The 129,977-nt window shown below is 39.3% G+C and overlaps 3 protein-coding genes and 2 long non-coding RNA genes across 8 annotated transcripts; 4 read left to right on the top strand and 1 right to left on the bottom strand.

The window, feature by feature from the left end:
* Positions 1–14,125: 14,125 nt before the first annotated feature.
* LOC132869790 (uncharacterized) lies at positions 14,126–35,193 on the top strand. Its single transcript, XR_009651009.1, has 3 exons — positions 14,126–14,926; positions 15,957–16,019; positions 34,118–35,193. It is a non-coding gene; the product is annotated as an uncharacterized LOC132869790 (long non-coding RNA).
* A 145-nt stretch (positions 35,194–35,338) lies between these two features.
* LOC132869789 (uncharacterized) lies at positions 35,339–42,233 on the top strand. The gene is made up of 2 exons (XR_009651008.1): positions 35,339–39,118; positions 40,683–42,233. It is a non-coding gene; the product is annotated as an uncharacterized LOC132869789 (long non-coding RNA).
* A 6,423-nt stretch (positions 42,234–48,656) lies between these two features.
* Positions 48,657–93,855, top strand: pparaa (peroxisome proliferator-activated receptor alpha a). Of its 4 annotated transcripts, none has more exons than XM_060903219.1 (7): positions 51,958–52,137; positions 62,616–62,860; positions 73,334–73,431; positions 79,557–79,695; positions 82,304–82,503; positions 88,139–88,607; positions 92,241–93,855. In XM_060903219.1, exons 2-7 carry the CDS (start codon positions 62,620–62,622, stop codon positions 92,483–92,485), a joined length of 1,392 nt encoding a protein of 463 aa, XP_060759202.1. In that variant the 5' UTR covers positions 51,958–52,137; positions 62,616–62,619; the 3' UTR covers positions 92,486–93,855. The 4 variants fall into 4 exon arrangements, with proteins under 4 accessions (XP_060759203.1, XP_060759202.1, XP_060759200.1 ...); XM_060903217.1 differs by having other exon boundaries at positions 73,334–73,491; XM_060903218.1 differs by lacking the exon at positions 51,958–52,137 and adding an exon at positions 60,791–60,969 and having other exon boundaries at positions 73,334–73,491.
* Positions 93,856–94,488: 633 nt separating this feature from the next.
* On the top strand, positions 94,489–116,588 carry mcm10 (minichromosome maintenance 10 replication initiation factor). The gene is made up of 18 exons (XM_060903216.1): positions 94,489–94,836; positions 98,026–98,256; positions 100,922–101,701; positions 101,838–102,048; positions 105,413–105,578; positions 105,705–105,872; positions 107,518–107,634; positions 107,709–107,902; positions 107,990–108,060; positions 110,413–110,526; positions 111,234–111,351; positions 111,431–111,659; positions 112,299–112,431; positions 112,523–112,656; positions 114,066–114,179; positions 115,056–115,201; positions 115,322–115,364; positions 116,188–116,588. Exons 1-18 carry the CDS (start codon positions 94,830–94,832, stop codon positions 116,269–116,271), a joined length of 3,060 nt encoding a protein of 1,019 aa, XP_060759199.1. The 5' UTR covers positions 94,489–94,829; the 3' UTR covers positions 116,272–116,588.
* Positions 116,589–117,813: 1,225 nt separating this feature from the next.
* Positions 117,814–125,170, bottom strand: ucmaa (upper zone of growth plate and cartilage matrix associated a). Its single transcript, XM_060903657.1, has 5 exons — positions 125,083–125,170; positions 124,125–124,187; positions 123,311–123,403; positions 120,031–120,129; positions 117,814–118,235 (listed from the first exon to the last, which is right to left on the bottom strand). Exons 1-5 carry the CDS (start codon positions 125,138–125,140, stop codon positions 118,054–118,056), a joined length of 495 nt encoding a protein of 164 aa, XP_060759640.1. The 5' UTR covers positions 125,141–125,170; the 3' UTR covers positions 117,814–118,053.
* Between the last annotated feature and the right edge of the window lie 4,807 nt (positions 125,171–129,977).

Genomic DNA, 129,977 nt, shown 5'->3' with positions numbered 1-129,977 from the left:
CTGTGCCAAGGGGTTTGTGAGTAATGTCTCTGAATGCAGGTCAGTCCATGGCACTATAAAACATAGTAGTCAGGAGAAATCTCTGGAAGCTTTTCTCAGACAGAGAAAGAAATCCCATGAACTGCCATTGCTGGTGTATTAGACCACAGGTCTGAAAGCCAAAACTGCACTTTAGCTGTGCTGTCACGATTTGGAAGCTTATATAAATGGTATCTGTTTCTCTTCAGGATTGTGGTGAAAAAGAAAAAAAATAGTGCCTTTTTTATTCAGCGTGGAGGAACATCACAGTGTCTTGTTGAATTTTAGCAATGGCCCATCACCTCAAGAGCCAGTCAAAAAGGCCTGTTATGATTATTATTTCCCACCAAATCTCACAACATGATATTAACTAAATTCTAGCTGACAAAAGAACATTGCAACCATATATGCCCAACTACTGTTTCAAACTATACTAATCACAACAGGGTCATGCAACTTTGTAATAAACAGATTTGATCAAAAGGAAAGCAACATATTTTTTTATTAATGTGTTGCATATAAACGTCTGTGCAAATCAGGTCTTTATAATTCATGCCAGAGTTTTTTCTTTGCTCTCAAGTTCTCATGAAACAGATGCCAGGGCACAAACAAAGGAACAGAAACATCTGGTGACATATGAGCAGTTATGGTGTGGTTAAAAGTCTAAATAAACGATTCACATGGTGGAAATCTGCTCCTTCTTTCGTGCCAGTGTATTTGGTAAATATTTCGAACACTCTCACATGCATGGATACCCATGTTATGTCCAGAGCATACTGCTCTTAAGTACATCTGGTTATTTAATTCCCTAAATAATTTACTCTAATTCAATTAGGAAAGGCTGTATATGAAATTCAAGAACCTTGTTCATTCAGTGGACCTTTAGGGCCTTCAAGGTGTATGTTACTGTTTTTCCACCAATATATACTCTGTTAAAGCTAATAAATGGAGCATTTTACTTGGTATACATGCATTGTTACAAATAAAGAAAGAAGAACAAAACAATCGCAGCTAAACATCATCCTCTTTGAGAGGCCAGTTTCTGTACTGGACCTCTGTTTAAATAAGAGCACATTCGTATGTTATGTGTCCTTCACAGAGGAGTTTATTCAGCCTTCTCTTTTATTATCAAAACCATGAACATATCTGTGTGCTCAGGATCATCATTTTGTCCTTCAGCATAATATACACCTTCAAATGCATTTATACAAAGAAGAGAATCTTTGTTGTCATTTCAGTGGAAGACATTTTATGACTAACATTCACGGTTTATTATTTTTGCCGTAATAAATTAATTTGTAGATATTTGGCTGAGTGTGGACAGAACAGCACCACAAACATGAGGCACAAACACAGAGGACCAGTCTCTGTCACCTACTACTTACTACAATTTATCTCCTTTTGCATTTGCTCGATGTTTTTCATTAACTAATATAAAATAACTATACACTTGCACGTATATAATAACATCATACATTAACTTGGATAAATGAAAGCCATAGATATCGTCACAAACAGGTGTATTTACTAAGTGCAATGTCATATTTTTACCAGTAGAGGGCATTTTAAAATCACATCACACATCACATTATCTCTAGCCGCTTTATCCTGTTCTACAGGGTCGCAGGCAAGCTGGAGCCTATCCCAGCTGACTACGGGTGAAAGGCGGGGTACACCCTGGACAAGTCGCCAGGTCATCACAGGGCTGACACATAGACACAGACAACCATTCACACTCACATTCACACCTACGCTCAATTTAGAGTCACCAGTTAACCTAACCTGCATGTCTTTGGACTGTGGGGGAAACCGGAGCACCCGGAGGAAACCCACGCGGACACGGGGAGAACATGCAAACTCCACACAGAAAGGCCCTCGCCGGCCCCGGGGCTCGAACCCAGGACCTTCTTGCTGTGAGGCGACAGCTAACCACTACACCACCGTGCCGCCCGCATTTGAAAATATCTCCTGTTAAGTATACAATGTTGAATATATCTGTCAGAATAAAAGTCCTTGCCAAACTTTCTCGACTCAAAAATAAATGAAAAAAAGAAATGCATTTATTGAAGGAAAAATAACTGAACTATTTATAGCTTTATAATAGCATACAATGCATTAAAGCCTATGGTTATTAACCTCATATAGATAGATTTAATTAATTAAGTAATTAATTAATTAATTAATTAATTAATTCCGAGACCATATGGCATCTTGTACATAGAAGTAATATATTTTTGAAATTTTGTCTCTAAATCTATACTCAAATGTTTGTAACTACTAATTAATGACTTGAAAATGCCAGGTAAACCATTAAACTGCCAATAACTCCTTTAATTAAAAAAAATCTAATATCTTCACTGCAAATGTTTTAATGAAGTGTCTAACAGTATTTTTTAAATTTACAGACACTTAAAGCAAGAATGTTAAAGCACTGAAGAAAAACAGTTTTTTAGAATAATAATATGTAGTAATAATAATAATAATAAAACATGTTTAATTAGGGCGGCATGGTGGTGTAGTGGTTAGCGCTGTCGCCTCACAGCAAGAAGGTCCTGGGTTCGAGCCCCGGGGCCGGCGAGGGCCTTTCTGTGCGGAGTTTGCATGTTGTCCGCGTGGGTTTCCTCCGGGTGCTCCGGTGTCCCCCACAGTCCAAAGACATGCAGGTTAGGTTAACTGGTGACTCTAAATTGACCGTGAGTGTGAATGGTTGTCTGTATCTATGTGTCAGCCCTGTGATGACCTGGCGACTTGTCCAGGGTGTACCCCGCCTTTCGCCCGTAGTCAGCTGGGATAGGCTCCAGCTTGCCTGCGACCCTGTAGCTAAAGCGGCTAGAGATAATGAATGAATGTTTAATTAGTGAATTGAACTTTATATACAGGAATGTCCTGTGATTTATGCATTAGCTCAATCTGCATTCAAAATCTATCCCTTATGTTGTTATATATATATATATATATATATATAATACATTTGACCACATTTAATGTATTGATTTGTATTAAATATTTAATTTTTTTACTGCAGTTTAAAAATAGAAGTTATAATAGCTAATGCGATGAGATGGACTCTCATATGATTAATTAAATGTAAACTAAATGTAAACAGTAATATACTACATTTAAGGATTGCACATTGATCATAATGTGCATGCAGCATTTTCTATCTTGAACACACCTAGCTCAACTAATAAAGAGGCTCCAGTCTCAGGATAATTAATACCTGAGGTCTTCTCTGACCTACTAACACTGTGACCGCAGAGCTATTCACTCGTACATGATGTAGACTTTTACTTAATCCCATTAAATAATCAGGAAAAAAAACTGTACAGAGGTGTCCTCGAACTTTCAGTAGCCTCAGCTTTGTGTAAAGTTCCTATGTTAAAAAAGAAAGAAAGAAAGTAGAAAGTACAGTCTACAAAAACATTAATGGACAGCAGATGAAACCATAGTAAGTTTTTGTACCATAGTTTGCAGTTACAAATATAGATAAAGCATATTATCCAGAGTAAAGCAGTGATTTAGGAATGGTTGATCAGCAAATAGATAGATAGATAGATAGATAGATAGATAGATAGATAGATAGATAGATAGATAGATAGATAGATAGATTCCACAATTTCAAAGCCCTTGTTGAGATTTATTCAATGACAAGTGTCTGGCAAAATCAGTTTTCAAGATTTGAATATTAATTACTCTGGCAGACAAAGTTAGAAGCCAAGTAGCACAAAGCAAGCACAAAGCAAGAGTACCATATTATATACCACAAACAAACAAAGGCAAACAAGTTGAGATATTATTATTATTATTATTATTATTACAACAACCATTCATTTTGGACTGGAGCAAATCCTGGCTGACTTTGGGCAAAATAATTCACCCTGTGCAGGTTGCCAATCTATCACAGGACGAACACAGAGAGACACACAGCCTTTCACCCTCACGTTCACACCTTTGGGCAATTTAGAGTAACCATTGTACCTAATCTGCAAGTCTTTGGACTGTGAGGGGAAACCGGAGCACCCAAAGGACACCAACACAGGCATGAGGAGAACATGCAAACTCCATACAGAAAGGTCCAGTGTACCTGCTTCCTGTGCGACGACAGTGATAACCACTGCACCATCATGCCACCCTATTATTATTATTATTATTATTATTATTATTATAGCGGCGGCACGGTGGTGTAGTGGTTAGCGCTGTCACCTCACAGCAAGAAGGTCCGGGTTCAAGCCCCGTGGCTGGCGAGGGCCTTTCTGTGCGGAGTTTTCCCCCACAGTCCAAAGACATGCAGGTTAGGTTAACTGGTGACTCTAAATTGACCGTAGGTGTGAGTGTGAATGGTTGTCTGTGTCTATGTGTCAGCCCTGTGATGACCTGGCGACTTGTCCAGGGTGTACCCCGCCTTTTGCCCGTAGTCAGCTGGGATAGGCTCCAGCTTGCCTGCGACCCTGTAGAACAGGATAAAGTGGCTAGAGATAATGAGATGAGATGAGATGAGATTATTATTATAGCAGAGGAGGAAAACAGACAGAGAGCAGTACCACATACACAAATTAAAGGAAAAACTTGGGGCTCAGTTTTACAAAAAAAAAAGTGAAGAAAATAGGAAAGACTTTCGTCATTTTACAAAGCCAGAACGACACTGATGGGATAACGTGAATAAATCTGACCAATGAATTTATTAAAAATGATCATGCTAAAGAAAATAAACCTGCTGCACAATGCAGAGTTTTTATTTTGTTTTTGTTTTAATTCATGCTTCATGACACAATATGTGTTGTATTTCTATAGTCCTAAAGTACTTAGAGGACTTACTGCTGTACAACCAGAATGTCAGAGGACCTTTGTTTTTAAGTTAGATGATGTAGTGGGCAGCATGGTGGTGTAGTGGTTACCACTGTCACCTCACAGCAAGAAGGTCTGGGGTTCAAGCCCAGCAGCCGACGAGGGCCTTTCTGTGTGGAGTTTGCATGTTCTCTCCGTGTCCGCGTGGGTTTCCTCCGGGTGCTCCAGTTTCCCCCACAGTCCAAAGACATGCAGGTTAGGTTAACTGGTGACTCTAAATTGACCGTAGGTGTGAATGTGAGTGTGAATGGTTATTTGTCTCTATGTCTCTATTTGTCAACCCTGCGATGACCTGGCGACTTGTCCAGGGTGTACCCTGCCTTTCGCCCATAGTCAGCTGGGATAGGCTCCAGCTTGCCTGCGACCCTGTAGGACAGGATAAGCAGCTACAGATAATGGATGGCTGGATGATGTGGTCTAATGCTCCAAAATAAATAAATAAATAAATAAATATCTTTTGAAAATATGAATGAATGAATGAATGAATGAATGAATGAATTTATTTATTTTGAACATGTATAAAAATGTATGTAACTATTTGTACATACAAAAGAAAGAAAATGAAAAAAAAAGTGACAAAAAAAGAATAAATAAAATAACATAAAGAGCTAAGACATTACAATACACCGCACATTGTTTGAAAAAGGAGTGGGAAGAAGTACAATACTTTTTTTAAATTTCCCACCCCTTTTTAACTACCCCGAAATCCAGACTACATTAATACACCTATAAAAATATATACCATATATACATTTCATGATTATCCATATAAATATATAATTACAAAAATAAATATATACTACATACCATATCCATATATATACATACACACACACATATATATATATACACACACATATATACATATGCATATATATACATACACACACACACACACACACACACACACACACACATATATATATATATATATATATATATATATATACATACACATACACTTCATAAATATCCATATAAATATTTAGTTACAAAATTAAATATATACTTCATTCCATATATACACTTCATAAATATCTATATAAATATATAATTACAAAAAATATATATATATACTTTATACCATATATACACTTCATAAATATCTATATAAATATATAATTACAAAAATAAATATCTACTACATACCTATCCCTGCAAATATGAAGATATCTATCCCCATAAATAAATATATACCATATACTAAGTTAGTTCTAATATAACAATCAACCCTATTCTATTTATCCCTCATCATCCTCCATTAACATGCTTCCTCTTCTATATACTTGTTTAAAAATATTTTTTGTACCTTTTTTTAAACAGATTTATATTTGCACTTTGTTTTATTTCTGTCTCCAGTCTGTTCCATAAAGTCACCCCACCGCTCGATACGCACATGCTTTTCATATTTGTTCTAACCTTTGTTTTTTTTAAATTTAGGTCTCCCCTTAGGTCTCCCCTTGTACATTATTTGTGCTGTTCTGAATTTGACCAGATCCATAAATTTCAACATGTGTGATTTTATGAATAGTGAGTTTGTGTGTTCTCTGTATCCTGTTTTGTTTATTGTCCTTATTGCTCTTTTCTGTATTGTACATATCGGCTGCAGAGTGGTTTTGTAGGTGTTTCCCCAGACTTCGACACAATAAGTCAGATATGGCAAAAATAATGAGTAATATAGAGTATGCAAAGATTTACAATCAAGAATATATTTTGTTTTCCACAGAATTGCCGAGCACTTTGCCAGTTTTGCTCGTACGTATCCTACATGAGGTTTCCAGCAGACTTTAGGATCCAAAATCACACCAAGAAATTTAATTTCCTCTACCATTTCTATCTTAGTATTGTCTATTATCAATTCTACATTACAATCTATTTTGTGTCTCCCAAACAACATAATCTTTGTTTTGCTTAGATTTAATGATAATTTATTTTTGTCAAACCATAGTTTTAGTTTATTTATTTCAGTTGTGATTATCTCTAAAGTCTGCTGCAAATTCTCACCGGAACAAAAAATATTGGTGTCATCTGCAAACAAAACAAATTTCAGTACTTGCGAAATTGTACATATGTCATTGATATATATTATGAATAATTTTGGACCTAATATTGACCCCTGTGGTACCCCGCATGTAATGTTCATGAAATCAGATTTATGGTCACCTATCTGCACAAACTGTTGCCTGTTTCTTAGATAGCTCGACAGCCAACTCCACCCAACTCCCCTAACACCACACTTTTCTAGTTAACTTAATAATATACTATGATCAATAGTATCAAATGCTTTTTTTAGGTCCACAAATACTCCTTATATATGTCCACTATCGTTCAAAAGTTTGGGGTCACTTTGAAATGTCCTTATTTTTGAAAGAAAAGCACTGTTCTTTTCAATGAAGATCACTTTAAACTAATCAGAAATGCACTCTATACATTGCTAATGTGGTAAATGACTATTCTAGCTGCAAATGTCTGGTTTTTGGTGCAATATCTCCATAGGTGTATAGAGGCCCATCTCCAGCAACTATCACTCCAGTGTTCTAATGGTACAATGTGTTTGCTCATTGCCTCAGAAGGCTAATGGATGATTAGAAAACCCTTGTACAATCATGTTAGCACAGCTGAAAACAGTTGAGCTCTTTAAAGAAGCTATAAAACTGACCTTCCTTTGAGCAGATTGAGTTTCTGGAGCATCACATTTGTGGGGTCGATTAAATGCTCAAAATGGCCAGAAAAATGTCTTGACTATATTTTCTATTCATTTTACAACTTATGGTGGTAAATAAAAGTGTGACTCTTCATGGAAAACACAAAATTGTCTGGGTGACCCCAAACTTTTGAACGGTAGTGTAATTTATGTAAATACATTAAAATATCATGTAATCAATATCAAGTAATCATGAAAAAAAAACATTCTGTCCCTTAAACCATTCCTTCTCGTGTTTTAACAACTTTATGCGCAATTTCCATTTTCTTATCTTTCTAACAGAGCCATGATTTTACAAGGACTTTTATTTTGACAGTAATCGCTAGACGTGGCTAAGTGTAGCTAGAAAAGCTCCCACAGTGAACCCGGTAACCCCTGAATTTGAATATTCATAAACTACTCCTCAAATCGTGTCATAGCTGTTTAATGCTGAATAGTAATGTCGAGACTATTTAATATGGTTGTGTGCAGTAGTTTATCCTTCTGTTTTACAGTAGTCTTTAATTGCAGTAGTGTGTTCACTGCTGGTGTACGTGTTTATTTTGCAGTAGACCGACTGGACTGTACAGTGTGAACTTTGGAGATGGAGTAATGGCGGCCTGTGAGCACTGAATTGGGCATTAAATCTGTAACACTGATACACTCTGACTGTACTGCGTGTGTTACAGTAGCATGTGGAGGTTTGGACGGAGCCGGAGTCTTTACTGATGCCTACTGTTGTGGTTCCTCCTGCATGCAGTTACAGATATGAGCCACAAGACGTCGCTGTAGGACAGTCTTCAGTAACATGACTCCACGTGCCGCCGCCCAAACCGAGAGCCGCGAGCGAGCGAGCGCCGTGTTGCCTCGCGCAGTTCCCGCCATCTTGTTTCCCGCTTTCGATCAGTGCCAGAGCCCGCCATAATTTAAACCGGGATCCGTAAAAACATATATATTTTTTATATTTATATGAAAATTAAATATCAAGACCAGACTAGAAGGGCAAGAAAATGAAAATAAATTAATAATAATAATTATTATATATTTTTGTTATGTTAATTATTATAGTATTATATATAATTATTAATACATTATTATTATTATTATTATTATTATTATTTTTAACAGAATTTTATTTGACATTCAAGTAGTTAATAGTAAAACAATAGGTCTGATAATTAAATAAATAAATCATGTTTATTGTTCTTCCAAAGACCTCTTCAAAATTATTATTATTGCACATTATTTTATTTTTACATTTTACATATATGTAAAATTTTTACATATTTTTACACATTTACATAATAGTAAAAAATAACCCACTAATAACAAAATTTCAATTAGTGTTTATTGCTCTCTAAGCAGCTTTTATAAAATTATTTTTAAAACATATTTTTCTGTATTTAGGTTCTGCTTGTACACACACACGAACGTCGAGTGACAAAGAACATGAGAATAAGAACTGGCGTGCTCTAATGAGACCAATAAGACTTGCTGTAATAGAGCTGAGCCAGTTGATGGAGTTTACATATAATCACATGGGTGAACTGTGAGGTCAACTATATGGCTAATTCGCTTTTAATGAATGCTGTTTCGCATCGTCATTACATACATGCCTATGCATGCAGGCCAAGCCAGAAATAAGAGAAGCTGCTTCTCTCCAAGCTTGTCTCTCCCAATCAGGCTTTCAGAAAGGCTTGCTGCACAGAGAAAAACACAATGTGGGGTGTGGAGGGAGAACAGGAGAAGAGGTGAAAAAGAGAAGTTTGTCATTAGGTTGTCCATGCGACGGACACCCTGTTGGGACAACAGATGTGCATGATGTCATGCCAGAGGAGGGGTGGAGAGATGCAGGGAGGAGCAAGAGACATGAGGGTGGACCGTATCCTTGTGCAACATTCCTCTTGGCACAGGACAGAGACGGAGAATGGTTGGTGAGGGGCAAGGAGTGGATGGAGTTCCTAAACCCTGCATCCCATGGAGTGCATACTAAATCCCTAACATTGTGCATTTGACAGTTTTGTGTAATACTGGTAATATAAAATTATTATATGGTTTAACAATGTGCAGGCGCTGAAAAGTCACTGCAGCGACTTTATAACTGTGTTCCATATGACCAGAAATTAACTATAAAATCGGTACGAGCGTGCAGTAATGAAGCATATGGTGAGTAGGCTTTTAGTTCCGTGCTGATCTCATGGATGGAGTTCACATTTTGCTGAGTTGCAATGGTTTCCAGCCAGAAGTCTTTTTTTTTTTCTTACTGCACAGGACTCAGGCTGAACAAAGCCCAGGCTCTCGTGAGGACATGCTCCTAAAGCTCAGAGTTTGTGATTTGATTGTGTGACTTCAATGCTAAACTTTCTGCCTCTGTCCCCTGACTCTCTCTGTCTCTCAGTGGCATAAGAAGTCAATTGTTCTTGTGGTATGCAGTGACAATGTCTGTTTGTGATTGCATGGAGCAAGAGAGGGGGTGCATCATATACAGAAATTGTGGTTCTCTATACTAGGCCTAGGAGCACTTACTAAGGTCATGCAGAGGTCAGAACACTTTCGGTTGCATACAAAAACTGTGTGTGTGTGTACAATATCAATTGTGCCAGTCGTTATTGATAAAAGATCAAACTTCTCTTAAGCTCCACAAGCACACATCAAACCCTCCATGTCCTTTTTCTCATTATTCTAAACACGCAGGGTGCAGTAACTGAACAAACCAGATCGAAAATGTTTCAGTGGGAACACTGTGCTGCGTTAAGTACTTGCTTACTTTAAGGACTTCTAAAGGGTTCACACTTATCAGGTGAACAGGCAGCATGTCAAAACACAAAGGATTGGTTCATTTTGAACATAAAGTGGCTGTACTGAATTCTCCAAATTTCGTTGAAGACAAACAGAGCCTGTTTGGCCAATAGTACCATCTGCTGCCACATGTACTTGATCCCACTGTCAGCCTGTCAGCCAGGCCATGCACTGTGTTATTCTCACACACTGCAGCTACGATGACCTCTGTATGAGGACACTAACTGGCTGGGTAATCATTTACCAGTGGCCTTGAGTAACACTGGTGTGACAACCATTGTCTCGAAAACTGAAAAGAACGGAATTTGCTATCTGAATAAAAGGCTTGAACAGCCCTCAAGTGTGTACAAAGATACGCAGCTTGCACAAAACCCGTGTAACAGGGCAGGATATTTTATTCACAGTAGCCTTGTTATTGTCTGTGATATTGTCAGTGTCATTTGATATCCAATTAAATTGAGGCCTTAGAGGGATGTAAATACATTTCAAAATCTGACAATAATCAACATTTTTCTGTTCTGGTAAAAAAATAATAATAATAGCTGGATGTTATACAGTAATTATTTTCACAGTCCTCTTTCAACAGAAGATACTGTGGGGGGAAAGTATCTTGTTTATAAAGGTTATGATATAACATGCAATGATTATGCTGAGTATTTTAAGAAATTCTCATGTATGCCTGCAAGCTGCATTTAATAATAACTTTTATGAAAAAAAATCTCTTGTGGGTGTTTCCTAATCCTGACTAACTTGCATGTGTGGGATTTTGACGTAGTGTTCTTTTCCCATGTTTTTCCATCAAAGGGAATTCCTACATACATTTTACAACATGGTTGCATCCTGGAAGGAAAACAAAGCTTTTTCTGATAAGTCTTCACATTGTTTCTTAAAATACTAGTATATTAAGGCCTTTTAAAGCTTATCAAACACTGCTATACTTACTGTACTGTAAGTCACAAAGTTTCAAATTTTGTACTGTAGGCTTGAGTCTCAGATGATTATTGCAGCAGTTTACCACAGGACTGCCATATAGATGACAATAACAAACATGACCTTGAATTTGAAATACTGCAATTAAATTACCAGCTAATGCTTAGTTCTAATGCCGATCATTAGAAGATCACTAAGTGTTTAGGGTGTGGCATTGCAGCATGCCCCTTGGCTGTTAGGGTTGGGTGCTGCCACAAGATCTTGCTCTCTTTCTCTCTTTCTCTGGGTCCCACCCCCTTTGCCACTGCCATCTCCTGGTTTTCCCAGAATGCCCTGTCTGAGAGCACTGGCCTGAAATAAAACTAAGAGGGCCCTCATGGAGAGAATGGGAGCTTTGTCTCAGCTGCCATTTACACTGTCTGGGGGCATAGAAGGAGAAGAAGGAGAACTCAAAGCGAGTGTCTGATTGCAAATTAGCACAGCCCAGGCCCCGCTGCTCCCCACCCTCCTGTGCTTTCACTCTGTGGGGGTGAGAAGTGGATAAAGTTCTGGTACTAAAGTTGGCTTTCAGTGTATTTCCATCTTTCATCTTCACTGATGACCAGTGCCTCGTTTTAGTCAGGTGGAAATATAAGTTGATGGCAGCATGTTTTTGACTTTGCTTTTGTTGAGGTCTGTTGAGGCTGTGCCACTGGGGGTTGCTTATTATGCAAGCAATGTTGTGTCTGAATCTGTAATTAGTTAAAGACAAAAGACAGCCTCTGAGCACTGCAGACAAGGCCGCTTGACACTAGAACCCTTCCCAAGACAGGTTCTTATAGTGATTGACATATGTCATAAGAGTGGGTGCAATTTGTCGGTGCTAACTTGTCTAGGCTGAGATGTACCACCTGGGTACAGAAATGTGATCATTTTATTGAAATTGCTGGAGGAAGTTTGATCCTTTAAAGGCAATAAATAATCTGAGGTTACTACTATTTGATAACTAAAATGTGGTGCGTGTAATTTTGTTTCGTATGAATTTGGAAGTGGGTAATTTGTTTGTTTTGTACACAGATACACCATGGAGAATTTGTTCACTTTGTTTGCCTATCTATCTATCTATCTATCTATCTATCTATCTATCTATCTATCTATCTATCTATCTGTCTGTCTGTCTGTCTGTCTGTCTGTCTGTCTGGGAATTAACCACAGTATATTTTCAGGCAGAGATGAGTAATATGTTATGAACCTCATAACTTACCTCCTGTAATCCCTGCTTTTAAAACACACACACACACACACACACACACAGAGAGGAAGAACCTAAGTCAGATGTTTAATCTCATTTCTTTTCTGTGTATGAGTAGATACAGGAGTTTACTGACTGTGTACTGTACTTCTCTTAAACAAGCTATTACCTTACAGAACAGAAGTAAGTTGTTGACAAGCTAAATGACTAATCTTTGCTTTCACATCTTCATCTGTGTCTTGATGTAAAAAAAAAAAGTCTGGTTTTAGTAAATAACATGAAATTTAGAATAGAAAAGTATTGAGTTAAATTTTTTTGACAATTAGCACTAAAAACAAAAATGTTTAAAAAATCATGTTTTATATTAATTTGAATAATCTTACACTGTACAGATTGACATGCTGTTGTTAGTATCAGTGTTTTTACAAGATTAGTCCAAAAAAAAAAAGATCATTTATTATCATCCTCTTTTCTTTACAAAATTGTTTTGTACCAGATATCGGCACATTATTTTACCTTGATCAATAATTAATTCAGTTTCACCCATGTAATATAACAAATCAATTAAAAACAATAATTTATTTCAGGAACAGAGTTTGGGGGGTACACTTTCATTGTCGCTGGGGTGGTACTCTTGTCTTTTGTTGCTTTTATATGTATTTTTCACCTGGAAACTAGGAGATAATAAAGATTTAAGGTACATAATTGGACCTTAATTAACCTTTCATAGTCATGCTTCAAGGTGCATTTTGAACCTTTAGAGGTAAAAGATATAATAAAACTACAAAGGGGGTACTATTGGTGGCTTGAGGATTGATTGATTGATTGATTGATTGATTGATTGATTGATTGATTGATTTGAATACCTGTAAGAAGCAATGCAAATAGCCTATTACTTCACATATTTTAGAGAGGAATCCAAAAAAGAAGGCTACTAAACGCTAATAACATTTAAGGCCATGAGTTCAGCTTTATTTTATAGAACACTCACTTAGCTTATGAAAACCTTGATATGGTATTAATTTAATAGATGGTAAAGGTAAATATTTATTTTATGAAAACACTGGTGATGCAATACCTGAAAATAAACAGATCCCTCATGATAAACCTGTTTATAAGACGGATACAGCATTGTTGTTGGTTTTTTTTTTTAGCAGTAAGTAAAATCCCTGAGGTGACTCTGTGCAAAGAGAGATGAAGAAGCGCTCTTTGCCAAACCACCTAAGGAGCTGTACATTCATTTAGATGACGCACTTAATTGGTGGAGAGAGAGAGAGAGAGGAACTCTACCTCAGCCGAGATTAAATATCATTTTACCGAAAGTAAATCTCATCTTACCGAGCTCTGCTGTATGCTCCTGCTTTTATTATTCTTTTAATCCTTTTTTTTCTGTCTTTGTATGAGTCACAAATTTTTAACTGGAGCTTATTTCTCAAAGGAGGCAGTAAAGATGCAACTTGTTTTGGGCGTAGCAAAAAAAAAAAAAAAAAAGGCCTGTTTCCTGTCCATTCACTAGATCCCTTTCGGTCTATATTAGACCTTGATTTAGTCTAGTAAGTAATAGACTAAATAAAATCCGCCTCAGTTTGTGTTTAGCAAAGCCTTTTTTTTTTTTTTAAACACACACACACACGCACACAAACTTTCTGAGACTTCATTTAGCACAGACTTCCTGGACTAAATGACTCAGACTGAAAGTCAGCGTTTTATTATAGGGGAATTTGTGTGTTTGGTGTTTACTTGAAACCTTTTTTTTTCTTTTAAGAGACATATGAAATGGAGACGAGCTCAGGCACTGTTACACGTCTCTTCTTCGTGGGTTTTTGGGTGTGAAGCAGACTCGTAGTGCGCGAGCACCATTACACATCTCACGAGCCGAGCTGCAGCACTGTGGAGCCAGATACCGCGCGTGCATTATTGTTATTATTCTTCCGGGGAAGTAGCTTGTCTATCTATATACGGGATCTTGTCTAACGGGTCGCTGTGAATCTCACGTCACCTCAGTTGAACTTGGGTGAGCTGGTTCACCAGAGAACGCTGTCAGACCGGTTTGGGCTGCCGGATGCCGCGACCTATAGGAGGGGAAAGAAAGCAAGAAAGAAAACGCTATCGTTATTACGCTAGAGTGCTTGAAAGAGACCATCTCTCGACGTCAGTCGTAGGCGTTTTTTTTTGTTTTTTTTTGCGACCCGGGTCGCTGTGCTTTTTGCTCGCGCTCGTCTCTGTCGTCGTTGCTGAGGAGCTCGCGCTCAACAAAAGTAACCGGGACGACAGGAATTCGCCATGGAGAAGAATGACAGCTTCACCGCCTGGAGACCGCGAGCTACCGTCTCTCCTCTCCTCTCCTCTCCTCTTTTCTTCTCTTCGCTCTTGAACTTGAACTCCAAAACCGCCTCGTAAAACCCCCACATCATCTCCGTGTAAGTTTTTTTTTTAAAACTAATTATAATTTTTTTTATTTACATAATAACAGACCAATTTACCTAATCAAGCTTAGAGAGGGAGGGGGCTGGCTGGCTGTATTAGACTAATATAGCGAGTTTCTTTCTCTCTCTCTCTCTCTCTCTCTCTCTCACACACACACACACAACAGTGCTTGGTGATGTTTATTTCCTGTAATTGTATTTTATTTTGCATATATTATCTCATTATAGCTGATTTCCAAACAGATGCAGCTCAGCTTCCAGTTTGCAGGTTATTTATCCAAAGAAAGTCTTATCTCCTGTCCCAGGTCATTTTATCAGAAACCTAAGCTTTATATAAATTTGTAATCTATAACCAAAAAAATAATGTGTCAAGGAAAGGGTTATATTTTCAGGGCCTAGTCATAATGACTCAGAGCTTGGTAATTCCTGACACAAATCAAACTGTAATAAAGAGGTTAAAGGCCATATAACTGCTTAACCAAATGATGACAATGTCTTGTATACATGAATGCGCTATTGATTAGTGCACTTATAAGCGATAAAGGAGCTGTTTTCTTTTAAAATAAGCTATTTCATGTGAGAAATTCAATAGGCGGCTACAAGCTGCCACAATATCTTATTACTAGCCCAACAAGAGGATGTATTTTACTCAGAGTATATCCACGGTGGCTTGGTTAGTATTTGTCAGTGACTAATTGTCCCGCAGTCTTGTGAGAGAAGAGGTTGCTTGAGGAATTATTTAGTTGTAAAGGGAAACTACTTTATACAGTAGATTGTGTTTAGTAGTCATTAACTTAGAAAGAAAGTTGCTTGTGCTTCAGCACTCCTCAGGGTTTGCTTTTGACTTGCAGGGTGAAATTTGTAGACAATAATTATAATCTTGGGAGCAAGCTTGCATCATTACGCTCATTGGGTTCTAGGGAAGTGTAGATTAGTTTACATGTAGTTAGTGAGAACCAGTTTTGTTTTGTTTTTTAAATCTGGTGTGTGTGTGTGTGTGTGTGCGTGCGTGCGTGTCTGACAGTGTTGCTTAAAATGGCGTAACCCTACATGCAGCCCTTTCGTTGTTTGCCAGCTTCTTGATCAGGTAAGATTTTCCTCATCGTTTCTTAAATTTAACCCTTATTTGTAGTCCACATCAACAGTACATATAATATCATGTAGATTGTGTATAATTTATGAAGATGAGGATTATCATAATCACTTTTCAGTGATAATGTTAGGAAGGTGTATTTAGCCACACAGAGATTCATACCCAGTTTAGGAATTTATTAAGGTATTAGTCCATTTTCATTTTAAAGGTAATCATTTTATGGAGTTTACACTGGTAAAGTTATTTCCTGTGTTCCTTGTGATTGGTGAACAAAACAGCTCATTTGGTTTTATGATCAAGAATCAATATTTTCTTTTATGGTCAACATTTGGTATTTTTTTGGATGTCTTGTGTGATGCATGGGTGTTTTATAAGGTTATTTCATGAGTTGGGACTAATTGTGTTCAGAGAGGACCTTTGATAATCCATACATGCAAACACACGCGCATACACATGCACACACATATACGTGCACGTATGCATGCACTACACTGTTAATTATCATTCTCTAGGACATTGTTGAGTGTTGCTTGCAGACTACCTGCAGTATTCTGAGGATGTTACACATTTACTCTGTTTCTTCGTCTTTTGTTCTGGCTGACTAAGTAAGCTAACTTACTTTTAAGTTCCTTACAAATGTCTTACACCCTGCCTGAACAATCTTCATCAGAGCTTTATTGAGTCTCATGTAAAGTGCATTTGTCTGACTGCTTGGCTGGTGTTCTGGGTTATTTGGTTATGGGTGGATTGTTATTGGTGGAGTGGTGCACTAGTGAGAATAGTGAAGACTAGTTTGTGTGTGTGTGTGTGCGTGCACACGCGCGCGCGTGTGCGTGTTATAAGAAACAGACATCCTATCTCAATTGTTAATTTTATCTGTTTGTTTGTTTGCTTGTTTTTTGTTTGTTTGTTTTTATGGATTTAGTATTATAAGGTTCTCTCCTGGGGATGACCTGCTTTTAATATATACGCTATTGAGGTTTTTGACATTCTAGCCAGCAAAACTCTAAGGTACTGAACTCTAAATTTACAGCTCATCAAGGGCTACATTTTAATTTATATTTATCAAAATTCTGAGATATTTAGAAAGTGGATTTTTGAACATTGGCCAATCACCGATAAATCCATATAAATTTTTGTAAGCTCAAGTACTATATATATATATATATATATATATATATATATATATATATATATATATATATATATATTTTTTTTTTTTTTTAAAATAATGTTCTGTCTGGCTAAGTCTCATTAAACAAATTGTGAACCTCAATAAATGACTAGTAAAGGGAATGACTCAGCAAATAAATAAATTTTTAAGACTGAATTATTAAGACCATATTATAATCATACACACTTTTGACTAATTTTTTCAATGTATTACCGAGGAGCTGAACTGCAAGCTATTTAAGGGAAAATTTTCAAAAGTTGTACCTAAACAATATATTTGACCTTAAAATTTAGTTTTAAAAATATAAAAATACAGTAGAACATACACTGCATGTTTTTGTGCAGCAACACACACTGTAAAAACGCTTGTAAAGTCTGCTAGCTGACCTTCGGTCTGTTACACTGGAAGGTTCAACGAACTAAGCATTCTGCATATAGCTAACTAATGTTAGAAGTATTTCATGATTATTTTATTCTTTAGCTACAACTAAAGCCTTTTATAATGGTTTTTTAATTTTTTAATTTTTTAATTTTTAAATTTTTTAAAATTAAACCCAGCAAGCAAAGATAGAACATCTGCAGCTAAAACTTTTTTTTGTCCTCACGCTTGCAATTCTAGGACCCTGAGTGTGCTCTCTTCTGTCTGAGCATGAAAAGAACACAAACATTGATTGGCCACAGCTGCTAATGTTGCATGTTGATCCTGAGTGATGATTGGTCAGCAGATAGAATCTTATAAAAATGAAGTTTATCTGTGAGTTCAAAGATCACACTTTTATTTTTTTTTCAAACAATACAGAAAAATAGTATCCCTACATAATTAAGTATATGTGGTTAACCTAATTTTCACCAAAGTGCCAGATAAAAGAGAAACTTTTAGTACTGATTCATGATTTGGCAGATCATGTAATATCTTGTAGCTGTACACATAAATTGTTCAAGCAGGAAGTGTAGCTTCCAAAAAGACACAAAGAAAAAATGCTTTGAATACGTAGACATATATTACAACCTGAACCATTCTAGTGCACCATGTGGAGTCTTACCCTGCCGCTCTGAGGTTACTAATGTAATAATCATGCTTTTAACTCTGCGGTTACCAATGTAATAATAATGCTTTTAATTCTGTGGTTACCAATATAATAATCATGCTTTTAACTCTCTGGTTTATCACTGGAATTCTAGAGGTACATTATATAGGCTTTTCCATTAATGAAATATTAAGCAATATGCTTAGTGCTTAATGGAAGTAATATGGAATGCTACATGGGGAATAGATGTACAAAATTCATAACAGTCTACAAGCAGATAAAAAGGCCTTCCTTTTCTGTTGAAATTACACTCAGTACTACTTCCTACTCCTGGCAACATGGATATCTTACTGTAAGAACGTAAAAGACTTTTACTAAAAGACTATTACTTAATGTAAAGTATATTTCACATGAAGAACTGAAGGACTTAGCTATTCTGCCCATTTACCTTTCAAGCTAGTGATTTGACGACTAAAGTGCTGATGATTTCAACAGTGCAATTTCAGCACAGCAAGATGACATGGCTTTTGACATCTCTGCAATCAGTTTTTACTCACTTTAATGTTGCCAGTCAGTGCTCAGCTCTATTTGCCAAATAATGTCTTTCAGCTTACATCTTTTGTAAATCTCTTTGAAGTATAATCTAGGCTAAAAGTTGGCATAATATTTTATTACAATTTAAACAGCCTACAGATTTTTTTATTTTATTTTATTTTTTATTTTTTTGCTCAGATTGCATTCATGGGTTAATTGATAAAGGGTCCATTTATATTGTTATTAAGAAGCTTAGCATACAGATTGAATTTATTAGTTTTTAACTTGGATATTGTTTAGCATGTTCCGTAAGTTAATGTATGCTGGCAGTTCAGAGCTGAGGAACCTGTGTGAGGACTCTGGAGAGGCTGATACACAGTGACCGAGGCCAACGAGCATGCAGTACAGCTGGCTGAATTTGTGCTGTGTGTGCACTGGAAGTGTCTTTCCACGACTAGCTGCTGGAGCTCTGGCCATACCAAGCTGTCAATCCCACAGGAATGTCTCCCCAAACTCTCCGCTGTAACAACGGATGACAGAAAATTGGCATGCTATTGCTGAACTCTTTCTCAGTTTCTGTCTGACCTTCTCTCTACTGCACCCCTGCTTTTTCTCTTGGTCACACTGCTTCCTGTTCCCTTAAAGAAAAAAATATTTTTTTCACCAAAGAATAGAGGCCAAGTATGTAATGTGTCAACATGACCTGGCCGCAGTGCTGTAATCTGGTGATTTCTTTGATATGGCTCAAGGTTGCTGCTTACGGTGTTATCAGGAACATGTGAAATGTGAAATAGAGCCCTCCAGGATATTAGTGTGACACAGAATTTGAAATCTAAAAAAGCATGCAAAACCTCAGTCGGCCTCTTTATAATCTGGTTTATGTTGGCTAACCATGTCTAAAATCCAGCTGTGAGTGAAAATAAAATGATGATGACAGTTCACCTGTCACATGCATGCACTCAGGCCCAGTTATGTGTGTGAGTAGTAGTGTGATATGTGCATGGGGCTATAATAGGCTGAGACTGACACTGAGGGAGTTGTAGAGATATGAGTGTGAACAGGCCCGCGACTGCAGAAGGAATGTGTCTGCATCGAGCTGGATGGCAGTCGTGATCATTACAAAGCATTACAGGGCAGGGAACAGTAAATTAGCCACTCAGATTCAGAGTGTTACACATATTCCCCTTGTCACAGAGATGTGGTTTACACATGAGATGTAAAGACATTGCATCACATACTGTGTTTGTGCACAGGGGATTTGTGTGTGTGTGTGTGTGTGTGTGTGTGTGTGTGTGTGTGTGTGTGTGTGTGTGTGTGCATATGCATCTGTTAGAGGGAAAGTGAGAGTGAGGTCGAACTTTTTTTCTGATCAAGGAGTTCTTAAGTGCTTGACCTAATTTTGTAGGCAGTAAAGAATTCAGCAGTGAAGGCCTTCCTCTGTGAGTGTGAGTTTGCTGCGCTGGGTGTTTCCTCCCAGGGTTTAACAGGAAGCTCATGTTCAAGTTCATCTGAGGACAGGGAGAAGGCTTTTCTTTCCACTGTGGATCTTTTTAAGGGGGGGGGGGGGGGGGGGGTGTTAGAGGGGTGGCTGGGCCTCTTCTCTGAATCGGCCCTCTGCAATCTGGCATGTGTTTTAGCTCCCTATACTGCTTTATTGTCTATTTTGGCTGAACTTGCAGTTTTTTCATACTGCCATGAAAACATCTATTTTTTAGGCTACAGTGAGTAGCCGAAGTCCAGAGTTAAAAGAAAGTTCATGAATCCTTTAAGAAGGTTCTTTCCTTCTCGTTCCATTCTACATTCCTGTTTTACAAGTCGGAGAGATAAATAAAGAAAATCACTTAAGACACAGTATCTAATTTCATTATGTATGTAAGGGTAATGAAAATTAAGGGTAATGAAAATTATGAAAATTAGGCTGAGGTCAAACTTTAGGTCATGATGTCCCATGTGTTTGATGATTACCAGATTTTTACTGACTGATTAAGAGGCAATTTATTGCAAACAGTTAGTTTTTTATCAGAAACATTTCATCTGATATACCATGGTTATTTTTAAGTAGTCTTACTCTGCTCAATATATCACTCTGTTCAAATGTTTGTATTTTCTATATGCCATTAATTGGCATGATTAGACATTGCAATCTGTCATCATTGCAGAGCAATTACCAATTACTGATGTTCTCTCTCCATAAAAGTTTTAGCGTTATCATGCATTTATTACCTTTGTTTTTACATTATTATTATTATTGTTGTTGTTGTTATTGTTGTTGAGTTTCCTCTTGCTTAATGTAACTAATACAAATACCTCATAATATTTCTTTTAAAATCTGCAGCCTATAAATAACTTCCTCAAAACACTCCTCTTTTTTTGGCAGATAAGCTTATTGCTTTATCAGACGCAGTGCTGTAATGTACTTGCAGCTGAACCCCAAAATGAATTTCAAACTGGAGCACAGCACTTTTCATCTACATTTCTCATGAGTGCAAGAGAGTTGAAAGAGGAGGAGGGCAAGTATGCCAGACAGGGTGAGAATGCCAGACAGGTGGAGCTTCCGATGTATTTCAATGTACCCTTCCAGACCACTCTATTATCTCACCATCTCTCTCACATCTTCTGACCATCTTTCCTCATTTCGCTATCTCAGCTTGTATGCTGCAGATGACTTTCAGGTCCAGTGCCATTTGCAGGTGTCTCCCAGATGTTGTTATACTCCATGTAATTCCTCTCTTGGGGTTCAATCTCATGTTAGGAGAGAGAGAGAGTTAGGTAGAGCTCTGATGATGGCAAAACCAAGCATAATGTAAGGGGAAGGGATGTGCTTTTACAGCCCCATATCAGAAAAAGTTGGGACGGTATGGAAAATGCAAATAAATAAAAAAGCAGTGATTTCTATATTTACTTTGACTTGTATTTTATTGCAGACAGAATGATCCCAAGATATTTCATGTTTTGTCTGGTTAACTTAATTTCCTTTGTTAATATACATCCAATCCTGCATTTCAGGCCTGCAACACATTCGAAAAAAAGTTGTGACTGGAGCAATTTAGGGCTAGTAATGAGGTAAAACATTTCAATAATGATGTGATTTGAAACAGTTGATGTCAACAGGTGATTGTAATTTTGATTTAATACAAAATCAGTATTCAGGAAAGGCCTAAACTTTGAGGAACAAAGATGGGCGGAGGATCACTATTTTGTCAACAAACGCATGAGAAAAATATTGAAATCTTTAATAGCAATGTTCCTTAAAGAAAGATAGGAAGGGGTTTGGATATTTCACCCTCTACATTGCTTCATATCATTAAACGATTCAGGGAATGTGTGTAAAGGGCAAGGGCACAAGCCTAAGCTGAACACCCGTGATCGCCAATCCCTCAGACGGCACTGCATAAAGAACTGCCATTCATCTATAGCTGATATAACCACATGGGCTTGGGATTACTTTGGCAAACCTTTGTCAAGCACTACAATACAGAGTTACATCAACAAATGCCAGTTAAAACTTTACTGTGCAAAAAAGGAAGCATTATATGTCCAGAAACACTGTCGACTTCTCTGGGCTCAGAGACACCTGCTATAGACCATCACACAGTGGAAATGTGTATTGTCAGATGAATCAGTATTCCATGACTTTTTTTTTGGAAGAAATGGATGCCATATTCTCTGAACCAAAAACAAGTCCAAAAACCAGGGTCTATCATGGTATGGGGTTGTGTCAGTGCCCTTGGCAAAGGTAACTTGCACTGCTGTAATGGCAGCATTAATGCAGAAAAGTACATTGAGATTTTGGAGCAACGTTTGGTGCCTTCAAACTGACATCTTTTCCAGGGATATTTCAACAAGACAATGCAAAACCACATTCTGCACACATTATAAAGGCATGGCTGTGGAAGAAAAGGGTGTCTGTCCCCAATAGAGAATGTGTGGAGAATTTTGAAATGAAAAATATGACAACGATGACCCCGTACTCTTGCATATCCTAAGACCTGTGTGCAGGAAGAACGGAACAAAATAACACCTGAAACGTTTCATCACTTGGTGTCTTTAGTCCCTAAACATCTTTTAAGTGTTGTGAGAAGGAATAGCAATATTATAAAGTGGTAAATGCTTTAATAAAATGTGTTGCAGGAATCAAAATTTAAATGTGTTTATTTTGAAAAAAAACCCCAAAAAAATTCACAAGGTAAAAGATCAAATAATGTACTGCTGTGTTGTTTTGAATGCAGTACAGTTCAAAGATTATTTACAAATCATTGTTTTCAGTTTTAATTTCAATATCAACATACCGTCCCTTATTTGGTGTTGGGATGTCTCTAGCACAACTGGTGCTCTTCTCACTTTGTGTGTGTGTGTGTGTGTGTGTGTGTGTGTGTGTGTGTGTGTGTGTGAGAGAGAGAGAGAGAGAGAGAGAGAGAGAGAGAGAGAGTGTGTGTTTGGTTTGTATAATAATAATAATAATAATAATAATAATAATAATAATTATTATTATTATTATTATTATTATTATTATTATTATTATTATTAAGGACAATGCTGCATTTAGATATCTGCAGGGGGGTTTATGTAGAAATATTTCCAACTTTTCTTCAGCACTATGTGGCAGGGGATCTCAGTATTTATTGCTTCAGAATATCATAAAATGTACTTGCTTTGTGCAATCAGGTATACCTTCTAATTAACTGTTTTTGATTGATCGGCAGATGGCCAATCTGTTTTATATATAGGCGATATAATATGGTATACACAGGAAGAAACAGCTTTAAAAAAGTGTTGTAGGTTAAAATTTATCACAGGTTGGTCTAATTGTGACTTATATTACTTCTGTGGTGCGCACTCCATCAGTTTAACATCAGCTTGTGGCTGATAAGTCATTCTGTTTGAATGATATAATTTGACCCTTATCATCCCGTATTAGACTCCTGGCCATAAATTCCACTGACCCGAAGCACTGACTCAGTACCTTCATGAGCTCTTGAAATTTTCAAGGCCCAATATAAAGAGAGCAGTTTTTCAACACACTAGTCAGATATAATGCATGTAGTTATTCCTATTGTTAATCACAGTGGAATGTCTGCCCCACATGTCATATAAAGAGAACCAAATTTACCATTTTACTTTTTACAGAGAAATTTAAATTGAAAATGTAGCATCTTCATTTTAGGCTATCAGGTGTGAAGCTAAATTGTTGAGATTTTTCAGTTTTTATATCATTTGTTTAAACCAAAATGTATATAAAATGTATTAAAATACATACCATATCGATCAGCAGATGGCCAATCTGTTTTATATATAGGCGATATAATATACACAGGAAGAAACTGCTTTAAAAAAGTGTTGTAGGTTAAAATTTATCACAGGTTGGTCTAATTGTGACTTATATTACTTCTGTGGTGTGCGCTCCATCAGTTTAACATTAGCTTGTGGCTGATAAGTCATTCTGTTTGAATGATATAATTTGACCCTTATTGTCCCGTATTAGCCTCCTGGCCATAAATTCCACTGACCTGAAGCACTGACTCAGTACCTTCATAAGCTCTTGAAATGTTCAAGGCCCAATATAAAGTGAGCAGTTTTTCAACACACTAGTCAGATATAATGCATGCACAGTTAGGTCCATAAATATTTGGACAGAGGCAACATTTTTCTAATTTTGGTTCTGTACATTACCACAATGAATTGTGAACAAAACAATTCAGATGCAGTTGAAGTTCAAACTTTCAGCTTTAATTCAGTGGGTTGAACAAAATGATTGCATAAAAATGTGAGGAGCTAAAGCATTTTTTTTAAACACAATCCCTTCATTTCAGGGGCTCAAAAGTAATTGGACAAATTAAATAATTGTAAATAAAATGTTCATTTCTAATACTTGGTTGAAAACCCTTTGTTGGCAATGACTGCCTGAAGTCTTGAACTCATGGACATCACCAGACGCTATGTTTCCTCCTTTTTAACGCTCTGCCAGGCCTTTACTGCAGCGGTTTTCAGTTGCTGTTTGTTTGTGGGCCTTTCTGTCTGAAGTTTAGTCTTTAACAAGTGAAATGCATGCTCAATTGGGTTGAGATCAGGTGACTGACTTGGCCATTCAAGAATATTCCACTTCTTTGCTTTAATAAACTCCTGGGTTGCTTTGGCTTTATGTTTTGGGTCATTGTCCATCTGTATTATGAAACGCCGACCAATCAGTTTGGCTGGATTTGAGCACACAGTATGTCTCTGAATACCTCAGAATTCATCCGGCTGCTTCTGTCCTGTGTCACATCATCAATAAACACTAGTGACCCAGTGCCACTGGCAGCCATGCATGCCCAAGCCATCACGCTGCCTCCGCCGTGTTTTACAGATGATGTGGTATGCTTTGGATCATGAGCTGTACCACGCCTTCGCCACACTTTTTTCTTTCCATCATTCTGGTAGAGGTTGATCTTGGTTTCATCTGTCCAAAGAATGTTCTTCCAGAACTGTGCTGGCTTTTTTAGATGTTTTTTAGCAAAGTCCAATCTAGCCTTTTTATTCTTGAGGCTTATGAGTGGCTTGCACCATGCAGTGAACCCTCTGTATTTACTTTCATGCAGTCTTCTCTTTATGGTAGCTTTGGATATTGATACGCCTACCTCCTGGAGAGTGTTGTTCACTTGGTTGGCTGTTGTGAAGGGGTTTCTCTTCACCTTGGAAATTATTCTGCGATCATCCACTACTGTTGTCTTCTTTGAGTGTCCAGGTCTTTTTGCATTGATGAGTTCACCAGTGCTTTCTTTCTTTCTCAGGATGTACCAAACTGTAGATTTTGCCACTCCTAATATTGTAGCAATTTCTCGGATGGGTTTTTTCTGTTTTCGCAGCTTAAAGTGCCATTTCACCATTGGATGTATTCTTTGGCATAAAATACAATATATTTTATGACAACATGACTAGACAGAGAAATCTTTTAGCTTCAAAATGATATATCAAACATAATTTTTTGACAACGACAAGTATATTAAATTTGCGACCAAAGTCACCTACCCTTTTAATTTCCACGCGGTAGTGAAACGTGATGTCATCGGCAGGTTCCCCTTCTTGTGTACCACGTCACGTGTGACGTGGCACAGATTATCAGCAATGGCGGATAGAACGCGATTTCCACTTGTCGATTGCTGTGCCGATATTCACCATCGACCGTCTCCTTTGGGCATCACTTGCTATTTTCCTTCGCTTCTTTTCCGAAGCTGACAATCGCGTTCTATCCGCCATTGCTGATAATCTGTGCCACGTCACATGTGACGTGGTACACAAGAAGGGGAACCTGCTGATGACATCACGTTTCACTACCGCGCGGAAATTAAAAGGGTAGGTGACTTTGGTCGCAAAATTAATATACTTGTCGTTGTCAAAAAATTATATTTGATATATCATTTTGAAGCTAAAAGATTTCTCTGTCTAGTCATGTTGTCATAAAATATATTGTATTTTATTCCAAAAAAATACATCCAATGGTGGAATGGCACTTTAAGGATGGCTTGTTTCACCTGCATGGAGAGCTCCTTTGACCGCATGTTTTCTTCACAGCAAAATCCTCCAAATGCAAGCACCACACCTCAAATCAACTCCAGGCCTTTTATCTGCTTAATTGAGAATGACATAATGAAGGAATTTCCCACACCTGCCCATGAAATAGCCTTTGAGTCAATTGTCCAATTACTTTTGGTCCCTTTAAAAACAGGGCGGCACATGTTAAGGAGCTGAAACTCCTAAACTCTTCATCCAATTTTAATGTGGATACCCTCAAATGAAAGCTGAAAGTCTGGACTTTATATCCATGTCCATTATAGAACTATAACTTGAATATGTTTCATTAAACAGGTAAAAAAACAAAATTTGTGTCAGTGTCCAAATATATATGGACCTAACTATAGTTATTCCTATTGTTAATTGCAGTGGAATGTCTGCCCCACATGTCATATAAAGAAAACCAAATTTACCATTTTACTTTTTACAGAGAAATTTAAATTGAAAATGTAGCATCTTCATTTTAGGCTATCAGGTGTGAAGCTCAATTGTTGAGATTTTTCAGTTTTGATATCATTTGTTTAAACCAAAATTTATATTAAATGTATTAAAATGCATACCATATATATATAAAATTTGTTAAGATCTGTATAGGATATAAGATTTGTTAACTTAAAAAGAAAAAGCATTAAATTGTTGAATTAGGTACACTTCATATGCTGTATGTATTTCTAGAGAATGCACACCAATGCCAGATATATGAGCTGTTAGAACTGATTCCATGTTCCAGAGTTTCTGAACATGGGTGCAATTTCAGAAAAGCATCCTTTCACAAAAAACTTTGATTCTCTATGACAAACACACAGTGACGTGAAAAATATAATTATATAGATCTCTCAAAGTTAATATGGTCATTATATTACATAGATTTGTGCAAGATTCTGTGGTTGTGTTTGCGTTTAAGGAAATACACACCTTTTTTATTTATTGTAATTCATCAGTGAAAGAAGTTATCCTTAGCTATTTGTCACTTACTGGAGGCTTTTACATCAAGCATAAAGGAAGCACTGGTTCATATAGAGAGTGTTTGTTTGAGGCTTTAGGTATAGGATTAACAGTAATGTGAGTGTACTGCTCTGGGCCTGGCTGTGTGATGGATCAGGCTGTTCCAGACTGGGCCTCCAAGCCTGCAGACTGCCACTGCTCCCTGGGTCGGCCACTGCCGCATTGTTGGCAAGGGCTCATTTGAATAGATCTTTAGTAGTTTGTGTGAGCAAGTCAGCGCCATTTGCATTTGTTCCAGTCACAAAGGTTTACAGGTCAATAGAGATGGGCTCGAGAAGGAGTAACGTGCAAAAGGAACCCACTCCTCTTTCTTTTGAGCACTTCGTCTCCCACCTCATGAAAAACAGCTCCACATTGGTGCATATGTGTGAGCATGTGCGAGTGTTTATGTGTGTTTGTGCTGAAACACCTCAGATGTCTAGAGAATGATTTACTCCCCATCGGGGATAAGTTGCTGGAAAGGGGCCCCTGGTAACCCCCAACGAATGCTGAGAATAATTTGATTATCACACCTCAGCATGCCTATTAGGGGCTGTTCATGTGTGTGCATGTATGCGTGCTTGTATGTCTGCACTGAGAGAAACGTGAAAGCGAGAGGGAGGGAGGGAGAGAAAGGAGGGAGCATACCTGATTAAGTGGACCCTATTCAGAAGTGTTTGTGAGCAGTTTGAATGGCTGCAGTGCTGACACACAGCTTTTCAGACATGTAGACGCAGACACAACCTGAAGATTCAGGTCCCCATAATTAATCCCACTGTGAACACTGTGTCCCTTTCCCTAGAGCATTCACTCTGTGCCCTCCATATGTCCTTTATCACAGCTTTGCCTCCTTTAACCTGCCCATACTTGTGAGTAATCATTTACCTAAAGCAGTACTGTCTATTTAATAATTATTCAATATGCAATCAGATGACCACTGCATTATCAAGTAATATGGTTTCTCACCTCAGCATGTATCACAATCAATTTTATACACAAATAAAAATCACAATTTGTTTATAATTGACTGATTTTTATAACAAATTTGTCCTGCCTTACTAAATAGAAAATTAAGGATATTTTCCCTTACAGTATGTGTGGCATGTAAGCCTGACCATGCTTGTTTACAGACTAGTGTGATTTTACATGTGTATTTGTGTGTGTGTGTGTGTGTGTGTGTGTGTGTGTGTGTGTATAGATGGCCACATGAAGGCAGTGTGTGTCCCTGTGTTGCTGCAGTACCCCGTGGCTGTCACTGTTCTGCTCTCTCATGGCCAGACGTGTGAAAGCCAGGACAAAAGGGGGGGCTCTTTTATCTGCATGCATGCTAAAGGCCGCTTTTGTTATGGCCTGTATACTCATGACTATTGGCATCTATAGCACCCCTCATCATGGCCACCCCTCTCTGAGGCACACTACAGCATATAGTGTTTTACAGTGCCAGGGACACCAGAACCTGAAGTTCATACTGTGCTTGTTGTCATATATTAGCTTGATTTATCAGCAAAAATAAAATTCTGAATTTTAAGGAACAGTAGATGTGGTCTGATATGTGGTTCATAATATAGTGATTAAGTTCTTTAATCATTAGGTTTTATAATCCTGTTAATATTAAAGTTAAAAAAATAATTTAAATTGATTATATAATACTGTGTCATGGTACTTAACTACATTTCAGTCTCTGCGACAGAATATTTATTATATCCATCATACATCGGCTATATTTATTACACAATTTCCGTTGACTAGAAGTTAAAACGAACTGGTCACATCCTGTTGTAATCCACTAGTTTTGACTTTGGTAAATGCACTTTAAAGACAGACACAGGAAACAGATTAGTATTACACTATCCTTACCTCATCCTAATAAAGGTTAGAATACCCACTGGGAGAGTGCCTCGACAAAGACAATTAAAAAAAAATAATAAAAAAGACGACACAAGGATAATGTGTTTGCAATTACAAGTCTCCTCAGCTGACCTATATTGTCCCTTTAAAATTATATTTAATGGGGTTAATGCCCTTGAGAAAGAATGACAAGTGCAGCATACTTGCCAAAGTGATAGTCAGATTTACAACTTGCCTAGCAAGAGGAAGAGAGCAGACATTTATTAATTGTTCTAGCTTCTGATAGATGAACGAACCTGTGTATTAAGAGGATTGTGTGGGTGCTCCTCTGCCTGAAATTTGCATTGATATTTGGCCAGACATGATATTTGTATGTCTCTGCAGCGCATTTGCTACATGTGTGCCCATTTAATTTCTGGTACCCAAAAACTGGCGAATTGAACTTTTTGAATTATCAGATGTGTGGCATGCACTGAATAGATGAGTGGGCGTGAGTCTTTGATCTTCCTGTAAAAGTGGCAGACTCCATTTCCTGTGTGCTACTCCACAGGGGCAGTTATTATATTGTGGGCAGTTGGGGATTGGGTGTGGAGGGCTTGACTGGGGCAAATCCTGGACGCTCTGTGCATATTGGTGGATTGTGACGTGGCATATGTGAGGACAAGCTACAAAGGCCTGGAGTCTTTTAAGGGCCAGTTCTGTTACTGTTCTCCCACACACACACCTCTCCAGCCCTGACCTGTATGCACAGAGATGAAAAAGGCTCCGTGTAAAATAGCCGTTGTCACCAGCAGACTAGGATGGACAGGCGCCTTGGCAGACGAGGTAGATATGATAGTAAACAGTTTTCAACATCGTCCTGCTTTTGGGACTCATTAATAATTATTGTGCATGTGTTTGTAGGGGAATTATGTCTTTGGGTTGATTATATATTGGAAAAAAGTTCCTGATCTGTGTTTAAAATTATTTAGAGTGTTTTTTTTTATTTTAGAAATTCATCATAATTTATAGGTGACTGGAAATGTTTGTCAGGTGATAAAACGAATCTAATAAGATCTTTATTTAACAGCCAGTGTAAAAAAGGAGAATCACACATTTCTATTTCTTGTGAGCTGCTTTATATATGGGCACATTAATATTTAGTAAAGGTTAAAAGTTATTAAGCTTCCATGGTCCAGTTATATATATATATAACAGTTTTATATATAACAGTGGGGTGGAGTTTTAAGTTCTAACCCAAATATTTGCACAGCCTTTTCTTAGAGTAATGGCTTGTGTGTTTCAAGCTTTAGAGGTTAGTTAGCACTTTCTCTCTTTTTGTTGCTTCTATAGTGTTCTTTGAACTTTTTTTTTTACCTATATGAAGAAGACAACGGTGAGTTGTTGGTATTTTCCATAATTTAAATGACCTTTCCTCTATTTCTTGTTCAACTGCTCCTGTGCCTGAGCTTTTGGAAGAGCCAGAGTTAATGACTGTGTGGGATAATGGCCCAGAATCAGCTCTACTCCTGAAGCATAGTGCGCCACAGACGATTCTAGACACTGAGCCATGTTGCAGTGAGCCACAACGTGAATTAGCTGTAGCATGCACTTACTTTTACCGTTAGTCTGGAATTTTTTTACCTTTACCCCATTGTCACCATTTTAAGGTGAGACATGTTCTGATGATTTATTTATTTATTTATTTATTTATTTTAAAAATGTGATTAAATACATAATAATAATAATAATAATAATAACAACAATAATAATAATAATAACAGTCACACAACAACTGTTGTTATTATTATTATTATTATTATTATTATTATTATTATTATATAAATTTCTGTGTTTTGGAACCACATGTATGTGCAGTTGCCTTTTGTTTAGATTCATATTATATCATGTCTAAAAATGTAGATGTGTATATTAATTATTTACATAAAATAACTAACAAGAAATTTTATACATCAAAAGTTAATATGTGTCCCCTTCCCTGTGATGGGAATTCAAATAGTTGGCACAAGTATAAATAACTTATCACTATGATACAAATATCTAAATGTGTTAAATGAAATAAAGTTAATTTTATATATATATATATATATATATATATATATATATATATATATATATATATATAAAATGAATAATGACACATAAAGTAATAAAGGCCAATGCTTTCGAGTAAAAATTGGCATCTTATAAATTCCTAATTCATTCTTCAATGATAATTTGTTCTCTTCTTTTTAGATTTTATACTGTTTTATATATGAAACTCAAATGCAAATCAAAAGTGCATTTTAATAAAGTTGGAATTATAATACCGGAATTCACAGAACTGCAGTTACTGGGTACAAATATGCACAAAGTGGATTTTCTGAAGGTGCTGTTTATCATCTGAGCATGTTTTGAAAGGAATACAATGTAATACAGTGATTTCATCGAAGATTGCATCCATTTTAAAGAAATGTACTTGTTTCCTTGCCGCACAACCTGTTGTTAAAGGGAAAGTGAGTTAAATGAATTAATGTGATACTAAATCAGAACATCTTGTATATCATATATGTATGATGAGAACATTTTTCTAAAAAATCTTATTTAATCGGTTTTGCATGAAAACTCATATTGCTAATCCTGCTGGAGATATTGGAGAGGAGGGGGCACAACACAGTCTTTCCCGAAATATATCACAAGAATAAACGGCATTTCGTGAAGCATAAAATGTTTTTTTTTTCTGCACTGTGGGAAAAAGTGGGAGATAAATTTGAAGGATTCATGTGGCTTTAATAAAGAGCATATTCAGTCTCTTTTAACCAGAGTTTATCATCAAGAGACTTTATGGCTTTTAAGAGAGATCCTGTACAGGGGCAGTCATATCTAAAAACATTTCAGTTTGTATGTACATTTAAACCAATTAATGTTTAGTAAATAAACAAATTTAAATTTATGTCTAATATCCTCAGTTAGCCTTCTTTTTCAGCTGAAATGAGACATTAACCCAGAATAGAAATCAAAAACATGTGACATATGTCCAAATCCATGAAATGATAACTTGTCTTTCCACTTGCTGTATTAAGGAGAAAGTTTTTAGTTATTTATATCTGATTCATTGAATGTATTAAAGTTGTGTGTTTATTGTGTAATTTTACTTTTTTTGTGATCACACCTTAAAAGTGGGTTATTCCTCTGAATAATGAAACAGCATCTACAAACAAAATGTTTTGTGCAAACACAAATGTAACAAGTTTGTATTTTTACCTGAAAAAATAAAATTGTTAAAGCCCTTAAAAAATTAATACAGACACAACTTGTATTTTCGAGAGGGAAAAGAAATCCCAGTCCTGAGTATTCAGCAGATTTTTATGGCACATTTACAACTTTTATTTTACATATTCCTTATCAGTTAATTGAGTATTTTTTTATATACTGAAAAAAGAAATGACAGTGCTGAGGATTCTGTCACAAACAGTCAGTTTTGTACATGTACAATCAGACCTATTAATAGTTAACAGAAACATTTTCTGTGCCTCTGGAAGCACCAGAGTCAGCTCGTGCATACTCTGGCGATGAATGCTGAAAATCATTTTGCTTCTTCTTGCACAGGAGTTTTTTTTTTAACCTTCGTCATAGTTGTTTCATTTTATACTGTGATAATGCAGAATATTGTTTGCAATTTCCTATCTTTCCTGCTCATATATCGAGAGGCACGTTTATTTTTTTTAAAGCATCCGCCATGTTGTCTCACTCTGCTCCATTTTGTTTCAGAGTTTTACTGCAGCCCTGCCCCACCCTCTCAAAATGATGTGTCTGAATGCCAATTGATCCTTAACGAACAAAGTACAACTAATCGATTTCCTCAATGAACACTTTTTTTGTAATAAACACATTAAAATACCTTTGTATAAAAAGATATCCCAAGGTTGTGTTAGTCCATTCATTTTTATGTTGGTTCACTGGACAGTTGTTTCACTTTACTCGACTCACAGTTTCATGCTATCTCATGCTATTTCATTTGAGTATTCTATTATTATTATTATTATTATTATTATTATTATTATTATTACTGCTACTACTACTACTATTACTAACTATCTAAAACTGTGATGCAACTGTATTTTGTAAAAAAAAAAAGTGTCCTTAGCTTTTTTCTTTGTCTGAATGAAAGTGACTAGGTGGAAAGTGCTATGTAAATATTCATATTACATATTTCAGTTCATTTTAGAAATGGTTGATGAAATCAGCAGAACATTTGAAATAGAAGCTGTACAGCAGTGCAAAATTAAAAGTGTTTTTTTCAAAAAGTACATTTGAAGTGTGTCTGAGGGTTTTTTTTAGTTATTGGTACAGCAAAAGTGATTGTGTAAGTGATCTGAGTTTTATTGTTTATATGTAGGATCTTACATAGAATATATACAGTATAATGTAATTGCAGATATTAGATATAAATGTGTATTAATTAAATTAAATTAAATTAGCAGAGGTTTTTTTTTAATTCGGCTGTAATGAGTGTGGCTCTTTTAGAGCACAAGATTAACCTTTGTGCATTATATGCTGATAATACATGGTAATGTCATTTTCCTTCATGTAATTATTTAAAACATATTTTTCTAGTATTTCTTTTTTCAAGATAGTTTTTGTAAAAAAAAAACTGGTGTTTGATTATCAATCAATCAATCAATCAATCAATCAATTAATTAATTAATTAATTAATTATGTAAGTGACGTGTAAAATACATAGACTGCTCTAGTCAGCTTTGTGAGACAGAAGGGTGAGAGCACTTGTCTTTTCGGGTCCTAATGGAAGTCGTCAGGTCATGCGTAGGCTCTGAGTGACAGCCCTAAGGGGATCACTTGCTAATCCCCATTACTCAGTGTTTTAGTGGTCCTTACCTACACAAAGCAAACAGTGCATACCGTTTGAATGGGGGCCGACCTGCTCCTAGTGTAACACTTCTGACCCCAGGGTCATGCCCTTTGTTTCTCTCTCTACAGAGGCTGACCCCAGAGTTCACAGCTGTAATTGAGAAGTCTTGCAGACACGTGCGCATGGGGCCCCAGGAGAGACCACCACTGCAGCAGAGCTGGGGAGCGAAAGGTGAGTGATAAAAGGTGTATTTTTCCCCTTTTTATTTTAATTTAATTAGACAAAATATTCTATACTACAACGTATTGATAAAACTTGCACCTTGATACCGAACAGTGAGTGTTAAATAAAAAGTGAGTTCAAGTTTTATGGATGCTATTTTGAATTTTTATTGCCATTAATGGTCCTCAGTGTATATGTGTCGATCCATATTTATTTCCATTGCTTTTATTTTCTACTATGTGCAATATTTAATCACAGCCGAATTTGAACCCAGCAGAGTAGGCACTGTTAAGGGCTTAATAATACCATGCTTGAACTGACCACTGATAGCAGGTCCATGCTTTGCTCTTTCCTCCTTTATACCAGACCTCTGCTCTAGTACGAGAACTTTAGATGTTTAAGATCACTTTGAGCCAACAATAAACATTCAAGTTCTTTTATCTGTGTGCCAGATTTGTGTAATCCTGTGTTCAGATGTCTGGCGGATCTGGAAGTAAAGTTGCCTAGTAATGAATTTACTGCATTTTTGGTTTTTGCTAATCCTCTTAGTTGAAACAGATGATACACTGCACAGCTTGACTCGGACACTTAACAAACTTACTCACTTAGCACTTGGTTGTGGATGATTTTTTTTAATGAGATAAATGTTCATAAATACACCCACCCCAAAAACACTGCCTGAAGAATCTTAAGCATAAAGACATATTGGATAAGTAAGGTATACATTTTGTCCCTTTCCACCATGATTACATAATTTCCCAAGGTGTACTGTGCATGTATATACTATTTAAATAGACCTTTTTGCACTAATGTATTGAGGAGAAGCAGCCATTTTGATTTATGAATGAAAAGACATTTTGCCTGGCTACAGTGACATTAGTAGAAACATAAGCCTGTTGCTGATGTACATCTTTGCTTTGATCAACTATATACACTTGGACTGAATGAATAACTGTAATTTTGTAAGAGACCAATATAACAAAGCACCAGTCATTTATATATATATATATATATATATATATATATATATATATATATATATATATATATATAGTAATTAACCAAGTACTTGCAGACTTGTACATCATCAGCTTATTTTTGTATATTGCTGCCTGATTTAAAAGAAAAAAGTTTAGGCACAATAAATCTGTTCTGAAAACAACCAATTGGTAAACTAGCCATGATCATTAAAGGTTGAGAAGATTAGATAGAACCTTCAGGGGGAAAAAAGCTTTTCGATCGCAAGAAAGTTTCACAAATGATCTTTGTGGTGGTGCATGAAACAGCCCTGAGGTTGTGCTGTGAAAAGTATCATAAAGAGTTTGTTATGATTGGCATTTGATCAGTAGTGCTCTGAGTCCATCGGTCTTATGAACGATAGGCCTTATAGAGCAGCAAACTGTTTGGGAGTTGGCAGCCAACCCAAAACCAAAATTGTGTCCTCAAGTGAACTCTGCAGTGTACAACAGTACACACATGCCAAGCCCGAGCTCCTTAGACACAGGTTAAATAATAAACAAGCAGCAGATTAGAACAGCGTCACACACAATCACCACTGCTACCACAAAACATTTTGAACGTGTCTCCATTTTCCTTTAGCCACTGTAGTGCTGTTGCATGTGTGAACCATGTCTGGCCCTTTTTGCTATTTCATGATTGGTCAAGAGACATGGCGCGAGGTGACGTCAGAGTATTCTAGGCCTTGCCAAAGTAAGTGCGCTATCTGCTTTTGTCGCATGAAAACTAGAAGTGCTTACTTTCCATTTTACCCGTTACGATCTCATGTGGTTCCCTGCAGCCCAGATTTACTATTGGACCAAAGGTGTGGTGTGCATCAGGCACCGACTGATTGTGGGTTTGTCTGTCTCGAATGAACAGTTAGCACCAGCACAGACATGAGGGTAGAAAGCTCCAAGAGGTGGCCCAGGAGGAAGCAGAGAGAGAGAGAGAGAGAGCCTGGGTGGACCAGCCACTTTCTGTCCCTCCTCCTTGTCAGAGAGTGTGTTTGTCTGCGATTCTGTGTGAGAGAGATTGGGAAAGCTCAAGGAGCAGCAGCAGCAGCAGCACACTTCGTGTATCTGTACTATGTGGACATAGCACAGGTTTTTGTCACAATGATAACTGCTCTACGAATAGAGCCACATCAGCTAAACACAGCGAAGCATTAAAAGCAGCAGAATCCCGAGTGTGTACTGTAACACAGACAGCTCCATTTATCCTGTGGCCGCTCTGTTCAGCGCTGCACACGTGCAATGCTCCTGTTTCTCCAGGGATATGAGCACAGTAAGAAGTAAGAGGTTCTTCATCTTAAAGTGTAGTAACAGGCTACAAATGTTCAATGGCATTTATTTATTTATTTATTTATTTATTTATTTGTGTGTGTGTGTGTGTGTGTGTTTTTTTGTGCTTATATGTTAAGCGATTCGCAAAATGACCAAGGGTTATTAGCACATGGCACTCAGTACAGCCAGAAGTGATTCAGAGATCTGAATATAGGATTTGCATTTGGTTAAATCTCAATTTTTGCGATCAAAATAAAAATAAGAGGAACAATGTCACAGTGGCGAGGGTGATTTGGCTAATACAGCAGCCACAGAAACCCCTCCTGTATTCTTCTGTGAAACACTTCTCAGCCTTGGGCAGAGAGTCAGGTAGGCTGTGCTCTCACTGTGGTGTGGCTTCAGTGTGTGTGTGTGTGTGTGTGTGTGTGTGGCGTCACTGCATAAAAAGTTTTCCCTGCAAATGACAGCAGCTGTTTCACCTCTAGCAAAGCAGCCTTTCTTTTAGCTTCTGATTGGTGGAAGTACAGTGTGAGGGGGACTCTGAGGTACAACAGTCCCACACATTGATGAGTAACTTACCCACAAACACAAACTCAAACACAGGAAGCTGTCAGAAGCCGTCCTGGATCCATCTCTTATGCTTTGGAATTGTTACATCCAACGTCTTGATGTTTATAGCTTTGCATGGTGAAATGCTCCCCCTTTTGGAATGATAATGGACTCGACCGTCCCTTGATGAAAAACGACTCAACATCTCTTTTATATATGTGATGAGGCCTATTCGAGTACATGTATGACTGCATATAGACAAGAAAAAACATATTTAAAAAAATTAAAAGTTTAATTTCACATGTAGAAGAGATGCTAGTTAAAACTGCGTTTGAATAGTCATCTTCACGTGGGAGTGTGTGACGAGTCCATATGAGAACTACAGGCTGTGTCACCCTTTTCTCCACTCTTTCTCGACCCTCCCTCTCAGTGCTGTCGCTCTCTCTCTCTCTCTCGCTCTCTCTGTAGCTTTTCTCGCTGGCTGTGGTGAAGAATAAAAAGCTGCTTTGCCCATGTTCTTTGTAACTCCCTCATTTCATCATCCCCTTCTCCTTCACTTCTCTCTCTCTCTCGCTTCCTCTCTTCCCTCTACCACAGTTGCCCCCCCTTCCTTTTCCAGACTTGACCGCATGTGAGTAGTAGAACGGAGAGAGAGAGAGAGAGAGCATGCAGCTAAAAAAGAGAAAAAAGTGTCTGCTGCTATTTCTACAGTAAGATCCTCCCCTTCAGGCAGCTTGTGCCAAGAGAAGGAGGGTTTTTTTACTACTCTCTGGATTTTTAACCCTATGTCTCCAACCAGTTGTGAAGACTATTTTTTTTTAAATGTAAATTATTGCATGTAATCTTTAATCATTTTGTTGTATATCGACAGCTTTTCGTGGCTTTTATAAACTGTAATGTGATCTTTCTCTTTTTACTGTAACAAGTACAGAGTGACTTTTTCTTCTACTGCTTTGCAAAAGATTCATTTTCTCCTCCTGGATGGTTTTGTTTGAATCTGGCGTGCAGGTGTTTGTGGTTGTTGCTCCAGTTCCTCAAATGGTCGTTTGTAATGCTGAGGTTTGAAAATGGCTGTGGTCTTCCAGCTTGTTGCATGTCTCAGAGAAGGGAAGTGCCAATAGCTCTATTGCTGAAGCACCGCCCTCTCTCTCTCTCTCTCTCTCTCTCTCTCTCTCTCTCTTGCATTCTCTCTCACCCTCCCTCTGCTCACCCTCTCATGCGCACACATACAGTGCTTCTTTCACACTCCTCTCGCTCTCTCTCTGAAAGGAGAGCAGGAGGGTGGTGCAGTGGTGGAGCTTTTTCTGGGACAGGTGCCAATTCCAAACAAAAGACATAAAAAGGCAATGAGTGAGAGATGCCTCCATCGAAAGCAATAAGTTGCATGTTGAAACGAAAGAGCAGATTTAGAGCGGGGTGTGTACATACATGTACATGTGACATTGCGTGTTTATTCAGCTGGATGTAAAAGTGGACCTTCAGCATGCAACGGCAGAGGAAGTGAGCTAGCGAGCGAGCTGAGATTTGGAATACTTTTCCTCCATCTCGCCTGCTCTCTTCGTCTCTCTCTCTCTCTCTCTCGCTCTCTCTCTCCTCATGCACTCTCTCCGTCCACTGAAGGCATTTCAGAGGCATGGGGTGTGGAGGGGAGGGGGTTAAAGGGGGAGGGAGCTCGGTTTTCAGCCTGCTGAATTATTCATAGGCCCGGGCCAATGCTGCAAGCGGACTGGCTGGATCATTAGCATGCAGCGGACATTCTATTTGCCTGTTTGCTAACATTCCTCATTCAAAGACTTGTTAACTGGCAGACGGGCCGACCCACGCGTCTCACCGATGAGCATCATGGCCTCCTATTGTGGCTAGGGCCTGCTTGTCCCAGGCCAGCGGTGGTGGACAGGCATGTGGTCCAACACTGGGGGCTGCAGTTGGGGTAGACAGACTGGCTTGGCCCCCTCAGGCCTGTCTCCTCCACGAGAGCTCACTCCTCGCTCTCTCTCTGTCGCTCTCTTCCTAAACATAGGCCTTCAGGACCAGACTGTATTGCCTCAGTCTGCTCACATTTTCCTCATTTGCGAGGTAAGTTTTTTTTAATAGTTTTGTGTGAGGTTTTATCTATAATTTAATTCTTAACTCGCACAGTTCAGGTCTGTTATTGTTATCGAATGTAGCCATGTATATTTAATTCAAATGTGCTTTTATGTTTGCGTGTCTTGGGATGCACTTTGAATTACGTAAAAACATTGTATTTCTTAGCTTTGGTTTTACTAAAGGGGTTTTTAAAATTTCCATGAACAAGATGTAAAATCCGCACAGTAACGGGTCGAATAAAATACTAACTTTTTGCTGCAAAATATGGCGCAAATCGCCAGGCGGTTTTAATAATAATAGTATGTCAACCTCATCAATATTTGGGTGCTTAGAATAAGAAAACTTGCCTGCTTTACCATCGAACTTTGGATTCACTGTCTTTACTGGGCTTATTTGGTTTCCGATCACGAAAAAAAAAAGGCTGAGAAGGGAGTCCTTCTCAAGCAAATCCTTATAAAGGCTCATTACAACATTAAGGCCAGGCCAAACCCTGCTACCATCCCAACATTTTCTACAGGCATCAAATTCATTTTATAAAGAAGCCATGAGTACAGGACTTGCTTTCTAGATCACTTCATATGCTGTATTGTGTTGCGCTTCATACATTTTTTTTTAAATAAATGTCATATTTACAAGAAATAAATCAAAATAATACTGTGTTCATAAGTATGCATAATAATGTTATAATGTCAGTTTTATTTCTTAATTTTCACAATATCATGGTAGTATTAACTTTTTGCGATATATGTCGTGGTTGTATTGTTACATAATAACATATAAGTTTTAAGATATTCAATCTTTCAGAATTGAGAATGCTGCAAAAATTAGAACTATAACAGCTTTACTATCGCAATCAATATTTTGTAATGTTTAAAGAAATGTTTTTTGTAATTTCACATTATAATCGATATTCATCACGAAACTGCACTGAGAAATTCAAACACGTCGCTTTATATTTAAAACAAGTATTTGAATTTTTTTCTGGAATTTTCCATAATTTATTTCATGCATATCTACTGATGTCTGTATTTATTTTATTTTGTTTATAATTTTCTGTAATGTTGCTGGTATATTATTTTTGTTGGTTAATATTGGTAGCAGTAATAAGACAAAAATAATCTCAGTAGCATGACAAAAAGAAATCTCTGAGCACACACACACACACACACACACACACACACACACACACACACACACACACACACACACAGACAAGCATCTTTTGAAGATCTAATAATTCATTGTTTTGCATGTTTACTCAGCAAAACAATGATAAATTGTGATTTAAAATATATAGCTGGTGGTGCAGTTGTGATGACAACATTTCTCCCTGTAAATGCAATTAAATTAAAATTTATAGGCAAGTAGTTCAGCAGGTCTGCTTCACCTGAGTTGGTTTATGATAGGTAGTTTACTGCTGGACAAATGACAGATTAAACTCTGAGTGGGGGTATTGAAGTGTTTTGGCACGTAAGTGGCATATTGAGTTGGCAATGAACAAAACCCCACCCACCCTTTCCCAATCTACCCATCAACTCTGTTTTTTCTGTAGTGAATGGAGTGTTCCAGAAATGGTGTATGGTCTATGCACATTGCAGGTGGCATCATGTAAAAGAGAGGGTGGTTGAGACATGATTGAAGCTTGAGGTTAAACCCTTAATCCTTGGTCATTTGAAATGATGAAATATAATGCGTGTCTTTTGATTTATGAATTGAATTTATTTATATTGTTTCAAATTACATTTTTAAATTTGTCCAGCATATTTCTCCAGAATCTTCTGGCGTTTGCACGTATGTGTGTGTGTGTGTGTGTGTGTGTGTGTGTGTGTGTGTGTGTGTGTGTGTGTGTTTTCTGGTGAAAAGGTGTGTATATTTCCAAAATTGCAAAACACACTCCATCACTGTCACATAAAGACATACACACAACACACACCTAGACACACTTGCCATGTGCCCCACAAGAGGACTCTAGTTCAGCCCTGAATGAAATTCCCACGCCTTTAATGTGTGCATATGAGACTAAAGGGTTTACACCCCCCTCTCCCCCCACCCTGAAAAGACACTCATCCATACCCAGTCTAGACAGAAGACGTGTCTTGTGTTCAGTGCAGAATTAAGAAAAAAAAGAAAAAAAAACAGAATAATGGGGCATGAAATGTAATAATTTGACAGCACCTCAAAACGGAAGTGTACAAATGATATTTTTCTAGTTATTTCTGGATGTTAAGGATAGTTAGTAACATAAACATTTAAAGCATAATTACAGCTGTATCTGTAGACACACTGAAAAAATTAATTTGCTGTTTCAAATTAGCAAAATATTTCAAGCATGAAAATATTTACAGAACTGGAGGTTCAGGAAAATTAGGACAATTGAAATGGTGTTTGAAAATTTGATCAATTAATGAATTAATAAAAAATGTATTAAAAATGTTTGTGTGTACTATAGGCATTTAAGGCATGGAAATTTTTCTTGTGTGTGTGTGTGTGTGTGTGTGTGTGTGTGTGTGTGTGTGTGTGTGTTTAAATGTTTAACTATGTTCAGATGATGGTAAAACATAGTGGAACTGAATGTTAGTCTAGAACACAGTTTTTTCAAACCTTTGAATGCAGAAATCTAGTGGCAGTTTTTCTTCGAAAGAAAAAATATTTTGTGTATAAGTGTCACTAACAATTAAGCAAGTTGTGTGTTAATGTTGTGTTAATGGTTATTTTGCCTAGCAAAAAGTGATGTATATAAAGAATTCATTTGCTTTCTCACACACACACACACACACACACACACACACACACACACACACACACACATATATATATATATATATATATATGCACTTCCCTCACCACATTTTCCATTTCTAGAAGTAAAATGCATAATTAATGCTTAATTACAAAATGAAAGAAAAAATGTTGTTAATTATGTAGCTGACAATAATTTGGATTTCTGAATCTCCTGCTATTTTAATCAACATTTAATGTGTGATCAACACTGAAATGTATTTATAATGCAGTGCAGACGTGTGTGTGTGTGTGTGTGTGTGTGTGTGTGTGTGTGTGTGTGTGTGTGTGTGTGTGCACGCAATAAAATGCTGACTTTATGATATTACTGGCATTACCTGTGTCTTGTTTCAGTTTAATTCTTGAACAAATTAAATAGGACAGGAAATCTTAAATCTTTTTAGTTAAGACTGAGTTTAAGCACATCCATTTCTGTGACTGCACTGCAGAAAATACTGAAAGTGTGTTTTTAGAATTATTTAATGCCATTTAGAAGTATTTCATGAACAACTAAGATCATTATGGCCATTTATTTTCCAGACTGACATCTGTAGAATTGTTTTATATTAATATTTAGATAATTGATTTAATCTAGAAAAATAATTAAGGACATAAAATAAAAACTTATAAGACAGTGCAAGTACTACAGCATCAGACGGATTTTACAGATTATTAGTAAAGCATAAAAAAGGCACTGCTCTTGAATGAAAAATTTTGCTGAAATTACTGCAGATTTCTTTCAATTATCAGTTTTTTTCCCTGTGATTTGAAAATACATTAAATTCATTTAATTGCTTTAGTAACTATATATTGTTTGGTTTCAAATCATAATCAAACTGACATTAGTGTATTATCTTAGTGAGTCCCATGACGTCAGTGGAGTAACAGTACAGTCGTAGCATTGTCACCCAGATGAGACTGAACCGAAGCTGTTTGCTTAAAGTTTGCCATTTCAGTTTGGTATCGCATCAGTTGGTCATCAAAATCATGTAACTACATTGACGACGAATTGTAGATGAATGACATTTTGTGGAACGAAATTTTAACTTGTTATGATTTTGGCCATGGCTATACATTTAGTAAAGTAGAGGACGAAGATAGAGCCCAACTTATCTGGAATTAACAAATCAAACTTTTTTTTCCACCAAAGTGCTGTGAGAATGGTGAAAACAAAAACACGTTGCACTGATTTTTTTAAATTTTTTTTTTATAAAGCATCTTGATTAGGACTCTGAGTCTGCTGCTTGGTTCTGCTTAGTGTATTTGGATATCTATGCATTTATTACATCTATATTGTGTTCAGTTTTTTGGTCAATAGCTGGGAAGCTTGTTATTTGTTAGTTGGTGTTGCCTCATTTTTATGGTTTGCGAACTCAAAAGAGTATTCGAGTATATCGAGTATTGTCTTTGAATTGTGATAATTTCAGGGCATTATTTGCTTATCTTGGCTAGTATGTGATGGGCTATCTTAAACGTTCAACAGATCAATCGATGTTTAAAGATCTTTTGTTCTCAGGCAGCGGCTTCATTTTTAATTTTGTTGACTTATGACTTTGTGCTAAAAGACATATTCAAATCCCTGCAGCACTGATTTATCACTGGAATATTACAGCAGACAGCGTGCATTGCTGTCTGTCTGTGGAGTTCACGCACTGCAGCAAATCAAATCGTTCTCAGTAAAAAGTTGTCCCAGTGACCAGGTTCCTTGCTGCAGCTTTGGTAACAGAAATCAGGTACATGAAAATGTGAAAGTGACTCCAGCACCCAAAGTTCAAATGGGGATTAAGAGAAACAGGACTCTGGAGCAGTGCAGAGAGTGGCCTGTTCTGCATAAAAGCCCTATTGTGACAGAACACAGCTCTCTCACTCTCACAGGCAGGACTCAAGCCTTAGGAGTACAGCGCCACCTATTGGCTGCTAATTGCTCCAACCTGACTCCATCTCCACCAGGCTCCACAGGGTCATATGAGCAAAGTATTCAAACAACAGACAATGATAATCTACATCTAGCACAAATGAATGCACAATGCATGCACTGTGAATGTATAGGATGTGCATGTTTCAGACTAAGAAAGGCATTAAAGGATACTACAGCTCCCTTTTATGGACGGTCTGCATGTGTGACATGGCTTAATATTATATGCTCAGGGATCGAACCTGTCTCTACGAAATGTGCGATTCCTGCATCTAGGTCACATAATGGCAGAGTCACGCCATGTAATATTACAGTGACGTGATGGAACTGGGAGGAGAGCAGAATGTGTGGGATAAAAGAAGGCTTCACATTTATCTATTAAAAGTCCAGCACAAACAGCTCCTGTTATGCCAAACATTGTTAGACACACAGAGAGGGAGTGGAGCGCAGCTCCACATTTAACTCTACTCACTCCAACAGGTCTTTCAAGGACACCAAGGAGGCCTTATAATTACTCCCACTGCAGTTTGATGTGGATGGATGATTTGGCTTGAGGGATGTTGCTAATTCTCCTGCTTTATTGTAGAGGTGGTTGATTTTTTAAACGCCCTTCACCGAGGAGGTGTACATTTATAGGGTATGATTCAGAACAGGTTACTCCTACTCTATGCTGTCTAATAAAAATCTTCAGAAAGAGAAAGTGTTTGACAAGTAATGTAAATGACATTATAAACTGTTCATTTTTAAAAATTGGTCAAAGTCAAAAAGAAAAATAAACAGTGCACTTTTTTCTGAAAATAAAAAGGAAAGAAGGAAAACAAGGAAAACAGATGTGTTTAAATCAAAAAGAATTGTCCTTACATAACTTCTTATGGAAGCCAGAGAATAAGGCAGGAGCAAAATTAAGAGATTTCAGAGGTTTTTCTTTTCAGTGGTGTTTTAACAATATGTATTTATAACATTGTTCCTGAATAAAAATTGCGAAAGAATAATCCCCAAACCTAATATTAAGCCATGAATTAAATTTGATTTGCCCACAGATATACTATATGGCTCTTCAAAATAGACATTGGATATTTTAGTATTATTTTGTTTTGAAAATGACTTGAATCAGTGTTTTAGTTAGTGGTAATGTGTTTGTGTATTGTGTGTGATTGTGTGTGTATGCTGAGCGTGTGTGAGTCAGTGCTGCGGTAACAGTGGGGTCTGTGGTAGTATGACTAAGCTGCGTGTGTGTGCCTGAGGTGAACCACAATGTAGCCCACACTTTCACTCCCACACATGACTACATCCTTACTCTCACCGCAGATCTCCCAGTTACTCAGATATGGACACTCATGTATGCATGCCACAGTCGTACCTGCACACTCGCAGTCCACACACATGGAACCACACCAATACGCCAGAGCTCACTCAAGCCAGACAGAGGTGCGATCTGATCCTCCTCAGGCTCAGCAGGCACAACTGTAAACAAGGATTCCATTAATAATGAAGGGAGTTCAAGAAACATCACACCAGGCAGTGCAGCTAAAGACACAGTGGGAGAAAGCAAGAGTCACTGCTGTGTTGACTGTGGTACATGTAAATAAATATGTTGACAATCCAATTTCTTTTTGTCCCTTTCTCTCTCTTCCTCTCTTCCACAGATGGCCAAATTATTGGTTTTTTACATAAAACCATGTCCCATAGAACTCTTCATGAAGCAGAGCTGGGTATGAAGGTGGTATCATTACTGCATACTTCTTGTTTACATGTGTGTTCTCAATATATGGTGCCTAATAATCATCGTGTATCATTAATTATTCTGTATTGGATTGTGGGAATGAATTGTTTGTAAGTTGAGGAACAGGAATCGTCAGTCCTGTTGCAGGTCCTTTGGGGTGAGGTAGTAGGTTGTATAGTTTTAGGGTTGAACCCTTGCTGTCAGATAACTATACAACTTACTGTCTTTCCTGAAGTGGCCTCAATGTCATCAATCAAGAGCTGCACGACCAGTGAAGGACATCAACACAGATGCGTTTAAGGATTTACTAGACTCCCTGTGATAGTAACTTCAAAAGAGTGTAAAAGTTTGCACCTCCATAGATTCTGGGCAGAAACTAGGGAAAATGTAGGGAAAAAAAAGTTTAAATGCGAAATGTTGGATAGATTACAAAACAAGAAGTAATATTTTTGAAAGGACATTTTTGACCTGACCTTCTAATCTGAAGAAGGGAGATCTGAAAAATGACATCCGAGAACAAATAATTTATCAAGAAAAACATGGATATACAAGTTATTAGAAATAATTTGACATGACATTCATAAAGGGGGTGCAAACATTTTAAATTATATACTGTTTGACCATTTTAGTGCATGTGATAATGAAGTAACCTTTGTGATACCTAACACACAAAAAGTCTTGTTTCTATAAATGTAATGTCTTTATGTTGTCTTCTTTTTTCCTTCAAGCAAAGGCAAACATTTGCACTGAACTGTACTAAAAAGCATTTTGGCCTCAATGAAACAATTGAACAATGTGAAACTGAGTTTATCCAGCAGTGTCTTCATTTTAGTCTGATTTCTGTTGATATTTTGAGACAGACAAGAGCCAAGCAGCTCTTCTTTGAGTTCCACAGATGTTTGTTCATCTGTGAGCTCAAACGAGATGTCTGTGCCCTAGAGAAAGCTTTCAGTGATGTTCGTACAGGGTGAGGTAGTAGGTTGTGTGGTTTCAGGGTCGTGATTTTGCCCCATCAGGAGATAACTATACAACCTACTGCCTTCCCTGAAGGGCAGCAATACGTCACTGGATACCAACAACAAGATGGCGCCCAACCAGCGGAGGGTTGTTTTTTTTTTTCTACTAGGACTGTCAAATTTTGCAGTGTGGTCTGAAGACAAATAATAAAGATAAATATATAACTACATGTGTTTATTGAATTTTTAATACAAAATTTTATGTTCTGTATTACTGTTGTTCTTTGAGGAAATTGTTATTTTTACTATAACCTAGGGGACCAGGACATCAGCAAAATATCTTACACTGTTCTCCAGAAACACCTATTGTGTAGCCCTGGAGCAGCTGGTTCTGTAACTAAAGCCATTATCCAGTGTTAAGAGAGCAGTTACATGGCTGCAGGCTGGCCAGCCTTTGACTGGTACAGAATTTATAGATGCTGGCGGGCACCTAGGGGGGCATGCAGAGACTGGCACACACAAGAGAACAGACGGCGGGGCAGACAGGAAGTGATGGCGCTGACATGGGACCATGGTAACCTTGTTGCCATGGTATTGCATGATGGGGATGATAGGCTGATATCAGTATTCTTCCTATTTACTCCTGTGTTAAAAATGTTTTAACTAAATTGTATATTTCATGTTATTCTACTGTTGTGGGACAATCTGGGACAAAATTGCAAGAATACATGAAATTTGTTATTAATTCATTCTCATGATCTGTTTAGGAAAGTTAGCTAGCATAAGTGAAGACAATATAGATTAATAGAGTAATGTATATATATATATATATATATATATATATATATATATATATTAAATAAAGCTTTACCAGTTGAATGCTGGCATTCATTAAATTTTGTATTGGAAATTGTATTCATGCCAGTGAGTGTTAAATTAATGTAACATGCATAGATTTGCAGACTCAGTAAAACCGAAAATCGAGCCTTTTGTTATTATTAAAATTAAATATTTATTTCACAGTGAAGATGCTCTCGAAACACTTTTACAGGAAATAAACACACACACACACACACACATATATATATATAAAATGTAAATCCATCCCTAATGAACATTTTGGGAAATTCTTCTGTAATATTATTCTAATCAGAGAAAGGTATGAATATGTAAAATATCATGAACCTAGAACAGTGGTTCTCAAAGTGGGGTCTGGGGAAGCATAGCCATGGGGTCCATGACTTTTTTTTTTTTTTTTGGTAATTTTGTTACACTGGTTTAAATCACAATGTAATATTATCAAAGTTATATATCGGGGCCCAAGTACTAAAGTCAGTTCAGACCTAATGTGTTGCATCAGCGTAATTTCACAAATATGAAGTTCCATGGCTCCAAAAATATCATTAAATTTTTTTAAAATAATGTTCATGAAATAAATTTATACTGTGGGGGTCCATGGAATTTATTTGACAGTTTAAAGAGTCTCTGGCTACAAAATGTTTGAGAACCACAGATCTATAAACTAAGATTCTTTTATTCTGATTACAGAAAAAAAGAAAGCAATTTCGAGAAAATTTGAAAAGCCAAACGTGATTTAAAGTTTAATGAGATAATAATTGTTTTGAGCAAACATATTGTTTCAACCTGTAGTGTCTCGCCTTCAGTAAAATTACCCTAACTTAGTAGAAATGCTTAGTTTAACTAAGCAATCAGAAATTAGTAACTTTAGATTAAGTAATTAAAAGTATTTAACAATTTACTTCCACAAAACTGAATTTATTTATGAATCTTTCTCACTTCTAATGAATAAAGGGTTCCTGAAGGATGGAGTGTGTTTGTGTTGATCAGCAGGTGGCAGCACTGATCAGGTTTTCCCTTAACAACTTTAACAGGTGGCTGTGTTATTAATCATACTGACAAGATAGTCAAAGCATCTGTCTTTGGAGTATTTCACACTTTATCTTATTATTGTAGTAACGTAGTGTAGCTTTTTAAAAAATAGTTTTTCAGTTATTTGAATTCTTGTGCCATCCTGACCGCGGAAACACTGAACCCCAGCGAGCCTCCTCAGTAAATCCCATATTCTAAGGGAAGTTGCTGTCGCATAGCAACGACTCTGCTGTCCTTCGCTTATTGGCTGCACTGATGGGTTTGACCGGAAGTGGAGCAGCGACGAAGAGGCTGGAAGTAGGAGGTCTGAGTGGCAGTTTGGAGGAACTGGTTTATGGCGACTTCGGATTGGGTGAAATGAACTTCACTGAGGTAGTGGGGTATTTTGGTCAGCAATGAGCTTGTGTGCCACTGTAATAGGTTATATATAATCACTGTTATCAGTACAGTTTGGTTCTATATGGGAACTGCAAATCAAAAGAGAGGTAGTATCTGTAGGATTGTTTGTTTGTTTGTTTTGTCTTTTTTGGAGAAAACAGGTTGTTCTCTAGTTATATACATGTAATATAAATCTATAAATAATATAATATAAATGTATACATTTCTTTATATTTTAAGGCAAGTTTGCATATGAATGTCCATGAAGTGCCATACTGTATGAAGTGCCTCTGCCTCAACATTGTATATGGTAGCATTGTAATGCAGTATTGCTTTGCATGGTATTGGTCTGAATCTGCAATTGATGGATGGATGGATGGATGGATGGATGGATGGATGGATGGATAGTAATTAAGTAGTAAGTATGAAAGTAGTAAGTATGTAAGTACCCTACTTTATTGATCCCTGAGTAGAAATGGTTTTGTTGCAGCAGTTCAATGCACAACAAAGATACAAAGTACAGTACACCTCCTTAAAGTAGCAGCTAAGTGAAAGTGATTGTAGTAATCATTAAATGATAGTCAGTAGTATTAGGTAGGCTTTGAAAATATGGATATTATATAATTACATAGTAGGAGATCTCATCTCATTCTCATTATCTCTAGCTGCTTTATCCTGTTCTACAGGGTCGCAGGCAAGCTGGAGCCTATCCCAGCTGACTACGGGCGAAAGGCGGGGTACACCCTGGACAAGTCGCCAGGTCATCACAGGGCTGACACATAGACACAGACAACCATTCACACCTGCGGTCAATTTAGAGTCACCAGTTAACCTAACCTGCATGTCTTTGGACTGTGGGGGAAACCGGAGCACCTGCAGGAAACCCACGCGGACACGGGGAGAACATGCAAACTCCGCACAGAAAGGCCCTCGCCGGCCATGGGGCTCGAACCCGGACCTTCTTGCTGTGAGGCGACAGCGCTAACCACTACACCACCGTGCCACCCCATAGTAGGAGATATGATAGATTATATAAGTAGTAATAGTAGAAAATTACATGACTAATTTTATATATATATATATATATATATATATATATATATATATATATATATACACCCCAGATAGCCTTTAAAAATGCCTTCAACAAAAGTAGAACATATTGAAATCATTCTCATGGCTGCAGCACAATGATCATTTCAAAGAATGCATTCAAAGTGCAATTACGTACATTATAATACATAGGGCCAAATTACTCAATTCTGATTGGTCAATCAAGGAGGGCTTTTTTCCTTAACACGGGGCCATATTTCTGAAACTAGCTATGGGCTAGTTTGTTGTTTTGTTACACAGCAAATTCCTCAGTGTTGAATTAACACTTTCAGAGTTAATTTGGGTCCAATTGGACCTATATAAACACTCTGGGTGTTAATTCAACACTGGGGATTTTGCTGTGTACGGTTACAAAAATTAGCAAATTTTGTCAACAAAATGGCTTTTGTAAAGAAGTTCCAATAAAATTTTGTAAACCATTTTCAAAATCCTCGTGTCCTGTCGCCGTGTCATGATGAAAAGACACTTTAGAAACTGATTCAAACGTGCAAGATAGTCTTGCGCCCTGATTGGTTCAGAAAATGTGAATAACAAATGTTGTGAACTTGAATGGCTTCCGAAGTATGAATTTGGCCCTATATATTATAAACAAGTAATCGTATGGTTCCTCGTAAAATTAAGGATCAATTTCACTCATGATCTCAAAGTTTTGAAATTGCCTGAGTCGCGAAAATAACTTGTGAAATTAATCCTTAATTTTACTTGGCCCCATACGATTACCTATACTAACACCAGATGTGTTAACACAAGTTCATTATGAGTGGGGAAGATGACTCAGTGTGTGTTTACTAAGAAACAGTAATCATGTAGAGCATGTTTTGTCAATGAAGTTACATTTTGTTAAAAAGTGTTAATTTCCTGGGCAGTACGATGGTGTAGTGGTCAGCACTGTTGCTTCATGGCAAGAAGGTTATGGATTCAAACCTCACGGCTGACAGGGCCTTTCTGTGTGGAGTTTGCATGTCTTCCTAGTGCCTGTGTGGGTTTCCTCCAGGTGCTCCAATTTCCTCCTACAGTTAAAAGGTTTAGGATTAGGTTAACTGACTACATTAATTTGCCCATATATGTAAATGTGAGTGTAAATGGTTGTTCGTCTTTGTGTTAACTCTGCGATAGATTGGTGACCTGTTCAGGGTTTACCCTGCCTCTTGCCTGAAGTCAGCTGGAATTGGCTCCAGTTTCCTCCATAACCCTTTTGGATAAGTGGTATTGCAAATGGATGGATGGATGGACATTCAGTTCTCCTATGTATGGAGAATTTTGGGACACCGTGTATAATTATAATGACTACAACTCTTACTACTAGTAGTCACTCTATTTTATATCTTTATTGTCAGTCAATTTATGAAATATCTTTATTGCTACATTTTATTTGCAATATACGCTGCTTTTATCTCCCTGCTGTGATTAATGCCACTTTTAGCCGTCAGGTGATATTGGAGCCCAGTACATTTCTATCTTTTAACTTTATACCCACTCCCTGGTCCTAGTATTATAATTTTGAATTTCCTGACAACTTACTGCATAAGACTTTACAATTTTTGTTCCTTAGGGTCATCTTTGGTATCTGTATCTTGTCTATTGAGGGCCCTGGGAATCAGTTCCATCCAGTGTTCCATTGATCCACCTCATCTGTCCTGTTTACAATGAACTTTTTCTTTCATGTATTTTCACTTGTACTGTTTTTGAACCACTGCAGCTGATTGCATGATTTGTATTCTTTTCTCTATCATAAATTAGTGAATTCTTGCACAATGGATGATCCAGTGACCCTGAATGTATCTCCAGGTTAAAGTGAGACAAAAGTGTAGCAATGCCCATGCTGCACTTCTGTTTGTACAGATGTTTTCCAAACTGAAGCAGCATGGTCCCTTTTACACAGCCCCCAAAGAGTTGTCTGCTTTTTCTCATTTCTCAGATTGCTGAACATGACTTTTCTGAAACCTGTGTGTCAGGTTGAGTCAGAATATTATAATAGGTGTAAATGGGGATATTTAAGCACAAGCTGCTCTTGTTGTTGACAGGAACATATGTAAATGTTTATCACATCTTATATATTGAGATTAAGTCTTATCACAGTTTATCAGATGTGAGTGTTTCTCGCTTGCTCTCTTAGATTGGTGAGGCGCCAGGAAATCTGCTTCACAGCGAGAGGCAGGAGAGTAGCGTGTTGGGTTTGGACTTTGGCCCCTGCTGGGGCCAGAGCGTATTTATTGGCTGCTGCTGCTTGAACAAACTCATGTGGAGTGATCTGGTAAGCATTGATTTTCTTCTGCTCTCTCCTGGCAGTGAGGGAGACATATATGCCTTTATAATGTAGAGATCTTCAGTGAAAAGTGAGATTTCTCTTTTTCAGGCTGTACTTGCATGCGAACATTGCTTTTATTTCTGGTATTAAATATTCTTGGCTTTTTGACCTTACATACCAATTTTTGAGTAGGTTCCATCTCTGTCTCATGTTGCACCCAGCTGTGAGACATTGACTGTGAGACAGGTTTGACTGGAAAATGTCTTTTTTTTGTTCCCTGCAGAAAACAGCACTGTGTTTAGGTGTAATCATGTGTCCATTAAGGTTTGGTGTGTTTTTGAGTCTGTTTTGTATGTACACAGTCCTTTTGGTTGTAGTCACAGTGTTGTATTAATCTGGTTTATGCAAGTTTGTTTATTGCCATTTTGAGATAATGTCTAGCTGATATTCCAGCATCAAAGAGTGTCCTGTATCAATAAGAAGTGTCATCTCAAAGCAGGAGCGTGCATGTTGCTTTTGTTACTTGTTGACATTGAATGTCTTCCTGTTCCTCTGGTCCCAAATAAATTTCTCAGCTATTGTTTAGGCAGAGTAACATAGACCTGCCGTGAGAGGACAGTAAGAGGAGAAGGGCTTAATGGAGCTTGATTACTTTCCCAGTTCTCTCAACTCCAATCCTCCACAGACTGCTTCCTCTTCAGCACGTAGTCTGTGCTGGCTGCACATTGTGAACAACACGTGTGTGTGTGTGTGTGTGTGTGTGTGTGTGTGTGTGTGTGTGTTATGGGTCAGTTCTCCTTCCTCTTACTTAAGCATGAAACAGGAGCCGTAAGCAGCTGTCTTACATACACTGCTGATAGTCTGATTGCTGACAGGGATGTGATTACATTATGTGTTGCAGTTGCAGTAATGTAATTAATTGATGTGTAAAGCCAAAGATGAGGTGCTATAGAGTATGGATATGTGTTTAGATGATGTAGGGTATAGATAAGCGTTACTGGCAGTTTACAGTATGCTGTTAAATCATAGAGTTATGTTTGTGCTGGCTGCAGGGAGCATGCTTCTCCACTGTTGATGATTTCCCTGTACTGGTGTCACAAGGCAGGTGTCACATATGTTCTGCTTTGGACACGGAGTATGATCATCTGGTATGTTAGATTCCAGTTCTGTCTGTCTGTCTGTGGCACCAATGAAATGACACGAAGTGTTATAGTCTTTCTTTCTTTCTTTCTTTCTTTCTTTCTTTCTTTCTTTCTTTCTTTCTTTCTTTCTTTCTTTCTTTCTTTCTTTCTTTCTTTCTTCCATACAAAACACTAGTTACGCATGTACTCATGATTGTATGAATCCCAGATAACCATTGATGAGAATTACCTAGATATCATGTGCTCATTCTACTGAATGCTGAGATCTTCCAACAAAGTGACATATGACACATTGTTGGCTAGTAATACAACTATCATAGTTTGCCCCTGGAAAATTCTCACCGAGGCATCTTGCCCATCTATAGCCCAGGTGATGATGTCACCACCCAGAGGGCCAGTCTTGTCTTAGATAATGGAGCAGTTAGGATTGGACAGCCACAGTCCAGTTACAGTGCCTTGAAAAAGTATTCATACCCCTTGAACTTTTTCACATTTTTCCACCTTACAACCACGAACTTAAAATTTTTTTACTGAGATTTTATGTGATAGACCAACACAGAGTAGCACATAATTGTGAAGTGAAACGAAAATGATAAATGGTCTTCAAAATTTTAAACAAATAAAAATCTGAAAAATGTGGTGTGCATTAGTATTCAGCCCCCTGTACTCTGATACCTCTAAATACAATCCAGTGCAATCAATTGCCTTCAGAAGTCATCTAATTAGTTAATAGAGTCCTACTGTGTGTAATTTACTCTCAGCATAAATGCACTTGTTCTGTGAAGGCCTCAGTGGTTTGTTAGAGAACACTGAAGAACAAACAGCATCATGAAGACCAAAGAACTCACCAGACAGGTCAGGGATAAAGTTCTGGAGAAGTTTAAAGCAGGGTTAGGTTATAAAAAATATCCCAAGCTCTGAACATCTTAAGAAGCACTGTTCAATCCATCATTCAAAAATGGAAAAAGTATGGCACAACTGCAAACCTACCAAGACATGGCCATCCACCTAAACTGACAGATCGAGCAAGGAGAGCACTGGTCAGAGAAGCAGCCAAGAAGCCCATGATCACTCTGGAGGAGCTGCAGAGATCCACAGCTCAGGTGGGAGAATCTGTGCACAGGACAACTATAAGTCGTACACTCCACAAATCTGGCCTTTTTGGAAGAGTGGCAAGAAGAAAGCCATTGTTGAAAGACAGGCATAAGAAGTCCCGTTTGCAGTTTGCCAGAAGCCATGTAGGGGACACAGCAAACGTGGAAGAAGGTGCTTTGGTCAGATGAGACCAAAGTTGAACTTTTTGGCCTAAATGCAAAGCGCTATGTGTGGCGGAAAACTAACACTGCTCATCACCCTGCACACACCATCCCCACTGTGAAACATGGTGGTGGCAGCATCATCCTATGGGGATGCTTTTCTTTAGCAGGGACAGGGAAGCTGGTCAGAGTTGATGGGAAGAGGGATGGCGCTAAATACAGGGCAATCCTGGAAGAAAACCTGTTGGAGGCTGCAAAAGACTTGAGACTGGGAAGGAGATTCACCTTCCAGCAAGACAATGACCCTAAACATACAGCCAGAGCTACAATGGAATGGTTTAGATCAAAGAATATTCATGTGTTAGAATGGCCCAGTCAAAGTCCAGACCTAAATCCCATTGAGCATCTGTGGCAAGACTTGAAAATTGCTGTTCACAGACGCTCTCCATCCAATCTGGCTGAGCTTGAGCTATTTTGCAAAGAAGAATGGGCAAAAATTTCAGTGTCTAGATGTGCAAAGCTGGTAGAGACATACCACAAAAGACTTGCAGCTGTAATTGCAGCAAAAGGTGGCTCTACAAAGTATTGACGCAGGGGGGCTGAATACTAATGCACATCACATTTTTCAGACTTTTATTTGTTTAAAATTTTGAAGACCATTTATCATTTTTGTTTCACTTCACAATTATGTGCTACTCTGTGTTGGTCTATCACATAAAATCTCAATAAAAAACTTTTAAGTTCGTGGTTGTAAGGTGGAAAAATGTGAAAAAGTTCAAGGGGTATGAATACTTTTTCAAGGCACTGTAAGTAATAAATCAAATCAAATCAAATCAAGTTTATTTGTACAGCGCTTTTAACCATAAACATTGTCGCAAAGCAGCTTTACAGAATTTGAATGACTTAAAACATGAGCTAATTTTATCCCTAATCTATCCCCAATGAGCAAGCCTGTGGCGACGGTGGCAAGGAAAAACTCCCTCAGACGACATGAGGAAGAAACCTCGAGAGGAACCAGACTCAAAAGGGAACCCATCCTCATTTGGGCAACAACAGACAGCCTGACTATAATATTAACAGTTTTAACAGGTATAACCCTCAACTGTCCTCATGGGGCCGTCCTTCACAGGAGTGGGGCGATAAAACTCCGACCAGACACAGGGCACCAGGATGGACCAAGCAGGTCCGAGGGGCAGAAGAGGCCAGCATCTCAATCCCAGGATCAACATGTAACTCAGAGGGACAGATGGGGGGGGGAAGAGAGAGAGAGAAAGAAAACACGTTGTTAGGTATGCCCTAAAAATGACAAGTATTAAATCTGTGTGGTAGGCTCGCAGAGACGAGAGTCTTTACATCAGGCATAACACACAATGGCATGTTAATATGGTAAAAAATATATCATGACCTGCTCTGGCTGGATGCTTGATTGGGTGATGGGAGCACACTCCTCAGCAATGATGAGATGCAGATGGGACCCTTAGGCCTGGTCAAGACAATTCAGTTACATTTCACCGGGTCTGGGACATGCGACAGAATGTCTGACGGCCGATTCCCTGCAGGCTATGATAGCCAGTCGAGGTCCCCACCGTCTCCACCAAAAGATTTCCTGTTGACTCCATGTAACTCAGAGGGACAGATTTGGGGTGGGGGGGAGAGAAAGAAAACACAGGTGGTTAGGTATGCCCAATGTCACCTGAATAAGTAGGAACAGTATACATATTGCACCGAGTACAAGCAGGGACTCCGGCAAGTAATACCACAGGTTGCATAGAGAGCGCAACAAGAAATGTTTTGCAGGCTTGTCATGATGGAGCATTGCAAGGTCAGTCAATTAATTTACAGAACTGGGTGATATGACCTCAAGCAGAAATCCATTAGCTTAACCACAAGGCCACCTTAAAGTTATCTGTCCACCAACGCATGCAAGTGAAGATTATCTCCAGAGCATGAAGTTCTCCCACTCTTTTTTCTAAAGTGATTTTGGGCAAAAAGGTAGTTTGCTGAGACACATATTTCAGTTTGGCATTATGTATAGAGTCATAAGAAAGGGCCTTAAGAGACTCCAGCACAAGTGGGAGATACCACAGCAGGGTTTTTTGTTGTGGCAGCGGGGAAGTGATCAAGCGTCGGCTGTAGGTGGCAAGGAGTCAGGTAGAACCGTCAGGTAACACATGAGGATTTTCACCTGTGTTTGATTACTGGCACTTTATTTATGTGTGTCTCCTGTGTTCTTGCAGAGAAGCCAGTAACCAGAGAGAGCGAACTGAGCAATCCAACGTTGTGTGTATGTGTGTGAGTGCATTCATGCACAGAGCAGACTGAAGTCACTGAAAAGTGAAGTTAAAGAAAAATAAGACACGCCTTGAGTTGTCAAGCATGTCTCCAAGTTCCTCATTTCCCAAGAGCCTTAGATTGCTCCATTTGTGTATCTGTGGCATATGGAGGTGCGTCACCACTTTCATAAGTTCTTACACTCAAAAAAAATGATTCTTTGAATGAACATAAAAAAATCATGGAAAGTATTTCCACACAATTAGATCACTTTCTTTGAACATTAAGCAGTTCTGTTGGTCCAACTTAATGTACTTGGGTTGAATCAATTTAATTTATTTCAGTTGAATTAACTTATTTACTATGGTTGGGTCCGACTTGATGTACTTGGGTTCAGTCGATAAACTTTATTAGGGTCGATTCAACTTAACTATAAAGATTCAGTCAAACTTACTTTCCATGATTCAGTTATGTTACTTCAAAGACTAACTTTTGAATATAAACAACAAAATCTATACCTTGCTTAGTGTCAAGGGTGGGAACAAAACACAAACAGGAGACCTTGCAATAAAACCGTAACTGTATTTAAGTGTAACAATGTAGGTGCAATAGGCTTATCAAATCAGTCTCGTAAAAAGGGATCAGTCTCATAAATTCATTGATCATTAATTCAAGTGTCTAATAGTTTATAGCTAAACTGTTAAAATCAATGGAATAACTTAGTGGTGATGTTGCTATAGTTTAGTGAGTATTGTAGCTCTAATATAATATGTTTACTCTAGATCTGTAACATTCATATAACAACCAAATGGGCGAAGGCACTTAGAATACTTGTTTGGCAGAGGTTGGCACTCAGTGAATGTTGTAGCAATAGACAGGACACAGTTTATTCCAAAGATACCATTTATTGAAATAGCTGACACGAATTAGCAGACTAATACTGATCAGATATAGCAACAATAGCAGCCAAGGAATAATTCAATATAAATGGTGATACAGTGTATACAGGTAATAATCAGTAGTGCATATGATGATAACTAAGGCACGAGTGGTGATCAGAAGTAATAAGCTATATGCAAGTGTTCAGTGTAGGGGCAAGTGAATGTTACAATGTGAGAGGGAAATCACATGTTTATGTGTGTCTGTGTGAGAGTGTGTGTATGAGTATGTGTGTGTATAAGAGTGTGTGTGTGTGTGTGTGAGTGTAGGCATGTGCGTGCATGTGCGCAGCTGCCCACTAACGAGATGAGGAGGAGCTAGGGAGAGAGGGCGTGCGCAGGTGCACGACAAGGAGGAGGGGAGTGAGGCTGTGAATGGAATGCGCGAGCCTTTGTGCTAGGCCTCAAAGCCAAACTTCTACTCAACCTTAGCTACTCCTGAAATCCCAATGTTGAGGAGTATAGTGCGACAGAGGGAGTTAAAAACAGAGAGAAAGAGAGAACGCATGCACGATCTAACTAAATACAGATAGTAAACAAAGTAAATCAAACAACACGTGGTCTAAGACTGACTTTCATGTGAATCAAAATGCGTACATTTAAACCATAAATGAATTCAAATAAACAACACTCTTCACATTAACTAGCCACAACTAAGACCAACAACTGCCCAGATGCTAGCCTTACTTGAGATCGCTCTTGCTTGGTGACTGAAATTTTGCCGTCTGTTATCTGAAGACAGCGCGGAGTGCAGGTCCAGGGAGAAAACAGTTCTGTTCCTTTCACTTTTACAGTTCATCAGCTGAAGATCTTCAGTGTCCCGTCGGTTGTCCGATGATCTGGAAGGAATCTTGTTTGTAGTTCCTCGACGTTGTGAAAGGGAAAAGGGATCCTGTCTCCTTTTCTCTTTAAAATACTGCGTGGGCTGCAGTAACTAACCGGTTTAGTTATTGCAACTATGCGAAGATCAGATACACTGAACTTTGGCTAAAGGTCCGGTATCAATAGCTCGTTCTTTGTCCTTTGTTCTCCTGCAGTACAGATGCAACGACGTCTCTCTTTCACGCGTGGAAACCCATTGCCAGAGAGAAAGAATTTCGATTCCGCCGCGGGTTTAAAGCACAGTCGTGACGTCACTGTATTTGGTATCCAGTATCATCTCTGTATCCAATACCATTACAGAGAGTCAGAAGAATGGGCGGAGATAGAACATGGCATCGAGTACAGGGATTGGTGTGTTCAATGCTGTACAGTGAAAGGGGGAAGATGGTTACTATGGCTACGGATTGGCAGCCCCCCCTACAACAATGTGCCCATGTCTTTGTAATCACATTCCATTTGAACATTTGCACAACATTTACAGTGAACAATGACTGCAATTTAAGCGTTAAGTGTTAAGTTTACAGCTTGTTTGGCGTCAATAGTGGAAACATAACACAAGACAAACAAAAGATGTTGCCATAAAATTGTTTCCCAAAATAGGTAACGATAGTGCAAAAATAATTAACACTGGCAATTCCTTGCAAACAACACAAAAATAGAAAATAGTTTGTGCTTCCATTTTTTTTATGAAAAACTGATAAATAATAGAGCACATTGCTTCCCTTATTTTATTATCTTTCTTCTCTTGCGGTATCTTCCGTGATAATGGCCTTGATTTTCCCGGTTACGCACTAAAAGTAGATAACCTCGGTTCAGTTTAACATGAATTAATCTAATTCATGTGAGGTTGTTGAATTTCATGCAAATGCTACACGATTTAATCATGTTCATCTTGGAAACATGAATTTATTTCATAGTAAATACATGCTACACTTACGTAAATGTAACAGCAAGCCAGTTTCCTTTTTCTGAGTGTAATAAGTTTATGAGACCCCAGAAAGATGTCATTCATAATTATATGGTGCGCTGCAGTTGCCACCAGATACACCATTAGTGTAGATGCCACTCTCTATTAGCCCCTGAAGAAAAGTCTGCTTATCAGAAATCAGCCAATGCACTGGATCCAGCCAAAGAAGTGCATGCCTGTGAATGGTGAACACTTTCTACTAAAGGGCATACATGGCCCATGTACTCATTCAACCCACAGGCAAAGGTGATCTGGTTGCGGGATAGCAGATCTGCTTTGCGAGGAAGCCGTCAGGGTATTTTGACCACTAGCGATCGAAACCACAAGTAGGATTCTGTAGGCCTTTTTGATATAGCAGTGGCCTAAGTGTTCCACTTGTAGAAAATAGGAGGCAAAAGATGAACTTTTGTAGCTTATTGTGATTGTTCCAATTCTAAAAGTATAGCTAACATCTTGCCAGTGCATGCCAATGCAATATCATAAGTTCTCAGTAGAACAACGTCAGCTAGCAAGTTGTCTCGCTACGAAGGTCAGAAATACTATCAAGGGAAAAGCAATTTGAAGTGAGTGGATGCCACAGACTTGCATATTGTTTCATTAGAAAAGGCACTTGCCATGTAAAAATATTCTCACCAAGGTAGAATAGATGATGCTTCAACTATGCACACAAGCTGCTAAGCAGATAGCTTCATATGGTGTACATGTGGTCCATGTATGAGGCAGGAAGAAGAAAGGGAAAGATGGTTGTATGACAGGGATATTTATTGGAAATTCTATATAATTGTGACATTTTTGGAAGTTCTCTTCTCCTAGTAAGGGTTAAATAGAACAAGGCTAGCTCTTTCTTTCTTTCTTTCTTTCTTTCTTTCTTTCTTTCTTTCTTTCTTTCTTTCTTTCTTTCTTTCTTTCTTTCTTTCTTTCTTTCTTTCTTTCTTTCTTTCTTTCTTCACAAGTATGGTTTACTTGCAAAAATTTGGAAATTCATTTTAGAGTCCACACAAAAACCAAGTACCCATTACTTCCTAGTCATTAATCTAGATTCCCAAAACTGATGTCTGCCTGTGTGGCTCCCCAGTGAGAATGCATGTGGCAACACTTGTCTGTGCATGTTTGATACACCTAGGTTCAGGGAATATGTATTATTGTTCCTGTGGAAGCTTCAGGATCATTTGTTCAGAGAACAGCCACTTTAGCTCTCCTTTTAGATTGCCCTAAAAGCTGCAGCAAGGAAGATGCTAGCAGTTGGGTAAGATTTCTAGCTTTATATGATGTGAGTTGTTCAGAGTAAAGAGCAGACCTGAGTTGGGAACCCCTTGCAGTTGGTTTTTCCAGGCTGGACAGAGCTCTGGAGACACAGGCTTTCGATGCAGCAGAAGAACACGGTTTGTTTGATGTTGGATATTTATTGTCAGTGTTATCAGGATACCTTTTCCATCAAGTTGTGATCGAGTTACACAGAGCAATAGTTATGTGATATTTGATATTTCTTTATTGGCTGCAAGATAGGCATGTCATAATATCTAACTCTGTGTCCGAAATCGCTCCCTACCCACTATATAGGGCACTACATAGGGCACTATATAGTGGGGACGCCATTTTGTAGTGCTGTCCGAAACCTTAGTGAGGATTATTTACACCCTATATACAGTAGTGCAGGGGCGGCACGGCAGTGTAGTGGTTAGCGCTGTCGCCTCACAGCAAGAAGGTCCTGGGTTCGAGCCCCAGGGCCGGCGAGGGCCTTTCTGTGTGGAGTTTGCATGTTCTCCCCGTGTCCGCGTGGGTTTTCTCCGGGTGCTCCCCCACAGTCCAAAGACATGCAGCTTAGGTTAACTGGTGACTCTAAATTGACCGTAGGTGTGAATGTGAGTGTGAATGGTTGTCTGTGTCTATGTGTCAGCCCTGTGATGACCTGGCGACTTGTCCAGGGTGTACCCCGCCTTTCGCCCGTAGTCAGCTGGGATAGGCTCCAGCTTGCCTGCGACCCTGTAGAAGGATAAAGCGGCTAGAGATAATGAGATGAGATGAAATGAGATACAGTAGTGCACTCAAAGTATCCCACAATGCATCACAAAAAGTAGCTTACAACCGATGGTCACTAACCAAAGCAATATATCCCATCATGCATTGTCGCGCTGAAAGAAATCAAATTAAAAGTCTCAAATTTGATTTAATAAAAGGCAGTGTCAAAGAAGAAAGTATTCAGCCTTGATTAAAAAAAACTGAAAGATGCAGGTATTTTGTATTGATTAATGTGGGAAATACGCTCAGTATAATATGTATCACAAAAATACATGCATGTATTTATTATTTTGAAAACCCACCAGTCGACTGATCTGGCATGTTTTAATTGTGTGACAGTAATGACATAAATACCAGCATGACGTACTAGTGTCCAAAAGCGTTTTTTCATTTTACCAATGAGCTCACTATATAGTCCTCTATATACTAATTCCCTATATAGGGAGTAGTGAACAAGTGAGCGATTTTGGACACAGGGTATGAAAGCAAAACAAACTTCAGCATAATATAAAATTTTGGTGATATTTTGCATGGAAAAAGTAATAGTAATGCCTTTAAGGAGATTTGATATATTGTTCAGTGTGTTATTTTATTAGCAAGGCCTTGTGCGCTTGTGCATGTGTGTAAGAAAAGAGGCATAGTGATAATCAATGGTACAATCAATAAGGGGATCTATTCACATACACCTGATGTCACAGTTGCTCTAAAATCTAAATTTTCTGTCTTACCTTGTAAATTATTACTTACCTGTTTGGCATGTCTCCTTTAGGTCCTGAGACATGGAACACTTCATCTTTGGTCAATGTGTGAGATAAGATGTCACACTACCAGCTATATGGATAAGACCATATCTCATTGTGATTGCCATGTCATAGTTGGTTGAATGTGCGGTTGTTGAACCTTTGTGGCATCTGTGCCATTTGGCCTGACAAATCAAAATGTGATGTTTGGTGGACTCTTTGTTTATTAACCTTGTAATCTAGACTTGTGATTCTTTTTCTCTCTCCAGTCTGATGAGTGATCCAGTGCTTGTAGTACCGTGTCCCAGCATCATGGTAGACATGCCCAATCCATTCAGCCCATTGCTCTCAGCAGGGGAAATAGTGTTGGACAGCCCTCTGTGTGGGGAAATAATCAAGGAAATGGAGGTGCTTGAGGACAACTCTCGATCCTTCAGCGATGACACCTTCAACTTGCTTTACCTGCCTGACTTCCAGGAATCCAGCGTTAATTTCAACAGCTCTGCTACTCTCGGTGCGTATGTCTATAAAACACATATGAACACAGCACATACAAACATACACACTGAAACTGCATTTTAAAGCTTATAGGCAACGGTTTTATTTTATGCACATTTGAAACTTTATATGTTAAAAAACCCTTTGTAATTTTCTTCTGATCCCAAGAAGTATTGTTAATAAGTAATAATTAAAATAAGTTAGTGCGGATCGCGGCGAATTTCTGTTCGGCGATTTTCGTGACCACTTGGCGCGTGACGTCATTCAAGACAAACAAACCACTTGAGTTGAGTCCACTTTCGTTTACTTGCATTGCCGTTCGGCTTGAGTGCAGACGTGCATTCAGGAATTTCCAAACAAAAACCATGCCTTATTGTTGTGCAGTGAACTGTAACAATGGGACTGGTTCAGGAAAAAGTTTTTGCCTTTTTCCGAGAGAGGAGAAGAGGCGGAGAGAGTGGATTGGCTTTTGCCAGAAGAGGAGAAGAGGCGGAGCGAGAGGATTGGCTTTTTCTGAAAAAGAAGAAGAGGCGGAGCGAGTGGGTTGGCTTTTTCTGGAAAAGGAGAAGAGGCGGAGTGAGAGGGTTGGCTTTTTCCGGAGAAGGAGAAAAGGCAGAGCAAGAGGGTTGGCTTTTTCCGAAAAAGGAGAAGAGGTGGAGAGAGTGGGTTGGATTTTTCCGAAAGAAGAGATGAGGCGGAGAGAGTGGATTGTGCATGTGAAGCCAAAGGGTTGGCTTTTTTTGGAAGAGGAGACGAGGCGGAGAGAGTGGATTGCGCGCGTGAAACAAAATCAAGCAGTCAAAGAAGAAACGGACCAGCAACGCTCAAGCAAAAAGGAAAAGATTGGAGGTAAACATTTTTACTTTTGCTTACAATTGACAAGTCAAGAATCCTGAGGGATCCTGTACAATCATTGTGGAAATGAGACAAAGGGATATTTCCTCACTTAGAGTAAGGCAAGGCAAGTTTATTTATATAGCACATTTCATACACAATGGCAGTTCAATGTGCTTTACAGAAGTAAAAACAAAAACAGTAAACAATAGAGAAATAAAATTACATAAAATAATTTTATTTTTATTCTAAAACAATTAATTAAAAGAATTAAAAGAATTAAAAGAAAATAATAAGAATTAAACAATAGTAGAAATAAAATAATAAAATGAAGTAGTAGTTCAAATAGGAGGAGAAAAAAGAAACCAGCAGAGTAGAATAAAGAATAAAATAGAATAAAGTTAAAGTAAATTTAAAACATGCAGAGAAAGTAAAGATTATAAAAAATGTAAAGAAGACAATATTAATTATTTAACAGAAAGCATCTGAAAACAGCTTGGTCTTTAACCTAGATTTGAAGCTGCCAACAGCAGGAGCATTTTTAATGTCCTCTGGCAGTTGGTTCCATAGCTGTACTGCATAGTAGCTAAAAGCTGCTTCACCATACTTTGTTTTAACAACTGGTTTTAATAGTAAATTTTTCTGTTTCGATCTGGTAGATCTGATTGGGTTAGGCCGCTGCAACATATCAGAGAGGTAATTGGGCCCTGTACCATTTAGAGATTTGTATACCAGCAGCAATGCTTTAAAGTCAATTCTGTAGCTTACAGGAAGCCAGTGAAGGGACCTTAGAATTGGAGTAATGTGCTCTGTTCTTTTTGTTCGTGTGAGAACCCTAGCCGCTGCATTTTGAACCAGCTGAAGTCGTTTGATGGTCTTTTTTGGCAGGCCTGTGAAAAGGCCATTGCAGTAATCAACCCTACTAGAGATGAAGGCATGTATTAGTTTTCCCAGATCATTTTTTGACATAAGTCCTCTTAGTTTGGAAATGTTTTTTAGGTGATAAAATGCCGTTTTAGGCGGCACGGTGGTGTAGTGGTTAGCGCTGTCGCCTCACAGCAAGAAGGTCCTGGGTTCGAGCCCCGGGGCCGGCGAGGGCCTTTCTGTGCGGAGTTTGCATGTTCTCCCCGTGTCCGTGTGGGTTTCCTCCGGGTGCTCCGGTTTCCCCCACAGTCCAAAGACATGCAGGTTAGGTTAACTGGTGACTCTAAATTGACCGTAGGTGTGAATGTGAGTGTGAATGGTTGTCTGTGTCTATGTGTCAGCCCTGTGATGACCTGGCGACTTGTCCAGGGTGTACCCCGCCTTTCGCCCATAGTCAGCTGGGATAGGCTCCAGCTTGCCTGCGACCCTGTAGAAGGATAAAGCGGCTAGAGATAATGAGATGAGATGAGATGAGAAAATGCCGTTTTAGTGATTGCTTTCATGTGACTGTCAAAGTTTAGTTCGCTGTCAATGAAAACACCAAGATTTTTAACCATTTCTTTAGTTTTAATCCCTTTTGTGTCAAGAATAGTGGTAATCCTGAGTCTTTCATCTTTTTTTCCAAATAGAATTACTTCTGTTTTATCTGTGTTCAGCTGAAGAAAATTTTGTGACATCCAGCTATTGATTTGATCGATACACTGGTAGAGACATTCAAGGGGGGCATAATCATTAGGTGATAGAGCAAAATAAATTTGGGTGTCATCTGCATAGCAGTGATACAAAATTGAATTTTTATCGATAATTTGCCCAAGTGGGAGCATATAAAGTTTGAAAAGTAATGGTCCAAGAATCGACCCCTGGGGGATACCACAGGTCAAGGACATTGACGTTGAGGAACAATTTCCCAGGGTAACAAAGAAGCTTCTATCTTTTAAGTGTGAATTTAACCAATTGATAACTTTACCAGTCAATCCAACCCAGTGTTCAAGTCGATATAGCAGTATGCTGTGATCAACAGTATCAAAAGCTGCACTGAGGTCCAGTAACACCAGGACCGATGTTTTGCCTGCATCAGTATTAAGACGTATGTCATTTATAACTTTAATCGGCGCTGTTTCAGTGCTATGATTGGCACGAAATCCTGACTGAAAATTATCAAAACGGCTGTTTGATATCAAGAAGGCAGTTAATTGATTGAAGACAATTTTTCAAGGATTTTCCCAATGAATGGTAAATTTGATATTGGCCTGTAGTTATTTAATACTGAAGGATCCAGATTATTTTTTTTTAAGTAGGGGCTTTACAACGGCTTTTTTTAGGGACACAGGAACAACGCCAGTCTCCAGGGATGTATTTATAATTTGAAGCACATCTGTAATTATAAGATGAAGAACAGACTTAAAAAAGTTGGTGGGCAGAATGTCCAATTCAGATGTTGAGGAACTGAGATTTTGTACAGTTTTTTCAAGAGTCTCATAATCAATTAAACAAAATTCTGACATTGTGTTGAAGTTATCTATCTGTGTCATTGGTGATTGCAGTTTTTCAATTTTTTGCAACTGAGATATATTATGAGGAATATTCTGCCGTATTTTATCAATTTTACCTTTGAAAAAGGATGCAAACTTATTGCATTTATTAACTGAGAGAAGTTCAGGTGCTAATTGTGGTGGGGGATTAGTTAGCTTCTCTACTGTTGAAAATAGCACACGGGCATTGTTCATATTCCTGCTGATGATGTTGGAGAAGAAAGACTGTCTTGCTTTACGAATTTCATAATTATAATTTACAAAGCATCTCTTTATGGATTTGATAATGGATGTGAAGTTTAGATTTGCGCCATTTTCTTTCAGTCTTTCTACATTCTCTCTTTAGCAGTTTAACAGCCGGGTACTGCTTCCATGGTGCTTTCTGCTTATCATTGACTCTTTTGATTTTGAATGGAGCAATATCATCCATAATTTGGGTCATATTTAAATTAAAAATTTCCAGTAAATCATCTACAGAGTCTGACATTTTGGTTGAGTTCTGAGAGAGAGCTTGCTCAAAGAGAGCACATGTGTTGTCTTTTATGACTCTCCTACCTATAGTCGTTGAGCTGTTCTGAATGTGAGGAGACATAGAAACATCAAAGAAAACACAGAAATGATCGGATAAGGCCAGGTCAACAACAGTATTAGAAACAGTAAGACCCTTTGTGATAACGAGGTCAAGAGTATGACCACGAGAGTGGGTCGGCCCCTGTACATGTTGTACTAGGTTGAAGTTGTCAATAATTGCAAGTAGTTCTTTGGCATAAATGTTATCAGTATTATCTACATGCAAGTTAAAATCCCCAGATATAATAAGACAATCAGACTCTAAGCAAATGACTGATAACAGTTCACCAAACTCTTCAAGAAAGACTTTGGCTGAATGTCTCGGAGGCCTATAAATAGTTAATAATAATATGTTAGGAGAGCATGTAACAAGTGCACATAAGTGTTCAAAGGACGTAAAATCACCAAGTGAGGATTGTTTACATTGAAAAGAGACTTTGAATATATTTGCGATCCCTCCACCTTTCCCTTGTCGGGTAACATTCAAAAAATTTAAATTTGGGGGAGCTGCTTCAATAAGGGTGGTAGCACTATTTGCTTGATCCAGCCAGGTTTCAGTTAGAAGCAAAAAATCAAGATTGTGTTTGCAAATAAGATCATTAATTAAAAATGACTTGTTTAAAAGTGATCTAACGTTCAGAAGAGCTAGCTTTACAGAAAGTCTAGAAGTAATATCTGCTTGTGCACTCTGATGCTGTTTTAAAACAGGAAGGAGATTAGATTGGTTCACCCCCAGGGTTAAATGTGCTCTATGTTTTCTGTTTCTTATCAACACAGGAATAGAGAGTGGCATAGGCACATTGGGTCCCAGCTGGTTTTCAACACTACACCCATTTGCAGGGACCCAGAGTACATCAAACAAGACTTTCTAAATGTTCCATTTGGTTTGAGGGTGAAAGGATTGGAGATGACATGTATCTTTTGGATGGTGAAAAAGATTTGTAGCCAGCTGAAAGTCCTGGGCGAACACAATTTTGATGAACTGGGTAAACTGCTTGTCGCGACAGATTTGGGCTGGAAAAAGAGAGTGTAGCCATTGGGAGCAATTTTTTCATGCTATTTGGGAAATCCATCCGAGGGGAAGTGGAGTCCTCTGTCTTTGAATGTTGGGAGTCTTGCAGGTCAGATGTCTGTGTGTCCTTGATGACGACTTGCAAAGATGATTGTTTAGGCTTTGTAACTATGTCAGTCTGCGACATCTTATCAACTGTTTTCCTCAATGCTGGCTGAGAAAAGATTGCAAGTCTGTAATGGTCTACTAAGACTTTGGCTCCAATCCAGCTGAGTTCAGTGCTATTTGGCTTGTAAAATTCCCTACGATTCCAGAAAAGGTTAAAATTGTCTATGAAGTTCATACCAAATGAAAAACAAGTTTTTCCAAGCCAGGTGTTAAGACTGAAGAGTCGAGAAAAAGCAAAACTTCTTCTCGCTGGGAGTGGGCCACTGATAAAAGATTGAATTCCAGTCTTATAGAGCTCAGAAAAAAGTTTTCTGAAATCATCTTGGACAAACAGCTGTTCTCTGAAAACATCATTTGCTCCCACATGCACAACAATACGTTTAATAGTTTTATGCTCGGACATGAGTTTCAAAATGCTGTCTTTGGTGTCAGAGATGGATGCATTTGGAAGGCAACAAATAATCATCCCATAACCTTTTAATTGTCTTACAGTGGAATCACCAAGAACAAGGGTCGTGGGATCAGGTGGTGTTACGAGCTGCTTTTTGCCTCTTCCCACAGCTCTTCGATCTTGGTGCGATCTCTTTTTACTATGTGTTTGTCCGCTTGAAAAATCCTCTTCCACATCCCTGAGGCATTCAAATTTGTTCTGAAGCCTTATGGGCTGTGGATTTTCCATAGGATTGTAGATCCTATTGTAATTTGTAGAACGAGCTGGTGTTGAAGTAATTACTCTTCTGTTTTTATTTTTGGGCTTACCACCCATCATTTGCCAGTTTTCTGTACTCACATTTTGCCCAGCTTGATTGATGAATTCTTCCACTTGATCTGCAATGTCCTTGGTCTGTCGGAGTGCAATCTCTGCATTCTCAGCCACTGTTTCTGTACTCCTTTCCTGAGATATCGCTTTTAATTCGTCCGTCTTTAGCAGAGCATCAATCTTTGATTCCAGAATAGAAATCCTCTGTTCTAGTTCCATGCATTTTCTGCAGGATTTTTTGCTCCCTGGCATTTTGTTTTAAAAACTAACTTATCTTATAAAGATGAAAAAAAAAACAAAAAAAATAGTGGAAATTAAATTAAAATTAAATTAAAAGCTTATAAAGATGAAAAATAAAATGAGAAAAAAAAATAGTGGAAATTAAATGAGAAAGTAAAGTATAGAAATAAAGATCAAGAAAGCAGGAGCAAAGCAAAGAAGCGTCCTACTCCTATAGTAGGCTATAAATAGTATAATGCCGTGAATGGCAGGCTAATGTGGCCTACCGGCATACTGTCAAGTAATCATTACCTATATCCACTAGGGAGGGCGGTTTAATTATTCTTCAAAAGGGCTCTTATTTAGTATTACAAGGAAAGTAAGAATTTATCATAACTACCAGGATAAACCGTTTGGGCGCGAGTCTTGTTGAGGTCCGGGGTCACTGCGATCAGAGTCGGCCGAGTTGCTGTCCGATTCCGTGGCTGCACGGTCAAACCAGTGAGCCACATTCACCGATTGCTTCGCAACGGCCATAGGTTCATACATATATGGTTTCACCTCTCGATATTCAATTTGGAGAGTTCCTACTTCAAAATCGCTATCGCTTTCAGACATTTTACACAACCTCTCATGACCAAAGTCCGTACACGTGTGCTTAGTTCGCAAGTAAACACAGAACTGCTCCCAGTCTGTTTGGCTTGAATGACGTCAAGACGACGGTCCCCTGGCAGTGAAAGTGCGCATAAGTGAGATGTACAACCCCGATTCCAAAAAAGTTGGGACAAAGTACAAATTGTAAATAAAAACGGAATGCAATGATGTGGAAGTTTCAAAATTCCATATTTAATTCAGAATAGAACATAGATGACATATCAAATGTTTAAACTGAGAAAATGTATCATTTAAAGAGAAAAATTAGGTGATTTTAAATTTCATGACAACAGCACATCTCAAAAAGTTGGGACAAGGCCATGTTTACTAGCCTGGGCCCACCCATCCTAAGCGTGACGCAACACGAGGGCCTGTTGCGAGCTTAGTCTGGCCAGGCAAGCTATCTACAACTCTTCCAAGCTCCCGAAAAATCGGGAACCAATCAACTTTGAGCATCTCCAACGGCCCTGGGTAGAGGCGTGTTCAAGGCACTGACATAGTAGAACTGCGACCGGAAGCCATAGATTGTTTACAGAATCTATGCCGGAAGCGCTTCATTCACGCTTCCGCATCTATTACGCATAGATGCTGTATTGAAAGCATTCAGCGGGAAGTTCTCATTGAAAACGGAGCAAAGAGCAGCCCTGGAGGTATTTATTGAAAGGAAGGACGTTTTCGCCTTGCTCCCGACCGGCTTCGGTAAGAGTTTAATCTACCAGTTAGCCCCATCGCGTCACATATGTCAGAGGAAAGAGTGATGTGATTGGTTTAAGCTTCGTCACAGCCTTTTCTGGCTTCGACCAGTAGCAAACTGAGGCATTTCAGGGAGGCGGGTCAACCACGGGCTCTGGGAAACGGTTGGGCTTAATATCTTGGCCAGACCAATAGCTCGGAGAGCTTTGAAGTCGCGTTAGCCAGGCTACATGTTTACCACTGTGAGACATCCCCTTTTCTCTTTACAACAGTCTGTAAACGTCTGGGGACTGAGGAGACAAGTTGCTCAAGTTTAGGGATAGGAATGTTAACCCATTCTTGTCTAATGTAGGATTCTAGTTGCTCAACTGTCTTAGGTCTTTTTTGTCGTATCTTCCGTTTTATGATGCGCCAAATGTTTTCTATGGGTGAAAGATCTGGACTGCAGGCTGGCCAGTTCAGTACCCGGACCCTTCTTCTACGCAGCCATGATGCTGCAATTGATGCAGTATGTGGTTTGGCATTGTCATGTTGGAAAATGCAAGGTCTTCCCTGAAAGACACGTCATCTGGATGGGAGCATATGTTGCTCTAGAACCTGGATATACCTTTCAGCATTGATGGTGTCTTTCCAGATGTGTAAGCTGCCCATGCCACACGCACTAATGCAACCCCATACCATCAGAGATGCAGGCTTCTGAACTGAGCGCTGATAACAACTTGGGTCATCCTTCTCCTCTTTAGTCCGAATGACACGGCGTTCCTGATTTCCATAAAGAACTTCAAATTTTGATTCGTCTGACCACAGAACAGTTTTCCACTTTGCCACAGTCCATTTTAAATGAGCCTTGGCCCAGAGAAGAAGTCTGCGCTTCTGGATCATGTTTAGATACGACGGCGTCTTTGAACTCTAGAGTTTTAGCTGGCAACGGCGGATGGCACGGTGAATTGTGTTCACAGATAATGTTCTCTGGAAATATTCCTGAGCCTATTTTGTGATTTCCAATACAAAAGCATGCCTGTATGTGATGCAGTGCCGTCTAAGGGCCCGAAGATCACGGGCACCCAGTATGGTTTTCCAGCCTTGACCCTTACGCACAGAGATTCTTCCAGATTCTTTGAATCTTTTGATGATATTATGCACTGTAGATGATGATATGTTCAAACTCTTTGCAATTTTACACTGTCAAACTCCTTTCTGATATTGCTCCACTATTTGACGGTGCAGAATTAGGGGGATTGGTGATCCTCTTCCCATCTTTACTCCTGAGAGCCGCTGCCACTCCAAGATGCTCTTTTTATACCCAGTCATGTTAATGACCTATTGCCAATTGACCTAATGAGTTGCAGTTTGGTCTTCCAGCTGTTCCTTTTTTGTACCTTTAACTTTTCCAGCCTCATAGGCTACGTTTACATTAGACCATATCTGTCTCGTTTTCTTCGCGGATGCACTGTCCGTTTACATTAAACCCCCTGGAAAAGCCAGGAAACGGAAATCCGCCAGCGTCCACGTATTCAATCTAGATCGTATCTGGTCCGGTGCTGTGTAAACATTCAGAATACGCGAATACGCTGTGCTGAGCTCTAGCTGGCGTCTCATTGGACAACATCACTGTGACATCCACCTTCCTGATTCGCTGGCGTTGGTCATGTGACGCGACTGCTGAAAAACGGCGCGGACTTCCGCCTTGTATCACCTTTCATTAAAGAGTATAAAAGTATGAAAATACTGCAAATACTGATGCAAATACTGCCCATTGTGTAGTTATGATTGTCTTTAGGCTTGCCATCCTTCCACTTGCAAGTAATAAGTGATCTGCGCTGGGATCACACACACAGCGGCTCAGTCCCGAATCGTGGCTTGTTCACTTCACTCGCGCGCTGTGTGAGCTGCGCAGGGCCGGAGTGCGCACCCTCCAGAGGGCACTCGCTGTTCAGGGCGGAGTGATTTGGAGCGCAGGATGCCTGCGGAGCCGAGCGTATCCGCGTATTGGCGTTGCTATGTGCACGGCTAACGGTTTTAGTGTAAACGCGAATCGTTTTAAGAACATTAATCTGATGATCCGCTGATTCGACGTAATGTAAACGTAGCCTTATTGCCCCTGTCCCAACTTTTTTGAGCTGTGTTGCTGTCATGAAATTTCAAATGAGCCAATATTTGGCATGAAATTTCAAAATATCTCACTTTCGACATTTGATATGCTGTCTATGTTCTATTGTGAATACAATATCAGTTTTTGAGATTTGTAAATTATTGCATTCTGTTTTTATTTACAATTTGTCCTTTATCCCAACTTTTTTGGAATAGGGGTTGTAAACAAACCTTCGGAAGTTGGGTAAAACAGCATATTTTAACCGTTTTATTCAATTTTAGGGTGCAAATTAGACACTAGGAAGATTGAATTCGCTTTTTGGGTCGTTCTTCTCGACAATAAAGTTGATATTCTACGTTTCATCTCCGACCATTGCCTATGACCTTTAAGTGTTAGTATGTATATTGTATTTTCAAATGTTGTTTGTTTGTTGATTTTCCTTTAATAGTCCAGTGATGTTAATCAATATTTTGAACCATTTTTTTATCTGGATGTCTTAAAAATAGACTTACATTGATATATTACATATATTGTAGGTTTAAAGTGATTTTAAGAGTCAGTTCAGGCCTACTTTTTTTTAACCTCTTAAATTCTTGGAACCCACTGACAGGTCTTACTGCCTTCACTGTCATAAATAAAATTCCCTTCTACTGTTGATTTAACTATAGTTAAAGAAAGATTCATAGTGATTACTGAATAATGTGCCTTAAAATGAAAGATTCCATGATATTCTGAGACTAGGGACTCTGAAAAGACTGCTGCCTTCATATACATTTATGAAGCACACATTCCAAATACCAGTGTTCTTATGTACTATGATTTTCTTTTTCAATGAAAACCACAGACCAGGCCCTGAATTTTTCATGGAATATGTGAACGTGGATTGAACATCGAGGAATACACTTAAAATAAGCATTTTAATCATTTAAACTCAGCGTTCACCTAGTGCACACAGAAATGTATAATGTTTAAGACTGTTCTTTTATTTTAACAGTGATGAAACAACTGTGTGTGTGTGTGTGTTTCCTTAGATGTTTTGAGCCCAGCCTCTAGTCCATCTTCAGCAGCCAGTGGAACAGTGACAGGGCAGGATGAGATCAACCCCAGTCCCTTAAACCTCGAGTGCCGTGTATGTTCCGATCGTGCCTCAGGTTTCCATTATGGAGTGCATGCTTGTGAGGGATGTAAGGTTAGCAGATACACACTCGCACACACACACACACACACACACACACAAAACTGTTTCATGTTTCAAGCAGTTTTCCTTATGGGGACTAGCCAGATGTTCCCACAAGGTCTAAACTGTCAGATGTTCCTATCCTGGTGGGGACAGTTCTTCTTTCGTGTTCTGCAGGTCTTAGTTTCTAGGGAAGAATTACAGTAGTGGTTTCCTGTTGCCTTCTACTAGATTATTTATAGAGGTTTTTTCCTCTCAAACATTCACACAAATGGGCAATTTAGAGTAGCCAGTTAACTTAACCATATGCGTTTGGACTGTGGGGGAAACCAGAGCACCCAGAGGAAACCCACACAGACACAGGAAGAACATGCAAACTCCACACAGAAAGGCCCCTGTCGGCCATTGGGCTTGAACCCAGAACCTTCTTGCTGTGAGGCAACAGTGCCGCCAAGGACATCTAGTGCACAACAAAATAAAAAAAAATTACCTCCCCCAACCTCACACATAGTAATGATGATTAGTGGTGCATTAATACGTCACTTACAGTCTCCTCCATCACTAATTTGGTAACGTAAATGCAGTATAAGGTAAAATGTTTCTAAACAGCATAACTGTAATATGTTAATATGATCAAAGTTTATGTTAAGATTGTATTACTGGAAACCGTGCCTTAAATCAATTTTCAATTGGGCAATCGAGCCTAGTTTTATAAGGTGATGAAAAACACTTCTGCACTATTAACCATGCTTAACTCATGATCACGATTTTTGTCTTGCTCAGATAATTAAGCAATACTGCATGAGCAAATGTGCGGTTATACTGAATATTGGTACAGCTGTGATTCGGTGTAGGCATTTGATTTTATTCAACAATTCTATTAACCATAAATTATTATAGAGTAACTGACATTTTGGACACAATATGGCCAAAAGATTTGTTTACTGTTACTCCGCTAGTGGAAATAGATCCCAAAGAAGCCACACTCATTTTATAGCCCAAGAGCTGACTAACTAGCTCACATTGATTTGTACATTTCTGTGCTTCTGGTGAAATTGGCGTCCCTTCTTCCTTTTCGTCTTTGTCTGACGAGCTTTAATATTTTAAGTCAAAAGTTACATTCCTGTGTATGGCATGCCATGTTTGTTGATGATATCACTAACACTCTACTGTAATAACCATTTTGAACTACGAAGTGGAATTTTATGTGGTTAACATGCATGAGTGGAGTGATACACACAGTGAAATGTCCTGGTGCGATTATACTAAGCACTAAGATGTTCCATGCTTGCTGATGATATCACTAACATCCATCCATCCATCCATCCATCCATCCATCCATCCATCCATCCATCCATCCATCCAATATCTGTAGCCGCTTATCCTGTTCGACAGGGTTGCAGGCAAGCTGGAGCCTATTCCAGCTGACTATGGGCAAGAGGCGGGGTACACCCTGGACAAGTCACCAGGTCATCACAGGGCTGACACATAGACACAGACAACCATTCACACTCACATTCACACCTACAGTGGTGCTTGAAAGTTTGTGAACCCTTTAGAATTTTCTATATTTCTGCATAAATGACCTAAAACATCATCAGATTTTCACACAAGTCCTAAAAATAGATAAGGAGAACCCAGTCAAACAAATGAGACAAAAATATTATACTTGGTCATTTATTTATTGAGGAAAATGAGCCAATATTACATATCTGTGAGTGGCAAAAGTATGTGAACCTCTAGGATTAGCAGTTAATTTGAAGGTGATATTAGAGTCAGGTGTTTTCAGTCAATGGGATGACAATCAGGTGTGAGTGGGCACCCTGTTTTATTTAAAGAACAGTGATCTATCAAAGTCTGACCTTCACAACACATGTTTGTGGAAGTGTATCATGGCACGAACAAAGGAGATTTCTGAGGACCTCAGAAAAAGTGTTGTTGATGCTCATCAGGCTGGAAAAGGTTACACAACCATCTCTAAAGAGTTTGGACTCCACCAATCCACAGTCAGACATATTGTGTACAAATGGAGGAAATTCAAGACCATTGTTCCCCTCCCCAGGAGTGGTCGACCAACAAAGATCACTCCAAGAGCAAGGCGTGTAATAGTCGGCGAGGTTACAAAGGACCCCAGGGTAACTTCTAAGCAACTGAAGGTCTCTCTCACATTGGCTAATATTAATGTTCATGAGTCCACCATCAGGAGAACACTAAACAACAATGGTGTGCATGGCAGGGTTGCAAGGAGAAAGCCACTGCTCTCCAAAAAGAACATTGCTGCTCATCTGCAGTTTGCTAAAAATCACGTGGACAAGCCAGAAGGCTATTGGAATGTTTTGTGGATGGATGAGACCAAAATAGAACTTTTGGTTTAAATGAGAAGCATTATGTTTGGAGAAAGGAAAACATTGCATTCCAGCATAAGAACCTCATCCCATCTGTGAAACATGGTGGTGGTAGTATCATGGTTTGGGCCTGTTTTGCTGCATCTGGGCCAGGACGGCTTGCCCTCATTGATGGAACGATGAATTCTGAATTATACCAGCGAATTCTAAAGGAAAATGTCTAGACATCTGTCCATGAACTGAATCTGAAGAGAAGGTGGGTCAGGCAGCAAGACAACGACCCTAAGCACGCAAGTCATTCTTCCAAAGAATGGTTAAAGAAGAATAAAGTTAATGTTTTGGAATGGCCAAGTCAAAATCCTGACCTTAATCCAATTGAAATGTTGTGGAAGGACCTGAAGTGAGCAGTTCATGTGAGGAAACCCACCAACATCCCAGAGTTGAAGCTGTTCTGTACGGAGGAATGGGCTAAAATTCCTCCAAGCCGGTGTGCAGGACTGATCAACAGTTACCAGAAACATTTAGTTGCAGTTATTGCTGCACAAGGGGGTCACACCAGATACTGAAAGCAAAGGTTCACATACTTTTGCCACTCACAGGTATGTAATATCGGATCATTTTCCTAAATAAATAAATGACCAAGTATAATATTTTTGTCTCATTTGTTTAACTGGGTTCTCTTTATCTACTTTTAGGACTTGTGTGAAAATCTGATGATGTTTTAGGTCATATTTATGCAGAAATATAGAAAATTCTAAAGGGTTCACAAACTTTCAAGCACCACTGTAAGGTCAATTTGGAGCCACCAATTAGCCTAACCTGCATGCCTTTGGACTGTGGGGGAAACCAGAGCACCCGAAGGAAACCCACGCGGACATGGGGAGAACATGCAAACTCCACACAGAAAGGCCCTTGTCGGCTGCTGGACTCGAACCCAGGACCTTCTTGCTGTGAGGCGACAGTGCTAACCACTACACCACCGTGCCCCCAATATCACTAACACTCTACTGTAATAGCCATTTTGAACTACAAGGTGGAATTTTATGTGGTTAACATGCATGAGTGGAGTGATACACACAGTGAAATGTCCTGGTGCGATTATACAAAATCAAAATCGATTTCCCGATTCTATAAGCACTCTTGGAACACTGCTTGACCCATCACATTAGTGGACCAGATCTAACTGCTGTATAATTAAACATAAATGACTGTGATATTGGTGAGCTTAGCAACATTGATTCACAAGTCATCACATTAATTCAAACTCGTACTGTACATCACTGTCTGTTTGGATGCATAGTGCGATGATGTGTTTAAGTGTGTTTGAAAGATGAACACTCAATTACTGTAACTTAAGAAAGGGCTTTACGTGTTACAAAATACTGACTTGTACAAAAGGAAATTCTATTTTCTGTTGAGTTCATGATAAAACTATTATTTCGTGATAAGTGTATGAGTTGCAATAAAACTACTTTGTAATTAAATCATCACAGTTGTTAGCCTTTTTCGTGTAACTCTAGCGTCACCTGACTGACCAAAGCAAAAGCATACTATGTACATTTTAGGTCACAGAGACTTGGTCATGGTATAACTTTGTTCTGTAAACACTTGATTAAACTCAGTGAGTCAGCAAAACCCAGGCTATTGAGGTTTAATAGACATATCAGTCAAATTATTGTGCAGTGTTCAAACTTTGTTCACATGGAAGTGTAATGCAAAGCAGTTCTCAAACTCCCATCTGTCTCTAGACTGTAGCCAGCATGTCTTTATAATTTGACTTGGAACGTTATTTTTTCAAAATTGTGCATCTCGTGTTCATGTTACTTGGAAAAGACTTTTCAGCAGTACAGCCTTAATCTCAGAGGAACAGATCTGGCACAAGGGTTTACAAATCTCATATCAAATCTCAGCACATTGCCTGTGAAGTTCTATAGGCATACAGATGGTGAACTTTACATTGACCTGAGCATGGTCCAATTTACTCTCTTCCCTCAAGCTCTAAAGTCTGATGGGTTATTATTATTTTTTTTAAATTTGACTAGCCATGCCACTTGCAAGAGGGCTTCACTTAATATTTGTTTTTCTAAAATTTACACTGTAACTTTTTAAGGGGAGCAAACTTGTTTATTTATTTAATAGAGACATATTTAGGTGGCTACATTTTTATATTTTGCATTTTTAGTTAAGCATGAAAAACACATGATAAATAGGTACAACTGACAAGCACAAAAGACAGGTCTTTAAGGACTGGCATGTGTGATATGTTCATTTTTAACACCCTGGCATACGGCTATGATTGCTGTGTATCAGATGAGTTGTTTATAGCCCAGTCTCCACTCGACAGTAGCGTGAATGTTTGTTCCCATGGACATGCACGTGTTTTTGACTCATGCCTATGACCTAAAACATCAGGGGTTTTTTTTAACCATGGCATGGTACCTAGGCAGCTGACATGAATTATTTAAAAATCTAGATCTCATGACTAGATGCAAATATCTGTCTGGTACAAGTCTCACTGGACCTTACACTCACGTACATACACATACCCCAAAATTTAGCTTTTATGCCCAAATAGGGTAAAGGCTTAAGTGTATCTGATTAAACATGAATATTTCTAATTCCTATATGTTCTATTCCTCTACATTTCTCTTTCTGACCTTGCCTCAAACTTTCCCAACTGTCTGACCTTAGACACAGTTGGCAAGAACATTATAATAGCGGCCATTACCCAACATTATTCCAGTGCAAATATATGATCATTAGCATCCAGTACCAGTCAAAAGTTTGAACACACCTTCTAATTCAACCTTTTTTTTTTAATGAAAAGACACTTCATGTCTTAAAGTAATGATGGACTGTCGTTTCTCTTTACTTGGTTGAGCGGTTCTTGACATAATATGGATTACTACAATTACCACATAATTACAGTTATATTCCATATGTTATTTCATAGTTTTGATGTCATCAGTATTGTTCTACAATGTAGAAAATAGTCAAAATACAGATAAACCTATGAATGAGTAAGTGTGTCCAAACTTTTTACTGGAACTGTACAGACATGTAAGAAGGCAATCAGTCAATAATGTTTTTGGTTGATTTCAATTTATTGTCACAGTTTTTGTGACATCCAGTTCTTGTCATGTTCAGTTTGCATGGGATAAAAAGTAAAAGGCAAGCGAAATTACAAAGGTGAGTGAAACAGCAAAGCGATTATTTAAATCACAGTAAGGGAAAAATAAAATACAGGTAAAATACAAAATAAAATACAGCAGTACAAAATATGCTGTGAGCACAATAACTAACTAACCAACTAAATAAATAATAGAACTTTATATTAGACTGTACAGTATGGTATAAGAATTCTGGTAATAACAGTGCATAGTTATACTGACAGCATGATTAGTTGCAATGCCTTCAGCTTTGACACTGTTTCAACTATCAAGACTGGACTTTGAAATTAAACACAGGGCAGTTTGTGGGTGGATACTTTTGTTTTTCTTGGAATTTTATTTACTGCGAAGGAAGATTGTTTATAAAGACAATTGTTTGGCAATCAGTGAATCACAGATCACAGAATGTGCCTTATCACAAGGGCAATCTACCCTGTAATAACATCCAATTTGCGATTGTTATAATTTACTACTAGGATGTTGAACTTGACTCTATAAATCAAAACAAGTAAATCCATCTTTAACAATCTTTAAATGCCCACCCTGTATGAATTCTCTGCAGGGCTTCTTCAGGAGAACCGTACGCCTGAAGCTAGAGTACGACAAGTGTGAGCGCAACTGTAAGATCCAGAAAAAGAACCGGAACAAATGCCAGTACTGCCGTTTCCACAAGTGCCTCGCTGTGGGCATGTCCCACAATGGTGAGTGCTCCGTGTACATCTTGGCTCTGGCTTTCAATACAGAGCAGCATCATATTTTTATAGGTTTATGCTATAATTACACAGCCAGGTATGCCCTTTCATTACTTTATTGGTCATTATGTGGTAGAGCTTCCATGAAATCACTTTGTAGGTAATCACAGTGTAATCACTCACACTGAATCACATTCCATTAAAACATTAACATAATACTCTTTATATAATTGGTTTTGTTTGGTAAAATAAAATAAAATCAGTATAATAAATATTGAAAATAATGAGCCAGTACATTTTAAATAAGGATAAAATTGCACTTAAAATAGTCTGTGGTCTCAATTTTTGTTTTGTCTTTGTTTATTTAAAATTTTTTAAATGTTTTTTATCCATTTAAAATTATCTGCGGAATAAGCATTACATTGGCATTTTTCTGAGTTGGATGCTGTATACTGAAGATGTGGTCTGATGCTGTGGCTCTCAAATTTGGCTCAGGAGACAAACATAAAAAGTATTTTTTTCTTTTTTCCCCAAACCCCTATGACTTGGATGACGTGGAGTTACACTAGCCACTTTTAACACAGGACTTTGATCTCATCAACTCGTCAAGGACAAAGCAGTCTGGTTCTGTGGGAAAATATTTCACGACAAAGCCTCCCGCTCATCCTTACCTATCTATACTCTAGACCACTTTGACCAGTACATAAGCATATAGAGTTTACATACAGACATGTGTAGTCAGTGGAGTTGTTTGTGGCCTTGCTCAGGGTTCACTTTGAGTCCAAGTTTATATCACACCTACTTAGACCATCTGCCAACTTGTACCCTTCCTAGGAATGGTGACATGGTGTATTTCTCTAGTGTCTTTTATGTATGCTTGAGTGGGTACCTATGTACAGTGGTGCTTGAAAGTTTGTGAACCCTTTAGAATTTTCTATATTTCTGCATAAATATGACCTAAAACATCATCAGATTTTCACACAAGTCCTAAAAGTAGATAAACAGAACCCAGTTAAACAAATGAGACAAAAATATTATACTTGGTCATTTATTTATTGAGGAAAATGATCCGATATTACATATCTGTGAGTGGCAAAAGTATGTGAACCTCTAGGATTAGCAGTCAATTTGAAGGTGAAATTAGAGTCAGGTGTTTTCAATCAATGGGATGACAATCAGGTGTGAGTGGGCACCCTGTTTTATTTAAAGAACAGGGATCGATCAAACTCTGATCTTCACAACACATGTTTGTGGAAGTGTATCATGGCATGAACAAAGGAGATTTCTGAGGGCCTCAGAAAAAGCATTGTTGATGCTCATCAGGCTGGAAAAGGTTACAAAACCATCTCTAAAGAGTTTGGACTCCACCAATCCACACTCAGACAGATTGTGTACAAATGGAGGAAATTCAAGTCCATTGTTACCCTCCCCAGGAGTGGTCGACCAACAAAGATCACTCCAAGAGTAAGGCGTGTAATAGTTGGCGAGGTCACAAAGGACCCCGGGGTAACTTCTAAGCAGCTGAAGGCCTCTCTCACATTGACTAATGTTCATGTTCATGAGTCCACCACCAGGAGAACACTGAACAACAATGGTGTGCATGACAGAGTTGCAAGGAGAAAGCCACTGCTCTCCAAAAAGAACATTGCTGCTCATCTGCAGTTTGCTAAAGAGCACGTGGACAAGCCAGAAGGCTATTGGAACAATGTTTTGTGGACGGAGGAGACCAAAATAGAACTTTTGGTTTAAATGAGAAGCGTTATGTTTGGAGAAAGGAAAACACTGCATTCCAGCATAAGAATCTTATCCCATCTGTGAAACATGGTGGTGGTAGTATCATAGTTTGGGCCTGTTTTGCTGCATCTGGGCCAGCACGGCTTGCCATCATTGATGGAACAATGAATTCTGAATTATACCAGCGAATTCTAAAGGAAAATGTCAGGACATCTGTCCATGAACTGAATCTCAAGAGAAGATGGGTCATGCAGCAAGACAACGACCCTAAGCACACAAGTCGTTCTACCAAAGAATGGTTAAAGAAGAATAAAGTTAATGTTTTGGAATGGCCAAGTCAAAGTCCTGACCTTAATCCAATGGAAATGTTGTGGAAGGACCTGAAGCGATCAGTTCATATGAGGAAACCCACCAACATCCCAGAGTTGAAGCTGTTCTGTACAGAGGAACGGGCTAAAATTCCTCCAAGCCGGTGTGCAGGACTGATCAACAGTTACTGGAAACGTTTAGTTGCAGTTATTGCTGCACAAGGGGGTCACACCAGATACTGAAAGCAAAGGTTCACATACTTTTGCCACTCACAGATATGTAATATCGGATCATTTTCCTAAATAAATAAATGACCAAGTATAATATTTTTGTCTCATTTGTTTAACTGGGTTCTGTTTATCTACTTTTAGGACTTGTATGAAAATCTGATGATGTTTTAGGTCATATTTATGCAGAAATATAGAAAATTCTAAAGGGTTCACAAACTTTCAAGCACCACTGTATATGCTTTCTAGATGTGTGTTAGTCTGTGTGTGCATTCACTTACCTTTGTTTATGTGAAACAGTGTCTTTCTGCATTAAATCATATTTATACTGTTTGTCTTTGTCATAGCAATTCGTTTCGGGAGGATGCCACAGTCTGAAAAGCTGAAGCTCAGAGCAGAGCTGCAGATCCCTGAGAAAGAGGAAAGAAAGACACAGCTGGATGACTGGAAAACTCTGGCTAGCCAAATCCATGAAGCCTATCTTAAACAATTCCACTTGAACAAGGCAAAAGCACGAGGCTTTCTCACTGGCAAGACCAGCACGCCGGTGAGCAATACAAGTCCATTAATTTGCACACTACTCTTCTTTTTCTTCACACGTTTACACCTGTTCATAGCTGTAAAGCTAAATATTATTAGTATTTATTCTCTTATTAGTGAGTTATTAGTGAGTTATACGCTCACTGTCCACTTTTAGCAAGTTTATAGTAACTCAGATAAGCATTCTTTACAACCGTGGTGAACAGAAAAGCATCTCAGAGAATCAAACCTTGATATGTATATGCTATAACATCAGATCACATCAGGTTTCACTCCTGTCAGCCAAGAACAGGAATCTGAGGCTATCATGAGCACAGACTCACTGAAACTGGACAGTTGAAAACTGGAAAAAGACCAGGTTATTTATTTATTTATTTATTTATTTATTTTAATCTGATAGCCTCAGATTCCTGATCTTGGGTGACAGGAGTGGAACCTGATGTGGTCTTCTGCTGTTGTAGCCCATCCACTTCAAAGTTTGATGCTTTGTGCATGCTGAAATGCTTTTCTGCTCACCATGGTTGTAAGAAGTGATTATATGAGTTACTATACCGGTATCTTTTCAGGCAGCTGAAATGAATCTGCCCATTTTCTGACCTTTCTAATTAACAAGGTGTTTCCACCCACAGAACTGTCACACTGTTTTTTTGCTTTTTGCACCGTTCTGTGCAAAATCTTGAGACTGTTGTGTGTAAAAAGCCTAGGAGATCAGTGGTTTCTGAAATACTCAAACCAGTCCATCTGGCACCAACAACCATGCTACAGTTAAAGTAAAAGAGACTGCATTTTTTCCCCATTCTGATGTTTAGCCTGTATCTGCACGACTTTATGCATCGTGCTGCTGCCACATGATTGGCTGATTGGATAACTGCATAAATGAGCAGGTGTAGAGGTATTCCTATTAATGTGGGCGGTGAGTGTATATTAATACATATTAATCAAGACACATGCTTCCATCCTCTCTTTACTGGTTATATCAGCCAATTGTTGCTTTCAGACTGAACAGCAACACAGTGGGCAGTCCATCCAGTCTAGTGTCTTTTTTTCTTCCAAACTCCTTCAGTGGGTCCTGACTCACATTCCTTGCTTGCTTAACTAGTCAAGTCAAGTCAACTTTATTGTCAAATATGCTATACATGCTCGACATACAGCACAGATGAAATTTCAGTCCTCTCTGACCCACGGTGCAAACAGGCAATGCAATAAATAAAAATAGAATAATTGAAAAAAACAAACAACAATATAAACAGTATAAACACTCTAGATAGGAACTAGACATAGACTAAACACTCAGACAAACAATATAAACAGTATAAACACTAGATAAAACAAGACATAGACTAAACACTCAGACAATATAAACAGTGTAAACACTAGATAAGAACTGCACACAGACTAAACACTCAAACAGACAATATAAACAGTATAAACACTCTAGATATGAACTAGACGTAGACTAAATACTCATATATACACACACACACACACACACACACACACACACACACATAAATTGGTTCAAATAACCAAACAGTCAAGGGCACTTGAGGTATAGCAGGTAAACATGAAACATGAAATAAGCAGTATAAACAAGCTAGCAGCTGTTAAGGTGAGGTAGTGCGGAATAGTGCAAATGAGCGAGGTAAAATGAGATGTGCGGTCCCTGAGTTCAGTGTGTTAATGAACGATGAGATGTATGTATGTATGTATGTATGTATGTATGTATGTGTGTGTGTTGGGGGGGGGGAAACTGTGAGGATGACATGTCAGATGCTGAAGGGGGGTGTGCGAGCAGAATCTGTGGCAGAGGGCAGAGGGGGGAGGAGGGGCAGAACAGGGAGGGAGTTGAGCCTCCTGACTGCCTAGTGAAAGAAACTGTTTTTGAGCCTGCTGGTTTGGCCCGGAGACTCCGCAGCCTCCTCCCCGACGGCAGCAGGCTGAAGAGGCTGTGAGATGGGTGGGTGGGGTCACCTGCAATCCTGATGGCTTTGCGGGTGAGGTGGGAGTTATAAATATCCATTAGAGAAGGGAGAGAGACACCAATGATCCTCTCAGCTGCTCTCACGATGCGCTGCAGAGACTTGCAGCAGGACACGGTGCAGGCGCCGTACCACACGGTGATGCAGCTGGTCAAAATGTTCTCGATGGTGCCTCTGTAGAAAGTGTGCATGATGGGGGCCGGGGATCTTACTCGCCTCAGTTTGCGGAGGAAGTACAGACGCTGTTGGGCTTTTTTGGCCAGTGATGCAGTGTTGTTGCTCCAGGACAGGTCTTCAGAGATGTGCACACTCAGAAACTTGGTGCTGCTCACCCTCTCCACTGCAGCACCGTCGATAGATAGTGGAGCATGCTGGGTGTGCTCTCTCCTGAAGTCCACAACAATCTCCTTTATCTTCTCCACGTTATTTATTTCCATTTCCATTTATATCACTTTCATGGTAGTAACTGAACAGTTCATAGTAGTTAGTTCATAGTAGTTACTGAACAATATACTTTAAAGGAGATACGCAGAACCTTTATTTTTAAATACATTTCTGAGGGGATAGTCTCTCCATCCTTGACTTTTGTATGCTGCATGAATGGGAATAAAAATTTTTTTTTTTTTTGAGAGTTAAAATTCACTGCAAAGTTGGCATTCGAGCTGCCCCATTGAGCCAGCCAGCCCTGAGTGTGTGACGTCACAGCAGGAACTGGTTTTAAGGCCGAGGCCTTTGACAGCTATAGACCAAATTCATAGAAATAAAAATTTATGGTGAAAGTAAGAAATACCGTTACTGACTTGCTCAACTAAGACTGATTCGACTTCATTGATTGTGGGTTGACTCTCATTAAAACAGGATAGTTGTTATAACTTATGCAACATACATGTACATGCATACATTTTCACTGATAAAACGTAAAAGGCTAATTAACTAATCAGATGAACTGAGACAATCACATTCTGAAGCAAATTAAATAATCTTATACCGGTAACTTAAACACACAATACATGTTACATATATTAAACTAAATGCAGGTAAACAACAAGTGTTGTTTTTGTTGTTTTGTATCCAAATGAGAGTCGAAGCTTACCCATCTGTGTTCTCACTTCTTGAAGGCCGGCTTTGTGGCCGATTGTTTTGAAACAATCTGACTTTCAGTTGGTCGTTCAATTCTCCGTTCGTTTGCTCCTTCCACGTAAGGGCAAGATATTGCTGCTGAGGCGAGCATATCCAGCAGAGAAATCAGACGGCTGGTCCACTCATTCTCCATTTTCTCCATACTGAGTACTCTGCCATTACTGCTCAGCTCAGGCAATTACTAAAACCCGGGACGGGACATCACCGGTTTTAGCAACAACCGTGGGGAGGTCACTGCCCGAGCGATAATATGTCATGTCACGTCCTGTCCCGTTCCGTCCCGGGTTTTAGCAACAACCCTCGGCTCACACTCCGGGAGAACTGGTGCAACTGAACTTACTTTCCTTTTCTTGTAGTTTTCTTTTCCTTTAATTGTTGGTACTGCACCCTCTTTCAGTACGGGCTTATAGCCAATGCTCCTGAACAGATCAGAGGTCTCACACGAGTCTTCAGTAAAATGTGCGGAGCAGAGGAGAGACCACTTTGTAGGTGCCCAATGTGCCCGTGAACTTCTTGCAAAACGCATCCAAATCTTTGCAGTTTGAACATTCTTGGGCCATGAATGCAACGTAAATCCACCTTCTGTCATGTTGCTGCACCCGCCAGCAACACATCTAGTATGTGGCATGGTGATAAATTAGCTCAAAATGGAGGCTTGAAGTTGCAGTCAGCTCTGTGTTTTAGTATAGCGAAAATGGCGATGAGACTGATAGCCTTCCTGCGGTGACATCACAGATGTCAAAATCACTCACTCAGACCGCTACTTAGATGAATCATTTTAATCATAAAAATTACTATATTATCTCATCTCATCTCATTATCTCTAGCCGCTTTATCCTTCTACAGGGTCGCAGGCAAGCTGGAGCCTATCCCAGCTGACTACGGGCGAAAGGCGGGGTACACCCTGGACAAGTCGCCAGGTCATCACAGGGCATTACTATATTAGATTTATTGTTAATGCTTAAAACTATTCCTATGTCATTCTTGAGGTCTCAAGGTATTTATAAACTAAAAGTGAGGCCATGGTTCTGTGTATCTCCTTTAAGTTCAAGAATAAAAAGGGTGAATGTAATCTGATAATACTGTATTGCTTGCAGGTTGATGAGTCTGTATTCTGCAATCTGTATTACAAAAATATCACATATTTAATGTATATAGCACCTGAAGCCAAAGTTTGCAGCCTTTGTCCCTGGTTCAACTTTTGAAATAGAGATAAAACAAACTACTAATCCTACATGCATGAAATGAAACTGATACAGTACCAGTCAAAAGTTTGTACACACCTTCTAATTCAATGGTTTTTTCTTTTATTTTTATTAATTAAAAGACACTTCATGTCTTAAAGTAATGATGGATGTCGTTTCTCTTTACTTAGTCGAGCGGTTCTTGACATAATATGGATTACTCCAGTTGTGGAATAGGGCTATTTACTGTATTTTTATTATTTACTATTTACTGTTTGATCTTAAAAGGATTAAGAAGGCAAGAAATTGCACTAATTAACTTTTGACGAGACACCTGTTAACTGAAAAGCATTCCAGGTGACTAACTCATGAAGCTGGTTAAGATAATGCCAGTAGTGTGCAAAACGGCATCAAGGTAAACAGTGGCTACACTGTAAAAAAAAATTATATATATATATATATATATATATATATATATATATATATATATATATATATATATATATTTGTTGTTTTGAATTAAAAAAGTGAGTAACCTGGTTGCCTTAAAATTTTGAGTTCATTAAAACTCATATAGTAAGTTAGCATAATGAGGCAATCAAGTTGCATTGTGCTGACTTACTATATGAGTTTCAGCAAACTTGAAATTTAAGGCAACGAGGTTAATCACTTTTTTAAGTCAACACAAATTATTTTTTACAGTGTACTTTAAAGAATCTAAAATATGAAACATATTTTTAACACTTTCTTTTTACCACATAATTGCATATGTTCCAGGTGTTATTTCATCGTTTTGATGACATCAGTATTGTTCTACGATGTTGACAGTAGTCAAAACCTGTGAATGAGTGTGTCCAAATTTTTGACTGATACTGTATGTGCTCATATGAAAGTAATCAATTCATTTATTTTAGCTCAGGTTTGACCCAGGGAGCCTGGAGTTGTGAGGCAGTGAGGCTATCCACTGCATCACCATTATGCCTGAAGAATGAATGATAAAAATAATAACCTATTTTTAATTTCTTAAATTTGTACTCAGATCTTTCTGTTTTGATTTATGATGGCAGGTTTTCCATAACTATGTGCCTTAAACTCTCTAAACTCCCAATTTATTATTCACTTATTCACCAAAAAACATATTACTCTGTAATTATTATAAGTTGTTCAAAGGCTAAAATAATATTAAGGAAACATATAGTTACAATGGTGAGAATGGTATGTGCATCCTGACATCGTGAGCTTGTATAGTTGCTTCTTAATACTCCCTCAATTACATTATTTCAATAGCAATTATCCTTTCATGTTTTTTTTTCCCCCACCCCTGCTATGTTTTCACCAGCCTTTTGTCATTCATGACCTGGACACACTACAGCAGGCACAGCCTGTTCTGGTCACCCAGATGCTGAGTGAGGGAAAGGAGGACTTTGCACTTATTGCTCAGGGGCAGGAGACTGAGGATCGCCTCTTCCACTGCTGTCAGTACATCTCAGTTGAAACGGTCACACAACTTACTGAGTTTGCCAAGGCTGTGCCTGGCTTCCCCAGCCTCGACCTCAATGACCAAGTGACACTATTGAAGTATGGTGTGCATGAAGCTTTCTTTGCCCTGCTGGCCTCGTGCATGAACAAGGATGGGATGCTGGTGGCACGGGGCAGCAGTTTTATTACCCGTGAATTTGTTAAGAGCCTCCGCAAGCCTTTCAGCGATATGATAGAATCCAAGTTCCAGTTTGCTATGCGATTCAATGCTCTGGAGCTGGACGACAGTGATCTGGCTCTGTTTGTGGCTGCCATTATCTGCTGTGGAGGTAAGTCTCAGTGAGTGGTGAAATGGAAATTCTCTTGACAGTTTTAGGTTATTGTCATGCTTGAGTTCAGACAAATAAATTCTTTCCAAATTGTATATTGATTACACAATTTGCTCATCATTTCTGCTGTGTATGCAAAACTGGAGACAGCTGGCCAGAGCACACCTGGCAAAATTAAAAATACATGTATTTTTGAAGCGAAGACAAGAAAACACAACCTCTGCAGCAAACCTCTGCTATATGAAATATAACTGTGGCAGCGGGCGCGTGGCCAAGCAGCAGTCTGTGAATGGAGGTCGGGGAAGGTAAGTGGCTAAGTCATTCCACCTGCTGTCAATTAGTGTGTGTGTGTGTGTGTTTGTTTGTTACAGGGACGGAGCATAAAAGGAGAGAGAGAGAGAGAGAGAGAGCAGAGAAAGGGACCTCTCTCCCCAACCACAATGCATGTGTGAGTGAGTGAGCGATGAAAGAAAGCAAGCAAGCTGAAAAGCCTGAATAAAAAGTATTTATATAAACATCAACTCTTGCTTGCCGTGCTTCTGTGCTCCACCCACATCAGGAAGTGTTACAGTGGTGCCGAAACCCAGGGGCACAGAAGCACGGCAGGTGAGAGTTGATGTTTATATAAATACTTTTTATTTGGGCTTTTCAGCTTTCTTTCTTTCTTTCTTTCTTTCTTTCTTTCTTTCTTTCTTTCTTTCTTTCTTTCTTTCTTTCTTTCTTTCTATCACCCACTCACCCACTCACTCACACATGCATTGTGGTTGGGGAGAGAGCTCCCTTTCTCTGCTCTCTCTCTCCTTTTATGCTCCATCCCTGTAACAAACAGGCACACACACACTAATTGACAGCAGGTGGAATGACTTAGCCACTTACCTTCCCGACCCCGCCCTCCATTCACAGACTGCTGCTTGGCCATGCCCCCGCTGCCACAATAACATTTGAAAAAATGAGTTGCTTTATATTTGATGGCCTCATTAGGCCTTAACTGACTCATTAAAACATGTTAGGCAGGTTAAAATGTGTCATTAGGAATAACAATTCCAGAGCATAATAAATTCTATGAGTATTCAAACCTTCTGCTAAAACTCAACAACCATGAGTTCCTCTAAACAGCTGACTGAGCTTGATGCCTACAAAGCAGAAGAAAGCTATAAAAAGATATCAAAGCACTTCCAGCTCACAATTTCCACTATTTGACGTGTCATTAAGAAATTGCAGTTAAGAGGAACTGTGGTAATCAAGATATGATCTGGAAGACAAATGTACTGTATATTTGGAGAAAAAAGGAGGAGCATTTTATGGAAAGAACACCTTGCCAACTGTTAAGCATGGGGATGGATCTATTATGCTTTAGGGTTGTGTGGCAGCCAGTGGTATGTGAAACACTGCATAGTAGATGGAAGAATTAATTCCAGTAAATATCAGCAAATTCTGAAAGCAAATGTGACACAGTTAGTCAATAAACTGAAGCTGAAGAGACTGGCTTCTAAAACAGGACAATGATACAAAGCATACCACAAAATCCACCAGGAATTACATCAAGAAACGCAAGCTGAAGCTTTTGGAATTTCCCTCACAGTCCCCTGACTTGAACATCTTTGAAAATATGTGGGTAGATATCAAACATGCTCTGCATATGAGATGGCCCAAGAATATCTCAGAACTAGAACCTTTTTGTAAGGAAGTGTTGGTGAAAATTCATTAAACAAGAATAGATAGACCCCTAGATACAAACAATGTTTATATCTGCTAAATGGGGTGTTACTATTTACTGACTTAGAGGGATGTTCAAACTTTTGCACAGGCCACAATTTTTTTTTTCCCCATTTTTTAACTTCATCAAATATAAAGTAACTAGAGTAACTCTTCATAAATATTTGCACAAAATGGTATTTCTTAAAATAGTATACTGCAGGGCGGCACGGTGGTGTAGTGGTTAGCGCTGTCGCCTCACAGCAAGAAGGTCCTGGGTTCGAGCCCCGGGGCCGGCGAGGGCCTTTCTGTGTGGAGTTTGCATGTTCTCCCCGTGTCCGCGTGGGTTTCCTCTGGGTGCTCCGGTTTCCCCCACAGTCCAAAGACATGCAGGTTAGGTTAACTGGTGACTCTAAATTGACTGTAGGTGTGAATGTGAGTGTGAATGGTTGTCTGTGTCTATGTGTCAGCCCTGTGATGATCTGGCGACTTGTCCAGGGTGTACCCCGCCTTTCGCCCGTAGTCAGCTGGGATAGGCTCCAGCTTGCCTGCGACCCTGTAGAAGGATAAAGCGGCTAGAGATAATGAGATGAGATGAGTTGAGTATACTGCAGAGGTTGTGTTTACTTCTTTTCACTTTGGAAATTAACAAAGGATGTCATTTGACCTGTGGTGCCCAAACCTTTGCATGCAATTTACACATTACTTTGTTTTTAGTAATGTTTACTACATTAATGTACAGTTATAGGTTTAACATATGTAGTTGCTTACTTATATACAAAAACAATTAATCGTTTGTGTTTGAATTCCATCTTTATTCCACAACCTCAGGGTGTGGTATGTCTCATCTACTGCCTACAACCTGTTATTCCTGTCATTGTAAAACAGGAAATATCATAACATCATAAAACCATTTTATTAAATGCTCACCCAGGAATAGATCACTCGCACACTTAGAGTGGTAGTGCCTGAGTTCGCTTAAAGTCAATCCCAGACTACTCGTTTCAAATGGGCCAGGAATGTGTTTAGTGGAACTGAGTTCAAAAATGTATTTCAAAATTGATCAAATGTACTTCTGGTAGAACAAAACTGAAAGATCCATCCATCCATTTTGGCATATCACTACAGTGATGTGGCCTCTCTGACAGCCTCAGCCATCAAAGCGCCTAGGGAACATTACAGTAGTGGTTTCCTGTTGCCTTCGACTGGATTATTATAAAGGTTTTCTCCTCTCAGCCATTCATACTCACATTCACACCTATGGATAATTTAGAGCCACCAATTAGCCTAACCTGCATGTCTTTGGACTGTAGGAGAAACCAGAGCACCTGGAGGAAACCCATGCAGACACGGGGAGAACATGCAAACTCCACACAGAAAGGCCCCCATCGGCCGCTGAAAGATACACCAGTGTTATTTTTGTAAATGTGAGGTGCTGGCAAAAATTCTGTCAAAATGTTTTATTTTGCTTAGAGAAACTACTACTACTACTGCTACTACTATTATTATTATTATTATTATTATTATTGTTGTGAACTTTATGAGACCTTAATGAGCTTCCTGTGTGTGAGGGCTTTCCTTTTCTGCTTTCTTCATCTCCATTACCGAGTGGGTGTTTGAATAAGGTTACATAATAATAGCCAAGCTCAGAGTGTCTTTGGTAGGGTTTTTTTTCTCCTTCAGCAAAAATATCCACAGATTCCAAGAGTGTTTACTCCAGCTGCAGCCCACAGGGTTCTGTATGGCCTGAGGATTTAACTATTGCCTGCTACATGCTCACTGTTTCTTTCACAGGCTCATTGTATAACATGCCATGCATGCTCTATATGTGGTCATTAATTTACCTAAAGAAATAGTGTTCAGTGTTTCTCTTAAACTATTTTTATATTTCTTTCTGTCTTTTGATACTCCGCCACAATCCCACCCCAACTCTTGCAGATCGACCAGGACTGGGAAACGTGTCACATGTTGAAGGCATTCAAGAAAGTATTATTCATGCTCTGCGGCTCCACCTGCAGACCAACCACCCTGATGACACCTTGCTCTTCCCCAAACTCCTGCAGAAACTAGCTGACCTTCGGCAGCTCGTAACAGAGCATGCGCAGTTGGTCCAGGACATTAGGGAAACACAGGACACTTCTCTGCATCCACTACTGCAGGAAATTTATAAGGATATGTACTGAACATTAAACTACAGGTTGGAGTTGTGGGTGTAGCTGGATATGAGGTAGCCTATGTCTAAATAATGCCCTCCACCTTCAGAACTGCAACAACAAGATTAACAGATTAACCTCTTAGTGGATTAAAAGATTAACCAGCGCTGATTAAACTGTATGGTTGTACACTAATATACAGCACCAGTGGCCAAACATGAACGCCTGTGGTTGTATGCAATGCCTTTTACTCCACAAGTTGTGGATCTACTACAGGGAATGATAAAGCTGAGTGCAAAAGTTTGCATACCCTTAGAAATATTACAAGTAGCCAGACCTTTAATTTCTCCAGTATCACAAATGTTTGTCTGTTAACTAAAATGTCCAAATTATGTGTGTTAATATATTAACAGTTAAAAAAAAAAAAGAAAAACTGCATCATGCTTCATTAACTTGTAGGCCCACATTTGCCTTTATAATTGCCTCCAACTTCCTTTGTAGCATGTGAACAGGTTTTGAATCCTCTGGCTTTTCATATTGGCTCCATTTGGCCCAATTGTATTGTTCTTGACATATCTGTTGTGACTCTTTTAGATGCCACACACTTCTTTCTTCAGATCACATTTGGAGATCAAGAGGGTCATGCCAAAAATATCTCTGTACAATTTGCCTCATGTTTATGATTCTTTGGATACACTATATCTCACATTTACTTTCTTCTATTTTTTGGAGATAAATTGTAAAATAGATGCACTTAACTTTCTTTCCATGGAAAAGAACACAGGGGATGCACACCTTTGTACCATTGCACTCAAATGTATGTATAGGCCTGTCAAATCCAAGCAAACTCTGAGGACTGCTTTGAGTGAACACTTACTTAATGCCTTCTGAAATCAGTGTGTACCACATAGAAAATGTATATATAAGTCTGTTCTGAATATGAAGTGCAATTTTCACACCATGCTAGAATACAGCCTGCATGTGGGACCAATACCTCATTTTAACTGGCATAGAGAGCCATGTATAGTAATTTTGTATTATAATGTATACAGTGTATATCACTCCAGCTGTTATTATCAAAGGATGTTATTTATTTCTGAAAATAAGAAACCTGTGTAATTAGAAAAGAGGATTATTTTATGATTGAATTGACGCAGAGGTAAAAGTTTAAGCTGCCAGCCTTTTGTGTGGTAATAGCACAATATGGTAAAAGCTGTATTATTTACAATTATGGTCAGTGATTATATAGGAATAAAGTATGTGAGTGTTATTATATGGAAATTTTTATACTGTATAGATGCTCAGGGACAATCAGAGTCAGATTTACACTAGAATAGATTACTCATCTTACTACAGCAGGTACACTACACTATAAGCACTTATTTTGAAGAAATTGTTCTTTATGGAAAAAGAAAAAAATAATATACATTGTGTTTGTATGTGAATGAACCTTGGTTAAAATGATTAATGTGATCTAACAGAGTAAGTAGTTCTATATTAAAACCTATTAACAGTTGGATTTAGTCTAGAATCTGCAAACCAAAAATATGTATATGCATACTATTATGAATAAAGGTAATTATTATTATTATTATTATTAAATGGTTGTAAATGGAGTGAATATGTGCACAAGTTTCCGTGTTAAATTTTCCTGAGCTTCTGTTTTTGCAATCAGTCACACAAGCCTCAAAGCCTTCACACCATTTTCCAATGAGCTGCACAACATGTAAACGAAGTACTTCCGGGTGGCAATGATGTAAAGATCAGCGTTAGCTCTGGTTATCCGCCTGAACATTGTGATGTTATAACCATCGACAGTCGATGGCTATAACTAAGTAACTAACTAACATGTAGACATACATAATACAGACTGAATAGATTAACTAATAGTAGTGTGTGTTCTGAATGACCTGGCAGATACAGCTGTTTCCACATTTTTATTTTAGATATTTTTGATCAGGCGGAATAGCTGTCCCTTTCGAAATGACGCGTTTGTAAGGGTCCTTGCGTTTTTAACGGTTTTCGCGCCAACACAGAATAGAACAACAGAATAGAATAGCAACTATTAGCTATGTGGCTTTGTCTTTAATATTTTGGAGATATTATTTTAAGGAGTGTATACACACTAGGACATTTCTGTTCGTCATAAGTTGTAGAAAGATGTTGATACCATCATCAGCTTAATTTTTATAGGTTATATAGTGTAGTTAGTCTTAGTCAAGTTGTGGTTTAACCCTTGATTAGTTACCAAACTAATAACTGCCAGCAATATCACAAGTCATCCATTTATTTACTTTTTAAATTATTCATTAATTTGTTTATTTATTTTGAAGTAAACCAGTTCTGAGAGTAACTGGTACAGAAGACTGGTGTAATGACTGGTGAGTAGGTTGTTATTTGAACCTTGTTTTCAAATCATTATCTTTCCACATTGTAGGTTTATTTGTCTGTGATCTCATTGTAAATTAATGCCTTATATCTACAGTGGTGCTTGAAAGTTTGTGAACCCTTTAGAATTTTCTCTATTTCTGCATAAATATGACCTAAAACATCATCAGATTTTCACACAGGTCCTAAAAGTAGATAAAGAGAACCCAGTTAAACAAATGAGACAAAAATATTATACTTGGTCATTTATTTCTTGAGGAAAATGATCCAATATTACATATCTGTGAGTGGCAAAAGTATGTGAACCTTTGCTTTCAGTATCTGGTGTGACCCCCTTGTGCAGCAATAACTGCAACTAAACGTTTCCGGTAACTGTTGATCAGTCCTGCACACCCGTTCCCCCGTACAGAACAGCTTCAACTCTGGGATGTTGGTGGGTTTCCTCACATGAACTGCTCGCTTCAGGTCCTTCCACAACATTTCGATTGGATTAAGGTCAGGACTTTGACTTGGCCATTCCAAAACATTCACTTTATTCTTCTTTAACCATTCTTTGGTAGAACGACTTGTGCGCTTAGGGTCGTTGTCTTGCTGCATGACCCACCTTCTCTTGAGATTCAATTCATGGACAGATGTCCTGACATTTTCTTTTAGAATTTGCTGGTATAATTCAGAATTCATTGTTCCATCAATGATGGCAAGCCGTCCTGGCCCAGATGCAGCAAAACAGGCCCAAACCATGATACTACCACCACCATGTTTCACAGGTGGGATGAGGTTCTTATGCTGGAATGCAGTGTTTTCCTTTCTCCAAACATAACGCTTCTCATTTAAACCAAAAAGCTCTATGTTGGTCTCATCTGTCCACAAAACATTTTTCCAATAGCCTTCTGGCTTGTCCACGTGATCTTTAGCAAACTGCAGACGAGCAACAATGTTCTTTTTGGAGAGCAGTGGCTTTCTCCTTGCAACCCTACCATGCACACCACTGTTGTTCATTGTTCTCCTGATGGTGGACTCATGTAGGGCTGAACGATATATCGTTATCGTATTTATATCTAGATATGAACATTCAAGATATTAATGTAGAAAAAGCAACGATATAGATTTCCCCTCCCCGCGCTCGCCCTGCATGTACATCTCTGGCAGTCACAACAAACATCATTTTTACGATTGCCCTTGAATGCACCGCTAAGGCCAGCCAACCACAAACCTTATTTCATGCTTGCTGTGGATCGACAGCTGAAGCCAACCAATGACAAACATGAGGGCGGGAGTGAGGGAGATGGACACCGATGCGCACACACGCTACAGACACAGCGGGGATATTAAAAAGAAAGAAAGAAAATGAATGCAGAAGATAATGCGGCCGGTGGCGGTGCAGAATCTGACTTGGTGCCAAAACATAAATCATCCTCCATTATTTGGAGGTATTTTGGATTCAAAAAGGACGATGTTAACCAGAGTGAGGTATTGTGCAGGTTGTGCTTAGCAAAAATTGCGACGAAGCAAGGTAGCACAACAAACATGTTTCACCACCTGAAACAACACCATCGCGTGCTGCACGAAGAGTGTATGACAATGAGAGAAACACCGGGGACTTCTCAGTCATCCTAAAATAAGCCAAAGCAAAGTTTGATTGCTGATGCGTTCAATAGTGTTACATTGTACGAGTCGACGTCCACCAGACATAAAGAAATTACAGACGCTATAACATACCACATTGCAAAAGACATGGTACCTGTGTACACAGTCTCAAAAGAGGGCTTTAAAAAAAATGGTTCGGACGCCGGACAAGTGTTATAGAATACCATCCCGAACACGTTTTAATCAAGTGGCCATTCCGAAACTCTATAATGAGTGTAAAATGAATGTTGAATCCGAGCTCCATGAAATCAATCATTTCGCCACAACCACGGACCTGTGGTTGAGCCGGACAACCGAACCTTACATCAGTTTAACGGTCCATTTTATTACAACAAACTTCGAACTCAAGACCCGCTGTCTGCAGACGTCCTTCTTCCCCGGGGAGCATACAATAAATAACAAATACGGATGCATTAATTTATTGTTAAAGCAGAGCTGCAGTAAAATGTTTGATTTGTAATTTATTTATTCGTAATTTATGTTAATGTTGATGTTCTTAAAAATAAAACTGCACTTTCCACATTTTTTTGTATTATGATGTTTTTATTTTTCTGAAAAATGCTTGGTTTTCACCGAACCCGTAGTCATATCGTATCATATTGATATTGAGATATCTGGCATGAATATCGAGATATGAAATTTTGTCCATATCGTTCAGCCCTGGACTCATGAACATTAACATTAGCCAATGTGAGAGAGGCCTTCAGTTGCTTAGAAGTTACCCTGGGGTCCTTTGTGACATCGCCGACTATTACACGCCTTGCTCTTGGAGTGATCCTTGTTGGTCGACCACTCCTGGGGAGGGTAACAATGGTCTTGAATTTCCTCCATTTGTACACAATCTGTCTGACTGTGGATTGGTGGAGTCCAAACTCTTTAGAGATGGTTTTGTAACCTTTTCCAGCCTGATGAGCATCAACAACGCTTTTTCTGAGGTCCTCAGAAATCTCCTTTGTTCGTGCCATGATACACTTCCACAAACGTGTTGTGAAGATCAGACTTTGATAGATCCCTGTTCTTTAAATAAAACAGGGTGCCCACTCACACCTGATTGTCATCCCATTGATTGAAAACACCTGACTCTAATTTCACCTTCAAATTGACTGCTAATCCTAGAGGTTCACATACTTTTGCCACTCACAGATATGTAATATCGGCTCATTTTCCTCAATAAATAAATGACCAAGTATAATTTTTTTGTCTCATTTGTTTAACTGGGTTCTCTTTATCTACTTTTAGGACTTGTGTGAAAATTTGATTATGTTTTTAGTCATATTTATGCAGAAATATAGACAATTCTAAAGGGTTCACAAACTTTCAAACACCACTGTAGTACTTCTGCTGTGTCCACTATATTTATATTTCTTCCTCTTTCCCCGCTACTGTTATCCTTTCCAGCTGTATCCATGTTGTATAGGACAAATACGAAACCTTTCATTCCAGTAAATGCTTTCTTTAAAACATACTAGCTGTTATAGCATGCATGAAACTAAGAGCAGACTAATTCCAGCTTTGTGATTTGTGATCCTTACCAGCTGAGGATGAAAACCTGGACTCACTGCTCTCCTTATTTGAAGAGAGTGAGGGTAAAGAGCCAGAGAATTTCTCTTCCAAAGAAGAAGATAACTTGGATGGTCTGTTTGATGATGATGAAGAAGGTGAAGGTTATGTTGAACCGGAGGAGGACGAGGATTTGACATTGACGTTGGAGAACTCGGGCACAGGAATGGAAAGTGAGCACAACAGATCCAAAGAGGACCTGGAAGGTGAGATTTAAATTCATAGACACGGGTTATTCTTCACTATAGATTTGTACTGCATTTGATATAGGTAAATCACTTACAAATATAAAGGCATTGGTAAAGATGCAGCATAAAATTTGTGATCCCACAATTTGCTGCTATTTTTCATTGAGATGTGAATCATACTGTAACTATATATCTTTGATGAGTTTGTTTAGCTTTTTTTGCTGAGGTAGCAAGTATACTGAACAGGGGCATGTTGATAATAGTGCATATCATTGATTAGTTTAAGGTTTCATTGGTAATACATGTAATGACAGGATCAGATTACACATTCAGCTTGATTTTGAAACAATTTTGTCACCGCCAACCAATTTCCAGCATCTGACCGGAATATGAATGATGAGCAGGCCTTGTAATGTAAATCAGAGAACAGTAATGTGGTGTCTAGGATGCCCCACAACACCCCAATGAAATGTTGAGCATGTTGGAATTTTGTATTTTCTCGCCTAGTTTGACCACTCCTACAACATGTTTCTTCGTGTTCTTTCTGTAGCCATGATTGACAATTTCTTGACCCTCCTCCTTAACAACACGCAAGCATGTGAACGATGATTGGTCATGGTCAAACTTGTAGTGTTGCCAGTCTCCTGACCAAGACACGGCAAGAATTTCACACTATGTTTGCCTAATCTTATACGGAGTCCATCGTGAAAGACAAAAATATTGTGTAGCCTGTTTTCATCATCCACATAATGTAGTAGGTAGTGGTGAGTTGGCAGTTAAGGTGTTGGACTACAAACAAAGCCATTAATTCTTAAACTGCTCAGCTGAATCTTGTTTTCATTGTAAGCTGCTTTGGTAAAAGTATCAGCCAAATGAGTAAAATGTTTAATATCTGTGGTTAAATTACTTTGCTGCTGGACAGTATGGTGCAGAAATCCAAGAAGCCTTTATTTGTCACACGTACACTCAAGCACAGACTTAAGGGCTCTGCATGCTCTTGCGACAAGGCTTTCGCAGATAGCTTTTCGCAGACAGTTGTAATTTATCGTTGAGCGGGGAGTAATAGGCGTGCGCGATGTTATTCACCGCCACAACGCAAGGGGGCGCAAAATCGCTAGGAGTAGTTGGTGGGTGTGGTTAGTGGAGTGTTTATCCTCCGATTACTGATAATGACTAGAACTGGAGTTGTATAGATGTACATACTTCCTCACTTCCTCGATCAACCGCTCTTCGTGCTGCTCCATCTTCGCTCGTGTTTTTAAAAATGCCGGTCGTGAAAACAAACCAAACTGGGAAAGTAGGGAAGCGGAAGTGCGTGTACAGCAGATGTAGAGTGGACCAATCAGAGCCCTCTTGTCTGCGACGCTGTCTGCGAGGCTGTCTGCGGTGGTCACAATTTTTGGGAGGTGCGCGCAGAGTGTCTGCGAAGGGGGGGGGCTTCGCAGACGCCATCTGCGACGCCATCTGCGAGGACTGGGTTGTCAGCATAAATTGGCCTTTAAGCACACAGTGAAATTTAACCTCTGCATTTAACCCATCTGAAGCAGTGAACACCCACATGCCGCGCCCCCCAAAGCAGCGGGCAGCTATGCTACAGCGCCTAGGGAGCAGTTGGGGGTTAGGTGCCTTGCTCAAGGGCACTTCAGCCCAACTTCAGGCCATGGCTGCCCCATGTTAACCTAACCGCATGTCTTTGAAATCCTCAGTAGTAGTGCAGTGACTCCTACTTTTGATCTTTTCATTTGACCTTTTTCTGGCTGCTATATCAGGCAATACCACAAATATTTAACATTTCGCATAATTGTAATGTTTTACATTTGATTTTATTTATTTACAGTATCTACAGTAATAATGACATGTTTTAAGACGCTGAATATTTAGCTCAATGTTATCTAAAAGCTGCCATCTTCAAGTTGGATTGAATCGCAGGTTGCTTCCTGTTCAGGATGTACACTTGCTACGGAGGGAATAAAATAATATTGGAGAACATACTGTATGTACAGTATGCTCTATGCAAGATGGAATGCCATGTTGAGATTCAGCCAGAGAAAAGACTCCTTATTTTTTTTATTTTATTACAAATCGTTCCCATCACTAGTCACCACCTCGCAGTCTCTAGAGAACAACGCTTAGTCTTGAGTGCTGTATCGTCCTGTATTCCGGATTCAGTGCATTAGTCCAGTGGATAGCACTATTTAAGTCATTTTATTTATGGAGGGTTTTTTTTGTTTGTTTTGTTATTTTTGCTAGCAGCAGAAGTATCAAATGCAAACTTCTGCTGATTTGTGCTGCTTGTATTAGCCATGGCTTGAAAGTTAGAGAAGCAGCCTTGGGCCCAAAGGGTCACCGGTTTGGTTCCCAGGACCAGCAGGAAAAATGTGAGGGGAGTTGAGTGAATGAACAGCACTTTCCCCTTCTGCTGTATCATGGCTGAAGTGCCCTTGAGCAAGGCACCTAACCACCAACTGCTCCCGGGTGCTGTAGCATAGCTGCCCACTGCTCTGGGTCTGTGTATGTGTGCTCATTGCTCACTTGTGTGTGCATGCGTGTGCTCACTACTTCAGATGGGTTAAATGCAGAGGAGGAATTTTGCTGTGCTTGTGTACATATGACAAATAAAGCCTTCTTCTTCTATTATGTGATGCATAATGCGTTGTATTGATGGTGCTGTTTTCAACACCAGCTGAGTTGAGGAGCATGCAAGAGAAGATGCAAAAGCTACAGCAGCAGCTGGAGGCATCACAAAAGTGTACAGATGTCTCCCGGCCCAAACGTACAGAAAACAATGTTTCCTCACAAAGGCAGACAAGCAGCAAGAGTTCACTGGCAACCCAGCAGAGCAGCAGGACTCTGACTTCACCTCAGCAGAGCAGCAGGGCTCTGACTTCACCTCAGCAGAGCAGCAGGGCTCTGACTTCACCTCAGCAGAGCAGCAGGGCTCTGACTTCACCTCAGCAGAGCAGCAGGGCTCTGACTTCACCTCAGCAGAGCAGCAGGGCTCTGACTTCACCTCAGCAGAGCAGCAGGGCTCTGACTTCACCTCAGCAGAGCAGCAGGGCTCTGACTTCACCTCAGCAGAGCAGCAGGGCTCTGACTTCACCTCAGCAGAGCAGCAGGACTCTGACTTCGCCTCAGCAGAGCAGCAGGACTCTGACTTCGCCTCAGCAGAGCAGCAGGACTCTGACTTCGCCTCAGCAGAGCAGCAGGACTCTGACTTCGCCTCAGCAGAGCAGCAGGACTCTGACTTCGCCTCAGCAGAGCAGCAGGACTCTGACTTCGCCTCAGCAGAGCAGCAGGACTCTGACTTCGCCTCAGCAGAGCAGCAGGACTCTGACTTCGCCTCAGCAGAGCAGCAAGACACCCCAGAGAGCAGCTGCAGTGTTTCCCTCACCCCAGTACTCGGCAGTAGAGCTGACTGGGAAAGTGCAGAGCAGACAGAGGACTGCACATCAACCCAAAGCAGGTAGGCAATTATCATGTATTTATGAAGACTTTGCTTTGTATGAGATTAATAAAAACTGAACAGCATGCATAACAGGTAAAGTGAAGCTGATGTCATAATTTTTTTGGTCTTGTTTTGTTTTAAATAATATAAACAGCCTCCCTGGAAAACCAGAGTTTTTTGGATCAGGGTGTGAGTGACAGATTGTCACAGCCAATGAGAAGTAGCAGAACAGTCAACAACACAACGAGGTCACCACCAGCAAGCAAAAGTGCTGGTGTAGCCCCTCCCATTGTAAGGCAGGCCACACCCCGACCATCTGTCACTCAGGATGTTACTGTGGAGAAATTCTCAGGTCTCAGGCTTAGGTGAGTATTTTATCATTTATAATGAAGTAATAGATTATGTGGCGGCACAGTGGTGTAGTGGTTAGCGCTGTCGCCTCACAGCAAGAAGGTCCGGGTTCGAGCCCCGTGGCCGGCGAGGGCCTTTCTGTGCAGAATTTGCATGTTCTCCCCGTGTCCGCGTGGGTTTCCTCCGGGTGCTTCGGTTTCCCCCACAGTCCAAAGACATGCAGGTTAGGTTAACTGGTGACTCTAAATTGACCGTAGGTGTGAATGTGAGTGTGAATGGTTGTCTGTGTCTATGTGTTAGCCCTGTGATGACCTGGCGACTTGTCCAGGGTGTACCCCGCCTTTCGCCCGTAGTCAGCTGGGATAGGCTCCAGCTTGCCTGCGACCCTGTAGAACAGGATAAGGCGGCTAGAGATAATGAGATGAGATAATAGGTTATGTGCTAATATGCAGTCTTATCATTTTCTCCTTCTGTTAGAAGGGAAATCATTTTACCTGAACTGACATTGACTCACAAAGTGTCATTTGGTTAAAATTTGTTGGACTGTGATTAAAACTAATAAATAATGTAATTCCATGAAGAAATAATTAAAGGGGAACTGAAGGCGAATTTTTTTTTATCATCAAAATTCTATTTCTCTCATTTTGTAAAATGTAGGAATGCATTTCTGACAGCTATTTTGTCACTGCTATAGCAAGTTATCTCATCTCGTTCATCTCATCTCATTATCTCTAGCCGCTTTATCCTGTTCTACAGGGTCGCAGGCAAGCTGGAGCCTATAGCAAGTCATGAGTGTTTGAAATACGCTATGTAATATATCAGTCCATATGCCAAAGCGATGGCCGTAAACGAGATTCGCTGAGACCTGTGCGAGACATCGTAGGACGGAAGTAAATACGAGTAGCACGCTGTGTGAGCACAATCGCTATCAGGCGCGTTAAAATGTAAATAACTTTTCTAGAATTTCACCAAAACTCATTGAATTTTCAGCATTGTAAGAGAACTCCCTAAAGTATTATTCAGCAAAACCCCAGAATGATAGCACAAATCTAGAATTTTTAACAGAATTTTAGTTCTTAAAATTTAATGTAATTATGGACGTCACGCGTAACATTTACACCTGTGAAAAATCACTTTGAATGCTGTTTTGAAAGTTTTGATCAAATATTCTCTATAATAAAAAATTGCTTAAATATTATAAACACAGTCTTTTAATGTATCAAAAAATAATTTTGATAAAGCAAGGAAATTCGGAAGAAAATTTGTTTTTTCTTTTGCTTGCTGTGCGTCATGCTACCAAAATCTAACTAACCCCTTCATGAACAATTCCAACTTTTCATGGACTTGTAGCGCGAATAAACCTTTCAAAAAAATATATAATATGTCTCACCCAGTAAATTAGAATCCTGGTGATTTATATCCTTGTAGCTTCGGTAGATCTAGAGATTTAGTCGATTTAGTAAATCCCAAACGCTGTGAAACACGCCAGCCATCTATGGTGAGAAGTGCTGCCGTAGTTGAGAAACTCTCATTTCTCCCACTTCCAACTAACTCCGTGACCCATACCAAAATAACAATGTCACGCTCATCACTTAAGGATGATTTATGCCAAGTTTCACGGAAAAATACAGCGAAATAAACTTGTTAGAAGCATTTTTTAAAATCCCAAACATTATGAAACATTTCTTGTAGGGTTTCAGGTTACAAATTTCGAGAATAGAGAAATTGCGGCGCAAAAGTTTTCCACTAAACTCGCGAAAATACTCCATCCTAGCGAGTTTCACAACCGAACTAGGCTACGTGACAGTCCGTGACCACCCAGGAATGTTCTAGAAGGTACGCTTCTAGGCACGTGCGATCGAGAAAGACGCCACGTGAAGGTAGTAAAGGTAGTATTTCCACTGTCTTATGACGTTTTTGCTTGTTTTAGCGCGATAAACAATGCATTATGGGTAATCATTAAAATGCTGATTTCAAGGTTAAAATGGGTAAAAACAAGTAATTTATATAGATATTGTAAAAATTGTGCCTAATAGTTATTTCAGTAGGCGGCACGGTGGTGTAGTGGTTAGCGCTGTCGCCTCACAGCAAGAAGGTCCTGGGTTCGAGCCCCGGGGCTGGCAAGGGCCTTTCTGTGTGGAGTTTGCATGTTCTCCCCGTGTCTGCGTGGGTTTCCTCCGGGTGCTCCGGTTTCCCCCACAGTCCAAAGACATGCAGGTTAGGTTAACTGGTGACTCTAAATTGACCGTAGGTGTGAATGTGAGTGTGAATGGTTGTCTGTGTCTATGTGTCAGCCCTGTGATGACCTGGCGACTTGTCCAGGGTGTACCCCGCCTTTCGCCCGTAGTCAGCTGGGATAGGCTCCAGCTTGCCTGCGACCCTGTAGAAGGATAAAGCGGCTAGAGATAATGAGATGAGATGAGATGAGATGAGTTATTTCAGTACATAAAATCAAAACCTGAATTTTTAATTTTTTTCCCTATGTTACACCATTGTGCATCTATAGCATGCTACTCATCAAAACGTACAGCGGAAATCAAAGTGACCAACATCTGCCAATGTTGTCAAAAGACGCGTGCCCTCTTTCAAAGGTTGACGTAATCAAGCTGGAAGTTTTCCGTGTCCGAAATCACTCCCTACTCACTATATAGGGCACTATATAGTGGGGATGCCATTTTGTAGCGCTGTCCAAAACCTTAGTGAGGATTATGTAGGGAATGCGTTCAGTATAATATGTATTTATCACAAAAATACATGCATGTATTTATTATTTTGAAAACCCACCAGCCGTCTGATCCGGCACATTTTAATTGTGCGACAGTAATGACATAAATACCAGCGCGATGGACTAGTCCTTATCCTGTCGTCTTTCCAACTCTTCTCTACTCCACGTTGGTTCGAAGTCGTATGGAATAATCTCCATCACTGATGAAGCTGGCAAATCTCGAAATTGATCTAAATTGGAATGATTTGGCGATCTGGCCGCTGTGTAAACGGTTTCCAAAATGGCGGCGCTGACACTTCACGTTTGAAGTCTCACACAAGTCTCGTGAAGATGGCGCGGATAAGCGACGCCTGCCGTGGACCATATGAACTGCGTTCAGCATGGCTAAAAACCAAAAAGGCTGATAAGTGTAATATAATATGCCAGTACAAGTCACGATATAAGGTTAATAAAACCGAAAACGTAATTGAATAACACGTTAATTAAGAAATAAAGCAAGTTTAAAAATGACTTCAGTTCCCCTTTAAATGCTAGTAATTGCTACATATCATTTTACCTGAACTGACATTGTATCATGTATTGTCATTTGATTAAAAATTGTGTCCTCTGTTACAGTCGTGTCATTGTCTTCATCTCTTGTTCTTCCTCTGTAGGAGACCTCGGCTGTCCTCAGTAGAAATCGAACACAAAATGGCTAACCGCAGGATGATCCGGCTTTCCCAGCTGCCCGATCGAATAGCTCGGGAAAATCTAGAGGACAGTGACTGGGTCACATTTGCTGTGCTGATAAATAAAATCACCCCACAAAGCAAGAATAATGTAAGCAGCAGACCATCTGACCAGCTTCAATAATTTTCACAGTGATGATTATCACAGTGTCTGAAGCAGCTAAATTGCCCGTTTCTGGATTTAATCACTAAGCAAATGTTTTAAACCTTTTTTTAGGGGAAAACCTTCAGTATCTGGAAGCTGAATGACCTTCATAACCTAGATGTGAATGTATCACTCTTCCTCTTTGGGACTGTTCACACAGACCTGTGGAAGACTGACACTGGGACAGTGATTGGTATACTCAACCCCAATCAAATGAAGAACAAAGATGGCTCCAGTGAGGTGAGACAGCGTTGTCTTTACTACTACAAATAAAGATTTTGTGAAGAAAATAACATGCAGCTGATGGTTATTTTATTAGAGCAAATGAAGGTTGTGCATTTTTGATTAACTGAAGCGGCACCGAGTGATTTATTTATTTATTTTAATTTGGTTTAGAATTTCCACTGCAGGTTCGGCACTAGATGGAGACACCAGCTGTTAAACTGCAGAGTGAAGACTATATTTATACTGTAGCTTTGCATGACATTGATACTATTCATTTTCATCAATTTAGTATTAATCATTTTATTAATTTTAATAAGGACTGTGATTGTGTGTGTGGTATTAAGTGTTAATAATGGAAGCTGTATTATTGTTTGTAATGGAGACGGCCGTTCATGATTATTGAAGACATGTTCACGAAAACGATAACTAGCAATACTGATAAATATGCTTTAAAATGTTGAACTTAATTTAAAGCTATTTTAACACAGAATAGTGCGGAGAATTAAATATTGGGTATAAAAATATACAGATCTCGATGTCCAAACAGCTATTTATTGGATACAGTGGAGTCAGTGTTAGACTGACATTGCCCAAACTATTTCAGTTCATTCATATTTACTCTTTGTTTTATTCTGGCCAGGGCTGCACTGGATATCAAGGGAAGCAAATAGTAATCCAATATACCATGCCTTGAGAGGCTCCAGTAGAAATTATGGATTCTCTGAGGTAACTGGCATCATACTATTTAGTGAGGGGCACAGCCCTAAAGAAAACAGTACTATGCCAGTCACCTCAGAATCCATAATTACCGGTGCCTCTCAGTGCATGGTATATTTGATTTATATTGCTCATCAAAAAAGGGCGGCACGGTGGTGTAGTGGTTAGCGCTGTCGCCTCACAGCAAGAAGGTCCTGGGTTCGAGCCCCGGGGCCGGCGAGGGCCTTTCTGTGCGGAGTTTGCATGTTCTCCCCGTGTCCGCGTGGGTTTCCTCCGGGTGCTCCGGTTTCCCCCACAGTCCAAAGACATGCAGGTTAGGTTAACTGGTGACTCTAAATTGACCGTAGGTGTGAATGTGAGTGTGAATGGTTGTCTGTGTCTATGTGTCAGCCCTGTGATGACCTGGCGACTTGTCCAGGGTGTACCCTGCCTTTCGCCCATAGTCAGCTGGGATAGGCTCCAGCTTGCCTGCGACCCTGTAGAAGGATAAAGCGGCTAGAGATAATGAATGAATGCTCATCAAAAAATTCCAAACTAAAAGTGTTAACTACAAAGAATTGGAAATAAATCTGGAGGAAAAAAAATCAAATCGCTAGGCATGCTCATGATATTGTAGATCTACACACACAGAAATGCTCATGGAGCCACAGCTGTGACTCAAGTCGGCTGTAGTATAGCTTGAAATTGTGATTTCAGTTCATGGTGGAGTTATTTTATGTCATGTGAGCCATCCTTGGCCAATCCTTGCACAGGAATTTTTTGATGAGGAATATAAATAATAATAAGCAATATATAGTGTAAATTTACGAAATGTGCTTCAAATAGGCTACTATAAGTAGGTTTTCTGTTACTATGAGTTTTTTTTTTTTTGTTGTTGTTTGTTGGGGGGGGGTTGGTCGTCTTTGTACTCAGATGTGTAATACAGTGTATATCCTTTCTACAGCTTTGCCTCACAGTTGATCATCCACAGAAAGTTCTGATGTTGGGAGAAGCCATGGATTTTGGTACATGCAAGGCCAAAAAGAAAAACGGGGATTCCTGCACACAGCTAGTCAACTTGGTGAGTCTACTTCTTCTAGAAACCCATCTTTTCATTTCAGTTGGATTTGTATTCATTTTTTCCACTGTTAATAGTATGAATGCCAGTACTGCCAGTACCACGTTAAAGCACAGTACAAGAAAATGAGCTCAAAGAGGGCTGAGCTTCAGTCCAGTTACACAGGCACTGCCCCTCGTAAAAGAAAAGGCCATGGAAGTTTACGGGAACGCCTGTGCCAAAGTGAGTTCCACTACGGGGGTCTGTCATCACTTGCATGTGCACCATCAGTGTAAGTTAACCCTTTCTTTGAAAGACTTTTAAAAAAAAATTTGAATGGCTTTAGTTTTCTAAAATCACTGCTATCTTTTGTCTGAAGGACTGCCCCACAGCCTAAGAAACAGCCCTCAATTCAGGCAGTTTTGGCTTCCATCCCTAACAAGAAGCTTGGTAAGAGTATAACTATTACCAATTATAACTGTCTAGTATCTGTCTGTCTGTCTGTCTGTAAAATCAGTACAACAGTGTCAGTGTTGTGCTGTGCTGTGAATGGTGCTTTGAATGGTAGCTGACAAACTGAGCATAATAACTGATGAGCTACAAAGGGTGAGGTCAGGCACTGGGTTCATTTTGCATACCAACAGACGAGCTACAGTCAGGACCTGGATACCTACAAAATGCACCTGTTTGGTAGGTTTACCTGATAAAACTGCCAGTAAATGTCAAAGTCCCTTCCCACGCCATGTGGCGCATAGGGTGGCGCCGATCTCCGTTTCCGTAGACCTCGGCCTCTCGCCTATTACATAGCTAAGGTTACAGTGGGGGTCTAGTCCTCTGGTAACTGCGAGAGTTTGACTCCCCACTCGCATCTGTATTGCAGTGTGCCTTGCCAGACAGCAGTAGGTACCATTTTTATGATGGTCTTTGGTATGACCCGACCGTGAATAGAACTCACGGTCTCACGATCGAGAGGTGGACTCACTAACCACTAGGCCAACTCGCAGTGTCAATAAATGTAGGTGTACTTAATAAAGTGACCACTTTACCATGACTGTATGTACAGTGGTGCTTGAAAGTTTGTGAACCCTTTAGAATTTTCTATGTTTCTGCATAAATATGACCTAAAACATCATCAGATTTTCACACAAGTCCTAAAAGTAGATAAAGAGAACCCAGTTAAACAAATGAGACAAAAATATTATACTTGATCATTTAATTATTGAGGAAAATGATCCAACATTACATATCTGTGAGTGGCAAAAGTATGTGAACCTTTGCTTTCAGTATCTGGTGTGACCCCCTTGTGCAGCAACAACTGCAACTAAACGTTTCCGGTAACTGTTGATCAGTCCTGCACACCGACTTGGAGGAATTTTAGCCCGTTCCTCCGTACAGAACAGCTTCAACTCTGGAATGTTGGTGGGTTTCCTCACATGAACTGCTCACTTCAGGTCCTTCCACAACATTTCGATTGGATTAAGGTCAGGACTTTGACTTGGCCATTCCAAAACATTAACTTTTATTCTTCTTTAACCATTCTTTGGTAGAACGACTTGTGTGCTTAGGGTCGTTGTCGTGCTGCATGACCCACCTTCTCTTGAGATTCAGTTCATGGACAGATGTCCTGACATTTTCCTTTCGAATTTGCTAGTATAGTTCAGAATTCATTGTTCCATCAATGATGGCAAGCCATCCTGGCCCAGATGCAGCAAAACAGGCCCAAACCATGATACCACCACCACCATATTTCACAGATGGGATAAGGTTCTTATGCTGGAATGCAGTGTTTTCCTTTCTCCAAACATAACAGTTCTCATTTAAAAAGCTGTATGTTGGTCTCATCCGTCCACAAAACATTTTTCCAATAGCCTTCTGGCTTGTCCACGTGATCTTTAGCAAACTGCAGACGAGCAGCAATGCTCTTTTTGGAGAGCTGTGGCTTTCTCCTTGCAACCCTGCCATGCACACCATTGTTGTTCAGTGTTCTCCTGATAGTGGACTCATAAACATTAGCCAATGTGAGAGAGGCCTTCAGTTGCTTAGAAGTTACCCTGGGGTCCTTTGTGACCTCGCCAACTATTACACGCCTTGCTCTTGGAGTGATCTTTGTTGGTCGACCACTCCTGGGGAGGGTAACAGTGGTCTTGAATTTCCTCCATTTGTACACAATCTGTCTGACTGTGGATTGGTGGAGTCCAAACTTTTTTTTTTTTTTTTTTTTTTGTAACCTTTTCCAGCCTGATGAGCATCAACAGTACTTTTTCTGAGGTTCTCAGAAATCTCCTTTGTTCATGCCATGATACACTTCCACAAACGTGTTGTGAAGATCAGACTTTGATAGATCCCTGTTCTTTAAATAAAACAGAGTGCCCACTCACACCTGATTTGTCTTTCCATTGATTGAAAACACCCGACTCTAATTTCACCTTCAAATTAACTGCTAATCATAGAGGTTCACATACTTGTGCCACTCACATATATGTAATATTGGATCATTTTCCTCAATAAATAAATGACCAAGTATAATATTTTTGTCTCATTTGTTTAACTGGGTTCTCTTTATCTACTTTTGGGACTTGTGTGAAAATCTAATGATGTTTTCAGTCATATTTATGCAGAAATATAGAAAATTCTAAAGGGTTCAAAAACATTCAAGCACCACCGTATGTGTATAACTTAAGGAATTAAAGGGAACGGTCATAATAAAGTCTAGTATGTATATATGGAAATGGAATGTGGGACTATGATGATTGAGTGACTACATGCTTGTGTACTGTGCTAATTTTTTTTTGTCATTTCTAGCCATCAGCTCAGGTGAGGTGACTGGTTGTTCCGATGACTTTAGAAGCCTGATGACCATGCCTACACCAGGAGCTCTAAATATAAAGAAACATCTAGGACAGTCTAAGACAAAAGGTAACTCAAAACCACTTAAATAGCCTAGATTTCTGCATTTGCTTTGTATATATTACAACTAAATAAGTCATCCAGAAAGCACACTTCACACCACACACACACACACAGGTGTGTTCTTCAACTGAGGCTTTTGTGTTGCAACATGTGTTCTGATATATCAGGGTTTCCACATATCTTGTAAAGCCTGTTTTTTTATTGACAATTTCCCCAATCATGGAAAAGACCTCGATATTGAGGAAGTAGATGATAATGACCTGGAAATATTAGCAAGAACTTGAAAAAGTGTAAAGTTGGCATAGGCATCTCAAGGTTTTGAATTAATTCAGACTTAACCATACTTTTAAACATAACCAGCCCCTGGTCAGTACATTTTTCTACTTCTACTATTTCAGTAGCATTTGTGATTATTGACCTCTTAATTATCATTTAGAGAGTGTATTGTTAAGTATGTCAGCGGATGCGTGTCATTATGCAATTTCCACACGTGTGTGTGTGTGTGTGTGTGTGTGCGTGCGTGCGTGTGAGACTCATTCCTCTCCCTACTCTGCCAGAGCAGAATTTGAGCATTCTGTATTTTGTGTACTAACCAAAACCAGTTCCCTGTGGTACAGAGCTCTTTCCAGCACAAGTGTTACTACTTAAATACTTCAGGTCTTGCAAGTAGGTTAGTGTAAGTTTTCATGGTTCCTGCTCTGTGTTTAACACAGAACTTTCTGGATCATCGATTCAGTCCATCTCTGCGGCTGAGCTCCTCAAGCAACAGAAAACACTTCACCAGCAAAGGTTTCAGGCCAGGCAGAAGAGGGCAGAGGAAATCCAGAAGAGGTGTGCGTGTGTGCGTGTATCAAAAAATGTATGATGGATAGAATTAAATTTGTTGAACTGAGCTTGTACTCTTTCTCAGGGTGCTGCAAAACACAGGCGGTGCTGTGATTCCACCTCGACCTTCCATGAATGGTGCAGTTCTGCCCTCACCAAAAGCAGCTTCAGAGGTTCCCAAAGGCTCCTCTCCACCCAAACCTGGCCTCTCCACCCCTCCTGTACCTGCCTTGGGACGAGGCTACACAGAGGGAGAGGATATTCTACTGGACATATCACCTCCTCCATGCTCAAAAAGTATTTCGGCTGCAAAAGTATGTCTGCTTTTTATCACATTGAACAAGATTATGCGAGCAGCATGAGAAGAAAACCAAAAGACACAATTATTTTTTGACTATTTTTTGCATTACAGTTTCATTTTTCATACAATAAAATAGTAACTTATAAGATTTAAAGTGTTTCTGTAATGATCATATGATTTAATATACATAGTTTAGTAATAATTAATTCTTTTGCCATACAATAGATCTGGCAATGTTGGCATTTTTCCAGCTTGAATTTTAAAACCGTTTAAATAGAGGGGTGGATTGTTGTTAGGAAGGGGGGAAGCTTGTTGGTTTTGTCCTAGCAGCAGATGACTTTAAAAATAACAAACTGCTCTTTTCAAGCAATTACATTACATGACATTACATTACAGACATTTAGCAGATGCTCTTACCCAGAGTGACGTACAACAAGTACAGGCTTGACTTATGTAACAAAGCAACGTCTGAGAGATTGTTACTGACAGTGTATAACTGTGCTTCATCAATCACAATATCTTGCTTGTTTTTTTTTTCTTCTTCTTTCGTCTATGAATTGTTGGCATTTCACTGAATGGTCTTCCATTATAACGACCCTGTATATTTGTGAGGCAGTAGCCCTGACTGTTTCCATTCTGTCTTCTCTCTCAGCTGGCTGCAGTCAAAAAGCTCCAAGCCAAGGGAGTAGCACTTATTAAAAATGACCCTAACGCTGTGAAGCGAAAGCAACCCAACAGCAGTGACATCACAGCCCGAGTGGAACGTAGCCTCGCCTCACCTGAAGGTCTGATCCTCAGCTGACAGTGTGACAACTCTGCCCTGGTTACAGCCAAACCCTAAGCTCACACTGATCTTAATGTCCTGTCTGATTTCAGGGGAGAATAGAGCAGAGTGGGAGGCAGAGGAGCCAGCTCAGAAGAGGAGGCGTGAGCAGCTGGATTATATCCAGTCTGACGAGTTTCAGCGCATTTTGAATGCCAAGTCTACAAACTCGTGGATAATGGGGGAGGTGTGTGTGTGTGTGGGGGGGGGGGGGGGGGTGTAGTTACCACCTAGTCTGTAAGTCATATGCTATTTGATTCACAAGTTAGTGGTTTGACGCAAAATAAATTAAAAACAGGTGTGTCACTTATTTTGTTGCAATCTGAATTAATTGCAAGGCTCTGAAACTGTTTATCACAAACTAATAAGCATGGGACTCGATAAGTTTGTTGGTCTACAGTAACAATATTACAGCAGTGTATTAATCTTAATATAAAAAACCCCCAATGATTTCTCAAAGTATTGTCCATGGATATTCATAATTGCTTCCTTAGCCTGTTTTAATGGTCTCTTGACTTGTGTAAGTTTAATCCAAACCTCAATAACTTAGAAAACAAGTAGGCATTTAAATAGCAATTATACAGCACTTGGTTCCAGTCCACTAATTTGATTTGACATTCCAATGGCTCTTATATTTAGCATAATAGCACTGGTGTATTTCAAACCATTTAATTTGTCTCTTCGCTACATCAAATTCTAATTCTATCAATAGTTCATTACATTGAAACCTTTACTACAATTACCGTGGGTTGTTACATGGCAAAATGCTCAACTTAAGTTAATCCATATTGTGTCAAGAACCGCTCAACTAAGTAAAGAGAAATGACAGTCCATCATTACTTTAAGTCATGAAGCGTCATTTAATTAATAAAGTACACTACCGTTCAAAAGTTTGGGGTCACCCAGACAATTTTGTGTTTTCCATGAAAAGTCACACTTTTATTTATCACCATAAGTTGTAAAATGAATAGAAAATATAGTCAAGACATTTTTCTGGCCATTTTGAGCATTTAATCGACCCCACAAATGTGATGCTCCAGAAACTCAATCTGCTCAAAGGAAGGTCAGTTTTATAGCTTCTCTAAAGAGCTAAACTGTGTTCAGCTGTGCTAACATGATTGTACAAGGGTTTTCTAGTCATCCATTAGCCTTCTGAGGCAATGAGCAAACCCATTGTACCATTAGAACACTGGAGTGAGAGTTGCTGGAAATGGGCCTCTATACACCTATGGAGATATTGCACCAAAAACCAGACATTTGCAGCTAGAATAGTCATTTACCACATTAGCAATGTATAGAGTGTATTTCTGATTAGTTTAAAGTGATCTTCATTGAAAAGAACACTGCTTTTCTTTCAAAAATAAGGAAATTTCAAAGTGACCCCAAACTTTTGAACGGTAGTGTATAAAGAAAAAACATTGAATTAGAAGGTGTGTCCAAACTTTTGACTGGTGCTGTGTAAAGTAAAGTTAACTAATTAGGTGTGAATCGACACATTTGAAGCTTTATATTTTTGGAAATAATATTGTTGCCGACTGTAGGTTTTTTTTGTTTTCGTTTTTTGTTTTAATTTTTAAAATGTAAATGTATTTTTAGGTGGAAGAGAAGGTCATGCACGATTACTTTGAGCCACTTGTACAGAAAGAAAAGTTGGAAGAGAAGATGAAGAGCATCAAGGAGATGAAGTGTCGAGCAGTCACCTGTAAAACTGTAAGTTATACCTTGTTCCTTTCTGTCCCACAGTAGGCACGGTGTTTGACCCTATTAGCAGGTAACCATTTAAGGATGCATTCTAAATGATCTGTTGACAGAAAAACTCTGTCCAGTGATTCAAAGTCTGTGGCTTTGTGCATATTTATCTACCTGTCTCTTGCCAATTCTTGTCAAATTCCTCTGAATCATTGGTCCTGCATCATTACACTGGTATGGCTGCCTGTCTTTAGAGCAATAAGCCTGTGTATACAAAACCAACATAATGATTTTGAAAGCCCACCAGAGTGGCATATGCTAACCATAATTCTTTCGTCCAATAACGTTATTGTTAAGTATGTAAGCAATCTAGACGAGGGAGCATTATCTGATTAAAGAAATACTTCAGAGTTTTTCAACCTAATCTCTACTTGCAACTGTTGCATACATCTGTAGCATATGGCAGACAAGAATTTCTACACAGTTTTCAACTTGGCATGAATATATACTGTGAATAATAAACCACAGCCATTACATATATTACATATATATATTACATATATAAAATATAATATGCCTATAAAGAATTAATAATGACACGTTCTACTCGGATACACTTTTTCCATCAACACATTAACATTTTTCAGCAACTACCCTTGGGCATCCTATATAAGTGATTTTTGAGTAATCAGTTTTCTGTTCTTGTTTCTGGACATAGAATCTAAGTTAAGTAATTGCTTTAGGTTTAAAAACCTAGCCTTAGTAACCATAATATAAAGTAAGATAATTAGCCTTGCTTTAAACTGTAAAGCTGTTTTACATCGATGATTGTTCTCAAATCACCAATATAAGATTATATGAGGTAATATAAAGTTAATGAGGCATTATGTTCTGCAGTGTAAGTACACACACTTCAAACCAGCTGAACGATGTATAGAGGAGAAACACGATTACCATTGGCATGATGCCATCAAGCGTTTCTTCAAATGCCCTTGCAGCCAAAGGAAGATCAGCCTGAGCCGCTTCCCCACTGCAGCCTGCAGGTAAGCTGTAGGAGAAGCTGCAACCTGATACTACTTCACTTATTTCTGTGGCCTTGATTTATGGGAAGGTCCTGCTAAGTGTTGTGTAATATTTATTGACATCTGCATCTTCTGTTTCAGCAACTGTGGTGTGTTCAAGTGGGAGAGAGACAGCATGTTAAAGGTAACCTGAAGTTTTAATATTTTCGGTGGAACCCAGGAATGTTCCTCGTTTGGCAGAGGATTTTTATTTTGCCTTTAATTGACCAATCCTAAACTTCAGAGTTGTTTTGTTACTGTTGCTGTATAGATCTCCTTTGGGGGAAAAATAGAGGCTGGTGTTACTGTGTTAAATGATCAGTTTTAGGGAATGAGAGAGGTTTTAGGTCGATGCGAACATAAAGCCTGATCAGGATGACTTTATTAGTGCACAGGGTATGTAGTAAGATGGTATTATAGGTTAGCTGAGAAATGCACTTAAGTTTGCACTAATACCCATTTCAAGTTAATCGAGATTTGAACATTTTAGAAAATATAAGCTGTAGCCTTTTACAGGAGTGTTTTCATACGCACATTGTATTATTTGATATAACCAACTAAAAAGAGGACAGAATATGGGTATTTTCTGAGGGTGTATTATTATTATTATTATTATTATTATTATTATTAGGTCCACCAATTCAGTCTCATCCAAAACCTAAAGCTTTTCTAACTTCCAATACAAAAGAGAATTTAAAATAATAATAATAACAACACATCCAGCCGTGGGCTGTGCACATTTTTTGCCCATTTTTCTCATCTACTTTTTTGAGCTCAAATTCACAATACGTCTTTGAAACGCCCTGGCAAGTCTAAAGTGAAAGAAAACCTGACTGATGCAATGGAGAATAGCAACAGTCACAAAGCACTGATTGGAGGGCCAACAAAAGGCAGGCCCTGAGATTGGCTAATTATGAGCCTAGTCTCTTCAAGTCATTTCTTCATTGTCTGTTTTTTTTTCCTTTTAGGAAAAGAATGGACCAAAAATTGGAGGCGAGCTGCTGCTGCCACGTGGTGAAGAACACTCCAAATTCCTCAATAGTCTAAAATAAAGCCAGCAGTCTTCCTGTTATCTGATTCCGTCCCCCAGCACTCCTCCTCTCACACGCTGCTCAGGGAGTCTTTATTACAATGCACATTGTTGAAACTGGAAGCCTCTGTTTTCCCTGAGCCAGGCTAAGACTGAAGTGCTGTTAATTTACAGATTTTCATATCAGCAACTGATGCCAGCTGTTTGTCTTGGTCTTTTTATCTGTGTGTATGTGATGTATTTTATAATGTGATATATATTTTAAAGCATTTTTATTGTTTCACTTCTCAATTGTGTGGCTGTGATGTAGTGCTTAAATTAAACTAGCTTGACTACTCGCATGAGTTTCTGTAATTGTTTTTCCAGCACCATTATAATACCATTATAATTCTTTATAGACCGTGATGGCAAAAGTACCTGCGTTTGTATCCAAGAGAGCTTTTACTGCCTGTGCTTGTCTCAGCTGTGGATCAGAAGGGATCAGAAGCAGTTTTTGTTTGTTTGTTTGTTTGTTTTCCTCCCCTGTCATCCAGGTGATTTTTTTTTTTTTTTTTTTTTTTTTTTTAAGGGATGAGGGGGAGAAAAGCTGCAGTTTAGGATTCAGTAAACCTGTCAGCAAAATGGCCCATTTCATTGTCCTGGGATTCAACTCTGGAGTGCTTAAAAGGCTTGATTTTGCTCCCAGCACAAGTCTGCTGTCTCTTACAGTGCTGTGTCAATATAACTAACTGTCTTACACGTAGCTCTGTGTGTTTTGCATGCTTTCTTTCACTGTTTTATTCGTTTAATTTTTGTAGTGTAAGTCAGTCTTTTGTGGAGTTAGACCATTATTTATTATGAACAGTCTTAAAGTGCAATTTGCTTTTTAAAGCAAGTGCACAGTGAAACTGAGATCTGGCTGCTGTTGGAGAAAACAGCAGGACAGTTCCTGTTTTGGAGTGGAAAAGAGTGGAATATGATTCTGAAACTTTTCAGGTCTGGGGAAGTATGGAAAAGTTGCATGGGATAAATGTCTTTGTTTCCAAACTTTCACTTCTATTTGTACTACTAATTCCTGACTATTAGGTACTGCTGCTTTTGCAGAAATTTAATCCCTGGGCAGTCCTCTGATGAGAATGAGAAAATTGTAAATATGTGAAATGTACTGGTTAACCCAAACCAAATACAAAAGTTGGTTTTTAAAAAATGATAGAGAATGAAAAGCAAAATTGTTTTTCAATTGGCTTCTTACTTTTATACATGCATAATTCCTTTTGTTTAAAAGTTGAATGTCCAGACACAAGACACCAGTTTTCTAGTGAAGAAGTACTTTTACGGTGGAGGAGGACAAACATGCAACTATGTGAAAGGTACTGATAGATCTGCCTCCATTCCCTTTTAATTATAGCAGACCAACCTACAGAAAAGTATGTATGGTTTCAAGTTGGAAAATGTGTAAACCTCATCCACACCACCCCTTTGAAAAAAGCTTAGATTAGCCTGGGATCAAGTAATGATTCCAAAAAATACTATTAAAATACATTTCTCATCCATCATGTGCTTTATTATAACCATATATCAAGGATACAAAATGATTATGAAATTTTTTACAAGTAAAAAAGAAGCAGTTGATGCGACTTCAGAAGGAATATAATCAGATTGCATTACAGGCAGTGTATATATTCATGTTTTGAAATGATTGCACTTACTAGATATATAAAGTGCAGATTAAATTTCAGGAAACAAAAAAAAATGCATCCAACCATTCATGAAAGTTGCTACAACTGTGCGTGACCCTCAGCCATGTAAGGTTATATTATGACACTTAGGCGTAACGACGGTAATACTGGTAATAGTGGTAGTATGGGTGATGTGGGTGTTGTGCATAATAATATGGGTGTTGTGGATGTTGTGGATAATGTGGGTAATGTGGGTAATTTGGGTAGAGGTCCTCGTAGTGATACTCCCTCCATTGCTCGTTATTCTCCCGGGTCCTTTCAACCTGTTCTGAAATGGTAAAGAAGAGTACAGCCATGACTTTAGTGACAGGTTGTTCTGTTATCGATCAGCTTTTCTCAAGCTGGCTCGTGAATTATATATTATTTAACACATTTCCGCTATAAGGCACACACTAACTCTGCATGACTCTGAGAAACTAGTGCACACTTGCGCTAGATCAGAATGCGTCCATTAGTATTCTTTCCAGAAAAATAAATTCAGAGCACATTGGCCCAGTTTTATTCAATACAGATTGGCTACCTAATGATTTCTACATTGGCTATAAAGTCCTGCTTGTGACTTTTACGGCTCTGAATGGTTTACCTCTAGTACAGTATGTCTCTGATCTTATGAACCGGTGTAGCTCATCCTGAGCACTTTACTCAGCTGAGGCAGTCAACTCTCTAGACCCGGTGAAATGTAATTGAATTGTCTTGGCCAGGCCTAAGGGTCCCATCTGCATCTCATCATTGCTGAGGAGTGTGCTCCCATCACCCAATCAAGCATCCAGCCAGAGCAGGTCATGATATATTTTTTTTACCATATTAACATGCCATTGTGTGTCATGCCTGATGTAAAGACTCTCGTCTCTGCGAGCCTACCACACAGATTTAATACTTGTCATTTTTAGGGCATACCTAACAACATGTTTTCTTTCTCCCCCCCCCCCCCCCCCCCCCCCCCCCCCATCTGTCCCTCTGAGTTACATGTTGATCCTGGGATTGAGATGCTGGCCTCTTCTGCCCCTCGGACCTGCTTGATCCATCCTGGTGCCCTGTGTCTGGTCGGAGTTTTATCGCCCCACTCCTGTGAAGGACGGCCCCATGAGGACAGTTGAGGGTTATACCTGTTAAAACTGTTAATATTATAGTCAGGCTGTCTGTTGTTGCCCAAATGAGGATGGGTTCCCTTTTGAGTCTGGTTCCTCTCGAGGTTTCTTCCTCATGTCGTCTGAGGGAGTTTTTCCTTGCCACCGTCGCCACAGGCTTGCTCATTGGGGATAGATTAGGGATAAAATTAGCTCATGTTTTAAGTCGTTCAAATTCTGTAAAGCTGCTTTGCGACAATGTTTATTGTTAAAAGCGCTGTACAAATAAACTTGATTTGATTTGAACTCTTATTGACTAGTTAGGTTAATGTAGGGCGGCCTTGGGCTGAAGTGCCCTTGAGTAAGGCATCTAACCCCTAACTGCTAGTGTGGCTGCCCACTGCTCTGGGTGTGTGTGCGTGTGTTCACTGCTTCAGATGGGTTAAATGCAGAGGATTTCCCACTGTGCTTGAAGTGTGCATGTGACAAATAAAGGTTTCTTCTTCTTTTCTTAGAATCACTCACAGCTCAGCTAGTAGAAGCAGTTCTTACAATACACAAGCTCAATACACAAACTCTGTGATTAAAGATGTACTTCTTGTACTTGCTATTTCTAGTTATTGGTCTGATTAATCTTCATTAATGTCTTTTTAATACAAAACAAGAAATTGTTATTGATTGTAGCTTCTTTGATTATTATGTTTTAATCATACATATTTTGCCTAGTCTTTTAAATTGTACCAAATATTAAATCTGCATTATAAATATAGGTTCTTTTTTAACTATAAATTAAGCTTTGGTGTTGCAGCATGCTTTAGTTTTCAGGTTCTAACAGTTTTGTGTGTCAAACATCAGGTTCTGATTGCTTGGTTTAAGTGTGCTATTTTACTCATCAGATGTTAATTATTCCTCCAGACAGCAGCAGCTTATTAATGGGCCTGTGGGATTTTTTAAAGCTTTGGAGCCAAACTAATCAGAGCAAGAGACATGTCTTACCACTTCGGGACTTCTCCAGCCGGGTCTCGTATTCATTGCTCTGTTCGTCATAGTACTCTCTGCTGCGCTCAGAAGTAGTCAAACTCATCTTATGCTCCGCTGCAGGGAAAGAAGGCATTATCTTTTGACTTTTTAGGCACACACAGAAGTTGGCTTTAATTTAATTAGATTTTTTAAAACTGGCTGTTGAGTTGAAGATATACTGAAATGGCATAGTCCAAATTGGTCTCATAAACTTTGGGAAAACTAAGTAATAACCATTCATTGCAGAATAGAACAATTTGTCTAATTACTCAAAATTGCTTATTTAAGAATTAATTGTTTTGTTAATACAATGGTCTTTTTTTAAATAAGTGAGGAAATCTTGGGCGAAGTTTCACCTATTGTTGCCAGACCAGTGCCAAGTATGACATCCAGTGCAGATATTTTCTAGTCAGTCGTCTAGACACAGCAATTATTATGACACCCTTTACACAGCTCGCATGCAAACAAATTACTGCCACTTAATTTTACACGTATCACAACTGTCAGCACCTGTCACCTCTTAGCAGCATAAGGCAATCAGATCTCAATAAAGTAAGTATATTTGCTTGTTGTGGTGACATGGTGATGAGCACACACTACTGGAATCATTAAACCTTGAAGGTGTGGTCCAGAGATGTCCAGACTTTTTTCAAAGGGGGCCGATTAGACCACAACAACATACCTGAGGGTCAGTCACCATAATATTATTTTCGAGCTCCAATTTAGTGATAAGCAGGGTGTAACCTTACAACTGTAGCTGTGACATATGGGATGATATTTATGCTTCTTTTTGGGACAAATTACGTTAACCAATTTTAAGAACTCTTTCAAGGATTCATGAAAGAAAGGTTTTCCATGCTGAGTGGCTGGAAGCATTGCCATGTATTAGCTTTAGTAACATTCTGTGCCATGTTTGCTCTCTTAAAAAGTTGCTTCAGGTTCCCTGCCCTCTCGTCTTCTGAAAATTTATTTTTCAGTTCCTGTGATTTTTGATAATGTCTCATGATACTAAATTCCAGTGGTTTGTCTCTGTGTCAGCCCTGCGATAACGTTGTCCAGGGTGTACCCTGCCTCTCGCCCATAGTCAGCTGGGATAGGCTCCAGCTTGCCTGCGACCCTGTAGAACAGGATAAGCGACTACAGATGATGGATGGATATTAAATTCCTTAATTGCCACAACTGTCTCTTGCCATACCAAGCACACACATTTGCTATGACTTTTGATGAAACGCTATTCTTATTTCCAGCTCTTTTGAAATAAATAGCATTCAGTACGGGCGGCACGGTGGTGTAGTGGTTAGCGCTGTCGCCTCACAGCAAGAAGGTCCAGGTTCGAGCCCCGTGGCCAGCGAGGGCCTTTTTGTGTGGAGTTTGCATGTTCTCCCCGTGTCCGCGTGGGTTTCCTCCGGGTGCTCCAGTTTCCCCCAGTCCAAAGACATGCAGGTTAGGTTAACTGGTGACTCTAAATTGACCGTAGGTGTGAATGTGAGTGTGAATGGTTGTCTGTGTCTATGTGTCAGCCTTGTGATGACCTGACGACTTGTCCAGGGTGTACCCTGCCTTTTGCCCGTAGTCAGCTGGGATAGGCTCCAGCTTGCCTGCGACCCTGTAGAACAGGATAAAGCGGCTAGAGATAATGATGATGAGCATTCAGTACATTAATTTGCAAGTGTAGTCAGAGGGGGAAAATGGCACTTCAATTTGCTGCCACCATCAGGTGAAATGAAAAATTGCAACAATTTGGTCTGCAGGCCATCTATCAGACATTTGAAAAGAGAAGTTACGGGCTGATTGGCTCTGGGGCCAGATTTTGGACACCTCTAGTGTAGTCAGCGGTGAAAATGATCTGAAACACAAAATTAAAATAAATAATCCCCACTGCTTTCAGTGTTACTTTCGAAAACCATGCCCCTAAACACACGGCTATGCGGAACATCTGAAGGCTTGGCTAGGAGCTTATTGAATTGATGAACAATTAGAGATTCCTCTCTCTCCTTTCTGGTTGGTTGTTGGGAGATTTAGGGTTAGAGGGCAAAATAAATAATGATATCTGAAGGGGTTCATTTAAGAACAAGTTATCATGGAGGTTAACAGTTTTATTTTTTGGCCAATGGAAAATTTTTAATCATTCTAATCATTTTTAAATAAAATTGAAAAAAAAGACTTGCTAGTTCTGATAAAAGTAAAAGAAAGCACTTGTATTTTACTTATAATTGTACTAATAGATGGGAGGGGGGTGAGCCTAAACTAGCTTCGCGACAAATCAGAGGTTTATTGTCGAAGCTTGAGGTAACTCGTAAACAATCTAATGAGTAGACAGACGCAGGATATGTTACCAACTAATATTAGCAATAAGTTAATTCACTTAAATAACAATGTGGTTAAAAAACAGTTCCTATTGCGGTTAGCACTGCTCCTTTTAAATTAAGCTTAGTCATAAAAAGGTTGTCCAAGATACTTATATTCAGTGAGTAAATGACAGAGATAAGCTTGAGGCAGTTAAGAAATGGTATAGCCTGCTGTAGGGGTATCTAAATGTCTAATTTGTGTGCATCTTTCTGAAGTGTTTTTACTTCATAAAATTTTTATACTCACACACACACAAAGACCTGTTTTCTTTGGATGAGTGGGAGGTGTGTTAGTCTTAGTTATGGAGGTGGGACCCTTCTCTCATTCCTTCATTCTGACAGCTGCCAGAATACAAAAAGAACTTCAAGTCTCTGGCCCGATCATTAAGGACGGTATTAATCCGTCTTCTATTTTCTCTCTGTTCTGCGTCTGCACATTCCACTCTCAGTTCCAGCTACTTCTTTTTCTTTTCCTCCAGTCTGCTTTCTGCAGCATCATCACACACTCACATGCTAGCTTAAAGATAAAAATCAAAACACCCTGATGTGGCTCATTGGTGTGTTTGTGCGCATGTGCTCTACCTTGCTTCTGATGGATAAGAAGCTCCACACTGGCCTGGTGATCCTCGTGGCCATCTTTCCTCTTCTTTCCCCAACACTCACAACCATTCACACACTTGCAATGCCCTATGCCCTTTTCTAACCGTCATGCTTCCAGACTGATTAATAGTCAAGTTACCTAAAATGCTTCCGTCACTTAAGATCATAGGATTTGTCTCCAGTTACTGTATCTATTTCATATAAATGTTCCAAGGAACAAGCTCTTCTGCGTGATTTAATGCTTAATAGTATATGTTAGACATCCAACACGGCTTAGATAAGAAGGTCTGCATCACGGTGAAACCCACCTAGATACTCTGTGTATGATTTCGGGGACCTGCGGCCACGACGCTTGAAAAAGTTTGATGCATCTGATGCTGGAACGAAAACCTTGGATGATCCTACAGGGTAGAGTGATTAGAGAAGAAATAAAAAAAAAACACATACAGATTTTCCTTGAGATCTCTCTCTCTCTCTCTCTCTGCATATGTTTTTATACACTATATGGCCAAAAGTACAAATATATGGCCAGTCACATATACAGTTTGTCCTTGTTGAATATCACATTCCAGATTTTGTCCCCCTTTGCTATGACAATAATGTCTCCACTCTCTTGGGAAGACTTTTGACTCAAATTTGAAACGTGACTGCTCAGTTTTGCTCACTGAACTCAAACGTGTTCAGTGGGGTTGAGGTCAGGGTTCTGTGCAGGACATTCAAGTTCATCCACGCTAAATTTGGCAAACCAAGTCTTCATAGACCTCACTGTGTGCGCAGGGGCACTGTCATACCGGAACAGGTTTCAGCCCCTTAGTTCCAGTGAAGGCAAATGTTAATCCTATAGCATACAGAGACATCATATACAACTTTGTGGTAACAGTTGGAGGAAGACTCACGTATGGGTGTGATGGGCAGGTGTCCATATACTTTTGACCATATAGTGTATCTTGGTGGAGACCAGCCAAATTTCCCCACAAGGATAAGAACACATGACGGTTTTGACCTTATGGGACATGTGGCTAGTCTCCACTATGAAAACTTTTTTCTTTTAGTTTTTTTTTAACTGAAAAAAAAAATAGTAAGACAAAAGTATGTGGGCATATCTGTGTGTGCTGAACTCACCCTGACGTTCAGTGGCTTTTTCTTTTTCATCCTTCACTGCTGCACTTTCTACCTCAGAGAGCACTAGCAGGAGGGAGGAAGGAAGGAAATAGTTTTAATGAGGCGAGGGTTGAACAAAAATATTGATCTCAGTTTTTGTTGTGGAGGAAACTGGATATCTATCACCAGCAGCGTTTCAGCCAATTCAAATAGGTTTTTTAATATGTAAAACCTTTATAGTTTTTCTTAACAATTTTCACTATAAACAAAGACTTTAAGAAAAACTTTTAAGCAAAAGCTTATAAACAAGATCGGCAAAATGTTGCAGCCATGAACTCATTTAAAATAATGTTTATATATATATATATATATATATATATATATATATATATATATATATATATATATATATATATATATATATATAAATCACTGACTACAGTTTACTGCAGATTTTTCATTTTAGACAAATTGCTTAATAGTCTACTTAGTAATCTAACACCTGTGCACATTTCAAACTGAGAGTATGCACTCAATCATCTTTTAAATGACTCAGGAATAAAACACAAAGGTGCCATGACTTTGTTTTTATTCCCCAAAATTGTAAAATTCCTGCCGTAAGAAATGCAGGAATGACTTTTCATAAAAAGGTTGAAAATTACATGTTAAATTTCCGACTTTATTTTAGTTAAAATGCTCGTATTTACTTTACATATTTTAGTCATATTTATTGTGAATATATTGATTGTTACCTGATAAAGGTTTTGTATAAATATTGATCTTTGTGCCCTTACTTCATTTTAAACCGTCATAAATATTTGTAAATAGATTAGAATATTTTCTCACTTTACTGAAATTTTCTCTTTCAACCATGTCTGAGGCATCTTGATCTACATTTTATATATGAAAGATGCTATACGAATAAAAGTTTGTCCTCACTCACACACACATCTTCACACACCTTGAATGAGACACTCACCAGTTAGGATGAGGAAGATGGGCAGCAGGGCCAGCAGAACTGTGTGCAGCCGGGCCATGGCTCAGGCAGAGTGTGTGTGTGTGTGTACGTGTGCGCTGCAGGTAGCACAACCATAGCAGTCAGTCCTGGCAGTGGGTACAAGAAAGGGAGGGAGATAGAAATGAGGAAGCGTGGGAGGGGATCAGATGCAATTCCACAGGCACAGGGGACACAGGAGGGGTGAGAGAAGGAGCAAGAGAGAGAGAGACTGAGGGAGGAAGCAGAAGAAAAGGTGAAATGATGAACCACTGATGATACTGATTAATAACCTGTTTATGTACCTGTAAGCAAAGCCACTTTATCGAGTGTTTATACTGTTTGTGTTTGTTTATTTCAATTATTCTATTTTTTTATTTATGAGTGTTTAGTCTATGTCCAGTTCTTATCTAGAGTGTTTATACTGTTTGTATTGTTTATTTCAATTATTCTATTTTTTTATTTATTGCATTGCCTGTTTGCACTGTGGGTCAGAGAGGACTGTAATTTCATCTGTGCTGTATGTCGAGCATGTATACTGTAGCATATTTGACAATAAACTTGACTTGACTTGACTTACATTCACTCACGTCAGATTAAGACTAGAGACTCCTTTAGTGATGTGCAGTGACCTGAAGTCATAATGCTGTTTACAGTGATGATAATATATTAAATACCAGTGTTGTAGTCGAGTCACTAAACCTCGAGTCCAAGTCCAGTCTCAGGTCCCCAGTGTTGAAGTCCAAGTCATTAAAGAAAATTTCAAGTCAAGTCCGAGAACAAAACTCCACCCGCACCATTTGACGGTGGCTGTTGCTGCCTTTATGTGAAAGCGTCTCTGCTACTGTGTTGGATTAATGTTACTGCTTGACTGACCCATTTTAGTTAATAGGCTACAGATAAAAAGCTTGTTCATCGCTCAGCAAGCCCCACCCACTATCAACAGGGCAAATAACATGAGAGAGGGTTAACACTAGCTAGTTCATCGCTCAGCAAGCCCTGCTATCAACAGAACAATGAACATAGCGTGTCACTTACTTCTCTGGGTGTAGTCTTGCCAAATGACGATTGAAGTTTGAGGTTGTCCCCGTCGTCTCCTTGATAGTTCTTCTACATATGGAACACATAGCAGTGCATTTTTTTCCCACTGCACGAGAAGTCTGTATAAGCAAAGTAGACAATCCTCGAGGTGTTCTCTCCAGGCATTTTAGCGCCATTAATGTTAGCTTGTTTCTGAACATGACGTATGAACAAGTGAATGTGCACTCTCTTGCACGAGATTAGTGTAAAAATTAATGTAGATATAAATATCTTATGCCAAATTATTATGGCATGTTACAAAAAAAATAAAGAAAAGCTCCAAGTCCTCGTCTCCAATTTACGAGTCCGAATGCAGTTAATGCACGAGTCCAAGTCCAAGTTATCAGTGCTCAAGTCCAAGTCAAGCCACGAGTCCTTAAAATGAGGGCACGAGTCAGACTCGAGTACTACAAGCCTGTTAAATACTATACAAAATACTAAGCTGTAATGCTCACCGTGTCCTCTGCCTTATATCTACACCCTAAGACAAAACTGCACAAAAAAAATCTCGTTTAAAAGTAGTGAAACTTGACTAAAACACTTGCGCATTCCAAGTTTAAAGATTGACCCCTTCGATGTGTGTCACATGGCAGTATTTAAGACTTTACACACACAGACTGAGGGACGGAAAGTATTTTCTTGCCCTAAAGCCATCACAGAGTACTGTGTGGTTTGTGTGTGCATGTAAATTGACACGTACTGCATAATTACATACATGCCAATTAGATCATCACAGAAATTTATATGCTTGCAACATTGTTTCCTTACTTTGCTTTCACAAAGCAAAACTTGATTCATGGAAAGTGAGAGAGCAAAATATAAAGACAAAACAGATGGGCTATTAGAGAATACAGATAGAAAAAGACGGGTGGAGAGAGAGGAGACAGAAGTGATTATTCCTGAATCTGAACACTACAAGCACTAATGTATTTTTCCCATACGTGGGTGCACGGTAGTTCTTTTTATGCAAAATAAATTTTTCAATTTGAATATGTTTTATGATCTATCAATTTAAATTAATCCTTAAAATCCTTTAATTAATTCAGCCATACCTTATACAACTACTGTGTGTGTGTGTGCATGTGTGTGTGGTGTATTTGAATGCCATCAGGTATTTATTTTGGTGTATGCTCAGCATGAAATCAGAAGCAGTATTAACTCCAAACCTCTTTTATTGCACACATGCAGGTCTTAGTACAAAAGCATAGATTGTGGAAATATTACTTCCAGAGAAAAGTAGATTTCTCTGAAATCCCCTTTCAGTTTTCTATCCATCTTTTCACTTTTTCAGTGCATTTCCTGGGAACAGTCGGACTCACCAGTAGCAACAGTGGCTCATGACCATAGATTTTGGTGGGGCAGGACAACATTAATAACAGCATAATCTTAACAAAACAAACAAAAGGATATTACCCTTGACTTACGCTATAATCTATTTTCTTCTGAAATTTTAGTGTAACCCCATAACAGGAAGTTACGTAATCCAGTATACAGCCTAGCAGTGTGTTTTCAGTGGTTTTAGACCTTACTTTTGTTCAACCCTGTTCAATCCAGCAGGTGTGATTACCAGGTTTCACCAAACTTTCCAGCCCTACTACATCTCAGAAACCACACAGAGGACTTGAAACTAGCCCAAGAAATGACAACCACTGAAAAAGGGACACATTTTATTCTTTTTTTTCTCAGCTGTTGTTTGGCAAACAAGGTCACCGCACATTCTGATATACCCTCCTGAGACCCTGCATCCTCATATGGAGACATTACATCTCGTCTCGTCTCGTCTTCTTCCGCTTTATCCGGGACCGGGTCGCGGAGGCAGCAGTCTAAGCATGGAAGCCCAAACTTCCCTCTCCCCAGACACCTCGGTCAGCTCCTCGGGAAGAACACCGAGACGTTCTCAGGCCAGCCGAGAGACATAGTCCCTCCAGCGTGTCCTGGGTCTTCCCCGGGGCCTCCTCCCGGGGGGACGTCCAGGAGGCATCCGAAAAAGATGCCCGAGCCACCTCAGCTGGTTCCTCTCGATGTGGAGGAGCAGCAGCTCTACTCCGAGCTCCTCCCGAGTGACTGTGCTTCTCACCCTATCTCTAAGGGAGCACCCAGCCACCCTGCGAAGGAAACTCATTTCGGTCGCTTGTATCCGCGATCTTGTTCTTTCGGTCATTACCCAAAGCTCATGACCATAGGTGAGAGTCGGAACATAGATCGACCGGTAAATTGAGAGCTTCGCCTTTTGGCTCAGCTCCTTCTTCACCATGACGGACCGGTAAAGCGACCGCATCACTGCGGAGGCTGCACCGATCCGCCTGTCGATCTCACGCTCCATCCTTCCCTCATTCGTGAACAAGATCCCGAGATACTTAAACTCTTCCACTTGAGGCAGGACTTCTCCACCAACCTGGAGAGGGCAAGCCACCCTTTTCCGGTCGAGAACCATGGCCTCGGACTTGGAGGTGCTGATTCTCATCCCAGCCGCTTCACACTCGACTGCAAACCGCCCCAGTGCATGCTGGAGGTCCTGGTTTGAAGAAGCCAACAGGACAACATCATCCGCAAAAAAGCAGAGATGAAATCCTGTGGTTCCCAAACAGGATTCCTTCCGGCCCCTGGCTGCACCTAGATATTCTGTCCATAAAAATTATGAACAGAACCGGTGACAAAGGGCAGCCCTGCTGGAGTCCAACATGCACTGGGAACAGGTCTGACTTACTGCCGGCAATGCGAACCAGACTCCTGCTCCGTTCATACAGGGACCGGACAGCCCTTAGCAAAGAGCCCCGAACCCCATACTCCCGAAGCACCCCCCACAGAATACCATGGGGGACACGGTCGAATGCCTTCTCCAGATCCACAAAGCACATGTGGACTGGTTGGGCAAACTCCCATGAACCCTCGAGCACCCTATGAAGGGTATAGAGCTGGTCCAGTGTTCCGCGACCAGGACGAAAACCGCATTGTTCCTCCTGGATCCGAGGTTCGACTATTGGTCGAATTCTCCTCTCCAGTACCCTGGAGTAAACTTTCCCCGGGAGGCTGAGAAGTGTGATTCCCCTATAATTGGAGCACACTCTCCGGTCCCCTTTCTTAAAAAGAGGGACCACCACCCCAGTCTGCCACTCCAGAGGCACTGTCCCCGACCGCCACACAATGTTGCAGAGGCGTGTCAACCAAGACAGCCCCACAACATCCAGAGACTTGAGATACTCAGGGCGGATCTCACCCACCCCCGGTGCCTTGCCACCGAGGAGCTTGCAAACCACCTCAGTGACTTCGGCTTGGGTAATGGACGAGTCCACCTCTGAGTCATCAGCCTCAGTCTCCTCAATGGAAGACATGACGGTGGGATTGAGGAGATCCTCAAAGTATTCCTTCCACCGCCCGACAATGTCCCCAGTCGAGGTCAACAGCTCCCCACCCGCACTGTAAACAGTGTTGGCAGAGTACTGCTTCCCCCTCCTGAGGCGCTGGACGGTTTGCCAGAATTTCTTCGAGGCCGACCGATAGTCCTTCTCTATGGCCTCCCCGAACTCCTCCCAGTTCCAAGTTTTTGACTCCGCAACTGCCCGAGCTGCAGCACGCCTGGCCTGCCGATACCCGTCAGCTGCCTCAGGGGTCCCAGAGGTCAACATGGCCCGATAGGACTCCTTCTTCAGCTTGATGGCATCCCTTACTTCCGGTGTCCACCACCGGGTTCGGGGATTGCCGCCACGACAGGCACCGGAGACCTTGCGGCCACAGCTCCGAACAGCTGCGTCCACAATGGAGGTAGAGAACATGGTCCACTCGGACTCAATGTCCCCCAC

The sequence above is a fragment of the Neoarius graeffei genome, chromosome 21 (genome assembly GCF_027579695.1).
Source record: "Neoarius graeffei isolate fNeoGra1 chromosome 21, fNeoGra1.pri, whole genome shotgun sequence".
Classification (NCBI taxonomy): Eukaryota; Metazoa; Chordata; class Actinopteri; order Siluriformes; family Ariidae; genus Neoarius; species Neoarius graeffei.
This window is presented reverse-complemented; position numbering and strand designations above follow the sequence as displayed.

Bases quoted from the DNA above. Each gene is read 5' to 3' on its own strand.
- pparaa (XM_060903217.1), top strand. From the start codon at position 62,620: ATGAGTGATCCAGTGCTTGTAGTACCGTGTCCCAGCATCATGGTAGAC. The intron at 62,861-73,333 runs GTGCGTATGTCT...GTGTTTCCTTAG, and splicing joins CAACAGCTCTGCTACTCTCG to ATGTTTTGAGCCCAGCCTCT. The intron at 88,608-92,240 runs GTAAGTCTCAGT...CAACTCTTGCAG, and splicing joins TGCCATTATCTGCTGTGGAG to ATCGACCAGGACTGGGAAAC.
- mcm10 (XM_060903216.1), top strand. The intron at 107,903-107,989 runs GTAAGTTAACCC...TTTTGTCTGAAG, and splicing joins CTTGCATGTGCACCATCAGT to GACTGCCCCACAGCCTAAGA. The intron at 111,660-112,298 runs GTATGTCTGCTT...CTTCTCTCTCAG, and splicing joins AAAGTATTTCGGCTGCAAAA to CTGGCTGCAGTCAAAAAGCT.
- ucmaa (XM_060903657.1), bottom strand. From the start codon at position 125,140: ATGGCCCGGCTGCACACAGTTCTGCTGGCCCTGCTGCCCATCTTCCTC. The intron at 124,188-125,082 runs GTGAGTGTCTCA...CCCTCCTGCTAG, and splicing joins CATCTTCCTCATCCTAACTG to TGCTCTCTGAGGTAGAAAGT. The intron at 118,236-120,030 runs GTAAGACATGTC...TTACCATTTCAG, and splicing joins GCTGGAGAAGTCCCGAAGTG to AACAGGTTGAAAGGACCCGG.